General features: G+C 42.7%; 4 protein-coding genes across 8 annotated transcripts; 2 read left to right on the forward strand and 2 right to left on the reverse strand.

The window, feature by feature from the left end:
- Window positions 1–488: 488 nt before the first annotated feature.
- Window positions 489–21,379, forward strand: LOC121547247 (leucine zipper putative tumor suppressor 2 homolog). Of its 2 annotated transcripts, none has more exons than XM_041858415.2 (5): window positions 489–591; window positions 16,191–16,778; window positions 16,949–17,527; window positions 17,803–18,072; window positions 19,096–21,379. In XM_041858415.2, the coding sequence occupies exons 2-5, from the start codon at window positions 16,224–16,226 to the stop codon at window positions 19,831–19,833; spliced, it is 2,142 nt and encodes a 713-aa protein (XP_041714349.1). In that variant the 5' UTR covers window positions 489–591; window positions 16,191–16,223; the 3' UTR covers window positions 19,834–21,379. The 2 variants fall into 2 exon arrangements, with proteins under 2 accessions (XP_041714349.1, XP_041714348.1); XM_041858414.2 differs by lacking the exon at window positions 489–591 and adding an exon at window positions 6,810–7,050.
- A 205-nt stretch (window positions 21,380–21,584) lies between these two features.
- On the reverse strand, window positions 21,585–30,855 carry LOC121547248 (PDZ domain-containing protein 7). Of its 3 annotated transcripts, none has more exons than XM_041858416.2 (5): window positions 30,473–30,855; window positions 30,001–30,134; window positions 29,657–29,788; window positions 29,450–29,545; window positions 21,585–22,524 (listed from the first exon to the last, which is right to left on the reverse strand). In XM_041858416.2, the coding sequence occupies exons 2-5, from the start codon at window positions 30,016–30,018 to the stop codon at window positions 22,381–22,383; spliced, it is 390 nt and encodes a 129-aa protein (XP_041714350.1). In that variant the 5' UTR covers window positions 30,019–30,134; window positions 30,473–30,855; the 3' UTR covers window positions 21,585–22,380. The 3 variants fall into 3 exon arrangements, with proteins under 3 accessions (XP_041714350.1, XP_041714351.1, XP_041714352.1); XM_041858417.2 differs by having other exon boundaries at window positions 29,450–29,550; window positions 30,473–30,850; XM_041858418.2 differs by lacking the exon at window positions 30,001–30,134 and having other exon boundaries at window positions 30,473–30,849.
- Window positions 30,856–36,203: 5,348 nt separating this feature from the next.
- LOC121547250 (S-adenosylmethionine synthase) lies at window positions 36,204–58,999 on the forward strand. Of its 2 annotated transcripts, XM_041858419.2 has the most exons (9): window positions 36,206–36,465; window positions 51,128–51,205; window positions 54,678–54,800; window positions 54,963–55,075; window positions 55,162–55,305; window positions 56,903–57,121; window positions 57,503–57,685; window positions 57,804–57,937; window positions 58,186–58,999. In XM_041858419.2, the coding sequence occupies exons 1-9, from the start codon at window positions 36,378–36,380 to the stop codon at window positions 58,286–58,288; spliced, it is 1,185 nt and encodes a 394-aa protein (XP_041714353.1). In that variant the 5' UTR covers window positions 36,206–36,377; the 3' UTR covers window positions 58,289–58,999. The 2 variants fall into 2 exon arrangements, with proteins under 2 accessions (XP_041714354.1, XP_041714353.1); XM_041858420.2 differs by lacking the exon at window positions 51,128–51,205 and having other exon boundaries at window positions 36,204–36,465.
- Window positions 59,000–59,999: 1,000 nt separating this feature from the next.
- On the reverse strand, window positions 60,000–112,746 carry LOC121547953 (transmembrane protein 150A-like). The gene is made up of 8 exons (XM_041859354.2): window positions 112,509–112,746; window positions 112,159–112,391; window positions 106,949–106,996; window positions 101,413–101,499; window positions 76,871–76,938; window positions 74,313–74,440; window positions 61,378–61,555; window positions 60,000–60,738 (listed from the first exon to the last, which is right to left on the reverse strand). Exons 2-8 carry the CDS (start codon window positions 112,221–112,223, stop codon window positions 60,488–60,490), a joined length of 825 nt encoding a protein of 274 aa, XP_041715288.1. The 5' UTR covers window positions 112,224–112,391; window positions 112,509–112,746; the 3' UTR covers window positions 60,000–60,487.
- Window positions 112,747–134,706: the final 21,960 nt, after the last annotated feature.

Raw genomic sequence — 134,706 nt, forward strand, 5'->3', positions numbered from 1 at the left:
TGGCGAAAATATCATTTGACTTTATTCTGTTATGTTCAATTGTATTCTTCATACTATATAGTAATATAAAATAATGCCACGGAATTCTATGCCAATCTTGTCTGCTAAATGAACTAGTGTAGCCCACAGCCATATGGCATAGCCAGATCAGGGCCTAACATCAGGACCACTCAGAGTATGCTGTTCTGTTCTTCTGAAACATTTTCTTCTAATTATGTTTCTTTAGACTTGTCCAAAATAAATAATGGATTTATTGTGATGGATTTATTAGACTTTTTTTAAATGTAGATGTTCCAAAGGTCTGCATCAGTGGCTTGTAGGCTATGCATGGAAGCCAGGAGATGCTAAATGTGTTTTATGTTAATTAACGGTCAATTACCGTGAGACTGGCAGTTATTTGCTTGACAATCACCGGCTGACAATTTCATGACTGCCACAGCCCTAGTTGTGCTAATATCATTTTTCTTTCTGATTGTTTCTGTAGTCCAGGAGCAGAGAGGCTGTGGAGTGTCAGCGGTGGGATGCACGGCCGACCCGTTCCACCTACTTCTCTCAGGCCTCCAGAAGCAAAACACAGGGTGCCATTGAGAGGTGAGCGAGCTGGAGAACCCAATGTGCTTCTGATTATAGTGGAAACGTACCATTCCATCGCTCAGTTGGTTCTCCTAGAAATAGATGGCTTTCTGGCTTTCGCATACCTTTATTTTATCCTTTACATATGGAATCATGTAGTAACCAAGAAAGTGTTAAACAAATCAAAATATATTTTATATTTGAGTTTCTTCAAATAGCCACCATTTGCCTTTATCAGCTTTGCACACCCTTGGCATTTTCTCAATCAGCTTCACCTGGAATGCTTTTCCAACAGTCTTGAAGAAGTTCCCACACATGCTGAGCACTTGTTGGCTGCTTTTCCTTCAGTCTGTGGTCTGACTCATCCTAAACCATCTCAATTGGGTTGAGGTCGGGGGATTGTGGAGGCCAGGTCATCTAATGCAGAACTCCATCACTCTCCTTCTTGGTAAAATAGCCCTTACACAGCCTGGAGGTGTGTTGGGTCATTGTCCTGTTGAAAAACAAATGATAGTCACACTAAGCCCAAACCAGATGGGATGGCGTATCGCTGCAGAATGCTGTGGCAGCCATGCTGGTTAAGTGTGCCTTGAATTCTACATAATTCACAGACAGTGTCACCAGCAAAGCACCCCTACACCATAACACCACCTCATCCATGCTTTACGGTGGGAAATACACATGCGGAGATCATCCGTTCACCCACACCACGTCTCAGAAAGACACAGCGGTTGGAACCAAAAATCTCCAATTTGGACTCCAGACCAAAGGACAGATTTCCACCAGTCTAATGTCCATTGCTCGTGTTTCTTGGCAAGTCTCTTCTTCTTATTGGTGTCCTTTAGTAGTGGTTTCTTTGCAGCAATTTGACCATGAAGGCCTGATTCACACAGTTTATAATATGATTATAACCCAAAAGTAATTAAGCTATGACAGCAGTATATTTAAACTACTTCGTCTTTGTCTGGGCTTGCTGGCAGTCACCACTAGCCAGCCAGCAGGCCTGGGTCATGGCTAGAAGTGATCCAGCTTTTGTCAAATTAACATCAAAAGTAGAATTTCTTTGCATTTTAGCTAACCCTAACCCTATGATTAACCTTAACCTAATTATCCTAACCAGCTACATTCATTTTCCTAACCTGCTACGAATAGTCAAATCTGACATTAATTTTACAAAAGCTGGATCTTCTCGCCATGGCCACAGCCCTGGGCAGAGCATTGCACCCTGGGAGTTGAAATGCACTCTGTGAAAAGTAGTGTGCTCTGTAAAATCCATTGTATTTCTATGGCGTGTAGACTATTGCAATATAGAAGCTTCAGAAATTAACTGAAGTGTAAACGATTAATTTAATACATTAAATAATTTAGCTGTAATGAATAATGAATCATAGAATCATTGCCCAAGAACACCAAGGTAACCTGCCTAAATGACTACCGCCCCATAGCACTCACGTCGGTAGCCACGAAGTGCTTTGAAAGGCTGGTCATGGCTCACATCAACACCATCATCCCAGAAACCCTAGACCCACTACAATTAGCATACCGCCCCAACAGATCCACAGATGAAGCAATCTCCATTGCACTCCACACTGCCCTTTCCCACCTGGACAAAAGGAACACCTACGTGAGAATGCTGTTAGTTGACTACAGCTCAGCGTTCAACACCATAGTGCCCTCAAAGCTCATCACTAAGTTAAGGACCCTGGGACGGGCCGCCCCCAAGTGGTAAGGGTAGGCAACAACACATCTGCCACGCTGATCCTCAACACAGGGGCCCCTCAGGGGTGCGTGCTTAGTCCCCTCCTGTATTCCTTGTTTACCCATGACTGCGTGGCCACGCATGACTCCAGCTCCTAAACAGCTTCTACCCCCAAGCCATTAGACTGCTTAACAGTTAATCAAAAGGCTACCCGGACTGTTTGCATTGATCCCCTTTTTTTACGCTGCTGCTACTCGCTGTTTATTATATATGCATAGTCACTTTACCGCTACCTACATGTACATATTACCTGTACCACCGCTCATTGACTCTGTACCAGTATCCCCTGTATATAGCCTTGTTATTGTTATTTTATTGTGTTACTTTTTTTCTTACTTTAGTTTTTTAGCAAATATTTTCTTACTTACTATAAAAAAAATTCTGCATTGTTGGTTAAGGGCTTGTAAGTAAGCATTTCACGATAAGGTCTACACCTGTTGTTTTCGGTGCGTGTGACAAATAACATTTGATTTGATTTTGATTTAGGTCTAATGAATGTCATTTGACCCAATATTATGGTCATAGATTTAATTAACCCTGATATGTATCAAATTACATTTGAAAACTATTTAGATTTAATTGAACAATTATTTTGTATGCTCCGAGTCTCAGATATGGTTTTGCATAAGGAACATTTATTTGTCTGTTATTTAATATGGTATTTTAATTTTTGAAAGAAATCGAAGCTATTTTAGTTGTTCTACCAGTTATCAAGATATTGTTCAATGTAAAAAATTAATAAATAATCCCAGTGGTTATTCTGTGACTTTAGCTAATACGCTTTCTTTTTGTATTGTTTCGGTATTGAGTATCGTTTCGTAATTGAGTTTCGTGATACTAAACCTGGTATTGGTATTGAAGTAAAAATGATGGTATCGTGACAACACTACTACAGATGTATTAGTTTCAAGTTGTGTTATTTGTATGTACAGGATACACATGGTATACACCATCCAACGAAGTGCTTACTTGCAGGTTCCTTCTCGACAATACAATAAGAAATAATAAAATATAAGAATACGAACATAAAATAAATGGCTCAGTAGAATAGAATAAACATTTTAGCATAAGTATAATACAGGAAGGAACCATTTATAGTCCAATATTTACACATGTATCAGAGAAAGGGGAGGGGGGGGATTGTTTAAATTGTACAGTATTAGTAATAGTAAATAAGAGTCTGGTAGCAGCAATTGATGTGTGTATGTCTGTGTGGGTGTGTGCATGTGTGCTAAGGTCCGGAGAGTCATTGCAGGTGGTCATTCCAGTTCAAGTGTTCAGCTTTCTGATAGCTTGTAGATACCAACAGGCTCAGAGACAGTTTCTATCAGACCTCATGCTCACATGTACCTACCCGACGGTAAGTAAGAGAACAGCTCGTGGCTGGGTTGTGTGGGGTCCTTGATGATGCTGCGGGACTTCCTCAGGCACCGTTTCAAGTAGGTGTCCTGGAGAGTGGGAACACGGCCCCAGTGATGTACTGGGCCGTCTGATGTACTGGGCCGTCTGATGTACTGGGCCGTCTGATGTACTGGGTCGTCTGATGTACTGGGCCGTCTGATGTACTGGGCCGGATATAGCAATTCCTGAACGTAGCAATTCCCATACCAGGCCAGGATGCAACCGGTCAGTACACTCTCGATGGTGCAGCGGTAGTATTTGGAGAGGACCCGGGGTGGAATGCTGCATTTCTTCAGCCGCCTTAGGAAGTAGAGATGCTGTTGCGCCCTCTTGACAAAAGTGGCGGTGTTGTTAGTCCATGTCAAGTCCTCGGTGATGTGGATGCCGAGGAACTTGAAACTGCGGACTCTCTCTACTGCAGTCCTGTTGATGTGGATCGCGGCCTGTTCCCTCCTCTGCTTCCTGATGTCAAAAATCAACTCCTTTTGTTTTGCTGACGTTGAGGGAAAGGTTGTTGTCCTGGCACAACAATGCCAGTTCACTTACCTCCTCCCTATAGGCTGACTCGACTTTGTTGGTTATCAGGCCTACAACCGTGGTGTCGTCAGCAAACTTGATGGAGTTGGTGTCGTGCAAAGCCATGCAGTCGTGGGTAAACAGGGTGGACACATCCCCTGTGCTATTAAAGCTCTTACTAGGAATAGTGATTTACTGATTTTATATCCACAAAGGCAACTCTGTGGTCCTCTGTAGCGCAGCTGGTAGAGCACAGCGCTTGTAACGCCAAGGTAGTGGGTTCGATCCCCGGGACCACCCATACACAAAAATGTATGCACGCATGACTGTAAGTCGCTTTGGATAAAAGCGTCTGCTAAATGGCATATTATATTATTATTATTATTATAACTCCAGTTAATGCCAATGGCTTTTTCTTGTCAACTTTAGTGGAAACCGAATAATGGAAGTGCCATGCGGTAAACATCTGGGTGGGTTTATTTGTTGAAGCATTTGGGCTTATTGTATTTCGATGGTACAAGCCTTGGAATCACAACTGAATCATGCTACGTTTACTTTCACTAGTTTGAATTTCGAGGCTAAGTAATTGGTGCCATAGTGAGGGATTTTTGGGAGAGGGTTGGGTGAGAGGTTGCATGAAGCAGTTTTAGCTCCAGCTCCCCGTGCAGTGAAAGCAGACCAGACACTGATGGATGGCCTAGCTTTCTGTTGGCCACAGACATGAGCCCTTTTTATGAAAATATAATAGGGGAACAGCCAGACGGGTACACTGAGATGGCGGGTCTCTCATTGATGGATGAGCACTACCTGCATCAACTTTAAATATAGATCAGCAAGGGATTTGGGGATGACTAAATGTTTGGTTTGTCCTAGATCATACCCTAAGTACAGACCAGGGGATTTGAACTGTGAAGGGAAGTGATGCTGGAGGTGTTTGTTTAACCGGTTTGTTCTCTCCATGCCTCCTTAGCTAGGCTATATCCTGGGGTGTATCGCAATAGTGTAAAGTGGCTTCCTCTCCCCGACTACTTTCCTTCATCCAAAGGAGAACAAATGAACTGGTGAAAACAATTGATTGTTTGTCACCCGGTCTGGACACTCAGGGGGGGGGGTTCTCGTTGTCCACTCTCCTGCAGACTACTTTAGAGCTCTTTTATAGTACCGGATTGGACGAATCACAGGGATCATTTTTAGTGGCGTAGGATGGATCAACAACATTGTAGTTACTCCACAATACTAACCTAAATGGCAGAGTGAATAGAAGGAAGCCTGTACAGAATAAAAATATTCCAAAACATGCATCCTGTTTGCAATAAGGCACTAAAGTAAAACTGTAAAAATAAATTAACTTTATGACCTGAATACAAAGCATTATGTTTGGGGCAAACGCTACACATCACTGAGTACCACCCTTCATATTTTCAAGCATGGTGGTGGCTGCATCATGTTATGGGTATGCTTGTCATCGGCAAGGGAGTTTTTTTTGGATAAAAACAAACTGAATAGAGCTAAACCCAGGCAAAATCCTAGAGGAAAACCTGGTTCAGTCTGCTTTCCAACACACTGGGAGACAACCCCAACCCCAATATTTTTTTGGGGGGGCCCAAAGCTCGAGGGCCACCACGCCTTGCGAGGGCTGCGGGGGTGTGTGCTACGCCATTGGTCACTTTGCTGCACACCCCTCTCTCACCCTCACTTTGGTGTCCCTCACAGTGAGTGGAGATCTCTACCTTTTCAACCCCTCGCTCGTATGATGGACACAAGCAGAACACTGGGAAGTGTGACCCACTTGTAGGCCCTTAGAAAGTGTGTGTGCTGTAGCCTACTTCTCTAGTAACTACCCTACTTTAGTCTACTCTGTCACACAGCTTGAAACTGATTGGAACACAGTTTTTTCATTGATTGTGGCCAGATGGAGGATTTGCAGGCCAGAACTGAGGCTGGGTGGTGTGTATGTTTTGGAGTATAGTATAACTCCTCTGGAAACAGGCAGGCTGGAAACCGGGACTGCCTGTCTGGGAAGTCAGTGGGTGTTTGGACTCTTATCTAGGATCTCACTGTCTGTCGGTTTCATTAGGCAACTGTAACCACTCAGTGACTAATTGAAGTGGGACCCTGCTATGAACTGTAGGGGGTTCTGTTGCTTGTTTGTGGCATGTGCCCCTCCCCCTTAGCACTAGACACTTATTTCTCTTTTGAGTTGAACAGACCGTATATCTTTTACACATGCATGCATGGGCACAGATAGATACTGCCAGTTATCTGATTAGTTAGGAAGGTATGTCTGCAGCAACATCAAGGGAGCCATAAAAATGATCCAATATCAGCATGCTGGCCCAGTTTCTTTCTTTCTTTCCCTCTTTAGACAGACTGGAGGAGGGCAGAATTTTTTTTCCTGTTTTTACTGCTTGACAAAGGCAGCGAGGCACACTATGCTGTGTGGAGCCTATTTGGTCAAAGCCGCACAGGACAGAAAAGTGGAGAGAGAGCGCCAGCCAGGGAGAGAGAAAAGAGAGAGGGGAGGTGGTGTGTGGGAGTTTGTGTGAGAGAGAGGGAGAAGGAGGGGTAGAGGAGGAGGGACCAGAAAGTCCATTCACATTGGTGGCATTTGGCCTGAGCAATGAGCCGCGTTTGGACTCGGAGAGAAGTTTCCCTCAGGAGAAGAGAGTAGAGAGACAGACACAGAGCTACGGGAGGATCGGAACAAATTGTGTGGATGCAACTCTTCTGGGAGTTGAACGACTTTGAAGTGGACGAGAGGAGGCCCAGTGCAGAGGCAGCTATGCGGGGGTCAGCTTGGGGTACGTGAGTAGTAACTCCTGTGATGGGGAACTTTTGGGGCTTTGTGAATAGGGCACTGGGGAAAAGGAAGTTTGATGGAAAATAGAAACAGGCGAGATGGGGTTTCCACAACAAACTGTAGACGTAGAACATTTGTAGACACAGTGTGAGCCATGAGGGTTAGCTGTTACCCTTGATGCCAGGTGGTGTAATTAAGCTCTCCTAGAGTTGAATGCTTTTTTTATCTCTTTCTTAGATTTTTGTTTAGTCACACTTACATTAGTTGAATGCACTTATTTTAAGTCAGTTGGGATAAGCGAGTCTGCTAAATTATCAAAATATAATGGGAGTGATCAATCCAATGACCAGAGTCATCTAAAATGGGATAGTAGCCAAGGCAACATCCTATCTATACTATAGATGACTATAGCGTGGGAGAGCTCTCTCGCTCTGCTCACTCAAACAAAAACAAAGACTGTGACAGGCAGAGAAAAGTTATCCAGGAATGTGTGTGTTGTGTGTGCGCATGCATGGGAGAAGAGGCCTGTTTTCCTCACTGGTCTCATCATTGTCCATGCTCCCTTCATTTGTTAGGCCTCAAAGGGAGAGAATGGCATTCAGTATAAGTGTAGTCCGGACCTCATTGTCCATAGAAGCATTATGACCGTCAGTATCATGATGATAACCTAACAATGTGGGATTTAGCATACAGACAGGGGCTGAGAAAAACAGGTCAATTTTCATGGAAAGGTAGGTTGTCTGTTGGACCAAAGTAGCAATGTCACATTTTTCCTCCGTGGTCTACTTTCAATGTTGGACACAGAATGGAGAGGGAAAGGGGAGGGAGATGGAGAAGAGGAGGGAAAGGGGAGGGAGAGTGGATTAGATTAGGAGGGAGACGGAAAGTGGAGGAGGGGATTTCCAGACTGTTTGTTCCCAGCTACTCATGCATACGCTCTCACTCTTTATTATCTCACTTTCTCTCATTTGCTAGAATTTTCTCTCTCTCTATTTTCCTCTTTCCCTACCTCTCCTCTCTTGTCCTAAATCAGAGGTGCTGCTCTCGGTACCTCTGCCTCCAAACCAGCCAGTAAAACAGAGCAGACTTTTTTTTACCAGCCCTGACACATCCCCTCTTGTGCACTGTATTGTTAGACCCAAACCCCTCTGGCTGGCTGTGTGTGTGTGTGTGTGTGTGTGTGTGTGTGTCCAACTGACTCACAAAGAGGGATTTACAGCATCCTCTTGGTTTGTATCAAAGCATGTTTGTGTGACGTTGCATACTAGCCAAGCAGGGTCTGCTGCGCCTAAATGTTTGTGTCCATGTGTTTCTGTGTGTAACACCCATAAATGTGAAGCTTTCATGTTTGGTCTTCTCTGTGCCTGCCCCTGTGCTTAGTGTGGACCATGCCTATATATTTCATGGCAGATTTGGCATTCAAACACATGACTTACATGAAGTGAATAAGCTAAATGAATATGCTGGGTTGCAGCCTGCATCTATCAGTCCAGTAGTCTACCGTATAACCCCCTGCATCTATCAGTCCAGTAGTCTACCGTATAACCCCCTGCATCTATCAGTCCAGTAGTCTACCGTATAACCCCCTGCATCTATCAGTCCAGTAGTCTACTGTATAACCCCCTGTATCTATCAGTCCAGTAGTCTACTGTATAACCCCCTGCATCTATCAGTCCAGTAGTCTACTGTATAACCCCCTGCATCTATCAGTCCAGTAGTCTACTGTATAACCCCCCTGCATCTATCAGTCCAGTAGTCTACTGTATAACCCCCTGCATCTATCAGTCCAGTAGTCTACTGTATAACCCCCTGCATCTATCAGTCCAGTAGTCTACTGTATAACCCCCTGCATCTATCAGTCCAGTAGTCTACTGTATAACCCCCTGCATCTATCAGTCCAGTAGTCTACTGTATAACCCCCTGCATCTATCAGTCCAGTAGTCTACCGTATAACCCCCTGCATCTATCAGTCCAGTAGTCTACCGTATAACCCCCTGCATCTATCAGTCCAGTAGTCTACTGTATAACCCCCTGCATCTATCAGTCCAGTAGTCTACCGTATAACCCCCTGCATCTATCAGTCCAGTAGTCTACTGTATAACCCCCTGCATCTATCAGTCCAGTAGTCTACCGTATAACCCCCTGCATCTATCAGTCCAGTAGTCTACCGTATAACCCCCTGCATCTATCAGTCCAGTAGTCTACTGTATAACCCCCTGCATCTATCAGTCCAGTAGTCTACCGTATAACCCCCTGCATCTATCAGTCCAGTAGTCTACTGTATAACCCCCTGCATCTATCAGTCCAGTAGTCTACTGTATAACCCCCTGCATCTATCAGTCCAGTAGTCTACTGTATAACCCCCTGCATCTATCAGTCCAGTAGTCTACCGTATAACCCCCTGCATCTATCAGTCCAGTAGTCTACCGTATAACCCCCTGCATCTATCAGTCCAGTAGTCTACCGTATAACCCCCTGCATCTATCAGTCCAGTAGTCTACCGTATAACCCCCTGCATCTATCAGTCCAGTAGTCTACTGTATAACCCCCTGCATCTATCAGTCCAGTAGTCTACCGTATAACCCCCTGCATCTATCAGTCCAGTAGTCTACCGTATAACCCCCTGCATCTATCAGTCCAGTAGTCTACCGTATAACCCCCTGCATCTATCAGTCCAGTAGTCTACCGTATAACCCCCTGCATCTATCAGTCCAGTAGTCTACCGTATAACCCCCTGCATCTATCAGTCCAGTAGTCTACTGTATAACCCCCTGCATCTATCAGTCCAGTAGTCTACTGTATAACCCCCTGCATCTATCAGTCCAGTAGTCTACTGTATAACCCCCTGCATCTATCAGTCCAGTAGTCTACTGTATAACCCCCTGCATCTATCAGTCCAGTAGTCTACTGTATAACCCCCTGCATCTATCAGTCCAGTAGTCTACCGTATAACCCCCTGCATCTATCAGTCCAGTAGTCTACCGTATAACCCCCTGCATCTATCAGTCCAGTAGTCTACCGTATAACCCCCTGCATCTATCAGTCCAGTAGTCTACCGTATAACCCCCTGCATCTATCAGTCCAGTAGTCTACCGTATAACCCCCTGCATCTATCAGTCCAGTAGTCTACCGTATAACCCCCTGCATCTATCAGTCCAGTAGTCTACTGTATAACCCCCTGCATCTATCAGTCCAGTAGTCTACCGTATAACCCCCTGCATCTATCAGTCCAGTAGTCTACCGTATAACCCCCTGCATCTATCAGTCCAGTAGTCTACTGTATAACCCCTGCATCTATCAGTCCAGTAGTCTACTGTATAACCCCCTGCATCTATCAGTCCAGTAGTCTACTGTATAACCCCCTGCATCTATCAGTCCAGTAGTCTACTGTATAACCCCCTGCATCTATCAGTCCAGTAGTCTACCGTATAACCCCCTGCATCTATCAGTCCAGTAGTCTACCGTATAACCCCCTGCATCTATCAGTCCAGTAGTCTACCGTATAACCCCCTGCATCTATCAGTCCAGTAGTCTACTGTATAACCCCCCTGCATCTATCAGTCCAGTAGTCTACTGTATAACCCCCTGCATCTATCAGTCCAGTAGTCTACTGTATAACCCCCTGCATCTATCAGTCCAGTAGTCTACTGTATAACCCCCTGCATCTATCAGTCCAGTAGTCTACCGTATAACCCCCTGCATCTATCAGTCCAGTAGTCTACCGTATAACCCCCTGCATCTATCAGTCCAGTAGTCTACCGTATAACCCCCCTGCATCTATCAGTCCAGTAGTCTACTGTATAACCCCCTGCATCTATCAGTCCAGTAGTCTACTGTATAACCCCCTGCATCTATCAGTCCAGTAGTCTACTGTATAACCCCCCTGCATCTATCAGTCCAGTAGTCTACTGTATATACCCCCTGCATCTATCAGTCCAGTAGTCTACCGTATAACCCCCTGCATCTATCAGTCCAGTAGTCTACCGTATAACCCCCTGCATCTATCAGTCCAGTAGTCTACTGTATAACCCCCTGCATCTATCAGTCCAGTAGTCTACCGTATAACCCCCTGCATCTATCAGTCCAGTAGTCTACTGTATAACCCCCTGCATCTATCAGTCCAGTAGTCTACTGTATAACCCCCTGCATCTATCAGTCCAGTAGTCTACTGTATAACCCCCCTGCATCTATCAGTCCAGTAGTCTACTGTATAACCCCCTGCATCTATCAGTCCAGTAGTCTACCGTATAACCCCCTGCATCTATCAGTCCAGTAGTCTACTGTATAACCCCCTGCATCTATCAGTCCAGTAGTCTACCGTATAACCCCCTGCATCTATCAGTCCAGTAGTCTACTGTATAACCCCCTGCATCTATCAGTCCAGTAGTCTACTGTATAACCCCCTGCATCTATCAGTCCAGTAGTCTACTGTATAACCCCCTGCATCTATCAGTCCAGTAGTCTACTGTATAACCCCCTGCATCTATCAGTCCAGTAGTCTACTGTATAACCCCCTGCATCTGGAGAAGATAAAGATAGTGCAAACTTTGTTTTACCAAATCTGCCAAAGATTAGTTTTGATTAGTTAAAATGATGTCTAAAAAATACCTGAGGGGTAAGCTGCCATTGCTTCATTTCCCATTACGGAGCACCCCTATAGCCGTGTCATGTGAACGATGACACGCAGTGGTTGTTAAATCACAGTGAACTGGTCTGGAGCCCTTCCACCTACCAATGTTATTGAACTGGGAAACAAGTCGTTATAGCAGACGTGGCTGCAAATTCTCTGTCTGCCTGTCCAAATACCTCCTAGGCTTTTCCCAGACAGACAAAAACAATCTGCTCAGAGAACATCTTCAAAGCTGCAGTCAGCTGAGTGGAATGAGAAACATAGCTGTATTTTGGTGCCAATTTCCTCCATGACAAAAAGCAGTGCTGACTTGAGGGTTATTGGTAAACTAGGCCTATGTGAGTCAGTGTGATCTGTCTATCTGGTCTCCTTCAGAGGCTTTGAGATGCTAAGGAAAGGGCCCTGCCCTCTACGAGTCCGCCCCCAATCATGTGAAACAAAAACAGGACATGTGGTATGGGAGCTATCAAAGCTGTATAGGAGACTAGTTGATTCTTTGAATCTGGTGTGTTTTCCTAGGAATGCGCTGAGAAACACTAATCTACTACTCTCTAGTCTGGACAGTCTCAGCCATAGTTCAGGGATTACAGCTTCAGAAGAAGACAACTGGGCCCCAAACTACTACGGGTGGAATGCATGGAAAAGGGCATAGCAGTCAACCTGCAAACCTGTCCTCCCAAAATAGTGTGTTAAAGGTTTAGTGTACTGCTGCAAGCACACATTTGTAATAGAGTGAATGTGTGTGTTTATGACAATGCACGTACAGATGTTCTACAGAATACTGTGTACTTTACTGTATGTAGGCCTATGTCTGTTTGTCATGCAACTGGCCTAACTTTCTTTATCCATCTGTGATGATCCAATACAATAAGTAGAGGTCACATTTATTACCTCTCTGTGCTAATTAGAATGTAGAATTAGAACTGAGTTAAACCTCAGTTGTAGGCTGTTTGTCTTGGCAGGGTGGCACAGTGCGTGGGCAGAGCCAGCAGTGGCCGTCTGGTGCCAAACTGGCTGGCTGTTATTAATGAGGAACTGGCTGGTTGATAGACATGCCACAGTCCCATTTAATCATTGTCCTGATCTTAACACATGTGCGCTGATGCATGTCTATTAGGGGTGTAACGGTACACGTATTTCTACCGAACCACATAACCACACGCAGCCCTTCACAGCTGATTCTAACCGGGCCAAAATAAATGACAAGCGCGATAGGTGTTTATAGCCGTGGATATGTGCCCAATATATACCCAATAATGACAACGCAATTTTTGAAAATAAAATCTTAAATATTACATTTACATAAGTATTCAGACCCTTTACTCAGTACTTTGTTGAAGCACCTTTGGCAGTGATTACAGCCTCGAGTCTTCTTGGGTATGACGCTACAAGCTTGGCATTCCTGTATTTGGGGAGTTTCTGCCGTTCTTCTCTGCAGATCCTCTCAAGCTTTGTCAGGTTGGATGGGGAGTGTCGATGCACAGCTATTTTCAGGTCTCTTCAGAGATGTTAGATCGGGTTCAAGTCCGGACTCTGGCTGGGCCACTCAAGGACATTCAGAGACTTGTCCCGAAGCCACTCCTGTGTTGTCTTGGCTGTGTGCTTAGGGTCGGTGTCCTGTTGGAAGGTGAACCTTCGCCCCAGTCTGAGGTCCTGAGAGCTTTGGAGCAGGTTTCCATCAAGGATCTCTCTGTACTTTGCTCTGTTCATCTTTCCCTCAATCCTGACTAGTCTCCCAGTCCCTGCTGCTGAAAGACATCCCCACAGCATGAAGCTGCCACCACCATGCTTCACCGTAGGGATGGTGCCAGGTTTCCTCCAGACGTGACGCTTAGCATTCAGGCCAAAGAGTTCAATCTTGTTTCTCATGGTCTGAGTCCTTTAGATGCCTTTTAGCAAACTTCAAGCGGGCTGTCATGTGCCTTTTACTGAGGAGTGGCTTCGTCTGGCCACTCTACTATAAAGGCCTGATTGGTGGAGTGCTGCAGAGATGGTTGTCCTTCTGGAAGGTTCTCCCATCTCCACAGAGAAACTCTAGAGCTCTGTCAGAGTGACCATCGGGTTCTTGGTCACCTCCCTGACCAAGGCCCTTCTTCCCTGATTGCTCAGTTTGGCCAGGCGGCCAGCTCTAGGAAGAGCTTGGTAGGTCCAAACTTCTTCCATTTAAGAATGATGGAGGCCACTGTGTTCTTGGGGACCTTCAATGCTGCAGAAATGTTTTGGTACCCTTCCCCAGATCTTTGCCTCGACACAATCCTGTCTCGGAGCTCTACGGACAATTCCTTCGACCTCATGGCTTGGTTTTTGCTCTGACCTGCACTGTCAACTGTGGGACCTTATATAGACAGGTGTGTGCCTTTCCAAATCATGTCCAATCAATTGAATTTACCACAGGTGGACTCCAGTCAAGTTGTAGAAACATGTCAAGGATGATCAATGGAAACAGGATGCACCTGAGCTCAATTTTGAGTCTCATAGCAAAGGGTCTGAATACTTATGTAAATAAGGTATTTCTGATTTTTATTGTTAATACATTTGCAAAAATTTCTAAAAACCTGTTTTCGCTTTGTCATTATGGGGTATTGTGTCTAGATTGATGCGGAAAAACATTTAATTTAATCAATTTTAGAATAATTTTAGAATAAGGCTGTAACTTAACAAAATGTGGGGAAGGGGTCTGAATACTTTCTGAATGCACTGTATAAGCAAGCCAAAGCCGGCGTTGTCAATGAATTGGCCAATGTAGTCAGTGTTGTGCTTACTATAGATGGATGGACCTCCAGGGCTACAGAGCGCTACTTGACAGTGACAGCCCATCAGCCATCACATTACCCCAGAGTGGGTACATTGCTATAGACACACCCCCTTTATGACAAAGCAGTGCACACAAGCGTGCATCTTTTTCTCTTTGTAAGAAAAACATCATAGTGTATGTATGTATGTATAGTATAGGCCATGTTTACATATTGATTTCACACACATTGCACTTTATTTTTCTATGTTGTTTTTCATGAGTAATCATGTGTTTTCACAATCAGGAATACCAACAGCTTGTATTTTCTTAAATAAATACAACTTTGACAGTAACTGTTGGCATTTCATTTTCCCACTGTACCGAAACCGAACCGTGACCCCAAAACCAAAATAAGCACCGAACCGTGAGTTTGGTGAACCGTTACAACCCTAATGTGTATACAGAAGGCATTCATACAACTATGTGTGACAGGGCTACAACTGACACAGTTTCACTAACACATTCTAGTCCCAAAGTACATGTGGAAAATGACTTTACATAGTTTAGGGCTAGCGCAGTATCTGAGTTTAGATCCTGACTTCGAAGAGCTCTGACACTCAACTTTCTCCAACAGGACACACCTGTCCCTGGGACATCCGCTCTGGATGACTCATACAGTAGTGATGATGTATTTAACATGCACAGCTACGTGCCAGCAAACACAGTGCCTATCTCCTGTCTACTATTGTATTCCTGTCACCACCAAATGCTGTGCCTTGGGACTGATGATGTCACAGTCTGTGTACTGTGTAGTATCGCTGTTTGGATGAGTAGATCATCTGATTTTAGATGAGATCACTGGTTGGTACCTCACTGGCATCAGCTAATGGGGGTCCTAATAAATCAAATCAAATCAAATCACTAATGGTTGTTTACTTACCTGTTCATGAACAGTAGCTTTTGACTTTTGAATGAGATATCATTACCAATTGAGTACCCTACGATTGTAATTCTCTCCCCCTAGTTTGCATGTCATTGTTTTGAAAGGAGGTTGAAGGAATGTAGGGAGACAGACAGTTGCTTCCCGTCAGAGACCATTTCCGATATGAGGCCTGAAGCCCATGTTTGTGCTGCTCTGTCTGTGTGGCTGTATGTCTACCTGATGTTCATTTAACTGTAGTTTGTATCCATTCAGTTTTTATGGTTTTACCAGAGTCAAAGTTTTCTGTAATGTAGAATATTTTACTTCACAGCGAAGCATGTCTGTGAACATTCTTTAGGGAATCATGGAGTCCTGTCTCTATAGAACACATTTCTATCTGCAACGTTCAGAGCGCTGAGCCCTCCTGAACACGACCCTGGATGGTTCGATAGTCCAAATATGCACCCTCTGGTGTATGTTCCTAATATTCCTACTGTAAAGCTTTATTGCTTTGCTGCTTTGAAAATTCCCATTCAAATCAAATCAAAATCACATCACATCACATTTTATTTGTCACATGCGCCGAATACAACAGGTGTAGACCTTACCGTGAAATGCTTACTTACAAGACCTTAACCAACAATGCAGTTAAGAAAAATATTTACTAAATAAACTAAAGTAAAAAATAAAAGAGCAACGATAAAATAACAATAATGAGGCTAAATAGAGGGGGTACCGGTACCGAGTCAATGTGCGGGGGTACAGGTTAGTTTGAGGTAATTAAGGTAATATGTGCATGTAGGTAGGGGTAATCATTTGACTGACTGTGTACCTGTTTCTCCCTCTGTCCCCCAGATCGTGTGGGTGTCCCACTGAGCAACAGCCACCATGGCCCTGGTTCAGGCTCTGTCCATCCCTGCTGAGCGCCACCACACCCCCAGCCTCAGCGGAACCCCCCACTGCCGCCCCTCTGCCCCCCACACGCCCCCCAACCTACCCTCCAACTCCAAGGAGGCCATGGGCTCCGTCAGCAGCCTCATCGCCCACCGCCCCGGCCCAGCCCACCTGGTTCGTCACTACCGGCCCATTGATGTTGGCCCCGAGCCGGGCGCCACCAGGCTCCACAGAACCACGTTGGGCGCCACTTCCTGCCTGGCCTCCGTTGACACATCCCAGGATCCACTGCTCAGTAGCTTCACTCCGCCTGGCAACAGGAAGCCCTTGATGGTGATTGGCTCCAGTAAGGACAGCGGGACCATTGGGAATTACTCGTATCTGAACCAGGACTATGTGGGAGACTGGAATGAAAACACTGTGGTTCATGGAAGCCCTGGGGCCGGGATTGACACAGGGAAGGCCAAGGATGGGCAGCTGGGGAGCCTCAACAGGAACATGGAAGAACCCCCGCCCAAACTGGTCCCCGTGTCAGGGAAGCTGGAGAAGGTGAGTGTGGCCTTGTCCAGGCTATATGGAACAGTCATTGTCTATTTGAAAGAACAGTAGATCAATCCACTCTCACAATAACACGATTAGAAGAAATGAATCAAACATTCACTGAATATACATTATTTACAACCTCTTACCCAACAAACCATTTGGTCTTTCCCTCTCAGAACATGGAGAAAACAGTGATCCGGCCGACTGCCTTCAAACCCGTCGTCCCCAAGAGCCGCAACTCCATGCAGTTCCTTTCCCCTCGCCACGACAGGGCCAGTCTATCAGACTGCCAGAACAACCTCAACCTGTTGTCACCTGGTAGCCAAATGGACACCTTGTCGCCCTGCTCGGAGAATCGCAACGGCGGGCGCCACACGGGCGGGGGCAGCCAGACCTGCTCCATGTCTGACTCTGGACGGAACTCCCTGTCGAGCCTGCCCCCCTATGGTAGCATCCCCTACAGCCTGGCGCCCGCAGACACCCCGCCTGGTAGTGGCCACCTGGAGCCATTGAAGACTGCACACGGGCACTCCAACTCGGACAGCGGGCGCTCCTCGTCCAGTAAGAGCACAGGGTCGGTGAGCGGACGCAGCCAGCCCCTGTCAGACAGCGGGTCAAGCGGGCGCTCGCCAGCCCCTGTGGAGGGGGGGTACGAGGGGGTGGTGAGGGACCTGGAGGATAAGCTGAGGGAGAGAGACGTGGAGCTGCAGCAGCTCCGAGACAACCTGGACGAGAACGAAGTGGCTATCTGCCAGGTACGTGGGAAGATGGACCGAAGAGCATTGGAAACATTATCTTGTCTTATATTGTAAAATGCATGAAGACACCAAGCTCCTCTCCCTCTTGCGCCCTCTCTCACACCATGTACTATCACACACAAAATGACAAATGTCATGACTTATTGGGACACTCAATCCATTACAATCACCACACACACACACGCATGCATGCACACACACAATGAAACCCTCACACAATGCCACCCTCGCCTACCCACCCCTGGTCTCCCCTGTATCCCCTCTTTCCCCAGGTTTATGAGGAGAAGCAGAAGCGCTGTGAGCTGGAGCTGGAGGAGTTGCGTCAGAGCTGCGCCACACGGATGCAGACCCAGTCCCAGAAGGCCCAGCGTGCCCAGCAGGTGCTCCAACTGCAGGTCTTCCACCTGCAGCAGGAGAAGAAGAAGCTCCAGGAGGACTTCGGCCAGCTGCTGCAGGAGAGGGAGAAGCTGGAAGAGCGCTGTACCTCCTACGAGCACGAGAAGATCCAGCTAGGGCCCAGGCTGGAGGAGACCACGTGGGAGGTTAGATGGACCCTCATACTGTCTGTGGCCCCATTCCAAATCCACCCCTAGTCCCTACCTCCTAGGTCTTAGGCACTTCTGTAGATCTTGTAGATGAAGCGGCTGAGGATCTGCCCCAATGCTAGCAGTATGTGTCTACTCAGGTACTCCAGTATAGACAATAAAGATAGTGAATTTTACACAATCTATAAATACCACTGTAATTCCTTTTGAGTCTTTTTTGTCACAGTCGGACAGGCAATTAAATTAAATGATTTAGTACAATGGGTCACCGATAGTGTAGTACAAATGGTCTCTCAGTAATATGCTGCCCCAGGCATGTTTGACGTGCTAGAGCCTGGCACAGTGTCGCACCGGCATTAATCACATAACAAAGACACCAAGCTTCTCGCTCTCTCTCGAATGTATTCCCTCATACACTGAGTGTACAAACATTAGGAACATCTTCCTATTATTGAGTTGCACCCCCTTTTGCCCTCAGAACAGTCTCAATATGTAGGGGCATGGACTCTACAAGGTGGAGAAAGTGTTCCACAGGGATGCTGGCCCATGTTGACTCCAATGCTTCCTACAGTTGTGTCAAGTTGGTTGGATGTCTTTTGGGTGGTGAACCATTCTTGATACACACGGGAAACTGTTGAGTGTGAAAAACCCAGCAGTGTTGCAGTTCTTGACACAAACCGGTGCGTCTAGCGCCTACTACCATACCCTGTTCAAAAGCACTTAAATATTTTGTCTTGCCTATTCACCCTCTGAATGGCACACATACGCAATCCATGTCTCAAGGCTTTAAAATCCTTCTTTAACCCGTCTTCTCCCCTTTATCTACACTGATTTGAAGTGGATTTACAAGTGACATCAATAAGGGATCATAGCTTTCTGCTGGATTCACCTGGTCAGTCTAAGTCATGGAACGACTTCCTAATGTTTTGTACACTGTGTATATTGTCATATTCCCTCATATATTCATAGGACTTTGTGGTGTAAGTCCTCTATATATGACACTAGTTGTGTTTCCTCCAGGTGTGTCAGAAGTCTGGGGAGATCTCCCTGCTGAAGCAGCAGCTGAAGGATGTCCAGGGGGAGCTGTCTCAGCGCATGGGGGAGATCGTCTCTCTGCGTGGACAGCTTCGGGACTCCCGTGGCGAGCTCACCACCAGCCAGGCCCTGCTGCAAGAGGTCACCACTGCCGGCCACACACGCACCATGGAGCTGGAGGTGTGCCAGAACGAGCTGCAGCGCCGCAAGAGTGAGGCCCAGCTCCTCCGCCAGAAGGTGGGCCGACTGGAGGAGGAGATGGCCCGCCTCCATGCTGCCGCCAATCAGACAAGCCTCCAGAGCCCCACCCACAATGGTGGTGGAGGCAGACAGTGCCAGGCCTTCCCGGAGGGGGAGGAGCCACACTTGTTGACCTATAAAAGCGACGAGGCCAGGGCGTATGAGAGCGAGGCCCTCCAGAGCCTCCGGCTGCAGATGGACGGTCTGGGGGCGGAGTTAGCCACAGAACGCCAGCGGGGAGAGGAGCAGGCGTGCAGCTTTGAGAAGGAGCACAGGGTCTGGCAGGAGGAAAAGGACAAGGTGATCCAGTATCAGAAGCAGCTGCAGCAGAACTACGTGGGGATGTACCGGAGGAACCGGGCGCTGGAGCGCATGCTGCGCAAGCTCAGTCTAGAACTGGAGACCCGGGACGAGCTGGAGGAGCAGGATGAAGGCAGCGGCAACGAGATCAACTTTGACGAGATCACTGCTACTGAGATCTGACACCACCACCTCTCTGTGTCTCCTTCTCCGTCTCTATCAGCCATATGCATCTGATCCCCTAGGAGCGTCTATAGGAAGCCAGATAGCCTCTATAATTACTTAGTAGGTCAGGATCCTTCAGTATATGTCCTTCAGGGTCTCTACAGTATGTAGTAATCTGTCTATAGTTGGTCTACTCTCTGTATGTTCCTGCTCTTCCACGCCGTCTCACTGTCTCATTAGTATGGTTGACTCCCACTGGCTAATGTCGCTACACACACACCCTTCTGTCACTCACAGGCATAGGGATCTGATGTGACTGAATGAGAGTTCACCTGCCGGGAGAGTGATTTTGAAGTCGGATGAGTCTCGTACAGCATGGAGGGAGTACGTCCTGCCTTTTTGAGCTATTCCTAGAATGACTCACTGAACATCATGTAAACACATGGGGAGGCTCGGCTCTCTTCCTACTCCCTAGGAATTTGTACTTCCTCCTTATTCACTGTGGGTGGTCTCGTGTTCTTGGTAGGCAGAGCTTGATAACACTAGTGTTCTTCGGCATGTTGTTTTCAGATACTACAGGTTCAATGGCAAAACATTTTACCATTACCAAAAGTCTCCTCATTCAATGTGACACATTTAAGTATCTAAATATGTACCTTAGTGGTCTTGAATTTCTGTATCTACACAGTATCTCTAGCTAGCAAACCAGAAACCGTGGAATTTCAAGGTAAAAGTCACTAAAGCACACTCAGATATGCTTTCTATTGTTGTGAAGAGTAGCTACTTTACCTTTGATCTCCCTTCACCGAAGTACAAAAGCATGGATGGATTCATCTCTATGGATATTTGTGTTTCTCTGTCAATATTTGTATGCTGCACTGGCTGTTTGTGAAGGTGCTTTTTGTATAGGCTGTGAGAGAGGACATGGACTAAGTGATATATGTTTCGGGCTCTATTTAATCCATATCACAGAAGTTCCGCGTAACAGCGTAATTGAAATTTAAAGGCAATGTTCCCGCGTAAGCAGAGACTGCATTCACGTTAAACGCTGTATAGGTCGGAACAATCGAAAATGACCTTTACATTTCTATCGCGCAATCTGTAACGCTTCAGTGATACAGATTTAATAGAGCCCGTAGTCTTTTATAAAGTGAAATTAGACTGACCATGATATGACTTATCTTTTCATCAACTTCTGTATAAAAAAAGCACACCCATTCACAAGAGGAAGACACTTAAATGTCCCATATCGCTGTTAACCCTTCATTGTAGATATCCTTAATACTGACCGTTATATGGTGATATATAATAGATTTCTTACAGAGATATTATCTATTTCAAAATAAACATAGCTACTGTGAATAGACCAAAGCAATGTCACATGTCCTGTTGGTTCTTTACAGTACCATGTCTGCATATTGGTGTATGTGTGAATGATACTCATGGTTCTATAATACAATTTTTTTATCCACAGTATTTGTATGAAGATATTAAATGTATATTTTCATGCTGTAAATTTCTTGTACCAACTGACTGTTTTTAATAAAACAAACGATAAAACGAATAGCTGCTTTTCAAATGGATTACTGATGGCTGGCTCAACTTCATTTTATGACATTTGTTACATAATTTAATCAATGTAATTATCAAAAAGCATGTATTGAGTGGTTGATTCTATTAGGTCAGACAAGGAACATCAAGCCACAGAAAAAGAATGTATTGAGTGGTTGATTCTATTAGACCAGACAAGCAACATCAAGCCACAGAAGTAAAAAAATATCAGTTGCTCTTTTATTTTATGTTAAGCCCCGTTTATACACATACATTGTGATAACATGTCACTCTCCTCCTGTATCTAGATTGTGTAGCCTGTAGACACTTCTCTTGATGCCAAGAATGAGAAACTTAGGGCATGTTTACACCTGATATCAAGATGATCACTATATGTTCATGGCTCGGTGCCTCTATACATTACCATCAACTGACAGGTGGATCTGATCCAAGCCTGCCATCTTCTGGTCACAAGCAGCAATCCCAACCACCTCTCCACACTGGCTCCGACAGACAACCATTAGTTCAGTTCACAGCAGTCCTGGAAAGCACTTGGATTACAGTTTGCATAAATTAGCCGGTGTGTTTAATGATTTAAGTATTGTTCTAAGAAATGTCTATATATAGACGTGTATATTTTTTTTGCATAATTTATGAAAGTGTCCGATGTGATAAATAATACATAACTAATGTAAAAGGAAGGATTGTGTGAACTGGTCTACTATTGGCTCAGAGTGGCTTGATGCTTTAGGACCGCACACAAGTCACTGGCTGCTGGTTCCCGTGGATGCAGGTCTCTTACTTCCCTCGTCTGATTGGCCAGATCCTCCTGGGTCACCATAGTGGGAACAGAAGTTTCCTATTAGCCCACATAATACCTTCACACTCCTCACTCTTCTGCCATTATTCCAACACACTATAGCCTGTGGAGCTTCTGTTTGTATTGCTCCTAGGCTTTAGGTCTTGGAACTCCAGGCCAAACCCCGTTTTTCTGGGCAGTGAGTCAGTCTTTAGTCAAGGGATTTTTGGGGCTTCGACTATGCACATCATGGGGTCTTTGGCCTTGTTGCTGAAGGCCCTGTGGATGATATCCACAGCGTGGGGGTCAGTGTCACCCTGCAGGAACACTCCATCCACAGACACCAGCTCAAATCCAGCCTGGGGATGCAACCAGAACAAGGAAGCTTAGAGAGAATGCATGTTTTGTGCATGCTCTATTTTGCACACACACGCACCCCATGTCATACATTTTACATTTACATTTTAGTCATTTAGCAGACGCTCTTATCCAGAGCGACTTACAGTTAGTGAATACATATTTTTTTATACTGGCCCCCCGTGGGAAATGAACCCACAACCCTGGCGTGGCGTTGCAAACGCCATGCTCTTTCCATCTTTCCATTCAACAACATCACATGTTACTTTGTCCTTTGGGCTCTCTCCGTCGCCCACGCACATGTAGATAAAGCATTTGATCTTTCCATTGTGTTAACGATGGAGGATTGGTTGATTTCCAGTATATGGAAGTATATATTTTTTCAAGATAATTGACGAGAAAAGTATTGTCCAACCCATCGTGTGTCTCACTGCACCCTCATATGCCATATCTTGAAATATGCAGACAGGCGGTTAAAAAGTAAATGTACATTGTAATACTTCTGACAGACAACTTTTTGATCGAAATAATTTAGTAAAACACTTTCTAGAAATCGAAAATAATCCGACGATGGGTAGTTTGTGCGCGCCACGATGTTTGTTTTTTCGCCTCAACCAAAGATAATAAGAGGAGACAAGATGAGTTTGGTCTGTTTGCAGTATGCATGTTGAAGGGGGTGTGTCGTCTACGATCATTCACTTCCGGAAGTTTACCCTTCACCTCATTATAACATCTTTGGTCTGACAGACGTTTACGTGACACCTAGAATGCATTGTAGAAATGTCAACAAACATGGCGTCACACATAGCTGGCAAATAGCTTAGTATTAGCTATTATAATCATAGGTGTCCATTACAATCTACGCAATAATCGGAATGCATTATATGTCACCAGTACTTGAAAATGTGAATAAAACTGTAAATACATTATGCTCCATACATACATACATACATACATACATACATACATACATACTGTATGGTACAGTAGAAACGACAACACGTTATACAGAAAATAAGGCACTTACTTTGATAGGAACACACACATGTCCAAAGTTATTAATTGTAAGGCAAACAACAAGGAAGGCAATGCTAGCGCCAGCCAGAACATTTCAAAATCGTGCAAGACTGCGCAAATGTCTGCATACTTGATCTGCGGAAAAACATTGGTGAAGTGCTTGGGCTCTCCTCGAAGAGAGAAGTTTGTCCGGCTCAGTAAAGCCACAAACATAAATTGTCCGCAAAACTAAAATGGGCTACTTCTATGTGAATTAATGAGGAGACAGAACACACCTCAAATGAAACTGTTGTTAGAAAATCATTTGAAATTTGAAACATTTGATAATTAGCAGGCAGCGTGTTTTAACTGTCCTGTTGTGTAACAATCACATTTGGAACACTTAGTGCATTCTGACATCACGTGCAGAAAACAATTCACGCTGGGGCGACGATTAGAGATATTTGGAACTCACATGTGAAAAGGTTAACACTTTTTTGTTTACTTCATGATTCCATATGTGTTATTTCATAGTTTTGATGTCTACACTATTATTCTACAATGTAGAAAATAGTAAAAAAAGAAAAACCCTTGAATGAGTAGGTGTGTCCAAACTTTTGACTGGTACTGTATATATAAATTATATATTTAAAGATATATATATTTTCCTTTATTATTTTCCCCTAACCCTACCATCCCTCCCCTAATTGGAGTAAATTAATGGACAACAGCACTTAGGCTTCTACTTCCAGCTTATACATAGTATATACATTTTACAGACACAGTATATTTTACAATAGTTCTCTTTTGTTTGTTTTTAGTCCCATCCTTCAGCTCCACTCAACCCCTCCCATCTATCTCTGAACACCATCCTGTTTTGATTTCTATTTGCCATATATTTCACAAAAGTTCTGAACATTTCTATTCTCATAGACTCTACATAATGTAAATTAAAAATAAAAAATTTGCTAAGAGTATGATTATATTATTGATCAAGTGCTATTTGCAGAGTTAGCTCCAGGTAAATGTTGCAATTCTTCAGCCATTCCTGAACTTGCGACCAAAAACAAGCTACAGCAGGGAAAAAAAGTATTTAGTCAGCCACCAATTGTGCAAGTTCTCCCACTTAAAAAGATGAGAGAGGCCTGTAATTTTCATCATAGGTACACGTCAACTATGACAGACAAAATGAGAATTTTTTTTCCAGAAAATCACATTGTAGGATTTTTAATGAATTTATTTGCAAATTATGGTGGAAAATAAGTATTTGGTCAATAACAAAAGTTTCTCAATACTTTGTTATATACCCTTTGTTGGCAATGACACAGGTCAAACGTTTTCTGTAAGTCTTCACAAGGTTTTCACACACTGTTGCTGGTATTTTGGCCCATTCCTCCATGCAGATCTCCTCTAGAGCAGTGATGTTTTGGGGCTGTCGCTGGGCAACACGGACTTTCAACTCCCTCCAAAGATTTTCTATGGGGTTGAGATCTGGAGACTGGCTAGGGCAACGAAGCCACTCCTTCGTTGCCCGGGCGGTGTGTTTGGGATCATTGTCATGCTGAAAGACCCAGCCACGTTTCATCTTCAATGCCCTTGCTGATGGAAGGAGGTTTTCACTCAAAATCGCACGATACATGGCCCCATTCATTCTTTCCTTTACACGGATCAGTCGTCCCGGTCCCTTTGCAGAAAAACAGCCCCAAAGCATGATGTTTCCACCCCCATGCTTCACAGTAGGTATGGTGTTCTTTGGATGCAACTCAGCATTCTTTGTCCTCCAAACACGACGAGTTGAGTTTTTACCAAAAAAGTTCTATTTTGGTTTCATCTGACCATATGACATTCTCCCAATCCTCTTCTGGATCATCCAAATGCACTCTAGCAAACTTCAGACGGGCCTGGACATGTACTGGCTTAAGCAGGAGGGACACGTCTGGCACTGCAGGATTTGAGTCCCTGGTGGCGTAGTGTGTTACTGATGGTAGGCTTTGTTACTTTGGTCCCAGCTCTCTGCAGGTCATTCACTAGGTCCCCCCGTGTGGTTCTGGGATTTGTGCTCACCGTTCTTGTGATCATTTTGACCCCACGGGGTGAGATCTTGTGTGGAGCCCCAGATCGAGGGAGATTATCAGTGGTCTTGTATGTCTTCCATTTCCTAATAATTGCTCCCAATAATAATTGCTTGATTTCTTCAAACCAAGCTGCTTACCTATTGCAGATTCAGTCTTCCCAGCCTGGTGCAGGTCTACAATTTTGTTTCTGGTGTCCTTTGACAGCTCTTTGGTCTTGGCCATAGTGGAGTTTGGAGTGTGACTGTTTGAGGTTGTGGACAGGTGTCTTTTATACTGATAACAACTTCAAACAGGTGCCATTAATACAGGTAACGAGTGGAGGACAGAGGAGCCTCTTAAAGAAGAAGTTACAGGTCTGTGAGAGCCAGAAATCTTGCTTGTTTGTAGGTGACCAAATACTTATTTTCCACCATAATTTGCAAATAAATTCATTAAAGATCCTACAATGTGATTTTCTGGATTATTTTTTCTCAATTTGTCTGTCATAGTTGACGTGTACCTTTGATGAAAATTACAGGCCTCTCTCATCTTTTAAAGTGGGAGAACTTGCACAATTGGTGGCTGACTAAATACTTTTTTTCCCCACTGTACATATGGGACAGTACCAAAACAAATTATCTAATGATTCTGCGTCTTCACAGAAAAATCAGTAGAGCTGGGATGGTTGTATTCCCCATATATTTAACATTCCACTGGTTGCAAAAATTTTGTATAATAATTTAAATTGAAAAACTCTAAGTATACTTTTTTTATTTATCACAATTTTCTTTAGCCAATTTTGGTCTTTAAAGCAGGGCCGACAGACAAGTTCCTTACTTTCTCCCCCTTCCACTTGTCTATTCCATTTTTGCGGTAATGCTGCGATTAGTTGGTTGTAATTTTGAGTAGAGCAGACATTTCCATATATTTTTGTTAGCTGCATGTGTGACATAGCTCCACCAATCCTATTTATGTTATAATTTATAAAGACTATACATTTTTAAAATCTTTTATTTCCAAAAAATATAGTTTTTTTTATCAATTAGTATAGTTGAGTTTAACCATATTTGTTGTAATATTTGTTCTGTCTTTTCTGTTGGATTAACCTGAAATTGCAACCAACTTTCTATGGGTTGTTTTAAAAAATAGCGATATTTTGGAGATTATCTGAGAGGTTGGAAACTGAATAAAGGGAAAAAGGAAATTCTTGAACATGGGGTGAGACATTCTTACTAATCTGCTAGAGAACCAGTTCGGATTTAAGTATAACTGAAGCCTTTAGTGAGAGGTCTAATGCGTTAATATTAAATCATTTCTGCACTCAGAATTAATATTCATTATATAAATAGGCCCATTTAATTTAGTCTGGCTTGCCGTTCCAAATAAAATGGAATATTCTTTGCTCATATAATTTAAAAAACAAGTCGCTAGGTGTAGGCAAGGCCATAAGCAAATAGGTAAACTGGGATATGACTAAGGAGTTAAATCAGGGTGATTTTCCTTTCCACGGTAGCAAGAGCTAATTTTACACTGAATTTTGTCTCGTATAATGCATTCTATACATTAGTTTACACTGAATTAAGCTTACATTTTAGTTACATTAGTCAGTCCAAAATTGCTTTTTAATTCTGTCATGGAAATAAATGTATTTCCTATTACAAAGTCATTTAAGATTTCTGAAAAGCTATTCAAGGATTAATCCATAGGGGTTGTGTTTTTAGGCAGTGATATTGTTTGTTGTTTACGTTTCATTTTCTTCCATATTGTTATACTGTTCTTAACTATAAAGTTGTTAATGTCCTTAGCTTTATCCATGATTTGTGGATAGCATGCACATCTTCAATATGTACCCATTGTTCCTCTTTACTGCATTTAACTATATGTAGCAAGTAAAAGCCTTGGGTGGCGAGTTGATACAATTCCAAGTCTGGAAAGTCAAAACCACCCTCATGGGCGGCGCACAATTGGCCCAGCGTCGTCCAGGGTAGGGGAGGGAATGGCCGGCAGGGATGTAGCTCAGTTGATAGAGCATGGCGTTTGCAACGCCAGGGTTGTGGGTTCGATTCCCACGGGGGGACAGTATAAAAAAAAATATATGTATTCACTAACTGTAAGTCGCTCTGGATAAGAGCGTCTGCTAAATGGCTAAAATGTAAATGTAATGTAAATGTAGTAACCAGAAAAGTGTTAAACAAATCAAAATATATTTTATATTTGAGATTCTTCAAATAGCCACCCTTTGCCTTGATGACAGCTTTGCACACTCTTGGCATTCTCTCAACCAGCTTCACCTGGAATGCTTTTCCAACAGTCTTGAAGGAGTTCCCACATATGCTGAGCACTTGTTGGCTGCTTTTCCTTCACTCTGTCATCCGACTCATCCCAAACCATCTCAATTGGGTTGAGGTCGGGGGATTGTTGAGGCCAGGTCATCTGATGCAGCACTCCATCACTCTCCTTCTTGGTAAAATAGCCCTTACACAGCCTGGAGGTGTGTTTTGGTCATTGTCCTGTTAAAAAACAAATGATAGTTCCACTAAGTCCAAACCAGATGGGATGGCATATCGCTGCAGAATGCTATGGTAGCCATGCTGGTTAAGTGTGCCTTTAATTCAAAATAAATCACAGACAGTGTCACCAGTAAAGCACCCCCACACCATAACACTTCCTCCTCCATGCTTTATGGTGGGAACTACACAGGTGGAGATCATCCGTTCACCCACACTGCGTCTCACAAAGACACAGCGGTTGGAACCAAAAATCTCACATTTGGACTGCAGACCAAACGACACATTTCCACCGGTCTAATGTCCATTGCTCGTGTTTCTTGGCCCAAGCAGGTCTCTTCTTCTTATTGGTGTCCTTTAGTAGTGGTTTCTTTGCAGGAATTCGACCATCAAGGCCTGATTCACACAGTCCCCTCTGAACAGTTGATGTTGAGATGTGTCTGTGACTTGAACTCTGTGAAGCATTTATTTAGGCTGCAATTTCTGAGGCTGGTAACTCTAATGAACGTATCCTCTGCAGCAGAGGTAACTCTGGGTCTTCCATTCCTGTGGCGGTCCTCCTGAGAGCCAGTTTCATCATAGCGCTTGATGGTTTTTGCGACTGCACTTGAAGAAACGTTCATGTCTTAAAGTAATGATGGACTGTCGTTTCTCTTTGCTTATTTGAGCTTTTCTTGCCATAATATGAACTTGGTCTTTTACCAAATAGGGCTATCTTCTGTATACCACCCCTACCTTGTCAGAACACAACTGATTGGCTCAAACGCATTAAGAAGGAAAGAAATTCCACAAATTAACTTTTAAGAAGTCACACCTGTTAATTGAAATGCATTCCAGGTGAATACCTCATGAAGCTGGTTGAGAGAATGCCAAGAGTGTGCAATGCTGTCATCAAAGGTGGCTTTTTGAAGAATCTCAAATATAAAATATATTTTGATTTGTTTAACACTTTTTTGGTTACTACATGATTCCATATGTGTTATTTCATAGTTTTGATGTCTTCACTATTATTCTACAATGTAAAAAAAATAGAAATAAAGAAAAACCTTGAATGAGTAGGTGTGTCCAAACTTTTGACTGGTACTGTGTATATATATATATATATATATATATATATATATATATATATATATATATATATATATATTATTATTATTATTATTCTGAGCTTTCTTAGACATCCTAGACACAGAACAAACACTTCAAAATCTTAAAATTCTAAATCAAATAGCTAAATGGTCCATAGTATTTCCATCTTAAAATAATTCCATACGTCAGCAATTCCATATGTCAACTATTTTTTAAACCCAAACATTAAAATGCTATATCTGAGGAACTGAGGAAGTCTTAAAATTCTACAAAAACCATACCCCATCATCGCCCTCATCCACTGCAGCAAGCTTTGGAGGGTTGAATTTGTTGGGCTTTTCTGAAACTGGAGCTGGTGGAGGGGTTGCAGGTGGTTCCTGAACTTTCGGAGAAAAAATAAAAATAATCATGTTTAACCCTCATGTGCTTTAAATCGCACACACACACACACACACACACACACACACACATACACACACAATACATACATTTGGTACATTGGGTTCTTCTTCTGGGACCTCCCCCGTGATCTTATATTCTTCCTTCATCTGCCTCTGGTGCACAGCCTCATCCATGGCTTTCTGCTGCTCCTGCTCCAGTTGCTGCTGGATGGCCTTTTTCTGAATTGATAAGAGATATTCGCAATAATATCACAATACTTATCATTGTATAGTCAAGCATTTTATAGTCCCTTTATCTACAAATATTGGATGACAGTATAGGCTCAGAAATTTTTCGTAGTGGAACAGTGAAATTGGCTAGACAACATTTGGGTAAAGGCTGCCCTCCACTGGCAATAGACTGAATAACATATTTAAAGGACATTACTCACTCTCTTCTCATGGTCCATGTTTTCTTTATACTTGTAAATCCACTGTGCAAGAAATTCGATGCTCGGCCACCTCGGCTAATCCTTCTATGATACATTTTCCCATACCCCTTTTCAAGTATTCTGAGTCCATTTTCCTTTATGGAATAAAATACTAGTGTATGAACGCAATAGCTACAAATGTCTTGCCGCTAAGACAAGAGTGGTAACAAATACGTTCTACTTCATTTTTTTCTGGTTTGTATTGGCCAAACAACAAACTTTATGAGGATGGCCACATTTAGCTCAAGCGTTTAGCAACCCTAGCTATGAACAATAAAACAAGGTTTTCCATTGTAAAATGTTCGTATTAGATTGTAAATACTTTGTAAACAGTATGCTTCGACACAAAATAGGATTGTTACTTCAATTTTACTATTTTATAATAGGATAAACTGCCTCTAAATAGCTAGAAGTGTTTTGAAACCAGACCAACCTGTATTTTTTGTTCAGAGCGATATGTATTTTATCTCCATGGTAACGGTGCTACTTCATTCATCTTCCCCCCAATTTTGTTGAGAACGTTTCGTTTTGTAGTAAGAAGCAGGGACGTCACTAGACATTCAGAACATGCGGGCCTCAGCCCTGAAGACCTGGGGCTGACTCCGTTGGGGAGATTTGATCCCTGCGCGACCGAAATGAAGCGTCCCGCACGCTAGCAGTGAACATTTTGCAGAGACATAACGCTATGTTGCATATCTCACTGCTTTCTTCCATGTGCTGTGCTCTCCTGATGCCAAATAATTAACACTTCTCAATATTAATTCAATGGATTGTGCTCAGTAAACCCATAGAATATGGTGTCAATAATATGAAAAAATATATATATTAGCAAGTACAAAGTACAAGTGTATGTCGTAATTTTCCATTAAGATTTTTTTCAGGGTCTAACAATTTATACACACAGGACATCTTTCTTTTTTTGAGAGGTAATGTTTTAGCAAGGACTACTTCCTCTGGCTTGAGAGGAATATGCCATGTTTGTCTTGTGTGGGCCTCCCCTCTCTCTATGTTCTCCTGTGTTCTCGCTCTCTCCTGTCTGCTCCCCTCTCTTCCTTGCTGTCTGAAGTTCTGCTTTCCTGGATCTCCTATATTATTACAGAGACGGCATAGTATCAGTGCCGTAGCAATATGGAGTACTCTGAACAGACAAACACACACAGAAGCAATATACACACACACACACATACACACAATATGAACAACAGGCAAATAATGTTTACCTGAATTGAGCTAAAGGTAAAATCTGGGTTCATTTCTGTTCCTTAATGATATTAGCAGTTCACTCATTTCTGTTCCTTAATGATATTAGCAATTCACTCAATCTTAAACCTGATTAACATTCAACTGGCTTACACTTCACTAACCACAATACCTGTGTGCTCTCGCTTTACCAACAAAATCGAAATGCGTGCAACCATGTGGCAAAACAGATGAGGTTGGCTTAGATTGTTAACATGTATGCTATATTTCGTCCCCAATGTTTATTGAAAACAAATACATTTGTGCAATGACCACTTGTTGTTTCAAATACATCATTACAGTTGTTGGTTAGCTAGCTAGTGAATTTTAGCCATATTTGCATTGACATGAAATCAGTCAAAACACCTCAAAACAAGACATGGTATCAATAACATGATGAAACATGCTGAAATAAGCAATTTATGATTCCCCACATGGCAGTGTCATTCTTGCTAGCAATCTGGCCATCCAGAATCACAACAGGCTGACTTATGCCCCATGGAAGCGTGCACATCGTTTTCGTGACGTTGTCAGCCAACCCATCTATGTAGCTAGGTGCTAAATAATTGTATTGTAAAGACACACACAATCTATTCACTTACTCCTGCAAATACAACAACCGTCTCTTTGTTTGCTGAGCTGCATCTTCAATTCCGTATGTCCATCTTCTATAAATTGGGAAAAAAATTAACTCAGCTATCCAGCTTTGTTTTTTCAACAGATAGCTAGCTAATTGAGCTGACGTTACCAAAAGTAGCTAACGTCATGTTAGCCATAAGTTAGCTAGCTATCTTTATTAGTAATTTTAAGCATATTTGGACAGTACTTGATTAGACAGTAATTGGTTAGTTAGTGATACTTTGTCAGGTGGTGAGCAGAGCTCCAGCAGTTGGATTCAGTGTCCAGATAGCTAATCAATAACTGTACTGTCAAAACCCTGCTTATAAAATGTGCTATGTTGCTAATGAAGCAGTATTGCTATCTAGACTGGGTAGTCCCTCACGTTAGTTAGCTTAACGTTATCTGTCAGTGCAGCTTTTGAGTCAACATGTTAAAATGTACGTTTCTCGAATCTGGCTTACTGTGAGGTCAATAACTCAGAATAACATCATCATGGGCTAACAAAATGTGCAACAAATTGACTGCAGGTATTTACTTAAAAAGTAGCTACATATATTAAAATGTATTGTAAATCTTCAAATAAATAGTTTCAATGGTATTGACAGTATTGAAAAACCATCCCCTGGCTATTTCCAAATACCACGGTATACCGCCCAAGCCTAGTAGTTTGTGAGCTAGAATATGAACATCCTGACAGTCTGAGGCAGGGTGCTCTGCAATCATCCTACTCCAACTATTGACAGGGATAATGTGGCATTTCTTATTTGTCAGTATGAATGCAATTTGTTGGTCCTGCCTTGATGACTGTATTAGATTTACACTACTTGTCCTTTTAGATTTTTGTAGCAATTTATTACTTGGAATAAACTTGAAAGCTAAAACGCTCCATGTCCCGGAATGACATGCTAGCTAGTGATAAAGCTATCTAGCAAGCTAACATAGTTTACCTCCGGTTCTCCTTCTCATCTTTGCGCCACAGAATTCCATAATAATTCCATAAATAATTGAAATAGAAAAAGGTTTGCTGGTAGGGTATCTAATACCTCTTGTTCAATATAGAGTTATGGCACATGCTTTTTACCCACCGGTCATTTATGACCATACAGCTGTAAATTACATTCGGCAGGGAGTCAGTGATTTGGGTTACTGTTTCAGTTGCTGGTCTGGGGTCATTAAGTTTGAAACACACACACACACACACACACACACACACACACACACACACACACACACACACACATACACAAAGACAGGTGCAAGCACACACACACACACACACATTTTACTGCACTCAGCAGTCTCAAGATGACCCATCATTCTGCATGATTGCACTGAAAAGGAAATGGGGTTTGTGAGGTTTATCAATAACCAGATGCCGCTTGTTTTGTTTTGTTTGTGACTTATTTTAGGGTTTAGGGTTCAAAGCTATGAAAACAGAGATTTTTGGGGTCACACACATCAGGGTAGAACTGTAACTGCCTCTGGCTGGTCGGGATCGGAATGCGCTGAGATATAACGGGATCCACTGACACACCCTGCAGGCAGCTGCCACATTCCCCAGAATTGCTGGAGAGGAAAGGGGATCTCAGCCCTGCGCACACTGTCACTGCTCAGCAGTCACACCACTAATCATCTCACCAACACCTGACCCAGATCCCCAAGCACCACCACATATCAAAGAGCACATACAGTGGGGAAAAAAAGTATTTAGTCAGCCACCAATTGTGCAAGTTCTCCCACTTAAAAAGATGAGAGAGGCCTGTAATTTTCATCATAGGTACACGTCAACTATGACAGACAAATTGAGGTTTTTTTTCTCCAGAAAATCACATTGTAGGATTTTTTATGAATTTATTTGCAAATTATGGTGGAAAATAAGTATTTGGTCACCTACAAACAAGCAAGATTTCTGGCTCTCACAGACCTGTAACTTCTTCTTTAAGAGGCTCCTCTGTCCTCCACTCGTTACCTGTATTAATGGCACCTGTTTGAAGTTGTTATCAGTATAAAAGACACCTGTCCACAACCTCAAACAGTCACACTCCAAACTCCACTATGGCCAAGACCAAAGAGCTGTCAAAGGACACCAGAAACAAAATTGTAGACCTGCACCAGGCTGGGAAGACTGAATCTGCAATAGGTAAGCAGCTTGGTTTGAAGAAATCAACTGTGGGAGCAATTATTAGGAAATGGAAGACATACAAGACCACTGATAATCTCCCTTGATCTGGGGCTCCACGCAAGATCTCACCCCGTGATCACAAGAACGGTGAGCAAAAATCCCAGAACCACACGGGGGGACCTAGTGAATGACCTGCAGAGAGCTGGGACCAAAGTAACAAAGCCTACCATCAGTAACACACTACGCCACCAGGGACTCAAATCCTGCAGTGCCAGACGTGTCCCCCTGCTTAAGCCAGTACATGTCCAGGCCCGTCTGAAGTTTGCTAGAGTGCATTTGGATGATCCAGAAGAGGATTGGGAGAATGCCATATGGTCAGATGAAACCAAAATATAACTTTTTGGTAAAAACTCAACTTGTCGTGTTTGGAGGACAAAGAATGCTGAGTTGCATCCAAAGAACACCATACCTACTGTGAAGCATGGGGGTGGAAACATCATGCTTTGGGGCTGTTTTTCTGCAAAGGGACCAGGATGACTGATCCGTGTAAAGGAAAGAATGAATGGGGCCATGTATCGTGAGATTTTGAGTGAAAACCTCCTTCCATCAGCAAGGGCATTGAAGATGAAACGTGGCTGGGTCTTTCAGCATGACAATGATCCCAAACACACCGCCTGGGCAATGAAGTAGTGGCTTCGTAAGAAGCATTTCAAGGTCCTGGAGTGGCCTAGCCAGTCTCCAGATCTCAACCCCATAGAAAATCTTTGGAGGGAGTTGAAAGTCCGTGTTGCCCAGCGACAGCCCCAAAACCTCACTGCTCTAGAGGAGATCTGCATGGAGGAATGGGCCAAAATACCAGCAACAGTGTGTGAAAACCTTGTGAAGACTTACAGAAAACGTTTGACCTGTGTCATTGCCAACAAAGGGTATATAACAAAGTATTGAGAAACTTTTGTTATTGACCAAATACTTATTTTCCACCATAATTTGCAAATAAATTCATTAAAAAGTTGACGTGTACCTATGATGAAAATTACAGGCCTCTCTCATCTTTTTAAGTGGGAGAACTTGCACAATTGGTGGCTGACTAAATACTTTTTTTCCCCACTGTATGTCCTGGATGATGACATTTGAATTGGAAAGGTTAGCACTAGTAAAGGGAAATTGTAGGCTATTGGAAACTTCATCAATATTGTAACACCACTTCAGTTGAGCGGTTGCATCTATAATGACAGTGTACCCAATACAGGATGGATACCATGGAACTGTTAATATTTGAGAAACTCAAGTGCAAATATGTCTACTTTTCACACTTTGCACGCCCTTGGAGGCTCAAATTTGAATATAGACCTATACCATTTAGGTCCACAGTATAGTGTAAAATAAAATCCCACTTTTATTGGGCTGATGGATACCTTGGGAGAAAAGTTGATTATAGACACCTGAAGTGAGAATCTTTGTCCTTTGGTTTGACCTCTGACTGAGCTCTGAACACACTCTGTGTTGTCTACAGTACGGGGCCACAGTCAGGGATGGCTTGTAGCAGACGAGTTAACAAGAAAATCAACAGACACATGAAACACAGACACTTGTTTATTGATTCATTCTTGTCCATTCTAAAAAATACTGTAAATAATTTGATGGTTCATCTTTTCATGCGCAACTGAATGCATTGCATCATGTTGTATTGTGCCTTCTTGTTTCAATCAGGCATGTCTTCATTAGAAAGCATGGATGCTAGCAGATACTGCCAGTGCTGGGCATAAAACTCTACTTGGGCCTGACTGTGTGCACAGGCACAGGGATCCTGCCAGGAAAGTGAGGGGCCCCTTGTGACAAATAGAGATAGAATATTGGGGAAAACAAGTGGTAGGGAAAAGACAGGAGTGGCTGCTCCATAAAATGAATTTTCATTTTTCACATTAATATAATTCCACCCCATCTGGTGACTTTCTATGAACAGGGCATTAATTGGATAAACCTCAAGTAAGGCCGCGGTTGGATGGAAGATTCCACTGTTCAGCACACAAGGAGTTAAAAAAAAGTGTATCCAGAAAATGTTAATCCCTCCCTCCCGTTTCTCTCTTCTGAATGGTCTAACAGGTCGGTTCACATGACCCCCAGCCCCTTTCACTGAGAGTGTGTATGAGTGTGTGTGCATGAGTGTGTATGTTGTCTTTGCCTTATATAGAGGAGTGTTGTGGCTCCAATAAAGTCTCTCACATTCCCTCTCTCCTCCCTCTTTCTTTCTTAGCTTCTTGCGTAGAATGATGCAGAAGCCTCACTGCTCTACCTGTTATTTATTATAGTTGTCTCTATACTTAGGCTTTTTAGCCTACTCAGACCACATACCACAATGAACGGGCCAGTGAACGGATTGTACGACGCTGAGCACTATGGGTCATTCATGTTTACCTCTGAGTCTGTGGGAGAAGGACATCCAGGTGAGTAGACAGGTCTAGTCTGGATACAGTCATTTCCATGTAAAAGGACCCATGAGCACCAATATGTGAAGTTTATAGGAGCATATCAAATGTGTTAAATGAAAGCTAAGAGTTTATATTTTGGGGAAATGGCATAGATACGTTTTCCATCCTAAAAATTACGAATAAGCAAAGACTTTGATTTCTGGTCACACAGATGGAAAAGGGGTCTTAGAAAACATCTGTATAATATTGATTTGCGCCAGTTTGCCACAGCAGGAAAGTTATCCTGCAGCAAAAGGAAATATGAATTATTATGTGGATTATAATTAATGGACATTTTTGAAGGGGTTGAGACATTTTTCATTAGGGCAAATCAAGTCTGAAATTTCAAAATGGAAATTACAAACTTTTAAAAACTCAAATACACTACATATTTTATTTTCCTGATGTGCAGAAAAAGTCTTAAATGGTATTAGAAATACATCAAAACACAATAATGTTGAAGTAAAGTACCCTGCCAACTAATATCAACATTTATATTTAGTTTTGCAGAAATTATTTGCCTTCTGTAAGTTTAAGAACCCACATATATTTAAGATATTTTCTAATTTCTCTCCCTCGTGTGGAGGGAGGGTTATGAATGTTCATGGAAGTAACAAATAAAGGTAGACCTACCAATTAGTTATAGTGTTTTTACTGATAACAATTGTGTTCATTAATTATTAAGTGATTAAAAGACATCACTCTGATACCACATTGTTAACACAGTGACCGAAAAATATGTAACAGAAGGACTGCAATTGAATTGGCCACAACAGGAAATCATAGTAGTCACAAACCACAGTTGCAGTACAGTACAGTAGAGCACAGTACAGTAAAGAAAAGTAGAATAGAGTATAGTTCAGTACAGTACAGTAGAGCACACATGAGTAGAGTACAGTTGTCTACTGTACTGTACTGAACTATACTATACTCTACTTTTCTGTACTCTATTGTACTCTACTGTGCTCTACTGTGCTGTCATGTGATGTCCAAACATAGACGTTTATGATTGGTACAGATATGGTCCGGACCAACCAAATTTGGTCATGTTTGGGGGCCGCGCTCATTAGAATAATAGCCAGTGTGTAGAATAATACCCAAACATGCAAAGGAGGATATTAAATTGTTATATCTTTGTGTACTTATTCAGGATACATCACCATGAAGAGAATGACATTCATAATTCTGCATTTCTATATATACTGAACAAAAATATATCCACAACATGCAACAATTTGAAATATTTTACTGAGTTACAGTTCATATAAGGAAATCAGTCAATTGATATAAATTCATTAGGCCCTAATCTATGGATTTCTCATGACTGGGCAGGGGTGCAGCCATGGGTGGGCCTTGGAGGACATATATGCCCACCCACTTGGCAGCCAAGGCCACCCACTGGGGAGACAGGCCCTGCCAATCAGAATTAGTTTTTTTCCCCACGAAAGGGCTTTATTACACCCTCCCCCAGACGATCCTGCAGGTGAAGAAGCCGGATGTGGAGGTCCTGGACTGGCGTGGTTACACGTGGTCTGCGGTTGTGAGGCGGGTTGGACGTACTGCCAAATTCTTTAAAACGACGTTGGAGGCGGCTTATGGTAGAGAAATGAACATTCAATTCTCTGGCAACAGCTCTGGTGGACATTCCTGCAGTCAGCATTCCAATTGCACGCTCTCTCAAAACTTGAGGCATCTGTGGCATTGTATTGTGTGACAAAACTGCACATTTTAAAATGGCCTTTTATTGTCCCCAGCACAAGATGCACCTGTGTAATGATCATGCTGTTTAATCAGCTTCTTGATATGCCACACCTGTCAGGTGGATGGATTCTCTTGGCAAAGGAGAAATGCTCACTAACAGGGATGGAAACAAATTTGTGCACAACATTTGGGAGAAATAAGCTTTTTGTGCATGTGGAACATTTTCTGGGATATTTTATTTCAGCTCATGAAACATGGGACCAACACTTTACATGTTGTGTTTATATTTTTGTTCATTGTAGTACAGATCAAGGACTCATGATGTCATTCTGTTCCTGGGTTTTGATCCAGTTCACTCACTGAGGGTCAATAACCAAAATATATATTTTTAAACTCAAGATGTCATATCATAGCTGACACCCCATTCTTTAAATCTTAATTCGGAGTAAATATTTAACAGAGTTTTTGGAAAACGTGGTCACAGAGATTTTACAGTCATTCTGTTTCCAAACTTTGCATCTGCACTGTTCCTTAAGTAAATGTGTTTTAGTGAAATTGTCAGTCTGTAGTAATTGTCTCGACCTTCGCCTCTCCCGAGTCCGTAGGGGAGTTGCAGCGATGAGACAAGACTGTAAACTACCAATTGGATACCACAAAATTGGGGAGAAAAAGGGGTAAAAGTTTTTGTTAGCAGACGCTCTTATCCAGAGCAACTTACAGTTAGTGCATTCATCTTAAGATAGCTTTGTGGGACAATCACATATCACAGGCATAGTAAGTACACTCTTCTGGTTCAGGAAAGGCTTTATTTATGTATTTATTTATTTGAGGTGAGAAGGGGGATTATTTAAGATACTCTTTGAAGAGGTAGAGTTTTGTTATGTTTGTTCCTTGTTTAATGACAAACCGGGGCTTAGGTTTAACTACTTTTAATAAACAGATACTTCAGCTAGCAATCTCCTTGTGTAGCCATGCAAGGCATACTTCAATGCCCCACCTTCGCATAGCATGCTGGGTAACGTGGTCTTAATGTTATTAACACATAACAACACAGATTTCAGATGTTTTCGGAAGATGGGCAGGGACTCTGCTGTCCTAGCTTCAGGGGGAAGTGTTTTTACAAACTGAGAGAAAACAGATTGAGAGAGTACAGAAGTTGGTAGTAGAGTTTGATGCCTGCACAATTAAATCAAAGGGGGAGCATGCTGCATAGGTGTAGAGACATACCATTGACAAGCTCTGAACTTAAGGATGCATGTGTAGCTGTTATTCCCTAGTGACTCGAGTAGGATGGGTTGAGCAAATGGCAGGGGAAGGCGGTATGATTTACATTCACCTCTGTTGACATACAGTAGGCCTACACGCCTGACAGTACTTACAGTACTAATCAGTAGCACATTAACACATGGCTGTAACTGCTACTGTGAATGTGTAATTATGAATATACTGTAAATGTTGACAAATGCATACCAAAGTCTAGCACATGGGGATGTGTGAGACTTACTCCTCAGCCTGAAGTGTTTCCCACTGGCGCCAGCCAATAGGTAGCTTTTCGCGTGGCGCCGACTGGTAAGATGCTTCAGGAGGACGGTCACGTGTGCTATCAAAGCAGAGGTCCCGAGTTCGCGCCAGGTATGAGCCGAATCGGTTGTCCATTATGTCCATTATATGAAATCCAAATAAAAATCAATTTAAATTACAGGTTGTAATGCAACAAAATAGGGAAAAGCGCCAAGGGGGATGAATAGTTTTGCAAGGCACTGTAGGTTGAGAACTTTTGTGAAAAGAGCACAGTTTGGTGGATATGGCATGTAGAGGCAAACCGGATGGACATCATGAAAATGATCGGAGAGGTTGAGGGTAGAGGAAGTTCAGGAGTAAAAACAAACAAAATGTAATTATTGTAAAATTGACTGTGTCCATAAAATGTATATAGTATGTATAAGCTGGAAGTAGAGGCCTAAGCGTTGTTGTTCACTAGTTTAAATTTAAAAAAAGGATATGTATATATATATATATATATATTTATATGTGTTACGAACCCCGTGGCTTTTAAACGTCTAGGGTGACGGACATGAGACCCGTAACATAAATTCATGCAAATTATAAGTGTAGTATGGAACAGTGAGAACAAATAGGACACAACTACCATGAACTACCGTCAAACACACATGGTTTATTTCAGAACACACGGTAAGGGTTTGGGAAAAAGGGCTGAGCAGGACCCAAGAAATGAAACAATAGTGTAAAACCCCCTAAACTGATCTAGCCTGCCTGAAGAACCGCTAGGCTACTGCTACCATACAAAAATACAGTGGGTGGTCCGCTCAGGTCTAACTGGTGTTTATAGACAGATTTCTTCCTACGGGTAATGTACGCCCAAGGGCAACTAGCTTAAACCCCCCTTTTCCCAAAAAACACACAAAGCTACTAAACAGGGTAATCAGCAACTTAGCGAGTACACAACACACAGGACACCACCGTGTCCATACTCACATATGGAAAAAGTCTCTCTCTTGCAACAAACACAAGTCTGGTTTTTATAAAATGGGATGTGTGATTGCACAAACGAATAACAGGTGGTGCAATTAACAGGAATGTTCACTGATTGGTCCAATCAGCAGACACCTCCACGACCACCAATCAGGAACATACAGGACACCTGTGATTAGGGCAGAAGGAGAAAAAAAACACAGGACACAGGATACCTGTATCCGTAACACTCCCACCCTTAAAAGAGCAAACCAAAATGGTTTGCGACACACGTACTATCACAACACCCAAATTCACAAATCATCCTATCGGGATAACAAAAAAAACCTAGATCATTACACACGAGACAAAGCATCTGCCAACACATTATCTAACCCCTTTTTGTGGCGGATCTCCAAATTATAATTTTGCACGACAAGTGCCCAACGCATAAGGCGTTGGTTCTGGTTGTACATCCGGTGGAGAAAAACTAAGGGATTATGGTCAGTATACACTACCACTGGTAATGCACTGGAACCAACATAAACTTCAAAGTACTGCAGAGCTAACAACAAAGCTAGAGCTTCTTGTTCAATGGTGGAATAGTTTGTCTGACATTTGTTAAATTTCCGTGAAAAATAACAGACAGGATGGTCCACTCCACTCTGGTCTTGCTGCAGTAGAACAGCACCAGCACCTCTGGCACTTGCATCTACCTCCAGTTTAAACGGCCGCTCAAAATCTGGCGCAGCAAGAACAGGAGTACTACACAAGAGTGCTTTAGCAGTGTTGAAAGCAGTACAACAATCTTCAGACCATACAAATTTTCTCGCCTGGACTGAGCAAATCCGTTAATGGAGCAACTACCGCAGAGAAATTTTTACAGAAACTACGGTAGTAGCCAACCATCCCTAAAAAACGGCGTAGCTCTCTTCTGGTGGTAGGTGCGGGAAATGCGTTTATAGCTGAGACCTTGGCATCTACAGGGCGCACCTGACCATGGCCGACCTGTTTACCAAGATACGTAACAGTGGCCTTCCCAAACTCGCACTTTGCTAAGTTCAGGGTTAGAGAAGCGGTTGCTAGACGTTCACACACTACCCTTAGAGTGTTAACATGATCAGACCACTCAGTTGAATAAATGACCAGATCATCCAGGTAAGCACTACAATTAGGAACTCCAGCCAATACTGTGTTAACCAGGCGTTGGAAAGTGGCTGGTGCGTTCCGCATCCCAAATGCCATGACAGCATATTGTAGGAAGTGATCTGGGGTCACAAATGCAGAGATGTCGGAGGCACGTGGGGTTAACGGCACCTGCCAGTAACCTTTTAGAAGATCTAATTTGGTTACATAGGTAGCAGCACCAACAGTATCAATACAGTCATCCAGTCTGGGTAACGGGAACGAGTCGGGCACTGTGACAGCATTGACTTTCCGATAGTCCGTACATAATCTGGATGTCCCATCAGGTTTAGGAACCAGAATGCACGGAGAACTCCAAGGACTTGAACTTGGCATAGCCAGGTTATTCTCCAGCAAATAACCGACCTCACCCCCTCATTATCTTTCTCTTAGCGACGTTGACACGATAAGGATGTTGCTTGATAGGTGCAGCGCTTCCAACATTAATGTCATGTTCTAACACATTTGTACATGTAGGAACATCATTAAAAAGACATGGAAAGCTGTGTAACAGTCTCACAATATCATCTGACTGTCTGTCCGTTAAATGAATCAGGCTTGCCGGGAGAGACAACAGCATCTCTGAATTGGGCAATCTAGCACACTGCTGCTGAGTATTGCGCAACTCCAAACCATCTCCGTCCACATCATTAACATTACCTCCCACTACAGCCGTAGCAGCAACAGAGACAGCCGACTCGGCCAGTTTCTCTGGACTGTCTACCTGAGTGACGGGTCTGTTGTGGTATGTCTTCAACATGTTAACGTGGCACACACGAGATTGGCGTTTTCTATCAGGAGTCTGTATCACATAGTCAGTTTCAGTTAGTTTCTTTTCAATGACATAAGGACCAGAGAAACGTGCTGACAATGACGCTCCTGGCACAGGCAACAACACAAGAACTCGGTCACCTGGCTGCAGTGAACGAGAAACAGCCTGTGTGTCATAGTGTCGTTTCATCCGTTTCTGTGAGGAAGACAGCGCTTCCTTTGCTAGAGCACAGGCAGCATGTAGGCGCTCACGAAAGCGACTAACGTAGTCCAACACATTTTCTTTCACACACAACTCTTGTGACAAAAACTGATCCTAAGGACTTTCATAGGTCCTCTCATGGTGTGTCCAAACACCAGTTCAGCTGGGCTGAACCCTAGGGATTCCTGTACTGTCTCACGGACAGCAAACAACACTAGAGGAACTCCCTCATCCCAATCTTTCTCAGATTCCATGCAATATTTACGGAGCATAGACTTCAGTGTCTGATGCCAACGTTCAAGCCGCACCCTGAGACTCTGGGTGATATGCGCTTGACACACGGTGTGTAACTGACAAGGATTTTAACACTTGTTTGAACAGTGTAGAAAGGAAATTCGTACCCTGATCAGTTTGTATCACCTTAGGTAATCCAAAAGTTGAGAAGAATTTGATCAACGCTTTACTCACCACCGGAGCAGTAATCCTTCGCAGAGGAATGGCCTCTGGGTACCTGGTGGCCACACACATAATTGTCAACATAAACTGGTTACCAGATTTTGTTTTTGGTAATGGTCCAACACAATCAACCATCACATGTTCGAATGGTTCACCTATGGCCGGTATGGGACAAAGAGGCGCGGGGGAAATAACCTGGTTCGGTTTCCCAACTACTTGACAGGTGTGGCAAGTCCGACAGAACTGAGCCACATCTTGTTTTAAGCCAGGCCAAAAGAAATGTCGCAAAACTCGATCATAAGTCTTGGTGACTCCCAGATGTCCGGACCACTGGTGATCATGAGCGAGGGATAAAACATTTTGTCGAAAGGCTGTAGGAATCACTATTTGGTAAACAGCATTCCAATCTCCGCCAGCGTCAACATGTGATGTCCATTTACGCATGAGGAGATTACCATCAATGAAGTATGCCATGTTTTTCTTCTTTAGCTCGCCCTCTGAGACAACACTAGAAAAACATTTAGCCAGACTAATGTCAACCTGTTGGTTAGCGATCAGCTGCTCACGAGTAACTGGTAACTGTATTGCCTCAGCAACAAGTTCCACATCCTTCTTCCTTTCTCGGGCTGTTGGTCAGACTGCACCAGCTTACCAGAGGTAGCACCCGAACTATCCTCTGGGTCACACTCTCTGAAAAGAATCGTGTCTGACAAATCTACCACTTCACCCACTTGTCGTGCTTGAGCACGTGTGACAGCACAAGCGGGGAACACATCTGGATAACCCTGTGCCAGCTCCTCGGAGAGAGACTGGTCACTTTTATCCAATACCTCCAATATGGGTATTACCTTTCCTCCGGCAATATCGTTGCCCATTATAAAGGTCACCCCTTTTACTGGCAACATCGGACGACGCCAACTCTGAACAATCCACTGACTAACTCAGAGTGTACGTTCACAAAGTGCAATGGCACTGGGACGAAACCCATTTCAATTCCTTGTACTAACACACTGGAACCACAATATGTATTATTAGACAAGGGCAACACATCAGCTAGTATGAACGATCTGCGCCGCACCAGTATCTCTGAGGATTCTAACTGGACGCTGAGACGCTTCGTCATCTGATATAGAAACAAACCCCTCAAAAATGAACGGTTCATAACTGTGATCTGGGACAGGGACTTTCAAACCACATTCACTATGAGGCTTCTGTCTTGATTCCGGCCCGACAACCGTACGTAATCAGCCCAACACCCGTTGGCGGCCTGGCGTGCTGAGGTATCCCCGGTTTGCGTTTTAGCAGAAAGCAATCATTAACCATATGTCCCACCTTATGACAATAGAAACAGTGACGCACATCTTTGGGCGTGCTGGATGTACTGCTGGTCGACTAGGACCAAAAGTTAGCAACTCCGCAGCCCTGCTCTCCGTCACGAGCCGAAAACACGCTCTTGTGCGTCAACACAAACTCGTCTGCCAAAACAGACGCTTCCGACAGTGAGGATACTTTCTGTTCGTTCAGATAAACTACAATGCGTCCGGTAAACAATTTTTAAACTCTTCTAACAAGATTAACTCCCGTAGAGAGTTAAAATCAGTTACCTTACTAGCACTGTGCCATTTGTCAAACAGATTTCCTTTGTCTCTAGCAAACTCCACATAAGTCTGAGTAGGAGACTTTTTATGAGACCTAAATCTCTGTCGATATGCCTCAGGAACAAGCTCATAGGCACGAAGAACAGTAGCTTTGACCACTTCATAATTCAAACTGTCTTCAAGAGGTAGCGCTGCCAGAACCTCTTGGGCTTTACCTGTTAGCTTACACTGAAGTAATAGGCACCATACCTCGTCGGGCCATTCCAATGCTACCGCTATACGTTCAAACACACTGAAATAGGAATCAACCTCTGACTCCCTGAACACAGGTACCAAGGTGATCTGCCTACTAATATCAAACGTAGCAGATGACACAGCTGGTGAGGATGGCTCACTAGCAGGCATAGTATTAGCAGAGACTAACCCTCGCTGTTTCTGCCTCTAGTTCCATTTTACGCATCTCCAGTTCCATCTTACGCGTCTCCAGTTCTTGATCAAGCCTACGCGTCTCCAGTTCTTGATCAAGCCTACGCGTCTCCAGTTCCATCTTACGCGTCTCCTGTTCTGCCTCTAGCTTACGCATCTCCAGCTTGTCTTGCCTGATTTGTGCCCGCTCTTCCGCCTCCATTTGGAGCCGTGTCGAGCGGACATCGATCCTGGCATCACTGTCAGTCAGTGGGGAGAGGGGGTCATAACGGGGCAATGTGGCTGGAGCCTTAGTCTCGTCCTCAGACACTGATGGGCTTACAGGAACAGCAACCACATCCCCTACAGGAGCAGCAGACTCAGGCGGCGGTAACTCAAGCACTGGCTCGTTTAACAATATCGCTAGCACTACTTCCCTAACTTCTGCTTTCACTAAACCCCTCGGTATGGGTAAAGAAAAGTGGTCAGCCAAAGCCTGTAGATCCACTCTACGGCAATTCTCAAAAAACCCCCACGTAGGGTTTTCCAAAAATGCCTCTAACTCAAAAGTAGCCATCCTACTAGCAACACGAGCCGTCGACTACTGAACACAAAAAAAAACAGGTAGTACAGCTGCCAAGCTCAACACTGAACCAGACACTTGCTAATTTGCATGAGTAACACGGGATAGATCCCCGGACGAACCCCCACTTTATGTTACGAACCCCCGTGGCTTTTAAACGTCTAGGGTGACGGACATGAGACCCGTGAACATAAATTCATGCAAATTATAAGTGTAGTATGGAACAGTGAGAACAAATAGGACACAACTACCATGAACTACCGTCAAACACACATGGTTTATTTCAGAACACACGGTAAGGGTTTGGGAAAAAGGGCTGAGCAGGACCCAAGAAATGAAACAATAGTGTAAAACCCCCTAAACTGATCTAGCCTGCCTGAAGAACCGCTAGGCTACTGCTACCATACAAAAATACAGTGGGTGGTCCGCTCAGGTCTAACTGGTGTTTATAGACAGATTTCTTCCTACGGGTAATGTACGCCCAAGGGCAACTAGCTTAAACCCCCCTTTTCCCAAAAAACACACAAAGCTACTAAACAGGGTAATCAGCAACTTAGCGAGTACACAACACACAGGACACCACCGTGTCCATACTCACATATGGAAAAAGTCTCTCTCTTGCAACAAACACAAGTCTGGTTTTTATAAAATGGGATGTGTGATTGAACAAACGAATAACAGGTGGTGCAATTAACAGGAATGTTCACTGATTGGTCCAATCAGCAGACACCTCAACGACCACCAATCAGGAACATACAGGACACCTGTGATTAGGGCAGAAGGAGAAAAAAAACACAGGACACAGGATACCTGTATCCGTAACAATATGTATGTATGTGTATATGAATGTATGTGTATGTATGTACAGTGAGGGAAAAAAGTATTTGATCCCCTGCTGATCCCCGTAGATTTTGTGGTGACGTAGTGTCCCCATGAGTGACAGAACCCTGAGCCAATCACGGCGCAACTAGAGAACATTACCAACCCCTACTCTCCGTATTTTCCGCTGGCTGCCCCACCACCACCACCACCATAGAAAGCACTGAACTAGGCTGAAACACCTGCATTTTGGAGCTGTCTTACTCAAGAAAGCAAAAAATAGACCATGTTTGTATGCAGCTTTATTAACTCAATGCTTGATTTTATTTTATTTTTTACATTGTTTGCAAACTGATATGTGACATGTATTAATGTCAAAATAACATACAAAACACGCACCCAAAAAAATACAGGTGGGGCTCACCTGCCCTGAATGACGGGTCGCCACTGTGTACACTCCACACATGCTCAAACATACACCAACTTATGCAACAAATGCCCTAACACCTACTGATGACTTAGTGTTAGTGTCTGCATTTCATGTCACAATGTTTTCATAGACTTGATCTGCTCGCATATCACTTACCACACTTTCCCTCACTACTTCTGTTATGCTGTCATATTGTCTCATGTTTTCAAACATGAGAGGGTTCAGTAAAAACATTTCACGCATTGCATAGTTAATACATGTTTGGAATTATACATTGTGTGAGGGGGCGTTGCTGTACTGGACATGTTATTGTGTATAAATGTCACTATCTAATGTCCAAGTGTTGATGTGTCACTTGACCCTTTCCCTCAGTGTTCATAGTTAATACTCTCACCCTCTCACTCTCTCTTTCTACTGTATACTCTGTCATCCAACACATGTAAACGCCTGGAGTTTACTAAACGGCATTGGCACTTGGATTGGAACCGGAGCTATGGTCAGATGACATGAAAATATAGCTTTTTGGCCACGCACACCAGTGGTGGGTTTCGCGTTAAAAGAAGGATGCATTGGCAGGAAATAACCCCATACCTACTGTAAAATATGGTGGTGGATCTTTGATGTTATGGGGCTATTTTGCTTACACTGGTCCTGGGGCCCTTGTTAAGGTCAACAACATCATGAACTTTACCCATCAACTCCATTCAAATTGCATCCAAAATAGATCATCCTGTTCTAGATTGATATATAGCCCTATATACAGTGCATTCGGAAAGTATTCAGACCCCTTCACTTTTTCCACATTTTGTTACGTTACAGCCTTATTCTAAAATGGATTAAATAAAACATGTCCTCATCAATCTACACACAATATCCCATAATGACAAAGCGAAAACAGTTTTGTTTTTTTCTTTAACAAATTAATTCAAAATCAAAAACAGAAATACCTTATTTACGTAAGTATTCAGCCCCTTTGCTATGAGACTCGAAATTGAGCTCAGGTGCATCCTGTTTCCATTGATCATCCTTGAGATGTTTCTACAACTTGATTGGAGTCCACCTGTGGTAAGTTCAATTGATTGGACATGATTTGGAAAGGCACACACCTGTCTATATAAGGTCCCACAGTTGACAGTGCATGTCAGAGAGGAGAAAATGGTTGACTGTGCTTGAATTTGAAACTGTGGCAAGTGAAGTGTGTGATGACGAACGGAACATAGTGACATCAAAGAATGGAACAAAACGAGCAAAAGTTGTAGTAGAAGACAAGGACCGGTCCCATAATGCAATTCTTATTGGACTGCGTTTTCTGGACAAGGAGATTCATTTGGGAAATCTGTTTGTAATATCGAGGACTGTGAAGAAAGCAGTGGGAAAGGTGGATTCAATCAAGGTGACTAGAAGCGGCCTTGTTTTGGTTAATTGTGTTGATGAAGAATAGAAGAAGAGTGCACTGGATCTGGCAAAATTGTCCACGTCAGAAGTAACATGTATTGATCTTCGGAGCAGGGCGCCTGCCAAAGGACTTATTTATAGCTGGAGTCTCGTTGGATATAGATGAGTACCTTAGTCAGAAAATCCCAGGAGTGGTCAGTGTACGTCGCCTGACCCGTATGGTAAATGGAAGGAAGGAGAAAAGCCTGTCGATATTATTGTTGTTTGAAGAGACTCTACCTGAATATGTGAAGCTTGGATATGTGAGGTATGCGGTGAGAGCATTTGTGTCCAAACCATTACAGTGTGGAAATTGTAAAGGATATGGTCACGTGTCAAATGTTTGCAGACGGGAGAAGTATGATATTGAAGAATCTGTGAATGGAAAATGTTGCACTGTGGTGGGGATCATACTCCGGACATCCTTGAGTGCCCTGTTAGGGTGAAGGAGGTCGAGGTGTCAAGGATCAGGGCTGCGCAGCGGATCTCCTATGTGGAGGCGGTGAAGAGAGTCAAAGGGGCAAGAGGCAACAGTGTTGAAGATATGGCGATGGATACATTGCAACCAAATAGAAGAAGTTTGGAACCACCAAGACTCTTTCTCGAGCTGGCCACCCAGCCAAACTGAGCAATCGAGAGAGAAGGGCCTTGGTCAGCGAGGTGACCAAGAACCCGATGGTCACTCTGACAGAGCTCTAGAGCACTCCACCAATTAGGCCTTTATGGTAGAGTGGCCATAAAGGCCTAATTCTCAAGGAAGAAGGGCCTTGGCCCGCTTGGAGTTTGACAAAAGGCACCTAAAGGACTCTGACTCTCCTATGAGAAACAAGATTCTCTGGTCTGATGAAAACCAAGATTGAACTGTAGCCTATACTTGTAACTTTGTAGGCTGCATGTGCAGCACCAGGATCGCATGTTCTCTTCTGCTTTATCATGTTTTGAACGATGTGTGTAATTCCAGTCCATATGATACAGTATAATACAATACAGTACAGTAATACAGTTCACACTAAAAAAGATTAGCCTACTGGAGCTAGTTTAATTTATTTACCCAAGAGAGCATATAGCTAGCTACATCTATGGGCTTTTATGTTTTTCTGCAGTGCGTAACGTGCAGTATTGGATAATTGCACAATAATTTGGGCTTTTTTGGTCTTGGGCTCATTAAATGTCGTTAATGTAGGGCTCATAAAATGTATTTAATATATGGCTCATCAGGCTCAGGTAGCATCAGGTTTGAATTTATGCTGATCAAAGCTCTAATCAAATCCAGACATATTTATATGCTTTATAATGCTTTTGAATGTCACTTCCGGTTTATTCTCGGGATGTAACATTTGTAAAATACTGGGAAAATATTCAATCCTACACCATAACATATGATCTGGTTACTTAAGACAGAAAGTTAAAGTAGGGAGGTTGGTTGGACTCGGGGAGGATGGGTGGGCATATAACGCGAACGTCTAGCAATCTGAAACTTGGCAGCAAGTGGATCTTCCTGTAGGACAATAACCCCAAGCACACAACAAAATCCACAAGCAAATCAACATTTTGGTCTCAGTCTCCGGACTTGAACCCCATTGAAAACCTGTGGTTTGAATTGAAGATGGCAGTCCTTAAGCACAGACGAGGGATATCAAGGATCTGGAAAGATTCTGTATGGAGGAATGGTCTAAGACCCCTCCCAATGTGTTCGCCAATCTAATAAAACAGTTTAGAAAAAGGCTCAGTGCCGTTATCCTCGCAAGGTGAGGTATTGAAAGGTATTAAAAACAAGGGTGCCAATAATTTTGAAAAAGGTATATTATTTGTTAAACAAAATCTCTTTCTCTGAGCAATTTTATTAGGATAAAATAAAATAAAATAAAAAAGCATACAATATAGCTCAGTATTTTTTATTTTTTTATTTTATACATTAATTTTTGCTAATCTTTATCAAGGTTGCCAATAATTTTGGACCTGACTGTACAGTAAGTATAAGGTGGTGTATATTGACTGCCAGTGTGCTAAAGCATGCTACAGAGGTATGCATCCACAGTGCTAGAGCTATTCCGAGGGTTGGAGGACCTATGAGCCAACCAAGAGTAGTACTCTGATGGAAGGGGTGAAATCTAATCTTGGTCTTGGCTTCTGTGGTGTGCAGCAAAAGGTCAAGCCAGGAAACCAACTCACTAACTTCAGGGAGGACCATTCTGGTCAATTAACATTAGTACAACACCTACCAACAGGTTTGGACTTCTTGGTATAGCGGTAAAGGTGTTGGACTGACAGCCAGCACGACCCGGGTTTGAGTTTATTTTTCTGATTCACTACAGTACTCATTCCCCACTCGTCAAAAACGTGTTGAATCAATGTTGTTTACACATAATTTAAACCCAAACAATCTATGTGATGACATTTCACGTTGAATTCACGTTAGTTTGACAACTCAACAAAATGTAAATCAAAATTAGACGAACTTATGTCTGTGCCCAGTGGGTCATAGTCTATATCCCATTGCATTACCTAACAATTATGCAAACAAAACATCAATGCTTAACTGTTGACATTGACAAATTAATAACGTTACATTATTTTCCCAGATAAGATATGTGACCAGATCAGTGATGCTGTACTCGATGCTCACCTGAAGCAGGACCCAGATGCCAAGGTGGCCTGTGGTGAGTGGAGGAGCGCATCTCACCACTAGAGAGCAGCCGAGGACAAACTTCTCAGCCTTTGATCAGGGAGCGTAATATACACTACAGTGGCAAGAAAAAGTATTTGAACCCTTTGGAATTACCTGGATTTCTCCATAAATTGGTCATCACATTTGATCTGATCTTCATTTAAGTCACAACAATGGACACACAGTGTGCTTAAACTAGTAGCACACAAATTATTGTGCTTTTCTTGTCGATATTGAATACATAATTTAAACATTCACAGTGTAGGTTGGAAAAAGTATGTGAACCCCTAGGCTAATGACTTCTCCAAAAGCTAATTGGAGTCAGGAGTCAGCTAACCTGGAGTCCAATCAATAAGACAAGATTGGAGATGTTGGTTAGAGCTGCCCTGCCCTATAAAAAACACTCACACAATTTGAGTTTGCCATTCACAAGAAGCATTGCATGATGTGAACCATGCCTCGAACAAAAGAGATCTCAAAAGACCTAAGATTCAGAATTGTTGACTTCCATAAAGCTGGAAAGGGTTACAAAAGTATCTCTAAAAGCCTTGATGTTCATCAGTCCACGGTAAGCCAAATTGTCTATAAATGGAGAAAGTTCAGCACTGTTGCTACTGTAGTGTATTAGGATTATGCCTTTGTTAAATGTTTTTCATGAAGAAATGGAATGTTGTTTATGTTAGTTCAAAAGCAGTCAGTTTTTTTGGGTGACGCCCCAGGGGAGACCGGTGATTGGACGAAAGAGGGAGCAACCCATTTTTGCCATTGTTTATAAGTATGAGCTAGACAAAGAGGCGGCAGAAGCATTCAGATTAATTTGGGACGGTGCTTCTCCAGACACCGCGGGTCTGTAACTTATGCTGTAAACTTGTGATATTAATAAAAGCTTCTAATCAAGGTGCAGCCTAAGTGGACTCTTTGTTTGACAGCAATAGCCACCAACAGCCGACGGGACACGATACTACGCTCCCTAGGAGTGGCCGTCCTGCAAAGATGACTGCAAGAGCACAGCGCAGAACGCTCAATGAGGTTAAGAAGAATCCTAGAGTGTCAGCTAAAGACTTACAGAAAACTCTGGAACATGCTAACATCTCTGTTGATGAGTCTATGATACGTAAAACACTAAACAAGAACGGTGTTCGTGGGAGGACACCACAGAAGAAGCCACTGCTGTCCAAAAAAAATATTGCTGCATGTCTGAAGTTCGCAAAAGGGCACCTGGATGTTCCACAGCGCTACTGGCAAAATATTCTGTGGACAGATGAAACTAAAGTTGAGTTGTTTGGAAGGAACACACAACACAATATGTGGAGAAAAAAAGGCACAGCACACCAACATCAAAACCTCATCCCAACTGTAAAGTATGGTGGAGGGAGCATCATGGTTTGAGGCTGCTTTGCTGCCTCAGGGCCTGGACAGCTTGCTATCATCGATGGAAAAATGAATTCCCAAGTTTATCAACACCATTTGCAGGAGAATGTAAGGCTATCTGTCTGCCAATTGAAGCGCAACAGAAGTTGGGTGACGCAACAGGACAACGACCCAAAACACAGAAGTAAATCAACAACAGAATACGCCTTCTGGAGTGGCCCAGTCAGAGTCCTGACCTCAACCCGATTGAGATGCTGTGACATGACCACAAGAGAGCGGTTCACACCAGACATCCCAAGAATATTGCTGAACTGAAACAGTTTTGTAAAGAGGAATGGTCCAAAATTCCTCCTGACCTTTGTGCAGGTCTGATCCGCAACTACAGAAAACATTTGGTTAGGTTATTGCTGCTAAAGGAGGGTCAACCAGTTATTCAATCCAAGGGTTCACATACTTTTCCCACCCTGCACTGTGAATGTTTAACACGGTGTGTTCAATAAAGACATGAAAACGTATAATGTTTGTGTTATTAGTTTAAGCAGACTGTGTTTGTCTATTGTTGTGACTTAGATGAAGATCAGATCAAATCTTATGACCAATTTATGCAGAAATCCAGGTAATTCCAAAGGGTTCACACACTTTTTCTTGCCACTGTATATACAAACGTATGTGGACACCCCTTCAAATTAGTGGATTTGGCTATTTCAACCACACCAGTTGCTGACAGCCATGCAATCTCCATAGACAAACATTGGCAGTAGAATGGCCTTACTGATGAGCTCAGTGACTTTCAACGTGTCACCGTCATAGGATGCCACCTTTCCAACAAGTCAGTTCGTCAAATTTCTGCCCTGCTAGAGCTGCCCCGGTCAACTGCAAGTGTTGTTATTGTGAAGTGGAAACGTCTAGGAGCAACAACAGCTCCGCCACACAAGCTCACAGAACAGGACCGCCGAGTGCTGAAGCACGTACCGCGTGATAATCGTCTGTCCTCAGTTGCAACACTCCCTACCGAGTTCCAAACTGCCCCTGGAAGCAACGTCAGCACAATAATTGTTTGTCGGGAGCTTCATGAAATGGGTTTCCATGGCCAAGCAGCCGCACACAAGCCTAAGATCCCCATGCGCAATGCCAAGAGTCGGCTGGAGTGGTGTAAAGCTCGCCACCATTGGACTCTGGAGCAGTGGAAATGCGTTCTCTGGAGTGATTAATCATGCTTCACCATCTGGCAGTCCGATGGACAAATTTGGGTTTGGCAGATGCCAGGAGAACGCTACCTGCCCGACTGCATAGTGCTAACTGTAAAGTTTGGTGGAGGAGGAATAATGTTCTGAAGCGGTTTCTCATGGTTCAGGCTCGGCCCCTTAGTTCCAGTGAAGGGAAATCTTAACTCTACAGCATACAATGACATTCTGGACGATTCTGTGCTTCCAACTTTGTGGCAACAGTTTGGGGAAGGCTCTTTCCTGTTTCAGCAAGACAATGCCCCTGTGCACAAAGCGAGGTCCATACATAAATGGTTTGTCGAGATCGGTGTGGAACAACTTGACTGGCCTGAACAGAGCCCTGACCTCAACCCCATTGAACACCTTTGGGGTGAATTGGAACGTCAACTGCGAGCCAGGCCTAATTGCCCAACATCAGTGCCCGACCTCACTACTGCTCGTGGCTGAATGGAAGCAAGTCCCCACAGCAATGTTAAGCCTTCCCAGAAGAGTGGAGGCTGTTATAGCAGCAAAGGGGGGACCAACTCCATATTAATGCCCATGATTTTGGAATGATATGTTCGACGAGCAGGTGTCCACATACTTTTGGTCATGTAGTGTATCAAGCATCTCTGAGTAGGAGTGCTGGTCTAGGATCAGTTTTGCTTTATAGATCACAATGACTATGAGCCCCCATATTGTGAGACACTTGATACATACAGCCCCAGATGCTGTTGAAGTGCTTCAGTCTTTGGCCTGAGCATGGATTATTTACGGAAATGACGGACTGTCTTTCTATTGCAACGAAAATACTATTTTCAGTTAAATTAATGTTGCATGATGATAAGGGATATGGTTAGTATTCTAACCATTGTGTGTTGTGAACAGAGACTGTGTGTAAGACGGGCATGGTGCTGCTCTGTGGGGAGATCACATCTCGGGCCAACGTGGACTACCAGACAATTGTGAGGGATACCATCAGGGATATCGGCTATGACAACTCAGATAAAGGTATGGTTGGACTTGTATAAATCATTCCCCTACCCAAGCATATATTATGATATCGTTTTTCCACTACCTTTTTCTCTTTAGGATGAGTTATCATAGCCCAGGTGTGCACAATGTTTTTAATCCGGCACGCAAGGCAGTTATAGCACGTTTCTCTCCCCTCAGGTTTTGACTATAAGACCTGTAACGTGCTGGTGGCTCTGGAGCAGCAGTCCCCTGACATTGCCCAGGGAGTTCACATCGACCGGATGGAAAGTGACATCGGAGCAGGAGACCAGGTGATTAAACAGATCCTTCAACAATTGGGGTTTGAGACAGCAGTGTGAGGTGATATCATTCTAAACTGCCTGTGCTTGGTTTGCAGGGTCTGATGTTTGGCTATGCAACTGATGAGACAGAGGAGTGCATGCCTCTCACCATCGTCCTCGCCCACAAACTCAATGCCAAGATGGCTGAACTGAGGCGAAATGGCAATGTCCCCTGGCTCCGCCCTGACTCCAAGACCCAGGTATGATGATGGAAGATCGATATCGTTACACTCTGACTCGAGCTTTGAGTCATCCTTGTTGTCATTCCATTATACATCAGTTAGATGTTTCCATAAATGGCCACTGAACATGAACCCTCTCAAAGCAACAGGAGCTTCCGTCTTTTGGAGACCCACTCTCCCTTCCTTTCCAGTGTCCAGTCTTATCTAAGAACTTTCTGACCTTCCACACACACAAGTAATCCACATTCACGTGCACATTCTTACAAGTCATGGTGATCGACTTTCAAGTCAGATAGACTGGAAGCTGTTCTGGTGTTTACATTGAACCCAGTCATCGATATTGCTTTACACCAGGGTTCTTCAATTCCGGTCCTGGAGGGCCGAAACACCTCTGTTTTTCATCCTCTCCTTCTAATCAGGGGCTAATTCAGACCTGGGACACCAGGTGAGTGCAATTAACTACCAGGTAGAAATAAAAAACAGAAGTGTTTCGGCCCTCCAGGACCGGAATTGAAGAACCCTGCTTTACACCGTGAGCTTGATGACATAGAGAACATGGATTCCAAGGCCTGGAATCTTTCCATGGTCTGCTTTTGCTCTCCTCCCACATGTTCCCATGGACAACTCATTAGTCTTCAGGCGAGTCCACTGTCCACATGTCCCGCCCCCTGCCCTTTGGAAAAGCTCTAGCTCTAAAATCATTGGTCCTCTTTGGAAACAGAGAACTCTCTCAAGGTGCTATTTGGAGTTCCTGGGGTTCAGTAGCGACCAAAGGGAAGTGCCACATTTCATCTTGGCGCAGGAGATCTATCACACCCCTCAACCCATGACACATTCACAATACAGAACACAGGGGTCCTGAAGAATTATAGGGTGTGAAGGCTTTTCTTCCAGCCAAGCAGTAACAATGCTGTCTCACACCCATTCGGATAATATTATGATTTTTCTTGGTCCCTCCATTTCGTATGATATGCTATGTCCTCCAATTCGTAGGATATGTTACGAATAGTCCGGTGGTGGAATAGCGGTCCTACAGTATCATACGTCTTAGCGGTCGTACAGTATCATACATCTTGTTGCGTTAGTATTTGTGGCTAACGTTAGCTGGCTAGGTTAGGGGTTAGGATTAGGGTTAGCTAACATGCTAAGTAGTTGCAAAATGCTATGGTTGTGGTTAGCTAAAGTTGCTAATTAGCTAAAGTTGTCGCCAAGATGATTTGAACACGCAACCTTTGGGTTGCTAGACGTTCGCGTTATACGCCCACCTATCCTCCCAGAGTCCAACCAACCTCCCTACTTTAGTTTCTGTCTTAAGTAACCTTCTGTCTTAAGTAACCAAATAATTTTAACATATCATATGTTTTGGAGGTACCCCCAAAACAATGTACTATACTACTAGTCGAAGCATCCAAGCTAGATGTAACTAAGCAGCATGGTTCAGAATAAAGCTTGTGACTTGATTAGAGATTCTTGTAGAGGTGTGTTAGTGCTGGGCTGGAACAAAAGCTGGTTTGGAGAACTCGATAATGTAGTTCCCACACACTCACTCCCCCAGCTCTCTCGCTCTTCATTTAACCTTCTCTTCACCTCTCTCCCTTGCTCCCCTCCTCTCCAGGTGACCGTTCACTACACCCAGGAGAACGGGGCAGTGATCCCTCGTAGAGTTCACACTGTGGTCATCTCAGTGCAGCACGACGACTACGTGAGCCTGGAGGAGCAGAAGGAGATCCTGAAGGAGAAGGTCATCAAGGCCGTGGTGCCCTCCAAGTACCTGGACGACAACACCGTCTATCACCTGCAGCCCAGCGGACGCTTCGTTATCGGTGGGCCCCAGGTAACAATTGTCATTGTCTCATTTGTTAGCTCAACCTGGATTGTTAGAACCTATCTGAGCTATCAAAGGACCTCACCTTTTTAGGACTAAGTGGATGTTCCTCCCTCCACTGAGGAAATCTGTCCGACTACTTTATATCTACTTCCAGTTTGCTTCCAGTTATCAGTAAGAGTTCCTTCCTCTCCAGCAGCTCAATTAGGAAGGACGGCTGGATCTTTGTAGTGTCTGGGTGGTGATTCATGTGGAATCCACAGCCTGTGAACACACTGTCTGCTTGAATCATTAGATTTTCTTGATAATTTTGTATGAGTGAAAGCTACAACCTCTGGTCTTTGTCCACTTTCACACATTCACACATTCACACATTTCTGTTTATGACAGGGTGATGCTGGGGTGACCGGTAGGAAGATCATTGTGGACACGTATGGTGGCTGGGGTGCCCACGGAGGCGGGGCCTTCTCCGGTAAGGACTACACCAAGGTGGACCGGTCTGCCGCCTACGCCGCACGCTGGGTTGCCAAGTCCCTGGTCAAGTCCAATCTGTGCAAGAGGGTGCTGGTGCAGGTGAGAGATTCAACCGTATACTTCTCTAACCTTTGGACACTGTCAACCGAACCGAAGTAAACAATGCCAGTCATTTCTATTGGAACTGATGAGTTGATATCCTGTGTTTGTGATCCAGGTGTCCTATGCCATCGGAGTGGCCGCCCCATTGTCCATCTCCTTGTTCACCTATGGTTCCTCCCAGAAGACTGAGAAGGAGCTGCTGCATATCGTCAACAAGAACTTTGACCTCCGGCCTGGGGTCATTGTCAGGTGGGACACAATTCTTATTATCTATTTCAACTTAGTCATACATAGGGCCAGGAGTTTTTCCTGATCACTCAACCAGGCCAGGAGAAACTCTGGGCCTTAGTTATAAGCACCAAATCTTTCCTAATCAAGTCACATGCCAAGAAAATCTTATTGCCCTAGTCTCGTATATGTATATATTCCCTGACCTTCAACACTAAGTTGCAGCAATGAGATTTGACAGGAATACCTTGTTGGATGTTTGTCCACAGAGACCTGGACCTGAAAAGGCCCATCTACCAGAAGACGGCCTGCTACGGCCATTTTGGCAGGAAGGAGTTTCCCTGGGAGGTGGCCAAGAACCTCAATTTCTAGTGTGTGGCGCGTTGAGCATGGGGCAGCGGTGACATGGGCAGCTGTCTGTCTTGCTGTTGCCCAGTACGTGACAGCCAAGCCGGCAGCTGTTAGGGGTACGGGGAGGGTGGGCAAGGGTGGAGTAGGGGGGAGTGTACTCTCTCGCTCTCTCTTTGGGTGAAAACTAAAACCCCAAACATCCCGGTCATAAGACAGGGGTGCGGAAGGGGCAGTGGCTATGATTCATAACCCCAATGATGATTGGCTATGATTCATAACCCCCCCCGCTTCACCTCAATGGTCATCAGATATGTGAGATGGCTGTTTGGTATTTTTAACATACTGTACACATCTATACATGCGGCTTGTCTCACGCACACAACTTCCTTTTTGGTGCAGTTTTCGTTTTTGTTAAGTTTTTCTTTGGTTTCAGTAATGCCTAAAGCAGTAAACTGGATTAAATACATTGTGGGTTGACTCCACTTTAGGCTTTTTGTATGCGCTAAAGCCGCCTTTTGTTATAAAGTGAATGACCAAATCTAAAGGTAGAATAGCCATACTTTACGTAGCAGTGACAGGACCGAGTTTGAGAAACCATGATCTACCTAACCATCTCTCTCGCTCTTATTACTTTTACTGCTCTAAAACCATGTAAACTCAGATCCTTCAGATACAGTTTGTCAATACTGGAAAATGTAAATAGGCTTTTAAACAATAAAACATTTTAACAAACATGTCTTTTCATTAGTCTCCACAAGAGTTAATTCTCAGAAAATGTTATTATTCTTTGCTATGGTATTGATAATGCTTACTTTAAGATACAAAAGCACTTTGGAAAATTATGAATTAGAAAACAGGTTCTAGGTGATAAATAGACAGATTTAGATTAAGTAAAAAATAATAGTCTATATTTGCAATAATACCTGAAACATTGGAAAGCATACATGAAATAACATTGATTAAAATATTTATAATAACATTTCTCATTAATGTAATCAATTTGGATCAAGGACACACTTTCAACAGCAAAGTGATTCATTTCTCTGGTTTGCTTCCCTTAACTTAAGGAATAATATATTTTCCACTGTAAGGCTCACCTCTGTGTCCGATGACGCTTCAACAAAACCATTGATCAGGGCGCCCCCTACTGGTTTCAATGCGTTGCGCAACACCAAGTAAAACCTGCATAATCCTCACAAAATTAAGTAACTAGGGACACTGCACCCGGACAGAACCTCCGATCACTCTATTTACCTTTCATACAGTACAACAATTAAACCTACAACAATTAAATATCTCTGAGCACAGAAAATAACAATTCCATATTGTTTGACTTTAAGAATGCTTTTCCCTTTAAGGTCCAGTTAAAAGGCATTGAGCAACAGTTGGTGATTAAACAGATTTTCCTGAGTAGAAACAATGCAGAGTTCAGAGTCTGAATGGCCAAACATAATAATCACACATACATTCTGCTTAGTCATGATAGCTTTACATTTTTTAGTCATTTAGCAGATGCTCTTATCCAGAGCAACTTACAGTTGGTGAATACATAATTTTTATTTCCCCTGTGGGAATCAAACCCACAACCCTTGCGTTGCAAACGCCATGCTCTACCAACTGAGCTACATCCCAGCCGGCCATTCCCTCCCCTACCCTGGGCCAATTGTGCACCGCCCCATGGGTCTCCCGGTCACGTCTGCCTACTACAGAGCCTGGATTCGAACCAGGATCTCTAGTGGCACAGCTAGCACTGCGATGCAGTGCCTTAGACCACTGCGCCACTCGGGAGGCTTTACAGGCACTCAAGACATCGGATTTGGTACAAGGCAAGCCAACAAGTTCTCGTAATTAAGAGTGATCACATAATGATGAAAGGAAAGGACAAGGAAGGTCTATGTGTGTGTGTGTGTGTGTGTTGTGTGTGTGTGTGTGTATGTGTGTGCCTGCCTGTGTTCCAAAAGGCACTAGTAACATCACATGTTGGGCAATCCACCCTGTACTATCTGCTGCAACGCAGTACAAATATGGCAATAACATGATATTAGTCATTGGTTAGAAAAGCTTTGGGTACTTTAGCTATCTGAAATACCGAGCAGGTCCATTTGCAGGGTCCGTCGTCTTCATGACCTCTGGTGGACTATGATCGGTCAGGCATCCACTCTTCCCACTTCCACCCTGTTTGTGATTGGTCAGTGGCCCCGTAGCCTCGCTTTGATAGGCCTACAGCATGGCTATGCCATCTGGTTGGTAGTGGTGGTTGGGCCCTCCTGCCTCCTCAGCCTTGTGGTCACTGCTAGAGAAGCCCTGAACACCCCCTCCTCTGGCCAGCACCATCAGGGTGTCCCCGGACATGTCCCCAAACTCAAAAGCAAAGGTCCCAAAGAAGAGCATGATGATGATGCAGAAGAGCCACTCAAGGATGGCGGAGGCGTGCTGCAGGGCAAAGCTCTCCTGGATGAAGAAGACACCGCCTGGGAGGGACAGGGGTTTAAGGAGAACAACAGAACCTATCTAGACAGAAGGAGAGCTGAGAGATAGCATGTGAACACACACACTTGGTCAATGACAGAACATACCACCCTGCATCCCAATGCTGGCTTGCCTCTGAAGCTAAGCAGGGTTGGTCCTGGAGACCAGATGCTGCTGGAAGTGGCCACTAGGAGGCACTCTTTCCTCTGGTAAAAAAATAAATATACATCCCAATGCCCCAGGGCACATTGCCCTGTGTAGGGTGCCGTCTTTCGGATGGGACGCTAAACGGGTGTCCTGACTCTCTGTGGTCACTAAAGATCCCATGGCACTTATTGTAAGAGTAGGGGTGTCCTGGCTAAATTCCCAATCTGGCCCTCATCATCCCCAGCTTCCAATTGGCTCATTCATCCCCCCCTCCTCTCCCCTGTAACTATTCCCCAGGTCGTTGCTGTTAATGAGAATGTGTTCTCAGTCAACTTACCTGGTTAAATGAAAATAAAATACAAATGCATATACTCATCTCGACAGCATGTATGCAAAACATGTATTTATCCAGCAAGGGGGCCATGTAACACATAACTACTGTACATCCTTTCTTCATGTCTCGCTCTCACGGTGACAACCAGCAGAAAGGATACCGAGAACCAGGGTGATGAAGGCTAGCAGGCTCATCCCGAGTCGCAGGTGGCCCACGTTGTACTCCCCCTGGGTCTTGGCCAGCCGGTAGGTCAGGGCTGACTGCAGACATGCAAACAGTATACTGGTGGGAAAAGCCACCCCTGCACCCACGTAGTGTAGCACTTTAGCATAATCCACCTGCAAAATAAATTCATAAATGGACTCTCGCAGGCAGGTGGGCAAGCAGGCATGCACACACATACGTATGTATAGTACCAGTCAAAAGTCTGGACACACCTACCCATTCAAGGGTTTTTATTTGTTTTACTATTTTCTACATTGTAGAATAATAGTGAAGACATCCAACCTATGAAATAACACATATGGAATCATGTAGTAACCAAAAAAAGTGTTATATATTATATATTTGAGATTTGAGATTCTTCAAAGTAGCCACCCTTTGCCTTGACGACAGCGTTTCACACTCTTGGCATTCTCTCAACCAGCTTCACCTGAAATGCTTTTCCAACAGTCTTGAAGGAGTTCCCACATGTGCTGAGCACTTGTTGGCTGCTTTTCCTTCACTCTGCGGTCCAACTCATCCCAAACCATCTCAATTGGGTTGAGGTCAGGTGATTGTGGAGGCCAAGTCATCTGATGCAGCACTCCATCACTCTCCTTCTTGATCAAATAGCCCTTACACAGCCTGCAGGTGTGTTTTGGGTCATTGTCCTGTTGAAAAACAAATTATAGTCCCACAAAGCCCAAACCAAATGGGATGGCGTATCGCTTCAGAATGCTGTGGTAGCCATGCTGGTTAAGTGTGCCTTGAATACTAAATAAATCACAGACAGTGTCACCAGCAAAGCACCCCCACACCACCTCCTCCGTGCTTCACGGTGGGAACCACACATGCAGAGATCATCCATTCACCTACTCTGCGTCTCACAAAGACACAGCAGTTGGAACCAGAAATCTCAAATTTGGACTCATCAGACCAAAGGACAGATTTCCACCGGTCCAATGTCCATTGCTCGTGTTTCCTGGCCCAAGCAAGTCTCTTCTTCTTATTGGTGTCCTTTAGTAGGGGTTTCTTTGCAGCAAATAGACCATGATGGCCTGATTATCCTCTGAACAGTTATGTTGAGATGTGTCTGTTACTTGAACTCTGTGAAGCATTTATTTGGGATGCAATTTCTGAGGCTGGTAACTAATGAACTTATCCTCTGCAGCAGAGGTAACTCTGGGTCTTCCATTCCTGTGGCGGTCCTCATGAGAGCCAGTTTCATCATAGCGCTTGATGGTTTTTGCGACTGCACTTGAAGAAGAAACTTTCAAAGTTCTTGACATTTTCCGGATTGACTGACTTAAAGTAATGATGGACTGTCATTTCTCTTTGCTTATTTGAGCTGTTCTTGCCATAATATAGACTTGGTATTTTATAAAATAGGGCTATCTTCTGTATACCACCCCTAACTTGACACAACACAACTGATTGGCTCAAATGCATTAAGAAGGAAAGAAATTCCACAAATTAACTTTTAAGAAGGCACACCTGTTAATTGAAATGCATTCCAGGTGACTACCTCATGAAGCTGGTTGAGAGAATGCCAAGAGTGTGCAAAGCTGTCATCAAGGAAAAGGGTGGCTACTTTGAAGAATCTCAAATAAAAATATATTTTGATTTGTTTAACACTTTTTTGGTTACTACATGATTCTGTATGTGTTATTTCATAGTTTTGATGTCTTCACTATTATTCTACAATGTAGAAAATTGTCAAAATAAAGAAAAACCCTGGAATGAGTAGGTGTGTCCAAACTTTTGACTGGTACTGTATATATGTACTTCCAACGCATGCATGCATGCATGCATGCATGCACACACACACACACACACACACACACACACACACACACACACACACACACACACGACCCAACAACACTAGTCACTGTTAACAGAGTATTACTCTATTATCTGAGAGACTGACACAAAATAACTTGTTTCCAGGAAAAGAGAACAATCTGCAGCAGGAGGATCAGAATAACACTCTAAAACAGAGGAGCTTCAGTATAACAATACAAAACGATAGAGCTAAGAAAATACATTGTACAGTATTCTTTCAGTACAGTATAAGGAATGTACAGTATATAAGATTTGATAGTAAAGTTGGAATCAAGGTGGGTAACATTTCACAAGATACCACAGTAATATGAATCCTCAAGCTTAGCCTCCCACACCAACAACACTAACAGTTCCACCTCAAAATCTTCACACCTTCTCAATGTTACTGAACTATAATTCTTGAATCTAAATTGCTGACTGTTTTAAACTTGGAACCACACCCCTGTATTGACCTTTGAGAGTCCTCTCCAGTATTATGATTACACAAACACAATAAGGTAAACTGTATGATAGGCTGAGGTGGTGGAGATGTTCAGACAGGTGTCTCCATAATCACACGGTGGGGAACATGTGCCAGTTCTAGAGTACAGACCTTTAGCTGGGAGACAGTCTGCCTTCACTTAGCAAGGCTCAAGCCACCTGAGAATACAGCTCTGTTCAACTTTCGTTTGGCTGTGTTTGAGAAGTATATTGTAGCGACCCTCAGGGTGGGAGACATGGATTATGATGCAGGAAACCAGTGTGAATGATGAGAATGCCCACTCGCGGTTGGGAAAGAAGGCACGAGGTGAATGCTGGAGCCAAGGAGTCGGAAATGGCGGCGAATAGTGAGGACGAAATGGAGGAAATGGAGAAAAAGTTGGTGAAGCAACAGCTGTGCTGGAATGCGAACAATATGTCAGTTCTGATGGTATGGAGAGTGTGGATGAGGGTCAAGGACCGGAATGGTCAGTAGTGGAAAGATATAGGAAGAAGAGAACGTATAGTAAAGAAAGCATAAAGAGGGCCAAGGTAGGAAGCAAGAGTAATGATGTGTTGGAGTGGAAATGTGATAGTGTTTGATGAGACCGCAGGGCCTCACTTACACCCTATCCGACTAACTAATGCCGTAGAGAAAGAGGTAGGTTAAGTGAAATTAGCTCGGTTCATTGGAAATGGTAGATTGTTAATAGTTTGTGGTAGCCAGATTCAGCAAGAGAAGATTCAGAAAATGGAAAAGCTTAATGGGAAGAGGATTAAAAGCCATGCCCCTGGTGCTTATGCTGGATTGAGGGGAGTCATCATAGATGATATTAAAGAAAATGTGAAGGGAGTAAGAGTGATTGAGGCCAAAAGGTTGATCAGTAGGAAAAAAGGTCAAAGAAGTGAAAGCCTATCAGTGCTGCTGAGGTTTGAGAAGGTTATGCCAGGGAAAGTACAGATAGGATTCCTTAGTTTCAATGTCAGAGAATTTGTCCCTTCCCCATTGCGGTGTTTTAAATGCCAAAGAATGGGACATGTAGCTGTTCAATGTAAAGGAAGGAAAAGGTGTGCCAAGCGTGAAGGGGATCATGAATACGGTGAATGTGGGAGCAATGTGAAGGATATGTGTCGTAATTGTGGGGGGAACATAGTGCAGCATTTGGTGGATGCCAGGTGCAGAGAGAGGCTAGAGAGTCTCAGAGATATAGAATGAGTCATGATGTATCATATGCAGAGGCTGTAAGACAGATTGGTGGAACTACCGTGTGGAATGATGGAGCTTCCATGGCTGCTCCTGTAGTAAGTGGACCTAATGTCGGGGATGGTGCTTCTGCTGGTCCTGGCATGGTTTGGAGGCCTGTTCAGAAATCTTGCGCTCATGAATGTGCGGTGTTAAAGGACACTTTGATAATGAATAAAGTTGACTTCATAGCTTTTATTGGTAAGGTTATCAATACGACTCGAGTTGTGGAAAGCAGAAATGCCAGGTATAAGGTTATTGTGGAGACGGCAAAAGAGATATTGGGGGTAACAGATGTTACTGTTGAAATGGTTGTTGACATGCTGAACAATCCTAAGGGTGGAGTGTTTCAGCATGATAGAAAACACATGTTTTTTGTTTTGTTTTATCTTTTACCAGATCTACTGTGTTATATTCTCCTACATTCATTTCACATCTCCACAAACTTCAAAGTGTTTCCTTTCAAATAGTATCAAGAATATGCATATCCTTGTTTCAGGTCCAGAGCTACAGGCAGTTAGATTTGGGTATGTCATTTTTGGTGGAAATTGAGATGAAGGGTCCTATCCAGAAGTGGTTAACATGCGTTTTCTATCATTTAGATGTTGTCCACAACAGGGCAACAGTGTGTGTGCAAAGTTTCAGAGTGGTGCATTCAAGAATGAGAGAGCTACATATATTTAGTATGAAGTCTCCCAGGTGTCCCTCACGAGTTTGCCCAAATGTACCCAAGTGGCCTCCAAGTGGCCGAATTGGTCAATTGATACATTTTAACTATAGACAACTATACAGGGCGTCCTGTAGCTCAGTTGGTAGAGCATGACGCTTGCAACGGCAGGGTTGTGGGTTCGATTCCCACGGGGGTCCAGTATGAAAAATTTATGCACTCACTATAACTGTAAGTCACTCTGGATAGAGTGTCTGCTAAATGACTAAAATATAAATGTATAGAGAACATACAAAAATGCTATGGTAATAAAAAATTAAAGTTTACACACTCCCAGGAATGTCATACATGATGGATCATTAGCTTCCCTACATAAAAGGTACTAACAGGAGACGCGACGAGAACGCTGATCCAATGCCTCCCAACACAGAAGTGAACTATTTAAGACAAGGGCCAAGTTAGCAGCCAACACTGATATAATAATATGCCATTTAGCAGACGCTTTTATCCAAAGTGACTTACAGTCATGCATGCATACATTTTTGTGTATGGGTAGTCCCGGGGATCGAACCCACTACCTTGGCGTTACAAGCGCCGTGCTCCACCAGCTGAGCTACAGAGGACCACACATGATCTAATGTCATAAGTGCACAAACCACACACAAAGTGAAAAAAATATATATTTACACACTATTTACAATTAGAGTATTTAGAACACCCACAGTCCTCGACACAAGATTGTGCTGCTGATGCCAAGTCCCATAGCAGTCTCTTTCTGCTGTGAAGCAGAGGGTAACTGCACAAGTAGTGCAGCTGATGGGAGATTTCTTGTTGCACAGAGTACAACGACGCCTCCCTGCTGTGCTCTTTTGGCCCTGAGGCACATTCAGGTCTGCTGTTATGTATTTTGGCAGGTGAACACAACTGGTGGCAGGAGTAGAGGGGACAGAGGTAGAGGGGACAGAAGGTGCTGCAGGGGACTTTGTGCCGTAGTCAGCAAGCTCCTGGATGAGCAGCTCTCTGAAGGCTAGCTGTGTCATGGGGGTCTGTCCACAGCTCTTAGCCATTTCCTTCTGGAGGATGAATGCATTCACCACAGCAATGTCGATGAAGTGATAGAACAATGTCCATTTCATTGTCTTGTGGAGAACATTGTAGTAGCCTATCAGCGCATCTGACAGGTCCACACCTCCCATGCTCTTGTTGTAATCCTTTACAGCAGCTGGAGTGGGGACATTTTCCTTGGTCCATACCCCATTAGCGTCCTTCACACACCTGCTGACGTGATCGCCACTGTACGATTTGTGGATACTGGATCACATGACCACCTCTCTGGTATCCATCCACTTTACAAAGAGTAGGTCATCTTTACGAATCCATCGCATAGTACCCATATCAGCCCTCTTAGGCATGTCATTTACTTTTGTTTTGGGAAAACCCACTCTGTTGGGACTAATGGTGCCACAAGACCATACATTCAGCTTCCTCAGGTCTGTAAATAGGGTAAGGCTTGTGTAAAGGTTGTCCACAAAAAGTTTGTAGCCCGTCCCCAGCAGTGGAAATTCCAATAATTCCATAACAGAATCATAACTAAAGTCCCTTACCAGTGGCTGAGATGGATTTCCCCTCGTAAACAAAAAAATGTAAACTGCCTTTGAGGCTACCATCCTCTCATCTATGGACAGGTTCTGGGCGGGCTGAAAATGGGTCCTAAAAGCCTCAGCAATGCTGGAGTAGAGAGGTTTGATTTTGCAGAGCCTATCAAAGCTTGCTGTGTTAGAAGACATGACAGTTGTGGGGAAAGGCAGTTGGTAGAGTCTTGAGCTCCATGTAAATGACCAGTGAGATGTAACAGTATAGGTCTTGGATGGAAATGGGCTTCCATGCCTCTTTCTTGCCTGCTTGCTTCTTAACCCCATACTTGTTGGTTTTAGACACCAGCGAACCAAGAACAGACAAGGAGAAAAACATCTGGAAAAGATGAAGGGGGCTATACTTCCAGTCATGTCCAGCTGAGGTCCTGGCTGCCTTTTAGGTCAAAATGTTGGTGGAAGTGGCTCCACATCATCCTCTAGCACATTGTGCCTACGGTCCTCTCCCTCAGTGGTAGTTGCCACTGGTGCACTGGCCCTCCTCCGCTTCTGGGCTGGCCTCTTAACACCTCTAGATGAATGTGGTCTCTTTTGAGTTGGCTCCCAGAGGGCATATGAGTCAGTCTCTACCACTATTGAGGATTTTTTTTTTTATCAGTGAGAAGTAAAGTTCACTATTACTTATTTTATTTAACCTTTATTTTAGCAGGGGGTGAGCCCTGCATCAATACTTTTACGGATGAGCCCTGCATCAATACATCAAATACACAACACAGAGTGGGGAAAAAAATATTTTGTCAGCCACCAATTGTGCAAGTTCTCCCACTTAAAAAGATGAGAGAGGCCTGTAACTTTGTTGGCAATGACACAGGTCAAACGTTTTCTGTAAGTCTTCACAAGGTTTTCACACACTGTTGCTGGTATTTTGGCCCATTCCTCCATGCAGATCTCCTCTAGAGCAGTGATGTTTTGGGGCTGTCGCTGGGCAACACGGACTTTCAACTCCCTCCAAAGATTTTCTATGGGGTTGAGATCTGGAGACTGGCTAGGCCACTCCAGGACCTTGAAATGCTTCTTACGAAGCCACTCCTTTGTTGCCCGGGCGGTGTGTTTGGGATCATTGTCATGCTGAAAGACCCAGCCACGTTTCATCTTCAATGCCCTTGCTGATGGAAGGAGGTTTTCACTCAAAATCTCACGATACATGGCCCCATTCATTCTTTCCTTTACACGGATCAGTCGTCCTGGTCCCTTTGCAGAAAAACAGCCCCAAAGCATGATGTTTCCACCCCCATGCTTCACAGTAGGTATGGTGTTCTTTGGATGCAACTCAGCATTCTTTGTCCTCCAAACACGACGAGTTGATTTTTTACCAAAAAGTTATATTTTGGTTTCATCTGACCATATGACATTCTCCCAATCCTCTTCTGGATCATCCAAATGCACTCTAGCAAACTTCACACGGGCCTGGACATGTACTGGCTTAAGCAGGGGGACACGTCTGGCACTGCAGGATCTGAGTGCCTGGCGGCGTAGTGTGTTACTGATGGTAGGCTTTGTTACTTTGGTCCCAGCTCTCTGCAGGTCATTCACTAGGTCCCCCCGTGTGGTTCTGGGATTTCTTCAAACCAAGCTGCTTACCTATTGCAGATTCAGTCTTCCCAGCCTAGTGCAGGTCTACAATTTTGTTTCTGGTGTCCTTCGACAGCTCTTTGGTCTTGGCCATAGTGGAGTTTGGAGTGTGACTGTTTGAGGTTGTGGACAGGTGTCTTTTATACTGATAACAACTTCAAACAGGTGCCATTAATACAGGTAACGAGTGGAGGACAGAGGAGCCTCTTAAAGAAGAAGTTACAGGTCTGTGAGAGCCAGAAATCTTGCTTGTTTGTAGGTGACCAAATACTTATTTTCCACCATAATTTGCAAATAAATTCATTAAAAATCCTACAATGTGATTTTCTGGATTTTTTTTTCTCATTTTGTCTGTCATAGTTGACGTGTACCTATGATGAAAATTACAGGCCTCTCTCATCTTTTTAAGTGGGAGAACTTGCACAATTGGTGGCTGACTAAATACTTTTTTTCCCCACTGTATCTATAAACATACAATTGAAGTCGGAAGTTTACATACACTTAGGTTGGAGTCATTAAAACTCGTTTTTCAACCACTCCACAAATGTCTTGTTAACAAACTATAGTTTTGGCAAGTCAGATAGGACATCTACTTTGTGCATGACACAAGTAATTTTTCCAACAATTGTTTACAGACAGATTATTTCACTTATAATTCACTGTATCACAATTCCAGTGGGTCAGAAGTTTACATACACTAAGTTTAATGTGCCTTTAAAAAGCGGGGAAAATTCCAGAAAATGATGTCATGGCTTTAGAAGCTTCTGATAGGTTAATAGACATCATTTGAGTGGACTCCAATCAAGTTGTAGAGGTGTACCTGTGGATGTATTTCAAGGCCTACCTTCAAACTCAGTGCCTCTTTGCTTGACATCATCGGAAAATCAAAAGAAATCAGCCAAGACCTCAGAAAGATTTTTGTAGACCTCCACAAGTCTGGTTCATCCTTGGGAGCAATTTCCAAACACCTGAAGGTACCACGTTCATCTGTACAAACAGTAGTATGCAAGTATAAACACCATGGGACCATGCAGCCGTCATAACGCTCAGGAAGGAGACGCGTTCTGTCTCCTAGAGATGAACGTACTTTGGTGCAAAAAGTGTAAATCAATCTTGAGTTGAGTTCAATCTTGGTTTCATCAGACCAGAGAATCTTGTTGCTCATGGTCTGAGAGTCTTTAGGTGTCTTTTGGTAAACTCCAAGTGGGCTGTCATGTGCATTTTACTGAGGAGTGGCTTCCATCTGGCCACTCTACCATAAAGGCCTGATTGGTGGAGTGCTGAAGAGATGGTTGTCCTTCTGGAAGGTTCTCCCATCTCCACAGAGTAACTCTGGAACTCTGCCAGAGTGACCATCGGGTTCTTGGTCACCTCCCTGACCAAGGTCCTTGTTATTGAGTGCATACATTATTTTTATTTTTTTCATACTGGCCCCCCGTGGGAAACGAACCCACAACCCTGGTGTTGCAAGCGCCATGCTCTACTAACTGAGCTACACGGGGCCTCTATTGTATATTACAGTATAGTAATAATAATAATAATAATAATAATAATAATAATAATAATAATAATAATAATAATAATACAGTCATGTCTGCAAAAACACTACAGTGAATGCTACAGTAAAGTCCACAAAAACACTACAGTGAATTTTTACATTTTAGCAGACGCTCTTATCCAGAGCGACTTACAAGTGAGTGCATACATTATTTTTATTTTTTTCATACTGACCCCCCGTGGGAAACGAACCCACAACCCTGGCGTTGCAAGCGCCATGCTCTACTAACTGAGCTACACGGGGCCTCTATTGTATATTACAGTATAATAATAATAATAATAATAATAATAATAATAATAATAATAATAATACAGTATAATACAGTCATGTCTGCAAAAACACTACAGTGAATACTACAGTAAAGTCCGCAAAAACACTACAATGAATTCTAAAGTATACTACAGTCATGTCCGCAAAAACACTACAGTGAATACTACAGTAAAGTCTGTAAAAATACTACAGTGAATACTACAGTAAAGTCTGTAAAAATACTACAGTGAATACTATAGTATACTACAGTCATGTCCGCAAAAACACTACAGTGAATACTACAGTAAAACTCTCGTCGTTCCCTTATGCCATAGTTTGTACATCTCAATTGTCAGTAGAAACCACATTTGTTTAAGCAAGTCAGCTTTTTATGAGGCTGAATGAACTGTTTTGCTGCCAGACAAGGCTCCGCTGATAGCCAGGTGTAGCGGTGGTAAGGATTCACTCCATGGTGCTGAAAAGAAAGCTCTGCTGTTGGGACAGCTTTATGACGGCCTACACCGGGTTTGGCCGGTGTAGGCCGTCATTGTAAATAAGAATTTGTTCTTAACTGACTTGCCTAGTTAAATAAAGGTAAAATAAAATAAAATGTAGGCCCTAACAGTTTGTGGGCACCGTTTGTCACCGTTATAGTGCAATTAATATATTGTTTGGTGTTGTGTTGTGTAGTGGCTTTGCTGGCATGAATCCCCCCCAAAAATATGGGATCATGACGTCAGTGATCTTCAGTTTAGAGCTCTAGAAAGAGGCCCGAGTACCCGAATTGGAATTCCGAGTTGGATGACCGTTCAAAAAGTATTTTCCCAGTTGGAGCTAGTTTTTTTCAGAGTTCCCAGTTGTCTTGAACTCACTGAAGTCTGAGATTTCCCAGTTCCGAGTTTCCAGTTGTTTTGAATGCAGCAGAAGTCATGCTGGATTGACAGCATGGCCAATGTATTCAACCTTTTCTGGCCCATGGCGTGTGAATGTTTATCCTTTTAAGCTTGGAAAAGAGACCCTTAAACCCAGACTTGGACCACACACCCATTCCACTGAATAGCAGGCTAGTGATTGCTTTGCAATGCTTGCAGTTAGCACTGATTCCCTCCAAATCACTCATTGTTGAATTTGCCATTTCCAACTTGTGTAATGTTTATGTCCAATTGCTGATGAGCACCGATACATCTATAATTTCTCTTCATATGACAATCATTGAAAAGGATTTGCCAGTAGATTGTCGACTTGATTCATGATGATTCATGAAGATGACTGCTTGTCTAGCTTGCCAGCTAAGATTTTGAAAGTATGATGTTGACATGATCAGTCCAATCAAAGCTACGGTAGATATAACGTGATTTGACATCATTTTATCTGTGGCCAATGACCTTGAGCCACTGAAGGGGTATGAATTTTCGAGCTCTCCCCAAAGATTTCACGGCGACGTAGTGTCCCCATGAGTGACAGAACACTGAGCCAATCACGGCGCAACCAGAGAACATTATCAACCCCTACGCTCCGTATTTTCTGCTGGCTGCCCCACCACCACAGAAAGCACTGAGCTAGGCTGAAACACCTGCATTTTTGAGCTGCCTTACTCAAGAAAGCAAAAATGAGACCATGTTTGTATGCGCCCTTATAACTCAATTTATTTATTTTTTTACACTAAACAGGTGGGGCTCAGCCCCACCTGCCCTGAATGACGGGTCGCTGCTGTGTGTGAGTGCATGTGTACGTGTGTGTGTGTGTGTGTGTGTGTGTGCGTGTATCAGTGTTGTTTGTGTAAGTGTGTGGCTGGAGCATGTAAATAGGTCTTTGTCTGGCCCATTCCTTACCCACCGCTCTAATTTGAGGTGAATACAAAACAACCTGTGATTTGTCACAAACATTGTCGACCAGCCACACTATCCATCACATTCATCACACGTACAGAACCTCAGAATCCTGGGGTAGTAGGTAAAATAAGGACAACTATCTCCGTCACAAGAGCCCAAGTCCTGAGATTGACCTCAAGAAGCCTACAGAGTGTAGGAACGCAGCAGCTTGCCAAAACCTCCTGTTTACAAGACCTTTCCAAAGGCCTTTCCAGAGGCCTGCCTCAAACTGACTATCTCCAAGAACATCAAGAGAGATGTGTTTGGAAGGCCTACAAAGAGATGAGTAGCTGTGGGGGAGATGGAGATCAGACGCGCTGAAAGACCACACCAGGACAATGTGTTACTGAATGAGACCGCACTCAAAGCCAGGCTGTGGAGCACCCAGAATTCACATAGTTTCCAGGTTATAGGGGTGATACTAGTTAGAAGGAACATTTATTCTCTCCTCCCCTCTGTCATTCTACAGTCAGGAAATCACAACTTGAGGGGAAATGATTTATAGGTGCGCTTTGTACCAGAAAGATGGGCCTTGGTTCAAAGTAACAGACAGCTAGGGATGTTTTTCGGAATCAGCATGTGATGTTGGAAATCCACTGCTTGAGTTTGAAGATAAAGGAAACACTTGAGTAAATGAGGGATACAAAGTATATTAAAAGCAGGTGCTTCCACACATGTGGTTCCTGAGTTACTTACATCCCTAACCCTAACCCAAACCTTAAACTTTACCTTAACCATTTGGAGGTAATGCCTAACCTTAAAAATTCGGAGTAAATGACTAAACTTAACCTTAAGCACATTTTCTATCGCTGGATTTGAACTTGCAACCTTCGGAATCAGAGGCAGATGCTTACGCCCATCCGCCATCCCCGACCATAACACCCTAACAAAACCGAAACCTACTTGAAGGTATTGCCCCTAATGGCCTCTTTTCACGTCATCTCCCGACGTCCTCAGACATGTATGGACGTTGAATACTGACTTGTATCACGGATGACCTGGCTGGCCAAGGTGCATTGAAGCTGTTCTGATGGCTAGTGGTGGCCCAAACACCCTGTTAAGACACTTTATGTTGGTGTTTCCTTTATTTTGGCAGTTACATGTATGTTAGAAAGAGGCCAAGGAGACCTTGGGTTGCCATCGAACCCACTTACAAAACACTTCTTGCAGTTCATCATCCTGCACAGGGGTCAGCTAGCTGTCAAAGTAGCATGTTTACTATAGACTACAGTACAGAGCACCTAGAGGAGACTATTTCCCATTATTTTGGGCATTGTCATGATTTTTTTATTTTTATTTATTGAACCATTAAAATTATGACCAAAATATGAGTAATGGCGCCGTGCAGCAACAAAAGCCCCCCTCAGAGTTACTACACCACACCTGAGGGAACTCCAGCTTACTGGGAACATCAAACACTCTGCACGGCTTCAATAAAGTCATTGTGATTTACAATGCCCGGATGTAGTGAAAATCCCACATGCGAAGATAATGATTACAAGTGCCTTTTTGGAAATAAAAGTAATTTTCAATGTATGTAATACTGTAATAAAATTGTATGCAATCATACATACAATGGACATGCTGTCTTAGTTTAGAAGTGTGGAGTTGCATCTTGTTACTATCTACCACAGACAGTAGCCTACACAGCCTATACGGTGGTCAAACCTGAGCACAGGCCTCTAACAGTTAAGCACATTTCACCTTCATCCTACACCTCTCAAGAGCTTAGTGAGAGAGATGCTCCACTGAGGGAGTGACGTCACTTCTGTTCTTACCTGGAAGTTGCCCACCATGATGAGTCCTGCAGCACAGATCCAGCCAGTGGAGAGGCTGGCCGTGTTGAGGACACAGTTCTGGTGCTTCTCTATGACGTGGGCATACCGCAGCAGCCCTATCAACATCACTGGGGGAGGGAGGAGAGAGGGAGAGGAGAATGAGAGAGAGGGAGAGACAGATGAGGAACAAAACAATGATTTTCATTTTCACCTATCTATCAAATAGAGAGAGCCACTCATCTGTTGATGGTTCACTATCAACTCTGCTAGAGCATGGAAGCAACATCAAACAAAACACTCTATATGTGCCTCTTGCAGAGTAGGGAGTAACCTAGTACACCCTCTTCCCAATCCACTACATATTCCCCCACTTTTGGTCATGAGATGCAAGATGGAAAAGATGATAGAGAGTGCACATCACTAGGGCCAAGACGTGCCGACTTTGCCAAGTTGTTAAGAACTGGAAACCATGTTGTGTGCCAATTCCTAATGGCTGTGTACCAAACTGCCCAATGAAGGCTTCTCTGCAGTCGCACAACACTTCCAAGAGCAGCAAACTGTTCTCCCACAATTCCATTGGATGCACATGGTGGTATTCACATCTGGTGTCCATCTCACCACCAAGCGAGTGAGTGTGTGAAGACGTGTGTGTCGTCAGTGAGATCACGGGCTGTTCTTTGATTATACAGTGGATAATGCAATAAAAATCCCTGTTTGCTAGTGATTCTTAGGCAAATTCACTAGTTAGAATCTACTTTGTGGTTGATCTACTTTGTGGTTGATCTACTTTGTGGTCAGTGAGGTTTTAGACATTATCATTCTTCTCATCTCCACGCCACACCTCAGAGTTAAGTAAACGCTCTCACAGCATGTGTGATCAAACAAAAACAGTGTTTTGTTTGTGGGAGTGGGAAGAATGGGGGAAAGCTTTGATGGGTGGGAGATTTCCGAGGTGTGTGTATGTGTGTCACCTGCAGTAAGTAAAACAAAGAACACAAGTTCACTGTCAGAGTATGCTAAAAGCCTGCTAAAAGAACAGTAAACATGACCCTGTCCTTTTCTCTCTGACCCCTGACCTGCCTGGTTTTAAAAGGGTTAACAAATGGGTCTCCCAGGACTGGATGACCTCACAGGTTCTGCTTGTCATACTGGCAGTGGTGTAAAGTACTTAAGTAAAAATACTTTAAAGTACTACTTAAGTAGTTTTTTTGGGTATCTGTACTTTACTTTACTATTTATACTTTTGACAACTTTTACTTTTACTCCACTACATTCCTAAAGAAAATAATGTACTTTTTACTCCATACATTTTCCCTGACACCCAAAAGTACTCGTTACATTTCGAATGCTTAGCAGGACAGAAAATGGTCCAATTCACACACTTATCATGAGAACATCCCTGGTCATCCCTAGTTTCCAAATTCCTGCGTTTTCTCTGAACAAAATTATAGGAAACAGGTGTGCCTTAGAGGCTTGTTCATGTTTAACCTTACCTGATATATCACACAGTGAGCTATGCCCTATGGCTTCCAAAGGTCCGAGGGAATAACCGTAGGGTGTAACTGAATGAATTATGTTGCACCATATTTCAAGACCCTCAAACCACTAACCAGCCCTTGGTGGCTTTTGGTGGTGTGTTCTGTTAGTCTGTTTGAGTACGTGATCGCTAGCTCTTCAACCCGCAAGCAGTTCCTCTAACCGCTACTCGGCATAAGAGAGGCCTGTTCAAACAAACTGAACCATGGGGGGTATTACATGTACTGTTTGATAAGACTGTTATGTAATTATCACTTCAAAACCAGCCCTAACTTTGTTCTAACTTTGAACTGGGGAGGGGAGAAACTTGTTTTGTGTGGATCAACAGCACAAATTATACAATTGCAAATACTGTACATAATTCAACCTGAAAAGAGACTATTTGAACAGGGTTCAATAAGCTAATCATAGGTTTAAGGTCTCCAGTCCTTATATGGCAAATTCCTCGACAGTTAAGGTTTCTGAGGCTGAATATTTCAAAAAGGCACATCGTCTGCAGCAATGAGGCAGCACTGCTGTAGTTGCCCACGGTCGGGCTGCTGCTTTTAGTTCATGCGGGAGTGGGGGACACATACAAAAAGTGCTCCTTTCAGAGAGTGGAGTAGAGGGGGTGAGCGGGGACCATGGAGGGGCCTGGCATAGCTTTCTGTTTGTGGAACAGAGACCTGGTTGGAGACACAGTCACAGCTGAAAAAACATTGACCTGGAGCTTTAACAACTACATTTAGGGAGGCCCAGTGAGGCCACTCTTTAACTTCTACAGTAAAAGTATAAGAAGAGGACGACAGAACTACAGAAATACTGACAGTTATGTACAGTGTACTGGGTATGACTAAGTTGATAGCTACCATCAGAAGTAGTCATCGATCTGCATCGTATAACAACTTGCTGCCCTACAAATCATTTTAACTGGCCTTAGAGCAGTCAGTCCATTTAGAATTATGATACTGCAAGCTCATAATGGACTTAATTAAGCATCACTCTTCCTTCCCAAAATAAACAGGAAATGTACTGGTACATACCCATGAAGCATCCAGTACTGCAGATGAGGCTGAAGAAGCAACTCTCAGGGGGCAGGGTCCCACACTTACTGCAATGGAAACAGAGGGATCAGTTAGTCTGAACTCTTTGGCACTGAAATAGACCCGGACATGTTTCCTCTGGGGAAGAGTCTGGCAGAGACAACAGACCAACTCATGTAGATCAAATCAAATCAAATCAAATTGTATTTGCCACATGCGCCGAATACAACAGGTGTAGACATTACCGTGAAATTCTTACTTACAGCCCTTAACCAGCAATTCATTTATTTCTTAATAAAAAAGTAAAATAAAACAACAACAACAAAAAAGTGTTGAGAAAAAAAGAGCAGAAGTAAAATAAAATAACAGTAGGGAGGATATACAGGGGGGTACCGGTGCAGAGTCAATGTGCGGGGGCACCGGCTAGTTGAGGTAGTTGAGGTAATATGTACATGTGGGTAGAGTTAAAGTGACTATGCATAAATAATTAACAGAGTAGCAGCAGCGTATAAAGATGGGGTGGGGGTGCAAATAGTCCGGGTAGCCATGATTAGCTGTTCAGGAGTCTTATGGCTTGGGGGTAGAAGCTGTTGAGAAGCCTTTTGGACCTAGACTTGGCGCTCCGGTACCGCTTGCCGTGCGGTAGCAGAGAGAACAGTCTATGACTAGGGTGGCTGGAGTCTTTGACAATTTTGAGGGCCTTCCTCTGACACCGCCTAGTATAGAGGTCCTGGATGGCAGGAAGCTTGGCCCCAGTGATGTACTGGGCTGTACGCACTACCCTCTGTAGTGCCTTGCGGTCGGAGGCCGAGCAGTTGCCATACCAGGTGGTGATGCAACTAGTCAGGATGCTCTCGATGGTGCAGCTGTATAACTTTTTGAGGATCTGAGGACCCCATGCCAAATCCTTTCAGTCTCCTGAGGGGGAATAGGCTTTGCCGTGCCCGCTTCATGACTGTCTTGGTGTGTTTGGACCATGATAGTTTGTTGGTGATGTGGACACCAAGGAACTTGAAGCTCTCAACCTGTTCCTCTACAGCCCCGTCGATGAGAATGGGGGCGTGCTCAGTCCTCTTTTTTTCCCTGTAGTCCACAATCATCTCCTTTGTCTTGGTCACGTTGAGGGAGAGGTTGTTGGGTAACATGATGGGTAACATGGTGAGCAGATTCTCAACCACACAGTTGGATATATTGGCTGCTTCTCAATACTCTCTAGTTAGCTAGCTAGCTCAAGTTGACACAAGCCATTTCGGTCTGCTCTTAATTGCTCGTAAATATATTTTGTATTTGTATTTATTCCGGATCCCCAAGGCAGCAGCTACTCTTCCTGAGGTTAAATTACAATTACATACAATAAAACAATACATAACACAACACATTATTACACACTGTTCTGTCTCTCTCTGTGGCACTTGACCATATGACAGTAGTCCAGGTGCGACAAAACTAGGGCCTGTAGTGCTTGTTTTGTTGATAGCGATGTCAAGAAAGCAGAGCAGCGCTTTTTTATGGACCTTTCCCCATCAAAGCTACCATTGCCTCAATATGTTTTGACCACTTCAGTTTACAATCCAGGGTTACACCAAGCAATTTAGTCTCCACAACTTGCTCAATTTCCACATTATTCATTACAAGACTTAGTTGAGGTTTAGGGTTTAGTGAATGATTTGTCCCAAATACAATGCTTTTAGTTTTTGAAATATTTAGGACCAGCTAATTTCTTGCCACCCATTCTGAAACTGACTGCAGCTCTTTGTTAAGTGTTGCAGTGATTTACATTTAACATTTTAGTCATTTAGCAGACGCTCTTATCCAGAGCAACTTACAGTTAGTGAGTGCATACATTATTTTTTATTTTTTTCATAATGGTCCCCCGTGGAAATTGAACCCATAATCCTGGCGTTGCAAACGCCATGCTCTACCAACTGAGCTACATCCCTGCCGGCCATTCCCTCCCCTACCCTGGACGACGCTTTGCCAATTGTGCGCCGCCCCATGCTGTGGTAGCTGACGTGTACAGTGTTGAGTCATTAGCATACATAGACACACAGGCTTTACTCAGTGCCAGTGGCAGGTCATTAGTAAAGATTGAAAAAAGTAAGGGGCCTAGACAGCTGCCCTGGGGGAATGCCTGACTCTACCTGGATGATGTTGGAGATGCTTCCATTAAAGAACACCCTCTGTGTTCTGTTAGACAGGTAACTCTGATCCACAATATAGCAGGGGATGTAAAGCCATGACACATATGTTTTTCCAGCAGCAGATTATGATCAATAAAATCAAAAGCAGCACTTAAGTGTATCTTAATCTTCTTATTATCAATTTCTCTCAGCCAATCATCAGTAATTTGTGTAAGTGCCATACATGTTGAATACCCCCTATAAGCATGCTGAAAATCTGTTGTTAATTTGTTTCCTGTGAAATAGCATTGCATCTGGTCAAACACTATTTTTTCCAAAAGTTTACTAAGGGTTGGTAACAGGCTGATTGGTCGGCTGTTTGAGACAGTAAAGGGTGCTTTGCTGTTCTTGGGTAGGGGAATTATTTCACTTCCCTCCAGTCCTGAGGGCACACACTTTCCTGTAGGCTTAGATTGAAGAGATGGCAAATAGGAGTGGCAATATAGTCCGCTATCATCCTCAGTCATTTTCCATTCAAGTTGTCAGACCCAGATGGTTTTTCATTGTTGATAGATATATATAACAATATATTTTTCACCTCTTCCACACTCACTTTACAGAATTCAAAATTACAATGCTTGCTTTTCATAATTTGGTCAGTTATGTATAGATGTGTAGGTTCAGAATTTGTTGTTGTCATGCCTAAATTTGCTAATCTTGCCAATGAAAAAATAATTAAAGCACTTGACAATATCAGTGGGTTTTGTGATGAGCCATCTGATTCAATGAATGATGGAGCCGAGTTTGCCTTTTTGCCCAAAATTTCATTTAAGGTGTTCAAAAGCTTTTTACTATCATTCTTTATATAATTTATTTTAGTTTCTTAGTACAGTTTCTTCTTCTTTTTGTTAAGTTTAGTCACATGATTTTTTAATGTACAGTACCTTTGCCAATCGGCTGTGCAGCCAGATTTATTTACTTGAAAGTACTACTTAAGTCGTTTTTTGGGGTATCTGTACTTTACTATTTATATTTTTGACAACTTTTACTTCACTACATTCCTAATTCAAATGATGTAGTTTTTACTCCATACATTTTCCCTGACACCCAAAAGTACTCGTTACATTTTGAATGCTTAGCAGGACAGGCAAATGGTCCAATTCATGCACTTATCAAGAGAACATCCCTGGTCATCCCTACTGCCTCTGATCTGGGGGACTTGCTAAACACACATGCTTCGTTTGTAAATGATGTCTGAGTGCTGGAATGTGCCCCTGGCTATCTTAAAATAAAAAAACAAGAAAATGGTGCCGTCTGGTTTGCTTAATAATAATACAAATAATAATAATAATAATAATAATATTAAGCAAACCAGACGGCAAGGAATTTGAAATAATTAATACTTTGAATGTTACTTTTGATTTAAGTATATTTTAGCAATTACATTTCATTTTGATACTTAAGTATATTTAAAACCAAATACTTTTAGAGTTTTACTCAAGTTTTACTCAAGTAGTATTTTACTGGGTGACTTTCACTTTTACTTTAGTCATTTTCTATTAAGGCTTTTTCTATTCACTTTTACTCAAGTATGACAATTGGGTACTTTTTCCACCACTGATGACCATCTTATGCAGGTACCATCTGTCCAGTAAAATAAAAAAGCAAATTATTTCAGTTCAGCTGTGCCTCGCAAGTGTTAGAACAACTGATCTATTCTGTTATCAAAGCTCGAGTTTTGAAATATAATATGGTCTGAGAAGAACAATATTGGCAGGCCGGGCATATAGCCAATATGCTGTGATAATGTATTAGGCCTACTGCACAAACCTCATTCCTACAGAACTGTTTTATTAGGTTAATGTAAAAAAATTTAAGTCAAGTGAAAAAACAATTCTGAGCGGTAAATCTCTGCTTGCTTTTTGACTGCGAAAGTGACCTTGACTGAGAAAAGGTTGGTGACCACTGCTTTACAGGAATATGACTCTGAATATAAACAGCAATACCTCCGCTATTGGCATTCCTGTCTCTTCTGTAGATGTTATAACCATACAGTATGTTGCTACCACTGTATCATCAGAGGAATTTGAGTTCAACGTTAGCCCTACCAGCCTGCTAACATTACATTAGCACTGAATGAGTCAGCCAATTGCTATCAAAACCTAGCTTACAGCTACATTTAAAGTAAACCAAAGTTTTGGAAATACATATCAACAAATGTTAGCTATATGCAGTATTAGCCAGCAAGCTAGCCATCCAGCTAATGTTAGCTATTTACCCAACTAGCTATTAGCCTAGCCAGTCTAGCAAACCAGCATAGCTATGGTCAGCATGCTAGAGCTCAACTACTGGAGACCAGTTAGAACACAACTAACACAACACAACTAAAACATAACCGCAGATTAAAAGAGCAAAGATTTACAGATTGATGGCTGGGGTCCATCCGATGGTAAGAGTCAGGCAAAATCCAATAGCTATAGCGAGAAGAATCCAAAATAGATAGATTCCAGATGTCAGTCAGCTAGCGCGCTAGCACTAAGCCAAGGCGCACTAAGCCAAGGTGGAAAAAGTTACAAAACTCCCATATCCTACTTCCCAGAGAACATGCTGAAGATTTGACAAAACATAATGGAGAAATACGAGGTACCACTGTTACAGAATTAGAGCAGGCAGATATGATTTTCTCTTTTCTTTTGAGCCCACGGCAAGAAGGCACCAGAGCCTGCAGTGCTAACGGGTTCTCACTATATAACGCAGCCACAAAGTCTGTGAAGATCATGAGGTGTGGCTAAAGTTAGCCAGTTTGAGCTAGCTACCGAGCTAGCATATTAACTCGGTAGCACAAAGTAGATCCTCCATATGACGTTGAGAAATAGTGCATTGTGGGTAGTTCCGAAGATATCCGAAAATAAGTTAATAAATATGTTAAAAAAACAAAACAAAACTATGTTTGTAGTTATGGGTAACCAGATCGTGACTACAACTTTAGATAACCAGATCGTGACTTTAAAAAAGGTATAATCTTCGTAAATGATATCATCGGTAGGACTGGTGGAGTTATGTCGCACATGCAGCTAACAAAAACATATGGAAATGTCTGCTCTACCAAAAATTACAACCAAATAAGCTGCCGGGGTGGCAGGTAGCTTAGTGGTTAAGAGCGTTGTGCCAGTAACCGAAAGGTTGCTGGTTCTAATCCCCGAGCCGACTAGGTGAAAAATCTGACGATGTGCTCTTGAGCAAGGCACTTAACCCTAATTGCTCATGTAAGTCGCTCTGGATAAGAGCGTCTGCTAAATGACAAAAAATCTATAATAATAAAAAATAAATAATTGCAGCATTACCGCAAAAATGGAAGAGGAAAGTAGAAGGGCGAAAAAGTAAGGAACTTGTCTGTCGGCCTGTAGTGTCTAAACAGTTTATGACTTTGTTGATGTTTGCAAATGGTGTGTTAGAGGAAGTCTGTTAGGTGGCCTCCTGGGATTGGTTTATGGGAAAACACCCATATTATGTTACATAGGGCATAGGATATAAATACCATGATTAAAACAAAGGACGGGTAGTAACAACATATTAGATCGGGTCGGTTGTTCTCCAGATGCCTGCAGAAGTCTGTAAATTGACACTGAAATACTTTGATATAATAAACCTTTATAATCAAAGTACAGTGTCTGCGGATTCCTTGTTCTCACAGCATAATTAGCATCATTATTTAATTACTACAGAATGGCGACGAGGACCTTTGGGACTGTTGCGTCTCTCCAGCGTTCCATTCATGAGCTACGAAGTGACTCCTGCTCAAGACGCCGGCACATAAGGTGAGATTTCTCACAATTTTGTGCGCTGGTCGGTTCGTTTGCTTATGTGGGTGTGTGCGCTGGGGAGATGTTATGTTTGAAAGACTTATGTGTGCATTTTGCTGTTATTTGCTGTGGGATAAGAGTCCGTTCCAAAATTTCTAAATTTGTTTGCGTTGGAAGCAATGCAAACAGGGGGGAGTGTCTATAGGTATTGAAAATACTGGACACAGGGATATTTTGCTTGAGGAAAATTGAAAAAGTATAGAATGAAGGAATAAGGCCAAGGAAAATGTATACAAATTAGGACATCGCGAATCTATGGCAAGCCCTCAAACGAGGCGATCATTAGGATGGGCCGAAAATTCTGAAAACGTATTAGGTTGTTTTTAGGTCAGTCCCGGGGACTGGAGTTTGTGGTAGATACATTCGGTTGCAAGTTACCGCTCGACTTATAGTTGACGAGGTATATGTTCGATGTAACCTCTCATTTTGAATATCTGCAAACTCGAGGTAGCATAAATTTAGGAACAATGAAAAAACGGCACGATGGGGGTAGAATGCTGCCTTAGAGGTCCGTAGGAACGGATATAAGCCTCTTAAACTGCGTATGTGTGTGTGTGTGTGTGTGTGGGGGAGAAAAAAATTATAAAATAAAGACGTCTCTGTTGTGTTTAAACTGTGTGTCGACTTATGACTTAACAGGGGTTTTTGTTTTTTGTAATGAAATATGTAAGTTAAGGTAAAAAAATCTTATGAGTCTCCGTTGGTGAGAACGTTAATAACTGTTAACTATATATGAGCCCCCTGGAAGGACGTTAAGGTTAAAAATCTTATGAGTCTCTATAAAAAGAGAACGTTTACTAACTATTAGAATATCATGAGCCTACAGGGAGGAGTTTTTAAGAGTGTATAGAGATGTTTTGTAATGGATAAGAAAATAACTATAAATCTGCAGATTAGGATAAGTGAAGTTAAAAAACTTCAAAGTAGGATTTGTGTTCTATGTTTTGTGTTGGTTTGTGAGTTCTGTTAAGTGTTACTGTTTGTCTGTTGGGGGAAATAACGGAGGGACAGCTGGTCTGTCTACTTTCTGTTGTTTAGCTTGGAGAGAGCTGCTTGGGGCTTGGAGAGAGCTGCTTGGGAGCTCTTCTCACTCTGAAATCGCACTGGTGAATGAACTACGCATGCGTGGGATTTTATGAGTTTAGAGTTACGAAGAGCAAATATGCCACTCCCCTGCCTGCACTGAGCTGCTGGGAGACGCAGACTCAGAGCAGACAGAGAAGGAGGGGGAGACTTACACACTAATAAAGTATTCTGTTTGTTAAATTGTCTGTTGCTTAACAATGAAACTATTTGATTGAGACCTATTGAATTGATAAATTAGAGATATGTTGACAGATTAAAAATAAATAAAATAAAATGTTATTGAGCTATCTATAATATACCTGAGTTAAGCTGTTTGCTTATTTCTTAGCGCGAATGTGAACAGAGGAGTATTGCATGGTTGAAATAACCCAGTGAGTGCATAAAATACTAAATTCTTGTCTGTTCTTTGTTCTTCTGTGATATGAGAGACGATAAGGAGGAGACAGAGAGAGAGAGGAGGTGCTGACGAGTGCATCACGCGACAGGGTGTGCTGCAATGGATCAAATCAAGGCTAGTACTGTTCTATTCACGAAACCTACCTTCCCATAGAGGATATTTTGGGTGCCTAGCATTTTTCATGTTGTGACAATTTGACAGGGACTTGGCAACAGACTGATCAATTGATGTAATTAAGAATTGCATTTTGGAGTTTTTGTGCATGAGTTGGTTTGATTAGAGTTGTGTGGGAAATTGAGCACTGACATTTTTCTGTAAAATTAAGGTAATTGAGTGCTTATTAGGCAATTAACCCTGACGTCATCAACATAATGAAAGTGCTTCTGTCAATTTATAAGGCAGATCAAAAGAAGGGAAAAAAAGGGAACAACATAAAGAAAAGAGACAAAGAGAGCTGGGTGTTCTTAAGCTGTTTGAAAATGAAGGACAAAAACTGATGAAAGATACCAACGATAAAAGAAACAGAGGTATAGAGAAAATGGTAAAAGAGGTGAAGGTGACAGAAAAACTAATGGCAGAAGTCAATACACCTTTCTCACATACGGATTCAGCAAAAAGACCCCCACCTTATGAGAAAGAAGTAGAGTTTAAGGACGTCTATCCTCAGCTTCAAGTGATCATTCAGGAGGGTGATTATTGCATCAGAGATGAAGATGAACGAATAATAGAGAGAGGACAAGGAGAAACGACCATAAAGATGAATCCAAACTCCCAAAGTAAGAAGAAAACGAGATGTCTGGAGGATGGAACTTGAAGATGATGATGATGATGATCAGAGTGATTCAGAAGAGATCATGGGTGGATATGACTCTGTGATCAGAAGGAGGTTGGCAAGAGACGAAAGAAGGGGTGATGGAAGTTGAAGGAAGAAGAAGGATACTAGAGATTCGATCTCTGATGAAAGTGAAGACGGAGAAAGCGATAAAGATTTGGAGATTAAAGGTGCTTTATGTTCAGGAGGATTTTATCCTACAATGATTAGCACAAAATAAATAGAAAGAGATATAGACCGATGCGTATCATGCCTGGATAAGGCAAATAATTTAGAAGAAGTAAGAGAACAGGAAGAACAACTCAAGAAGCTGAAGATACAGAAGAAAAAACTGCGGAGAAAAGGATCCCAAGAATTGGAGAAGAAGTATACATTGAGGCCAAGGAAAGAGGGCACAAGTAAGAAGATGATGCCAGTGATATTTCGAGGACAGAACCTAGAATATAAGCCTTTGAAGAATACCGATATGTCAGATATACTTGAGAAGTTGGAAGAAATTACGGTGGGAACACAGTCTGCCATCGGAGACATTAAGAGACTTTTGGCTAATCTCCTTGGGATTCCAGATATGGAATACATTTTTCAGAGAGCTGGACTTAATAGATATGTGGGGACTGCGGTGAATGACCCTGAATTGTTGGCTGCAAGTAGAAATTGGCTGTGGAGAGCACTGAAAGATACGTTTCCAACAAATGTGCATCCTGACAACATTCTGATTGACCCACTAGGACAACAAGAAAATCCGAGAGCCTATGTGTCAAGAGTTCATCAAGTGTGGAGAAATATTACCGGAAATTATCCAGATGTGAGTCAAATTGAGCAGTCAATTTTGAGAGCTACACTGCAGATGGGACTGCCCTCACCAGTAAGGAGCAAACTGGCAGAGGTTGTTGGACTTGGAAGCATGACAAAAGGCATCTATACAGATCATATAGCCCATCAAGTGGATCTGTATAGGAAAAAGGAACACAACCAGAAAGAACAGGACCAAGAAACTCTCAGAAAACTCAATCAAATACAACTGGTGGAGAATAAGAAGGAGAAGAAACAAGCTTTGGTTATGCAGAATCAGTGTGCACCAAATCAACAATCACTGCCACAGCTTCAACCGGACCAGTTCCAACCGCAATTGTACCAGCCACCAATAGCGGTACCAGTTGTTTCATATCCACAGCCAGTCTCTGGACAGAAACATAATTGGAGAGGAAGAGGACGAGAAGGCTTAGAAAGAGGAAGAGGAGGAAGATTTAAGCCATACTTCCAGCAATCTTCAGAAGTGTGTTATAATTGTGGACAGGTTGGTGACTTTGCCTGTGAGTGTAATGGGCCAGGAGGGAACATCAGAGGGAATTTCAGAGGATATACATGGGCCAGTCAAGATCATCTGGAGGACCGGTGAACCCCTATAGGGGCCCGGAGCAAGGATTCTAGGGGTGCCCAGAAGATCCGAAAGGGGGGTGTCAGCTGGTAGCACCAGTTAGGGGAAAAAGATCCAACAATTGAGGTGAAAATAAACAACCGACCATTGGAAGTGATGGTGGATAGCGGAACTGCTTTTATCTGTGTTCAGCCTGAAGAGGTTACACATTTCACTATGTCCAATCAACTAATTAGGACAGGGATTTGAGGGAGTAAAACAGCTGATTCCTCTTACGGAACCAATTGAGCTCTGCTATAAAAATCAGAAAATTACAATACCCATACTGGTATCAGAACATACACCTATTGCATTGTTGGGAAGAGATGCATTGTGTAAGTTGAACTGTACAATAACATGTACACCAGACGGCTGTCTGGTAGAAGTGCCAAAGGAAAAGGTTTACCAATTGTTGATGATGACAGATGGATTCGTCTTCAGTATTCTGGATTGGAAAACTCAGTGAAGATTTTTTGAAGCAGGCTAAGATATGGGAGAAATTTAAGGGGGAAAAATATGCCAGATGCGAGGCTTCCGGAATATCCATTTCAACTCAGCTCAAGTATTTCAAGAATGCTGCCCAATCGAACTCAGGGGAATGGTTGAGTCATCAACCAAAGAAAGTTCAACTCAGCTCATGTTGCATAATTTTAGGACCACAAGGAGCAGCTATGAAGATAAACACAGACGATTATCTGGATAAAGAATTTGAGATTGACCTTGTTGGTTTCTGAAGGCTATGAGCAGAAGCAAATAGGAGACATGATGACAGAAGCAGAGAAAGCTGTTTTTGTACTGATGAAAGAGAATTTGGGGATTTGGAGGAGTGAAGATCAGCGATTTCTCAAAATAATGATTTCGGCTCAAGGACAAGGAGAGCCATAAGCTGTACGGATGACACATGAATCTATTTGCAGTGTGAAGATGGATTAAAAATCTATGAAAGAGGAGATGTTGCAACAAGTTCAAGAATGTTTGTGGTCTCAACACAGTACCGATATTGGACTTGTGAAATCAGCCCGATTGAGGTGAAAGTTGAACTTCAACCAGGAGCCAGACCTCCTTGGAAGAATCAGTATCCATTGAAAGATGAAGCAATCCAAGGGATTGAACCACAAATTGAAGGACTTTCGAAAGCAGGTGTTTTAAGGACAACAAAAAACCCTCAGAGTAACACGCCTTTGTTGCCTGTGAAGAAACCAGATGAAACTTATCGTGTGGTTCATGATTTGAGAGCAGTGAATGAGGTAGTGACTGACTTTCCAGCAGAAGTGCCAGACCCGCATACCTTGTTAGCCCAAATTCCTCCTGATGCGACACATTTTACGGTGTTAGACTTATGTGGTGCATTTTTTAGTGTTCCACTTAGTGTAGAAAGTCAGGGTTTATTTGGGTTCACATATAAGGGACAGTTCTATGAGTACAGTCGTTTGCCACAGGGGTACAAGCATAGTCCCCATATTTTCAATAAAGTACTGAAGGATGATTTGGTAGGGATAGATCAGATATTGCAAAGCACTGTCATTCAGTACGTAGATGATATAATTATCTGCTCACAGAATAAGGAAACATGTCATAGAGACTCAATTAAATTGCTACAGGTATTGGCAGAAAAGGGGCATAAGGTTTCACAGAAAAAGTTGCAATATTGCCAGGAGAAGGTTGTTTATTTGGGTCAGAAAATAACGCATGGACATAGAAACATTTCGGACAGTCAATTGGAAGCTATTCGTAAGGCTCCGAAGCCTAGAACTATCAGAGAGATGATGACATTTCTTGGTATTGCTGGTTATTCCTCAGCTTGGGTGGAGAGCTGTACTAGTTTGATGGGACCTTTGAGAGCTATGGTTAAGGATCCTGGAAGTGATCAACTCCATAGCAATCTTTCCTGGACACAGGAAGGCCATGTGGCATTTGAAACGATCAAACAGAGGTTGCAGGAGGCACCTGCACTTACACTACCAGACTACTCTAAGAACTTTTTGCTATATGTGTCTACTTCTACTGGAGGTAGATATGCATGTGCAGTTCTTTGTCAGCCGACAGGCACAGGGACGAATCCTCAGCCTATTTCCTACTACTCTACTGCCTATTCAGAAGTAGAACTAGGGCTACCACTGTGCTACAGAGCAATGGTGGGAGTATATTCAATGTATGACAAAGCATCATCTGTTACGATGGGTTACCCAGTAACAATTCTTACCCATCATAGTCTCAGAAATCTTCTGAACTATGGGAAATATACATTGACTATGCCTAGGCTCAGAGACTATCATAGGCTCTTAGAGCAGGAAGATGTCACCCTAGTGAGGTGTGATACGGTGAATCCAGCTGAGAATTTGCCAACTTCAGAGGATGGTGAGCCACATGATTGTGTCCAAGAAGCAGAGAAATACTCGAGGCTTAGATCAGATTTGAAAGCCTTTCCATTACGTGAGGCAGACCTGGAGTATTGGACTGATGGGTCTTGTTATCGTGTGGGAGATAAATTGTGTGCTGGCTATGCAGTAGTTAAAGCCCAAGGAACTGGATTTGTTGTTGAAAAGGCTGAAGTAATACCACAGCCTGCGTCTGCACAACTTGCTGAACTTGTGGGGCTAACAGAAGCATGTTTGTTAGCAGAAGGAAAGCGAGTGACGATATACACTGATTCAGCATATGCACATAGTGTATGTCATTTGTTTGGGGCAGTATGGAAAGGTCGAGGGTTTAAGAAAACGGATGGTTCTCCGATACAACATCATGCGGAAATAATGAAACTGTTGCATGCTATGATGAAGCCTAAAGAGATAGCGATAGCTAAGTGTGCAGCTCATAAAACAGATGTGTCAAAAGTCACACAAGGGAACAAAGCTGCTGATGAAGCTGCAAAAGCCGTCACAGGAGCGGACAAATTAGGAAAAGTTTTTCTGGTCACTCATGGAGTGGACTTGGAAGAAAAAATTACGCTTAAGGATGTGATCTTGATGCAGGAAGCTGCTTCTATGATCGACAAACAGCTATGGCTAGACCGAGGGGCTGTCAAAGATGCTACTGGTCTTTGGAGAAACCATGAGGGGTTGATAGTAGCGCCGCTAGACCTATTAGGTCTGATGATTTAGGAAGCTATGGGTTAGCTAATGTTGCAAGGGGGGAGGTTAGGAGAAAGATCACAAAGGAGTATGGTTTTTGGGCACCATATTTGCTTGAACAGGTTGACTATGTCATAGGCAGGTGCACAATCTGTCTGAAAAATTATGTTTGCAGGGGTGTGACTGTTATTCTTGGTTACATTCCTACACCAAGAGGTGCATAAGATGTCAAACTAAGCTAAAAGATGCTCAATCGTTTGCCAAGTTTTTGTGTAAAGAAGTCATAAGCAGGTGGGGACTTCCCGATCAAATATCCTCAAATTAGTGGGAAAGGAATTTGTGAATAAATCAGTGAAATGGTTTTTGAAAAAATTAGTGGGAAAGGAGTTTGTGGATAAATCAGTGAAATGGTTTTTGGAAAAAGTTAGGAGAAAAGTCAGACTAAAAAGTTATGAAAACTAGGATGAAGTAACTCTAGGACAGTCAGCTCAGCTTCAATGTTAGTACGAGAGAGAGAACAGTGGTGAAGGGACATTTAGAGTTCAGTGGAGAGAGAATTATGGAGAAGAAGTGTTGTTATCAGGACCAGAAGTAGAAGCTGTGCCCCCTAGTCAAAGGAAGTATAATTTGTACAACGATATGAAGTGGAAGACAGTTATGAGTTATTGCTCACTTATTTTGCGTAATGTTACATGGAAAGATCAGGGAGAATATATGTGTACTTATTTAGTGCAAGCATTAAAATTTGTTCCGGTTAAGAATTATTGGTTAAAAGGCTATGTAACTCGTAAGGTGACGCTTATGATAGAAGATTTAAAGTCTGTTGAAGCTTCCACAGTCACCAAAGGAGCAGATGGTAGTAGAGAATGATGTAGATTCATCTGAAATAGTGCAGAATACTATCATGGAGGTACAGGATGAGTTCTTTGATTTTGATGGAAGACAAGAAGATATATCTGATCAATACCGCTCGTTAGGGAAGAGAGAAACTAAATGGAAGGCATATGGATTTGATTCTTCTGTTTTGAAAATTAAAGATGGATGGGCAGGTAGGAATCTTTGGTTCCAGCAGTTAACTCATTCTATAAGATCAGTGAGGAATCTTGAGGGTCAATGTCTGCTGAGAATTCCAGCACCAGGAACATGGGGTTGAATCTTAGAGAAGGTAGCTCAACCTCTATCAAGTATGTGTAAATCTTATGCTTTATCATGGCTGTTGTATCAGCAACAATCATTAACAGATACAATAATGTTGTTGTGGAAGCATTTGTTTAGGCCTAGGTTTAAGTGTTCTTGGTTAAATGAATTACCCTATGTGAATTTGTTAGATCGGAAGGAAAATCAGTTAACAGCGATTCCTGAAGCATTGGAGGTGAAACCCGTGAGGGCTAAAAGCTGTTTTTGTTCAAATAAAACATATGATGGAAAGGGTATGTTTATGGGAATATCAGATTGTGATGATTATATGATGACTTTGGGTAAGCATGACTTCTATGTATTTACACTCCATAGAAAAATTTGTTTTGGGTTTATTGCTAAAGTTACTCAATAAGAGAAATTGTTATTTGTCATAATCCTATTCTTTTTGTTTTCGAGACTTAATTAGTCTCGAAGAGGGGAAATATGTAGTGTCTAAACAGTTTATGACTTTGTTGATGTTTGCAAATGGTGTGTTAGAGGAAGTCTGTTAGGTGGCCTCCTGGGATTGGTTTATGGGAAAACACCCATATTATGTTACATAGGGCATAGGATATAAATACCATGATTAAAACAAAGGACGGGTAGTAACAACATATTAGATCGGGTCGGTTGTTCTCCAGATGCCTGCAGAAGTCTGTAAATTGACGCTGAAATACTTTGATATAATAAACCTTTATAATCAAAGTACAGTGTCTGCGGATTCCTTGTTCTCACAGCATAATTAGCGTCATTATTTAGTTACTACAGGCCTTGCATTAAAGAACATAATTGGTTAAAGAAAACTGTGATAAATAAAAAAGTATATCAGTTTCATTTAAGGACCAAAGGATTGACAGCCGTCCCATATAGATTGCAAAATAGTTGGGAAGAGATTTTTGACGTACCGATCCCATGGCATAGTGTTTATGAACTGATACGCAAAACGACGCCGGATTCAAAACTTAGAATTGTTCAATTTAAATGGTTATATAAAATTATTGCTACCAATAGAATGTTATTTATATGGGGGATACAATCTTCCCAGCTCTGCAGATTTTGCTGCAAAGAGACAGAATCATTAGATAATTTGTTTTGGTACTGTCCATTTGTAGCTTGTTTTTGGACACAGGTCCAGGAAGGGCTAATGGATTGCAATATTTACCTGGAGCTAACCCTGCAGATAGCATTACTGGGTGATCTGAAAAGTCATAGTCAATCGATCAATACTTTTAGCAAAAATGCTATTTTCAATTTACAATCTGTAGACACAATGAGAATAGAAAGGTTCAGAACTTTTGTAAAACATCACAGTACTGTTGAAAAATATATGGCAAATAGAAATCCAATATGGATGGTGTTAAGAGATAGATGGGTGGTGTTGAATGGAGTTGAAGGATGGGTCTAATAACAACTAACAACAACTAATAACAACAAGATAACTAATAATGTAAGCATACTGTGTCCATAATAAGTATATAGGTTATAGGTTGAGAGCTTTTGTGAATGAGCACAGTTAGAAAGATATGGCATATAGAAGCAAACCGGATAGACATCGTGAAAATGATCAGAGAGGTTGAGGGTAGAGGAGGTTCAGGAGTAAAAACAAACAAAATAGAATTACTGTAAAATTGACTGTGTCCATAAAATGTATATACAGTGGGGGAAAAAAGTATTTAGTCAGCCACCAATTGTGCAAGTTCTCCCACTTAAAAAGATGAGAGAGGCCTGTAATTTTCATCATAGGTACACGTCAACTATGACAGACAAAATGAGGAAAAAAAATCCTGAAAATCACATTGTAGGATTTTTAATGAATTTATTTGCAAATTATGGTGGAAAATAAGTATTTGGTCAATAACAAAAGTTTCTCAATACTTTGTTATATACCCTTTGTTGGCAATGACACAGGTCAAATGTTTTCTGTAAGTCTTCACAAGGTTTTCACACACTGTTGCTGGTATTTTGGCCCATTCCTCCATGCAGATCTCCTCTAGAGCAGTGATGTTTTGGGGCTGTCGCTGGGCAACACGGACTTTCAACTCCCTCCAAAGATTTTCTATGGGGTTGAGATCTGGAGACTGGCTAGGCCACTCCAGGACCTTGAAATGCTTCTTACGAAGCCACTCCTTCATTACCCGGGCGGTGTGTTTGGAATCATTGTCATGCTGAAAGACCCAGCATCGTTTCATCTTCAATGCCCTTGCTGATGGAAGGAGGTTTTCACTCAAAATCTCATGATACATGGCTCCATTCATTCTTTCCTTTACACGGATCAGTCGTCCTGGTCCCTTTGCAGAAAATCAGCCCCAAAGCATGATATTTCCACCCCCATGCTTCACAGTAGGTATGGTGTTCTTTGGATGCAACTCAGCATTCTTTGTCCTCCAAACACGACGAGTTGAGTTTTTACCAAAAAGTTCTATTTTGGTTTCATCTGACCATATGACATTCTCCCAATCCTCTTCTGGATCATCCAAATGCACTCTAGCAAACTTCAGACGGGCCTGGACATGTATTGGCTTAAGCAGGGGGACACGTCTGGCACTGCAGGATTTGAGTCCCTGGCAGCGTAGTGTGTTACTGATGGTAGGCTTTGTTACTTTGGTCCCAGCTCTCTGCAGGTCATTCACTAGGTCCCCCCGTGTGGTTCTTGTGATCATTTTGACCCCACGGGGTGAGATCTTGCGTGGAGCCCCAGATCGAGGGAGATTATCAGTGGTCTTGTATGTCTTCCATTTCCTAATAATTGCTCCCACAGTTGATTTCTTCAAACCAAGCTGCTTACCTATTGCAGATTCAGTCTTCCCAGCCTGGTGCAGGTCTACAATTTTGTTTCTGGTGTCCTTTGACAGCTCTTTGGTCTTGGCCATAGTGGAGTTTGGAGTGTGACTGTTTGAGGTTGTGGACAGGTGTCTTTTATACTGATAACAAGTTCAAACAGGTGCCATTAATACAGGTAACAAGTGGAGGACAGAGGAGCCTCTTAAAGAAGAAGTTACAGGTCTGTGAGAGCCAGAAATCTTGCTTGTTTGTAGGTGACCAAATACTTATTTTCCACCATCATTTGCAAGTAAATTCATAAAAAATCCTACAATGTGATTTTCTGGATTTTTTTTCTCAATTTGTCTGTCATAGTTGACGTGTACCTATGATGAAAATTACAGGCCTCTCTCATCTTTTTAAGTGGGAGAACTTGCACAATTGGTGGCTGACTAAATACTTATTTTCCCCACTGTAGTATGTATAAGCTGGAAGTAGAGGCCTAAGCATTGTTGTTCACTAGTTTACTCCAATTAGGGAAGGGGTGGTGGGGTTGGAAAGTAATAAAGGGAAATATATCATTTTTAAAGGATATGTATATGTATGTGTATATATGTATGTACAGAAGGGAGAACAAGTATTTGATACACTGCCGATTTTGCAGGTTTTCCTACTTACAAAGCATGTAGAGGTCTGTCATTTTTATCATAGGTACACTTCAACTGTGAGAGACGGAATCTCAAAAATCCAGAAAATCACATTGTATGATTTTTAAGTAATTAATTTGCATTTTATTGCATGACATAAGTATTTGATCACCTACCAACCAGTAAGAATTCCGGCTCTCACAGACCTGTTAGTTTTTCTTTAAGAAGCCCTCCTGTTCTCCACTCATTACTCGTATTAACTGCACCTGTTTGAACTTGTTACCTGTATAAAAGACACCTGTCCACACACTCAATCAAACAGACTCCAACCTCTCCACAATGGCCAAGACCAGAGAGCTGTGTAAGGACATCAGGGATAAAATTGTAGACCTGCACAAGGCTGGGATGAGCTACAGGACAATAGGCAAGCAGCTTGGTGAGAAGGCAACAACTGTTGGCGCAATTATTAGAAAATGGAAGAAGTTCAAGATGACGGTCAATCACCCTCGGTCTGGGGCTCCATGCAAGATCTCACCTCGTGGGGCATCAATGATCATGAGGAAGGTGAGGGATCAGCCCAGAACTACACGGCAGGACCTGGTCAATGACCTGAAGAGAGCTGGGACCACGGTCTCAAAGAAAACCATTAGTAACACACTACGCCGTCATGGATTAAAATCCTGCAGCTCACGCAAGGTCCCCCTGCTCAAGCCAGCGCATGTCCAGGCCCGTCTGAAGTTTGCCAATGACCATCTGGATGATCCAGAGGAGGAATGGGAGAAGGTCATGTGGTCTGATGAGACAAAAATAGAGCTTTTTGGTCTAAACTCCACTCGCCGTGTTTGGAGGAAGAAGAAGGATGAGTACAACCCCAAGAACACCATCCCAACCGTGAAGCATGGAGGTGGAAACATCATTCTTTGGGGATGCTTTTCTGCAAAGGGGACAGGACGACTGCACCATATTGAGGGGAGGATGGATGGGGCCATGTATCGCGAGATCTTGGCCAACAACCTCCTTCCCTCAGTAAGAATTGAAGATGGGTTGTGGCTGGGTCTTCCAGCATGACAACGACCCGAAACACACAGCCAGGGCAACTAAAGAGTGGACTCCGTAAGAAGCATCTCAAGGTCCTGGAGTGGCCTAGCCAGTCTCCAGACCTGAACCCAATAGAAAATCTTTGGAGGGAGCTGAATGTCCGTATTGCCCAGCGACAGCCCCAAAACCTGAAGGATCTGGAGAAGGTACGTATGGAGGAGTGGGCCAAAATCCCTGCTGCAGTGTGTGCAAACCTGGTCAAGACCTACAGGAAACGTATGATCTCTGTAATTGCAAACAAAGGTTTCTGTACCAAATATTAAGTTATGCTTTTCTGATGTATCAAATACTTATGTCATTCAATAAAATGCAAATTAATTACTTAAAAATCATACAATGTGATTTTCTGGATTTTTGTTTTAGATTCCATCTCTCACAGTTGAAGTGTACCTATGATAAAAATTACATACATGCTTTGTAAGTAGGAAAACCTGCAAAATCGGCAGTGTATCAAATACTTGTTCTCCCCACTGTATGTATATATGTATGTATGCATGTATGTATATATATATATATATATATATTTGCGAGAGAAAAAAACATATGGGGGATTGGAAATGATGCAGACAATTACATTGATGGAAGTTACAATCTATCTGCAATATTAAAGCTGATCTACGCCCTAAAATTTTTTAATTAATAATAATAATAATTTCATATATATATATCTAAATAATAAATACAAACCAAATCGTGACTACAACTTTTACCACACTGTGTTGTTACTTCAAATCAAATCAAATCAAATTTCATTTGTCACATGCGCCGAATACAACAGGTCTAGACCTTAAAGTGAAATACTTACTTACAAGCCCTTAACCAACAAAGCAGTTTCAAGAAAAATAAGTGTTAAGTAAAAAATAGATAACTAAAAAATTAAAATTAAAAAGAATTAAAGAGCAGCAGTAAAATAACAGTAAATAACAGTAAAATAACAGTACTTTGGTGACCTTTTAAGCAGACGCAGGTTGAGGTGGCAATGCAGATCTCTTCCCACAAACCCGGCTCCGGTGTGACCGCTATCTCCTCCTGTAGCGCAGCTTGGTATGCCGAGAGCACGGAGGCGTTGCTGAGAGTCCTCACCGCTGTGGCACCCAACTTGTAGACCTTTTCTGTCGCGGATGACTGGAAGGTCTCATACTTGGTCGGTAGGGTGGGGCCAATCGAGGTCATGGAGGACTTCTGTCTGGGGTGTAGATGGGAAGCCACCCGGGGTTTGATGGGGGACATGTGGGCAAGCCCTTCAATGTCAACACAGTCCAACACTAACCCACTTTGGACAGGGTTCTTGCAGGAAAAAGGTGTACTCCAGGTGCAGGTAACCTCCTCCAGGCATTCTGGGAAGACTGGAAGGAATTGCCTGGCTGCCTGTTTGGCTTTGGGTAGCCTCTTACCCTCGTAGTGAGACGTGGTGGTCTCTCCTACTGCGTTGGGCCAGGGAATCACCAGTTTGTCCACTGCGGGTTTGCACGCGTCCTGCAGGTCCACACCGAGAGCTGGTGGGGATGGTGCCCCGTCTGGTTCTCCGGTTTCAGATTCCCCGGCAGGAGGCTTGGAAGCCTGGCCTGAGGGGATGAAGGAGTCATCATCTCCGTCCGATGATTCAGAAAGGAAGCTGTTTGACAGCCCGTTGGAGTCATTGTCGTCTCCAATCAGGATGCCCGGCATGACAGCCACAAGGTTGTTGCTGGTTTCCTCCAACAGTGGGGCAATGGCGTCGAGCTGGTTGCCCCAGCTAGTGCTAGCCATTGCTCTGGGATTCCCCGTGGGGATATCCATCGACTCTAGTGAGCCATCGGGATGTCAACCCCCATGTTAGGGTCCTGTTGACTCAGGCTAGCTTGGTGTGCTAGCCTGTGACGGAGACTCTTCACCGTTAAGGGGTCACAGTGTGGACAGAAGCCAGGGGAGGCTAACACTTCCTAGGCATGTTGCAGACCAAGGCAAGCAGGACACACCGAGTGTGTGTCCCTCGCCGATATCTCTTTTCCACAGGAGCAGATTCGCGCCAGGAGCTTCTCATCATTTGGAGTGGGAGATGCTTTTGTTGCCATAGCTGGGATGCTATGTATTTAGCCGTCAGAAAAACTACCATGGTAGGCTAGTCAGGTAGCTAGCAATTAGTGGGTTATCTCCGGCGGTGGCACTCGGTGTGATGGCCGGATACAAAAAAAAAGCAAAACCACAACATTTTGAAGCTAACTAGTGTGGTGGCTAGCTTACTAATGACTAGTCACTGGCCATGTCCGAATACCCATATTTGCGTCCTAAATAGTAGTCTGTTTGAGTATGCGAAAAAATTAAGTTCAATAGTATGTGAGATTTTGAAAAATGTAAGTTTAAATGCTTTTCATCTAGTAGAATTCGCTATACACTATTTGGGAATTTCACAGCCACAATCCATTGGAAGAGGGCTGCGAGTTTTGATAGCTAGATCTATTCAAGTAAACAACAAAACTTGGAAGATGGGGAAGCTGCTGCGGTGGTGTTCAAAAGTAAGTAGTTTTTGTTCTCCTTCAAATTATGAATTTTTAATCATACATCTTTGAAAACAGATTTGCAGCCTACTGCCTGCCGTGCCTTTAGCTACGTGCTTTAGTTGGACTAGAAGTTATAACTATTCAAAGAGTAACTTCAGCTACATGGTTACTTGTGGTTGAGCGACAACTTCATATTTAATGTCAGCCTAGTTAGCTAGCTAGCACATAGGGGTGTAATCATTACTCCAAACAGTTGCAAAACAATCTGTTTTCTAGTGTTTCTATTGGACAGATTCAGGTAGGTCCCTCCCTGTTTGCTGTCCAATAGAAACGCTCGTTTTCGTTGCAATATGGAACATTTTGCAACTGTTTGGAGTGATGATTACACCCCTGTTATGGTGAATGTAATGGTAAGCTGCACTCATTACTGTTTCACCTTGGCACTCCAATTTGATCAAATATGTGGCAGTCTAGCTACAGAACGTTCACACAACTCTACTTTGCTCTTGTTTTGGTTAATGTTGTACTTCATCTTATGTCTTTTCAGGATCTATGTGAAGGACTGTGAGCTGGAGGGGCAGTTGTCACCTGAAAATACACTGCATCTGTGGGCCCCTCTCGCTCCCAGAAGGGTCCAGATGTGGAGGTGGGAGAAGGAGGTGACTGCCAGGGAGGCAAGCCTTATGGCCATTTTAGAGGCCATGATGAAGATGAAGTTTTATATCATTTGTATGTATTTCATTTATAGCTATTCATTTTTATTCATTTTCTACTGTTTATGGTGAAGTCCTTTTCTATAATCCAAAGTGGATTTCTGTTTTCTCATTAAAAAGTGTTTATACCGGTACATCTACTGTTGGTGTGTTTTACTTTCAACATTCAAAAATGCATTCACACATCTGAACTATCTTGTTGTAGGTGCATGGTAACCACTAGGTACGTTGAAAAAAGCCAGAAAGCTCACCACACACAGTTCAGAGTAGTAGCCAGTCATCCTCATTACGAGCCCTCTGACTCAGCACTGCATTCCTCTACTGCATCTCCCATTCCTCTCAAGCTTCAGGTGACTCTGGGAACCAGCCTGAGTCGTGTAGCCACTGGACTTCTTGGGTGATGCCTCAGCAGCTCTGGGCGCCAGAAAGCTCACCACACACAGTTCAGAGTAGTAGCCAGTCATCCTCATTACGAGCCCTCTGACTCAGCACTGCATTCCTCTACTGCATCTCCCATTCCTCTCAAGCTTCAGGTGACTCTTCAATTGATACATGCGTAGACCTACGGTGTATCTGAGGGGGGTTCATATGTGAAGCCGACACTGATAGTGTGGTCAAGACAACTCTGAAAAAACATGTGGAACTCTGAAAAAACATGCTTCAACTGGGTAAAATCATTTTGAACGGTCATCCAACTCGGAATTACAAGTCAGAAACTCGTGCATATTCCTAGAGCTCCGACTTCTCCTACCTAAAGATCATGACGTCACGATTTTTTCCCAGTCTGAGCTTGTTTTGTTTCCAAATTCCCAGTTGTCTTGAACGCACCAAAAGTCATACATTTTGGCCGTGGCATACTACATACTTTTTTACTAAACATACGTGCTAAATAGTACGCAGTACGTAGTACGATTAGTACACAGTATGCAGTTTAAGCAAATGTTGGACATGGCCACTGTTTGGATACAACTAACTTGGTCGTGAAACAAGTTAGCCGTGTTACAGCTGCACCCGTTCCTCCCTCGAAAAATCTTCCTCTAACTACGGTGAAGGAAAAGGAAAATTGCCACCACTCCAGAGAATAATGCCCGGTGAGTGAGTTGTAGGCTCACGTCTGTGGACAGTTTAGCTAATTCCGGAAAAGGCTGTCGTGTCGAGGTAAGTTTTCTGATGAAAAGCAAGAAGTGTTTAAATGACTTGGAGACGCTGTCTTGGAACTTTTACAGGGTAGGAGGGACGCCCCTACCCGACGCACACGTCTCAACGTCTGGCGTAGTGTAATAAAGGCTTCTGATGAATACGCTGGGAGTGTACCCCATAAGTGAAAAACCTAAACAAATACTTGAAAGAGAACTAGGCTACAGAGAGGAACAAAACAAGGAGAACAGAGAGGTGAAAAAGTGAAGAACGAAAATATACATAATAGGAGATCCTTATTTTCCTTTGCTGCCCGTTATGTACAGTGCCTTTGGAAAGTATTCAGACCCCTTTACTTTTTCCACATTTTGTTACGTTACAGTCTTATTCTAAAATGAATTAAATAAATACAAATCCTCTACACACAATACCCCATAATTGACAAAGCAAAAACAGGTTTTTAGAACAGAAGCTCAGGTGCATCCTGTTTCCATTGATCATCCTTGAGATGTTTCTACAACTTGATTGGAGTCCACCTGTGGTAAATTCAATTGATTGGACATGATTTGGAACGGCACATACCTGTCTATATAAGGTCCCACAGTTGACAGTGCATGTCAGAGCAAAAACCAAGCCATGAGGTTGATGGGAAAACCTTCCAGAAGAACAACCATCTCTGCAGCACTCCACCAATCAGGCCTTTATGGTAGAGTGGCCAGACGGAAGCCACTCCTCAGTAAAAGGCACATGACAGCCTGCTTGGAATTTGCCAAAAGGCACCTAAAGACTCTCAGACCATGAGAAACAAGATTCTCTGGTCTGATGAAACCAAGATTGAACTTTTTGGCCTGAATGCCAAGCGTCACGTCTGGAGGAAACCTGGCACCAGTATGGTGGTGGCAGCATCATGCTGTAGGGATGTTTTTCAGCGGCAGGAACTGGGAGACTAGTCAGGATCGAGGGAAAGATGAACGGAGCAAAATACAGAGAGATCCTTGATGAAAACCTGCTCCAGAGTGCTCAGGGCCTCAGACTGGGGCGAAGGTTCACCTTCCAACAGGACAATGGCCCTAAGCACACAGCCATGACAATGCAGGAGTGGCTTCGGGACAAGTCTCAATGTCCTTGAGTGGCCCAGCCAGAGCCCGATCGAACATCTCTGGAGAGACCTGAAAATAGCTGTGCAGCAACACTCCCCATCCTACCTGACAGAGCTTGATAGGATCTGCAGAGAAGAATGGAAGAAACTCCCTAAATACAGATGTGCCAAGCTTGTAGCGTCATACCCAAGAAGACTCGATGCTGTAATCGCTGCCAAAGGTGCTTCAACAAAGTACTGAGTAAATAGTCTGAATACTTATGTAAATGTGATATTTTAGTTTTCTAAAAAACAGTTTTTGCTTTGTCATTATGGGGTATTGTGTGTAGATTGATGAGGGGAAAAAACGATTTAATCAATTTTAGAATAAGGCTGTAACACACAAGTCAAGTGGTCTGAATACTTTCACCTCATGCACACCAAGTGCTTGTTTTCACTAACGGTAAATGACAGAGGCATTGATCATTAGTTTAACACAATGGATGACCTCGACCTTGACTTAACAACGTGCAGCTCAACTCGTGGGGGGCAAAGTTGTTTATTGGTATGGTGTACGTATGTAGGCTACTGTTAGTGTGGTGAGGTAAATGTGACTGAAACTGTAAAGTACAGCATGGTACAGACAGTGTAATACGGTACTGACCTGATGAGTGGGACATTGTCCAGGGTACAGCACAGCACAGGACCCCTCTGTAGAGACAGCTTCTCCTCACACGACTGATTATACAGCCTGGATGGAAAAACAACATAGACATTTACTTTACACTTTTGCTGTCAAATGGATCACACTTTAACTTCTCTGATGGAATTGCATTACTTTACCACTTCAGATGTCATGGATATTTGAGCCATTTTCCCATTACTACGTCAAGGGAAATATAGTATTATTTCTAACAAGGATATCTACATATATTTCAGGATGTTGTGTACCCCTGGAAATAATCAGAATTCATGTCAACATAACAGTTTTGAAAACATAGCTTGTCCAAAAAAAAGTGGTCTCTTGGCACAACTTACCCCAGGTGTGGGGTAAATTGAGCATAGGGACAGGGTAAGTTGAGCCGCCTTGGGGTAAGTGGGTAGGGGTGTCTTGTGACAGTGGGTGATGGTGCTGGTAGGACTAAGTTTAAATCATGGAATGGGGGTGTAGTATATTGTATATCTTAAATGTCTGCACTCAGTTTATTAGGTACACCCACATAGTACTGAGTCGGACCCCCCTTTGCCTCCAGAACAGCCTGAATTCTTTGGGGCATGGAAACGTTGCTCAATTGCTATCAAGGGACCTAACATATGCCAGGAAAACATTCCCCACACCATTACACCACCGCCACCCGCCTGTACTGTTGACACCAGGCAGGATGGGGCCATGGACTCATGCTGCTTATGCCAAATCCTGACTCTGCCATCCGAATGAGGCAACAGGAACCGGGATTCGTCGGACCAGGCAATGTTTTTCCACCACTCAGTTGTCCAGTGTTGGTAATCGCATGCCCACTGGAGCTGCTTCTTCTTGTTTTTAGCTGATAGGAGTAGAACCCAGTATGGTCGCCTGCTGCAATAGCCCATCCGTGACAAGGACCGACGAGTTGTGCGTTCCGAGATGCCGTTCTGCACACCACTGTTGTACTGTGTCGTTATTTGCCTATTTGTGGCCCGCCTGTTCGCTTGCACGATTCTTGACATTCTCCTTCGACCTCTCATCAACACGCTGTTTTCGCCCACAGGACAGTCGGTGACTGGATGTTTTTTGTTTGTCGTACCATTCTCGGTAAACCCTAGACACTGTCGTGCGTGAAAAGCCTAGGAGGCTGGCCGTTTCTGAGATACTGTATCCGGCGTGCCTGGCACTGACGATCATACCACACTATAAGTCGCTTAGGTCACTTGTTTTTCCCATTCTAACGTTCAATCGAACAGTTACTGAATGCCTCGATGCCTGTCTGCCTGCTTTATATAGCAAGCCACAGCCACGTGACTTACTGTCTGTAGGAGCGAACCATTTTTGTGAACGGGGTACCTAATAAACTGTAGATCTCTCTGTTCAATACAACTTACCTTTCCATTTCTTGGCCAGTTGTCAGGGACAGGGATGTTGTTTTGATGTGCCAATTCATAGGCAAGTTCTCTGCATTTGAGGCTACTAAGCCCATGAAACTGGTCTGCGAGATTCTTGATATGTTTAGCAAACTCAGTCTCCATGTCATCAGATAAAACCATCTGTGCCTCTGCTACTCTATCATAGACTCTTTTTCGCACAGGTACATGTTCGTTGTATTTTACGTTGTTGTACCTCTTCAGTGTCATTCAGTCTATTCTTTCACCCCTTGTTGCTGCTAGAATGGACTTATTCCCTTCTCTCATCCTTGGTTGCTCTCTCAGGAACCTCAAGGGAGGCTAGACCCATGCTTGTTTTACGTATGTATACATGCGGCATGATGATGTCTGCTCTGTAATAATAAAAATGCACGATCTTGAGTTCATATGCATAACACATTGCAAAAATACTATTCATATTATGGATAAAACTGACAAAATGTAATCATAATTTGCATGGGGTATGGTGGCCATTAGCTCAACTTACCCCATGGCCATTGACTCAACTTACCCCAAGGCAACCCATACAGCTACGAGGATGCACTTTCATGCTAGGTTTAGGACCTCATATTGTAGCTTATAGACACCCCCAACTGATGTATAAAACAATCCTAAAACAATCTACTTTAGTTTGGATACAAGCATCAAAATCAAATCAAATCAAATGTTATTGGTCACATACACATACAGTGGAGAGAACAAGTTTTTGATACACTGCCGATTTTGCAGGTTTTCTTACTTACAAAGCATGTAGAGGTCTGTAATTTTTATCATAGGTACACTTCAACTGTGAGAGATGGAATCTAAAACAAAAATCCAGAAAATCACATTGTATGATTTTTAAGTAATTAATTTGCATTTTATTGCATGACATAAGTATTTGATACATCAGAAAAGCAGAACTTAATATTTGGTACAGAAACCTTTGTTTGCAATTACAGAGATCATAAGTTTCCTGTAGGTCTTGACCATGTTTGCACACACTGCAGCAGGGATTTTGGCCCACTCCTCCATACAGACCTTCTCCAGATCCTTCAGATTTCGGGGCTGTCGCTGGGCAATACGGACTTTCAGCTCCCTCCAAAGATTTTCTATTGGGTTCAGGTCTGTAGACTGGCTAGGCCACTCCAGGACCTTGAGATGCTTCTTACGGAGCCACTCCTTAGTTGCCCTGGCTGTGTGTTTCGGGTCGTTGTCATGCTGGAAGACCGTCACGACCCAATCTTTCAATGCTCTTACTGAGGGAAGGAGGTTGTTGGCCAAGATCTCGCGATACATGGCCCCATCCAGCCTCCCCTCAATACGGTGCAGTCGTCCTGTCCCCTTTGCAGAAAAACATCCCCAAAGAATGATGTTTCCACCTCCATGCTTCCCGGTTGGGATGGTGTTCTTGGGGTTGTACTCATCCTTCTTCTTCCTCCAAACACGGCGAGTGGAGTTTAGACCAAAAAGCTCTATTTTTGTCTTATCAGACCACATGACCTTCTCCCATTCCTCCTCTGGATCATCCAGATGGTCATTGGCAAACTTCAGATGGGCCTGGACATGCGCTGGCTTGAGCAGGGGGACCTTGCGTGCGCTGCAGGATTTTAATTCATGACGGCGTAGTGTGTTACTAATGGTTTTCTTTGAGACTGTGGTCCGAGCTCTCTTCAGGTCATTGACCAGGTCCTGCCGTGTAGTTCTGGGCTGATCCCTCACCTTCCTCATGATCATTGATGCCCCACGAGGTGAGATCTTGCATGGAGCCCCAGTCCGAGGGTGATTGAACGTCATCTTGAACTTCTTCCATTTTCTAATAATTGCCTTCTCACCAAGCTGCTTGCCTATTGTCCTGTAGCCCATCCCAGCCTTGTGCAGGTCTACAATTTGATCCCTGATGTCCTTACACAGCTCTCTGGTCTTGGCCATTGTGGAGAGGTTGGAGTCTGTTTGATTGAGTGTGTGGACAGGTGTCTTTTATACAGGTAACAAGTTCAAACAGGTGCAGTTAATACAGGTAATGAGTGGAGAACAGGAGGGCTTCTTAAAGAAAAACTAACAGGTCTGTGAGAGCTGGAATTCTTACTGGTTGGTAGGTGATCATATACTTATGTCATGCAATAAAATGCAAATTAATTACTTAAAAATCATACAATGTGATTTTCTGGATTTTTCTTTTAGATTCCGTCTCTCACAGTTGAAGTGTACCTATGATAAAAAGTACAGACCTCTACATGCTTTGTAAGTAGGAAAACCTGCAAAATCGGCAGTGTATCAAATACTTGTTCTCCCCACTGTATTTAGCAGATGTTATTGTGGGTGTAGCAAAATGCTTGTAAATCATGAAACCTATAACACAATAAATTCATTTGACTTTGTGAAAATCTGTTTTTTTGACCTAACTTGCTTGCCACTTTTTCCATGTGGTTTCTTCCTTCACAGACTCCATGAAATGATGACCTCTTCCTAAATATCTGGTCACATGATTACTTTTGTGTATGGTTTCCTAGAAACAAGGGGTGGCTCAACTAACCCTTTGGCTAAACTTACCCCACTCTCCTTTATTTGCATATGGAATTATTGCACAATGCACATAAGACAAGTGGCTATTCTGAATGGACTGTGTGACGTTTGTGAGGTGAGATAAGTCCATAAAGTCACCTATTAGTTATGCTTCGACACATGCAAAATCTTGACCAGAATGTGTGACCATGCGTCCCCACCGAACACCCACTACTACTAAAGTAAACACACCTAGTTTAAACTCTGTTAATGTGTCAGCATCGAACTACACATCCAATCCACACATCAAGGCTCTCATGCTGCCCAAATAAGGATACACGTTTTTACACGAAATAGTAGGTTAAAGTTCCCACTTGATGATTGACTGCATGTGTGCATTGAAGAACATTGTAGAACAACTATGACGCAGGTACTGAGGCAGCTGCTGTGGTATTGCATGTGTCGGTCTACTGTTCAAAGAGTACATTTTATCTTGTATGATTTCTGGAATTCCCTGTTTGAGGAGTGTCAGTAGAATGCTCCTTACAGTGAAATAGCCAAACCTGCAGGTACAGTAATGAATGTGTTTGGAATGGTTGTTTGTTTTTTCTTGGGTAGGTCTGCTGCTAATGGGAAAAGCTTGGAATGAATGGAGCCCCCAGGCAGTTTTAATACCTGTTTATTTCACACATACCACAGAAGTTATTCTCCCACTCTTAAAGGAATCCGCAGGCTGTTGCCTTTCCCCAAAAAGTTGCTACCCATCCTTGACTTCCCACCATTTTCCCATTACTCTCTCTGTCCCCCATACAGTATGTATTTCTTATATTTTCAATCTCTCCCATGATTATACTCCTCTCTCTCTGTCCACGTGATCTCGTTTCTACCCCTCTCCCCTTCTTCTCTCTGTGCTCTTCAAATTTCTCTCCATCTCCCTCTCTTGCGAAACAAGTCGGCCATTAATTATTTAATTTCTCCCGAATGAATGTTGAATAAACAGACTTGTTGAGAAGGTACTTTTTCTCTCACCCGTTTGCAGTTCACATTCTCACTCTAGCTCACAGTGTGGAGATGAATAACCATTCATAATCAGTTTGCTGGTTTGACATTTATATCATGGATGTCAGCAGGAATTGAACGGTTTTGACAAGGATGATAGAATCACTGAACTTGTGTCTAATTTCCACAACTGTGTGTGTCAATGAGAGAACAAAATGGTCCCCAATCATGATTTGTTTAGGACCTGCTGACATATTGGAATACTGAATCCCCCTTGTTTCAGATTATCCAAGTAGATACACACTCTATGTCGTAATTTATCATACACTACTACCCTACAAGCCAAAAGTTAATCCCTTTTCTGGGGTTATCACCTTTGCAAACAAATCAATTTTCAATAACAAACCAAACCAGTGATTTTACGCAACAGTTATCCTTCTCTATCTCTGATTCCAAACACTTGACATCAACTGAAAGATTACCAGTTGTCTTTGTTATAGAAAATGACATGTGATTAGTTCATTCTGTTATAAATAATGACACAGTGATTATGGGTGAGTCAAAATTGACATTAGAGAGTTGATTATAGAGTACTGTACCAGTTATCCACGGGGCAGACATGCTGGTTGTAGAGGGCCATGGCATATCTGAAAAGATATTAGAGACAAGTTTTGATCAAAGTGTTACATAGTTTTTATCTTGTCGTTCTATTGACTAAGTGCTCAGAGAGAGTAAAATGGCAAAGAGTCGTAGCCTGACTTCACACTAGCTGAGGGAAATTCTAGAGGTGTATTGCACTATACATTACTACTTTTTTATATTAGTTGCAATATAATGGGATTGAATCCCCTTTAAAAGAGCAATAGCGTTTACAGATCATGCAATAGCTACATATTCAACGGTATGAACCTCACGGTTCTGCTGACTCATCAGTTGGTGGTTCCAATGCCTTTTCACTTAACATATTCATAAGGTGCACAGTCACCCCCACGGCCAGTGATCTCTTGTCCATGTCATGTGGACATCGTTTGACAGCAGCAAATTGGGTCTGTACTATGCATTCCTCTTCTGTCAACCGCTAACCAACTCCAAACACGTGACCAGAACTCCAGAGAGTTCATCTCTCAGGGAAGCAGTCTCTTATCTGAGGGTTAAACATAGGCTACTAGAGAGAGAACATTGGGTTTCAACCACTGGAGATCAGGATCAGATCACGAGGTGTTCATGTGTACACTATGTGACACTGACACTGATGGGACACTGGGTTTTGTATGGTCTGATAAGATAACAAAGAGGATAACCTACAAAACATGCTGACACAAGAACATGAACAGAAGTTTAAAGTTTCAACAAACGGTTTGAGAACCTCTATTCAATTTCTATTGTTTGCAAGGGATGACAATCTGGAAACGCTTAGGTAATGTCTATTGATCCCCCTTCGCTTAGGTGAGCAAACAGATATAGGGGGGTTTGACCTTCTGGGAAAAAGCTGATATCCTGACAGAAATCCAGTCAGACCGAAAAGGGGGGGCACCATCTTCTATAAATCTAAAATGAATGCAACTCATTGGCTAAGACCATGTGGCCTAACCAGTACAAATTCCCTATATAATTGGTCAGGAAAACTTGGGGCCCTAATGATCACACATCACATAAAATGGGATAGCATACTTCTGTTGTGCTTAACTTAGTTACTCAGATGAAGTCTATTTTAAAACATGATTAAGACCGTCTTTAAAGACATCTCTCCTACAGTAAATACACAACCCTTTTTAACAAAGGACTCATGCTGTGCCCAAGCTAAACATTCTATAGTGCATGTCTCAGTGGAGGCTGCTGAGGGGAGGACGGGTCATAATGATGGACGGAATTGAGTGAATGGAATGGTATCAAACACATGGTTTTTATGCGTTTGATACCATTCCATTCCAACCATTATCCTCCATTCCAGCCATTATTATGAGCAGTCCTCCCCTCAGCAGCCTCCACTGGTATGTCTTTGGGTTACATAAGGCAGTAGTAGACCCATAAACTCACAAACAGGCAGGCATTAAGTGTCTATGAAACAGCACGTCTGGAAACAGCCTGGCCAAGGGGGGGCCAAGAAGGGTTACTACCGCAGTCTCAGACAGAAGCGCCCATGCTGCAAGGGTTCCATAAGGTTTTTAATGTCCAAAGGTACAGTAAAAGGTACTGCGTCTTGTCTCACTGGACAGAGAGAGAGAGAGAGAGGGGGGGGAGTTGAGGGTGGTCATAAACAGTAACCAATCAGTGCGAATGAAAAAAAGGGTGTGCCTGCGTCCTCTGGAATACAAGGAAGCCTTTATGCTGCAGCCAACAGTCCCCAATTCTGAATTGATAGAAGTTGCCCTAACTGCTGGTACAGGGTCAGATATTATTAGGGCTTGGGTTATCTGATCCTAGATCTGAGAGGTGACGTTCTAGACTTGGCTGGGTTGAAGTGAGCCAGGCAGTGGGTCAAATTGTCTAATGTCCATTTGATTTAGTGTGCCTGTGCACCTTGGCCTTATCCAGGGGTTTACTGTAGAGCCTCTCACTCATTAGCAATGACCTAAAGTCATCAGTTGTGGTCTATAGTGCTTCTGTGAAATTCCCAGAGTCGATTGACCTCAACAATAACACTCTTTCATTTCAAGGAGCACTAGAGAGTGCTGGCGAAACAACACACCTCACAAGTATAACCTGATACTCCACTCGGTCCCTGGGAAAAATAACTAAGAAATTCTGAAAATAATCAATTGAATATTGATTTGTTCAAAACAATTGTATCTATGGCCTACGGCATAGATGTGTGCGTCTACTGTGCAAGTGTGTGTGTGTGTGTGTGTGTGTGTGTTTGTGTGTGTGTGTGTGTGTGTGTATGTGTGATGACATTGAATCAATGTGGAAAACGGATTGGATTTGCAAAAAGTCATCAATGTATCGGAATCTTTCTTTTTTTCACCCAACTTTGACATAGTGACATTTTCGGTTGATTTCATGTTAAATTAAAATTAGTTGACAACTCAACCAAATGTAAATCAAAACTAGACGTTGAAATGACGTCTGTTCCCAGTGGGATGGCTGTTCTCAGACTACTTTGGAACTGATATCATGTTCAGGAGTTCAGGAGGTCTCTCTTACAGATTTTTTATCTCAATGAGACTAACCGGGTCAAATACAGGCAAAATAAGAGGTAATGGTCTCTACTGCTCTGGCCCTCAGGCAGTGAATTCCACTGTAGCAGTGATCACAGAGAGTCCAGACATCCCCGCCATTGAACACCAACAACACACAGCTGGCGCTAACATGTGGGATGGTTCACCACCTCTTTATTTATTTACCTCCCTTTCTTTAAATTAACTTGTTACCCCTTTACTTACTCTTTCACTCAATCTCCAACTTAACTTCCTACTGAACTGTTCCTCTCACTCTTTTTCAACCATCTTCTTGGGTTTTGCATTGCCTTTCTCACAAACTACATAAGGGATTGATACAAATGTACAGAACGCTTATCTGGAGGAAAATGGGGGAGGGTCATGCTTTTTCAATTTCAGTCAAGGGCAGGGTTTAGTATTTTTTTTAAATCTAGTCTAGGGAGGGTCATGTCATTTGTAATGGATGAAATGTCAATATTTGTGTGCTGCTTAACCAATAGATGTGCGGTGTAGGGCTATGGTGGCAGATCAGGAGGAGAGTCAAAGGTTTCTTCAGGTTATAATTTTTTTATTAGGCCTAGTACAAAAAAATGCAATATCTTGCGCGCGGACCAGCCTATAGCCTATGTTCTGTTCAGTTTGAGAAGGAGAGCGTGAAGATGAGACGGAGGACCGGAGGTCAACTTTGGTAGCGTGCTACTACTATAATTCATTTTATTAAAAACAATATGTTTCTTGCCCTTTATGTATTTATCAGAGTTACTGACCTCACAATAAGCCAGATTCTAATAATTTACATTGTGGTGCTGAAACTTGAATCAGCAGCCGTGGCACAATCAATCGGAAATGGACAGCTCATGGTGCTGAAAATAAGCAAATTCGAGTAGGCATAATTCACTTAAACCGTCTTCATTTAAACCTTTTACTGCAGTGGGTTGAATCAGGGTCACACAGAGTGTTTCTTGGTAGTCTTAAACAAATCTACTTTCATACAAAAGTATACACTAAACCTGGTTATGGGTTTAAAAAAAGAAGTGACCTCTACCATGTCAGATATAGAGTTGAAATGTATTCAAATGTAAGTTTGCATCCCAATATTATACTTTATATACATCACAGAAGAAACATAACAAATCCGTTTGACATAGAAACACCGGATTTTCAGCCGGTTTTCCGAATTTTGAAAATGTTTAATTACATTCCACCCATGAGGCCACTAGGTCAAATGCTACTTTACTAACAACAAGAGTGCTTTGTGTTGGAGCCTATTTCATCCTATTTCAGAAGTAAGAGGTATGCCTACATGTTAGATTCTGCTAATATGTACAATTATGTTCAATTGCATGAAATGTTTATAAAAGGCAATTTTTTCTCTGACCTGCAAATATGATCATAGAGTCATGCAGTGCTTTTACTATAAAGGAGATCTTTCCACCCTTACTCTTGTCAACGGTGGTCTGCGAATCCACAACCTTCTGGCCCGCAGCCCTGTACGCTATCAAAAGTCCTGCGTTGCCATGTAATGCTTACAGGACGAAGAACCGTTTTTAAAACTGCATATCTAAGGCTCTGGTCTGTCCAACAAGTGAGGGTAAACGATAGACATGTTCTCTGCTATCCACTTAGTTTTAATTATTATTTGGCGTGTAGTGGAGGGTCACTTGTTTTTTTTCCCAAGTGTTCAGGGAGGGTTTAGGTCAAATATAGGGAGGGCCATCCATTTTCATTAAAGAGAGGTCCGATTTTCTCCATGTACAACTTATTACAAATAAAGTTCAGTCCCTAACCATCTCTAAAATTACAGCTAAAGGAACCTGATTCCATGGCCACCTCAATCCAACCCACAGACAGATGCAAAAGGGTACATCAACCCATAACAACAGCTTTTACAGCTCATTTCATCCATAAAGGCTCTCTTTATTGCCAGTTGTTTCAATGTAAAGGGTAATTAAAACTATTGTGGCAGGAGTGTAATTAAGACACTAGCTGAATAGAGGGATGGGGAGGCCACACAGGATTTGCTTGAATTTCGATGTTTGACTGCATATCAGTCAGCCTACAAGTTTATCCATGGCCCTAAAGAGAAATGTTGGCTTTCCATCACTACAAGGTGTCGAAAGTGTTCCACAGGGATGCTGGCCCATGTTGACTCCAATGCTTCCCACAGTTGTGTCAAGTTGGCTTGATGTCCTTGATGCACACTGGAAACTTTTGAGCGTGAAAAAACGTGTAGCGTTGCAGTTCTTGACACAAACCGGTGCGCCTGGCACCTACTACCATACCCCGTTCAAAGGAACTGAAATCTTTTGTCTTGCCCATTCACCCTCTGAATGGCACACATACACAATCCATGTCACAATTGTCTCAAGGCTTAAGAATCCTTCTTTAACCTGTCTCCTCCCCTTCATCTACACTGATTGAAGTGGATTTAACAAGTGAAATCAATAAGGGATCATAGCGTTCACCTGGATTCACCTGGTCAGTCTGTGTCATGGAAAAGGTTCTTCGTGTTTTGTATACTCAGTGTATACTCACAACACAACAGCGAAATCTAACTGGAGTTCCTCAAGAATGCACAATACAATACTTTTCTTGTTGACAATCAGAAATAAAACAGAACACTTTTACTTGTACCTCTTAGATATACTTACACAACCCATATTCCAGTGATGGTGAAGACAGGTAAACTGATGGGTAAGATCACCCAAATAGACATGTTGACCACTTTGGTCTCTGTGGTCCACTAGCGACCTGTGCCTCCAAATAAAAAAAAAGGATAAATCCACTTCTCTCTCCCGCTTCAACCTCAGTGATTAAAGTCCTTCAGGCAGTCCATAACCGGCATGCCTTCCATTGCAAACATCAGGACTGATTAAGAAATAATCTGTAATGAAAAATGTGTATTATGGTTATTTCATTATAATGTAATAACATAGATGTTTGAATAAAGGTAGCCTACAGTACAGTAGGATAGCAAGGACAGAATAAGTTGTCGTCATACCTTTACACCTCTCTAGGCAATATGGTTCAAGATCTGTAGGTAGTTTTCCCAAATCCGAAAAAAGTGGAATCCTTGAAAAAAGCAAAGTCCCAGAGCATTTTCCAGCAGTCTGATGTCTTCTCTGGTCGTTTGTTAAACGTGTTTTGAAGCAAATCCTATAGAATTCATGTGTTAAAGCAAGGCACAATCAGGTGTGTTGCTGCTGTTCATTTGTCCCCTATTCTTTTTCATCATGAGCGTGTCTGCTGTGTCTGTCTCGCAGCGAAAAAGTCTGAACTCTATTAAAGGGAACCAGATGTTGCACCTAACTCCTCCCACCAAGAGGAGCTTTTTGTTTGAACAATTATAAGACAATACAGCACAGTAGCCTATCGGTGACTTTCAAAATCATGGTTGTTTTCTTCTTTATTTCACACTGTGCTGTACTCTGATGTTTTTCAAATACTACTTCACTACAATAAATTATCTTTCTCCCATGCATTCTCCCCATGTGTCATTGTTCAAACAGATGCAGTTATTCAAACTCAAAAAAGTGTGATAAAATAATACACGAACAATTGTGTGTGTGTTTGTGTGTGCGTGTGTGTGTGCTTGAGACTATCATCATTCTCAGACGTCAGAGAGTGGGAGCCTACCTAGGCTACTTGCTTGTCAAAAAGTTGCAAAATGTCTGTTCATCATTAAGAGCTCTGCATACAGTGCCTTGCAAATGTATTCATCCCCAATGGCGTTTTTCCTATTTTGTTGCATTACAACCTGACATTTAAATTGATTTTTATTTGGATTTCATGTAATGGACATACACAGAATAGTCCAAATTGGTGAAGTGAAATGAAAAAAATAACTTGTTTCAAAAAATTCAAAATAATAAATAACGGAAAAGTGGTGCGTGCATATGTATTCACCCCCTTTGCTATGAAGCCCCTAAATAAGATCTGGTGCAACCAATTACCTTCAGAAGTCACATAATTAGTTAAATAAAGTCCACATGCGTGCAATCACATGATCTGTCACATGATCTCAGTATATATACACCTGTTCTGAAAGGCCCCAGAGTCTGCAACACCACTAAGCAAGGGGCACCACCAAGCAAGCGGCACCATGAAGACCAAGGAGCTCTCCAAACAGGTCAGGGACAAAGTTGTGGAGAAGTACAGATCAGGGTTGGGTTATAAAAAAATATCTGAAACTTTGAACATCCCACGGAGCACCATTAAATCCATTATTAAAAAATTGAAAGAATATGGCACCACAACAAACCTGCCAAGAGAGGGCCGCCCACCAAAACCCATGGACCAGGCAAGGAGGGCATTAATCAGAGAGGCAACAAAGAGACCAAAGATAACCCTGAAAGAACTGCAAAGCTCCACAGCGGAGATTGGAGTATCTGTCCATAGGACCACTTTAAGCCGTACAAAGAAAAAAATAAGCAAACACGTTTGGCATGTGGGAAACTCCCCAAACATATGGAAGAAGGTACTCTGGTCAAATGAGACTAAAATTGAGTTTTTGGGCCATCAAGGAAAACGCTATATCTGGTGCAAACCCAACATCTCTCATCACCCCGAGAACACCATCCCCACAGTGAAGCATGGTGGTGGCAGCATCATGCTGTGGGGATGTTTTTCATCGTCAGGGACTGGGAAACTGGTCAGAATTGAAGGAATGATGGATGTCACTAAATACAGGGAAATTCTTGAGGGAATCCTGTTTCAGTCATCCAGAGATTTCAGACTGGGATGGAGGTTCACCTTCCAGCAGGACAAGGACCCTAAGCATACTGCTAAAGCAACACTTGAGTGGTTTAAGGGGAAACATTTAAATGTCTTGGAATGGCCTAGTAAAAGCCCAGACCTCAATTCAATTGAGAATCTGTGGTATGACTTAAAGATTGCTGTACACCAGCAGAACCCATCCAACTTGAAGGAACTGGAGCAGTTTTGCCTTGAAGAATGGGAAAAAATCCCAGTGGCTAGATGTGCCAAGCTTATAGAGACATACCCCAAGAGACTTGCAGCTGTAATTGCTGCAAAAGGTGGCTCTACAAAGTATTGACTTTGGGGGGGGTGAATAGTTATGCACGCTCAAGTTTTCTGTTTTTTTTGTCTTATTTCTTGTTTGTTTCACGATAAAAATTATTTTGCATCTTCAAAGTGGTAGGCATGTTGTGTAAATCAAATGATGCAAACTCCCCAAAAATCAATTTTGATTCCAGGTTGTAAGGCAACAAAATAAGAAAAATGCCAAGGGGGTGAATACTTTCGCAAGCCACTGTAAGTCACTGATATGTGGCATTGTTTAAACCACTTTCTACTAAGCTAAAATATGGAATTGTTTTAAGATGGTCATACCATGGGTCATTTAGCTATTTGATTTACAATTTTAGAACCCCTGTAGGTATAAAACATATATATAAAAAAATATTTGATAAAATATTGTATTTGGCTTTTACTAATATAGCCCATAGAAACGCATTTAATAACACATTATTAAATAGCAAAACAGACAGTAAAAAAATGAATAATAAGGAATAAGGTTTTGAAGTGTCTGTCCTATATTTAGAAGATATAAGAAAGTCCAGGAAATATATATATTGTTTTAATTAACCCCCTTTTTTTGTTCGCAAAACTACTTCCATTCATTTTTTAAACCGATACTGGGTTACCTTCAGACGAGTCCCGTGACACTTGTCAGGGTCGTAGAGCAAAACGGAGTATATAATCGTATTCGTGAGAGTCTCATCTTTCCATAGAGTCGTCATATTAGTAGGCCAAAGCATCCGGACACTACAGACGTTTTCATGAGAAGACCGATTTTTGGGATGTCTCCTGGTCTGACAAACAGCGATGTAGCTCAGCCATACAAAAAACAAATATCTCTAGCTTAAACAGACAGATTTTGATGGGGATTATTTTATTATGCTAATAATACTTGCACTGGTGCATCAATCGATACTTGGGGATTAAGGAGGAAACTGACGCCTTTGCAGCCTGAATGGAGGATGTTTTATGTACTAGCCGGTCCATGGGGGACACAAGTGTATTGCCGGCTGAATACATTAAAGTCGGAAGTAAAATGACAAATTAAGTAAAAGGAATAATAGCACCATCTTGCGGCAGGTTGGGCTAAAATGACTCATTGTTGTTGTGAGATGAGGTGAAGTTCTTGGATCACGTCTGGTTCTGGGAATCGTTGTCACAACTGCATTCCAGGCATTTACTCAGTCTGCAGAGTGCTAGAACAGACCGTCCGTCTGAGAAGTAGGGGCTTAAGGCTGTTCTCTTTTGTTTTTGTAACGGGTCGCCAAACGACCCATGGGAACTCCTTCCCCTTCACGCGATGTGATTGAGATGCTTAATATCAAAGATGTATACAGTCACGCCACACCCTTACTGTACCCACGTGACCTGACACTATAAAAGGCGGTGTGGCTTGACATACTGTCTATTTCTTGACTCTCATGTGTTTTACATTACGAGATTGCTATTAATCCCCTTTGGATTACTTCTTACGGTTACGATTCTTCCACGACTCTAGGAGGTGCCGTGAGTAATTAATTTTATCTAATCTACTCCCCCTCTCTCTCATTATTGTGCCTGCCCATACTAGTTAACTTTTATTGCTTTTTGTCTGGCATTTCCATCCTTGTGTGTTAGCTTCTGGTCTATCCCGTTACCTCAGAAGTTAGCTCATAGCTAGCTAGCTAAATTAGCAATAAATAACTACCTACCGTAGTTAAATTGTTGCAGCTACCTGTTGTTGGTGCTTGTTGACCCACGGTGTAGTGCCAGTCCCCGCTTGACTGCCACACCAGCTTGTTGATCCACCATTACCACTCCCTCACTTGGAGTTTTGCTGTGATCACAGAGCTCAGCTGTGCTGTAGGCTACCAGTCCTCACTTGACCAAGTCCACCAATGCAGAGACTTACAGTCCACGCTTGACTGTGCCAGTCAGATAGGAAGGATTTTCGAGCTCGGATCTTAATACAAATTTAGGCGTGAGTCTCGACCCCGAAGCACTATGGATCGGAGCCAATGGTAAGTACAACATTCTCTCGAAGCAGCCGAAGCCTATATGGAGGCAAATGAAGCATACACCGAGACACATTGAGACAAAAAGCTATTTTTGTTATCTTTTTCTTGGAACACACACTTGTGTGAAAATCCGTTCTTTGCATACTGATTCAGTGCTGCACACAGGATGTAATTCCACCCATGTCATCAGTGTGAAAAACAACTCCCAGCCTGAACATGCTCACTGTCAGAAATTCAAACCGAGAGCATTGAAATCTCGACTTGCGCACTTTGGGGGCGGAGCCTCTGGATTCTCATCAGATGAGTCTGACAGACAGGTCAATGATCATTCCAAACGCTCTAGGTCTAATGACGGTCTCACTCCCCTCGTGGTCGACCACCCAATAAACGCCATTGCTCATCCTCGCCTGGGCACAAATCCCGATGCACTGAGATGCACAAGGAGATTAAGTCACTTGACAGTCATATGGCAACCATTGAGTCTGCCCTCGAGCACATCCTTGCCAGGCTTCCCCCGCCGGTACCAAACCCAACACCTACCTCTGAATGGAGAATGGTTGTTGAATTGGACGACACTGACGTACTGTCCACAAGAGCCTCCCACAAGAGCCTGAGCACTCTGATGATGATGATGATGATGATGCTATGTACCACAGCTCTAGCATCATCCAGTCCCAGCCTGCCGGCCTGACAGTGAAGGTCGACCAGAAAATATCCTTGTCTGACTTCTTTGAGAGGGCAAGCAGAAACCTCAATGTGGAGCATGCACCTACTGCCCTGGCATCCACATCCAAGTGATGAATTCCGTTCTTAAAAAATGGAGACGTTCATCCCATTGTTCAACGACTTCGTGTGTGAACTCCAATGCACTTGGCACACGGAAAATGACAGAACCCTTGCCATGCCAAGCATATGCACTTGCTTAGTTACAGTTCATGGTGCAGATGAGAAGGGTTTTGGCCATTTCCCCCGTATGGACAAATAATTTACGTTGCTTGTTCTGCCTGCTTCTCTCCGTCACAGTTCAGACCAAGAGCTGCCTAACAAACGATGCAGGACATCTGATCACTTCATACGCAGGACACATGACAGATGCTAGGCTTAGCAATTCAGAAGCGATACTGTCCTTCTATCAGAAGGAGCTGCAGGCACGCCTCTCTGCAAACTATGATGCTGAGGCCATGAAAAAACTGTCTACAGTTACAGACCTGCTCATCCAATGCCTTCAAGGCAATGCTCAGATGGTTGGGAAATCATTGGCAACACTGTATGTTGCATGACGCCACCTATGATTAGGGCAGTCCAAGATTCCTGTCAAAGAGAAGGTTCCACTCCTAGGTGTACCCATATCACCTGGCCAGACATTTGACCCATCAGTGGCCCAACTCTTCCAAGTGTTTAAGGAGGACAGAGAAGCACAGATGGAGCTTCAGAGCCTCATTCCAAAGCCTAGAATGCATCAGCCAGCAAACCATTACTCCCGTCCCAGGGCCCCAAATAGGATGCCAAGAAACCAGGCTCAGACTCACGCTGCACCTGCTCAGGAGTGGAGGAAGAGACACTCTCAGCCCTACCGAAGAGGTGGAGCACAGCATCACTCAAGAGGCAGAGGTGCACCATATGCAGGCCGTGTCCCCTCTGCACCACAGCATGCAAAGCCTCAGGACCGACTCTGTAGCGCAACACCGCTTCCTCGAGCAACACCTTTCCAGCTGGAAAAGGTCAACGGCCAACAAATGGGTGTTACGCACTCTAACACAAGGCTACCCCCAAGGTTCAGGGGTGTCTTGAAAACAACAGCTCGCAAACCCTCCTCAAAAACCCTCTGCTCAGAAATCTCCTTGCTCCTGGAAAAGCATGCAATCGAAGAGGTAGAACCAGCGCAACAAAACTGCAGGCTCTACTCAATCTATTTTCTGGTCCTAAAAAAGGGCGGACGCCTCCGTCCAATCCCGGACCTAAGGTGCCTGAATCGTCATCATTCAGCACTTCCCTTCAAAATGCTGACAATCACAATCATCCTTCAGTCAGTACAACCAGGCGATTGGTTCACCACAGTGGACCTGAAAGACACATACTTTCATATCCCCATTCTACAAGCCCGTAGAAAACACCAGAGATTTGCCTTCAGTTTCACGTTCTACCGTTCGGCCATTCGCTCGCCTCTCGCACTTTCACAAAGTACATAAGCACAGCACTAGCCCCCATTGCCAAGCAGGAGTTAGGGTCCTGAACTACTTAAACGATTGGCTAATATGTGCAGAGTCTCAAAGCCAAGCTTTGGCACGCACATCCATACTCTCACATCATCTCTCCGAGTTAATGATAATAATGTATTTGTATTTAACTTGTATAGCGCTTTTCATTACAGAAAATAATGTGCATAAAAAGCAAAAAACTAACAAACAAGTTTGAGTTGGGACGAACATTAAACTTGGAAAAGGGTTATCTGATCCTTTTTCAGTGTGTGCACTTCTTGGGCCTGACACTGGACACTCAAATCATGCGTGCAACACTCTCTCCAGAAAGAGTGGTATCGTTGACAAATTGTCTTCCAACATTCAAACTGAGAAAACGGGTGACAGCGCTAGAGAGTCAGAGGCCCCTAGGCCTCCTAGCTGCTGCCGTCCATGTTGTACCATTGGGGTTGCTCCACATGCGGCCAATAAAGCGCTGGTACAACAGACACAATCTATGTCCCAGAAGGGACAAACACAAAAATCTGACAATTTCAATGAGTTGCTGGGAGAGCAATACAATGGTGGCACCTAGCACTTCAAACTCCCAGTGGAGTTCTCCTAGACTTTGACCACAGACGCCTCCCTACAGGGATGGGTAGCAGTCTTGAACCAGTCAGGGTCCATGGTGTATGGTCAGCACAATGGACAACAGCTCACATCAACGTACTGGAGCTCAAGGAGGTTCACTTCCTCCCAGTACAGAGAGGATAACATGTACTGATACGGACAGACAACAAAACCGTGGTTGTACACATCAACCGCCAGGGCGCACTGAGGTCAATGACACTGCACCAGGTAGCAAGGGAGCTACTGTTTGGGCAAACAGACTGTTATGATGAGTTTCTAGGGTATCAAGTAATTAAGAATGTAAGAATATACTTTGACACTTTTGATGGGGAGTTCATTTAATATTTAATATGGTACCATGGTTCGTTATAACAGAAGAAGGACAAAGCCCTGCCTCTACCATCTCCGAACTCCAGAACAAAGAGCCACTCTCTCTATATATACACTCTGTTACAAGTTTCTTCACGAACATCTGTTACCCCTCAGTGGGCATTACCTTCTTTGATGTTATTACCCTTTACCCCAAGTTATATATCCTGTCCATCAATTATTCTAAGATAAACCTCAGTAATCTCCTTTGACATAAGGAATGCAGACTATGTGGCACCAAGTCACTTATCTACCAACTCTACCCTGGGTCACACAACACTATGAAATGACATCATTACACAGACACATTACGTCCCTCAGAGCAATACACCTGCCGGGGGTGGAGAATCAGGCAGCAGACCTTCTGTCAAGAGGAGGCCTTCTTCCTTCAGGGCGTGATTCAGAATGGCCATCACCGATTTGTTCGCATCGCAAGACTCAATTCATTGTCCAATGAGGGTCTCCATAAAGGGTCCAGCAGGCCCACTTGGGTTCGACACCCTATCAGACAGATGGCCAAGGGCCCTGCTGTATGCATTTCCACAAATTCCACAAATTCCCTTGTGACCTCAGGTCTTGAGGAAGATCAGACTTGAGAGAGTGTCAGTTCTACTTGTTTCTCCGCATTGGCCACAGCATCACTGGTTTTCACACCTTGTACAGCTGACAACCTCCCAACCATGGGAACTCGATCTTCGAGTGGACCTCCTGTCATAAGTGAACGGCAAACTTTGGCACCCCAAACCCAGCACACTGAATTTGTGGGTGTGGCCCCTGAACGTGACCGCCTTGTAGCGGCAGGGTTGCCCTCCTTGGTAATTGATACAATTCAGTCAGCCAGGGCATCCTCTGCACGAATGCTGTAGTGGTGTGTCAACCATGCAGAATCGCCATCTTCCTGCTCAATTTCTGTCATTTTGATTCTCCTCCAGGAGCTTATGGGTGCAGGGAAGTCCCCATCTACATTGAAAGTGTATATGGCAGGCAGTCATCTCTATGGGTCATGACCAGATTGCAGGTGCATCACCAGGGGCACACCCTCTAGTATCGTAATTCATGAAAGGTGCAGGCTACGGCCCCCCAAGGCTCCTTCAGTACCCTCATGGGTGTTAGATGTTTCCCTACGATCACTTTTTAGTCCATCAATTGAGCCACTGTCTTCACTTGAGCTATGTGAGCTCTCAGTCAAGACTGCCTTTCTCTTGGCTATGTTTCAGCCAAGCGTGTTGGAGAATTACATGAGCTTTCTAACCATCCTTCATGCCTCACTTTAGCAGAAGATGGATCTAAGGCAGTGCTTCGGCCAAATCCAGCATTCTTACCTAAGGTGCTTTCATCATCACATACTAACCAGCCCTTATTCATAGTGGCATTTCATCGGCCTCCCCACTCCTCACAGGAGAGTCGTGAGTTGCATACACTTTGCCCGGTTAGGGCATTGAGGGCCTATCTTGCTTGCTTAATCAAACAGAACAGCTTTGTGTGTGTTATGGGGAAAACACCAAAGGTTGCACTGTCTTGAAGCAGAGACTAGCACATTGGAATACCAATGCAGTGTCAAAATCATACGCTGCAGCAGACAGCGTGGTAGCACACTCCACCAGGGTTATGACCACTTCATGGGCCCATTCAGAAGGCCCTCCCTGGACTCTATCTGTGCTGCTGCAAGTTGGGTAACACCCATGACTTTCATGAGGTAGTACAGACTCAATGTTATGTCCACACCATCAGTGTGGACTGTGGTTCTGGACACGGCACGCTCTCTCGACCCAGGTAAGCGAGCGTACCGTGAACCTTGTTCATATTTTACTTACTTATCAACCATCAGTGAGATGGACGTTCTATACAGAGGCCTTACATCCGATTGAAGCCTCATGTTTTAAGTTATAGCTTTTAGCTTGCTTGTGTATACGGTTGTATTCCACAGTTGAAATTATGTTACCCTGTTGGGTAATTATATTCTGTTGCATCCTGTGGTGGATACAAGGACGTCCCAGGGACTCATCTGGACTAAGTTCGATGGAGAGTTATCTCACTCTGTTGTCTGAAAGACTTCTTTGGTACAGTCTCTCCCATAGGTCGTTTGGCGAACCCTTTACAAAAACGAAAGAGAACGTTGGGTTAGGGATGTAACCTTGGTTGTCGTTCCTCCACCTCCGTGGGGTTCGAGTGAAGTAATAGACAGTATGTCATGCCACACTGCCTTTTATAGTGACAAGTCACGTGGGTAAAGTAAGGGTGTGGCGTAACTGTAAACATCTTTGATATTAAGCACTTCAGTCACATCGTGTGAAGGGGAAGGAGTTCCCATAGGTCGTTTGGCGACCCGTTACTCTACTCAGAGAATCAAGGTTACATCCGTAACCCAACGTTTTCTTTTCAATACATTTTTCTTGAACGAGCTCGGAGCAGTGGGGTTTTTCAGGAAAATAAAATGCAGCGGGTCCGTGGGGGCTCACACGACAGCGGCGGTACCTCACGTGCCCTGTGGTTAACAAGCTTGCCTGAATGTGGCCGCGTGGCCCCAGAGCTGCGCACACTCAAATGTATTTATTTACATTGGCTGGAAAAATGCAAACTGTGTGTGAGTAGGCTTTTACAAGAACAGAAGACAGAACACACATACATTCAGAGTAGGCTAGCCTTGACCTAGGCTATGGAGCCATGAAAGAGAGATGACTGAGAATAGTCTGAAGAAGGTTAGAAATCTTGCAGAACGTTTTGTGTAGGTAGGCCTAAGACATGTTTTATGTAACTTTGGGTCCATGTGTCCCTCCCTTACTTAGCTTCGGGACCGCAACTGGTCTGATGGTGATGTGGATATACTCGGAATACATATCCCAAAGGAAATAAATGATCTCACTTCAATAAATTATAACAGAAAGTTAGCAAAAATAGATAAGATCTTACTACCATGGACAGGTGGGTGACTGTCAATTTGTGGAAAAATCACCCAGATTAACTCTTTAGTATTATCCCAGTTTACCTATTTGCTTATGGTCTTGCCTACGCCTAGCGAACAGTTTTTTAAATTATATGAGAAAAAAATATTCCATTTTATTTGGAACGGCAAGCCAGACAAAATTAAACGGGCCTATTTATATAATGAATATGAATTCGGAGGACAGAAATTATTAAATATTAAAGCATTAGACCTATCACTAAAAGCTTCAGTCATACAAAAGTTATACTTAAATCTGAACTGGTTCTCTAGCAAATTAGTAAGATTGTCTCACCCAATGTTCAAGAATGGCCTTTTCCCCTTTATTCAGATTACAACCACTCACTTTCAGTTATTTGAAAAGGAAATCATCTCCCAGATATCACTATTTCTAAAACAAGCCATAGAAAGTTGGTTGCAATTTCAATTTAATCCTCCAGAAACGACAGAACAAATAATGCAACAAATATTGTGGTTAAACTCAAATATACTAATTGACAAAATGTTTAAAAAAGGTATAATCTTTGTAAATGATATCATCGGTAGGACTAGTGGAGTTATGTCGCACATGCAGCTAACAAAAACATATGGAAATGTCTGCTCTACCCAAAATTACAACCAAATAATTGCAGCCTTACCGCAAAAATGGAAGAGGAAAGTGGAAGGAGGAGAAAGTAAGGAACTTGTTTGTCGGCCTTGCATTAAAGAACATAATTGGTTAAGGAAAACTGTGATAAATAAAAAAGTATATCAGTTTCATTTAAGGACCAAAGGATTGACAGCCGTCCCATATAGATTGCAAAATAGTTGGGAAGAGATTTTTGACGTACCGATCCCATGGCATAGTGTTTATGAACTGATACACAAAACGACACCGGATTCAACATTTAGAATCTTTCAATTTAAATTATTATATAAAATTCTTGCTACCAATAGAATGTTATTTATATGGGGGATACAATCTTCCCAGCTCTGCAGATTTTGCTGCGAAGAGACAGAATCATTAGATCATTTGTTTTGGTACTGTCCATTTGTAGCTTGTATTTGGACACAGGTCCAGGAATAGCTAAAGGATTGCAATATTTACCTGGAGCTAACCCTGCAGATAGCACTACTGGGTGATCTGAAAAGTCATAGTCAATCGATCAATAACATAATAATACTATTAGCAAAAATGTTTATCTTCAATTCACAATCTGTAGAAACAATGAGAATAGAAAGGTTCAGAACTTTTGTAAGACATCACAGTACAGTTGAAATATATATGGCAAATAGAAATCATATATGGATGGTGTTAAAAGATAGATGGGAGGTGTTGAATGGAATTGAAGGATGGGACTAATAACAGCTAACAACAAACAATAACAAGATAACTAATAATGTAAGCATACTGTGTCCATAATAAGTGTATGGGTTGTAGGTTGGGAGCTTTTGTGAAGGAGCACAGTTAGAAAGATATGGCATATAGAAGCAAACCGGATGGACATCATGAAAATGATCGGAGAGGTTGAGAGTAGAAGAAGTTCAGGAGAAAGAACAAACAAGATGTAATTATTGTAAAATTGACTGTGTCCATACATTTACATTTACATTTTAGTCATTTAGCAGACGCTCTTATCCAGAGCGACTTACAGGAGCAATTAGGGTTAAGTGCCTTGCTTAAGGGCACATCGACAGATTTTTCACCTAGTCGGCTCGGGGATTAGAACCAGCGACCTTTCGGTTACTGGCACAACGCTCTTACCCACTAAGCTACCTGCCGCCCTAAAATGTAGATAGTGGGTATGGGCTGGAAGTAAAGGCCTAGGCATTGTTGTTCACTAGTTTACTCCAAGTGGGGAAAGGGTGGCGGGGTTGGAAAGTAATAAAGGGGAATATATATATATTTTTAAAGGATATGTATGTATGTATGTATGTATGTATGTATGTATGTATGTATGTATGTATATATATATGTATGTATGTATGTGGGTGTGTATGTGTGTGTGTATGTGTGTATATGTATATGTATATGTGTATGTATGTGTGTATGTGTATGTGTATATATATATATATATATATGTATATGTATGTATGTGTGTATATATGCATATATATATATATATATAAACATATATACATATATACATACATATACACACATATATATATATTAATATATATATATATATATATATATATATATATATATATATATATATATATATATATATACACATACATACACATATACATATACACACATTCACACACACATACACACCCACATACATACATACATACATACATACATATCCTTTAAAAATATATATATATTCCCCTTTATTATTTTCCAACCCCGCCACCCTTTCCCCACTTGGAGTAAACTAGTGAACAACAATGCCTATATATATATTTAAAAAACATGGGGGTTGGAAGTGATGCAGACAATTACATTGATGGAAGTTAACAATCTATCTGCTATATTTGTATCAGCCCAATGTCCCAACAGAATCCCTTAGTTGCGGTCCAGAAGCTATCTCTTGCCCAAACATGAGACCTTGTAGTCGTTCGAGAGATAAGTCATGCTGAATTTACTGGCTAGACCTACCTGTAGCATACTATCCCATGTCGGAAGGCTCTAGCCCTAGGCTATCCACAATCGGTGGACGGTTCCGAGCAGTGCCCAAGAAAAATGTAGGCCTATTGGTCTAAATCCAGTTTTCAGATACTACCTCCCTCTCTCTAAATCAAAATCAAACATGGTTGCCAATGTTGTGTTCTCGCCTTGCACGCACACCCGTCTGTGGTTGACACCTGTCTTTCATTAGCTAACGAGCCCAGCAAAGAGAACGCACGCAGAGTGCTGCCACAGACAGGACCTAAAAGGAGCGTGGGCCCACGATGCGAAAACACAACATAGGCATCCATGTTTTATTTAGATTAAAATTGGTACATTTTGATGTAATACTTTTTTGTGTGCTGCTCGGTAATGTAGACCTAAATGATGATTAATATTAACCTAAGGAAATACATGATTATCACTGTTGTTATATGTACAGTAGGCCTACAATAGAGTATGTGACTCTGACTGCGCAACTATAAGCCTAACAAATGTAACAATGTATTTGAGTGCTCATTGTGCAAATATATGTATGTTTTCGATAAACATTTGGAAAATCCTAATAGGGGTACCATTGACTTGCATTGAGGAGGGGTTTTATCCCAAGATACCCTAAGGATTCTTTCAATCCTCAATAAGCTTTTGTGGACTGAAATGTAATGACTGAAATGAAAAGCTGTTATTGTTCGTTCTGAACCTCATACAGTATATATATAATCTCATATAATCGCATATCGTATAGTATCATCCGATTCATCCCACACATTCTAAGTCACCTTGGGCCCAGCATTGTCCAGAATATTATGTCGGAAAACGAATTGTTTCCACAGGAGGGCAGTAACTACTCAGCTGGACTTTACTGGCATCATGAATCACATCTCCCTGTAAAGCAACTACAATTTAAGGATGAAGAATTACAGATGGTTTTGATTACATGGAAGGAGAAGCCAGAAGGTAACAGACTAAAAATGTGGTAGGAAAAATCACAGTACACACAAGCACACACACACTCACACTCACACACACAAGCTTCTCAGAAGTTTATTTGAGGAGTAGCCCGTGTAGTTTTGTGCTATGTGTAGAGTTTTGAGGTGCCATAAGGAATGTTGTTAGTAAGCCATGATAATTCCGCAGTTAGAAGCCACCGGACCTGTCACTCTCAGGAAATGTATCTGATTGATCTGTTCCTTCTGTGTCAGGGATTTGGACAGACTTACTTTTCATTTTCTGTTTTGATAGCAGCAGATGTCAGAATCCTTAAGCTAGGCCACTACCTAATTCACTCCCAAGGGGGCTTCATGAGCTACGGTAGGCCCTTTTCTTACACTCTTCTGATTGGCATATGTATAATTCTCTGATCAGCTTGCTGAGAATGCTCTCCGCTAGACATACGCAGACCTACATTAATCTTTGACATAGACACAGAGACCGATGTTTATCCTGATGTATGGTGTCACCTCATAATTTGGACAAAACTATCTCCAATAAAATGGACTTCCTCTAGTCTAGACTTCGACTACCCTGGCTACGTGTGTAAAAAGTTCACAGCATAATGAGCATATATTTCCTTCTCTCACATTGATGCTTAACACTTCTCACATAGCCAATGTGGTATGTAGGACGCTCGAGGGTAATGACGAAGGTACAAAATAAGTAATTCAACATTACTCTTTGTGTATACCTGAATATAAAAATGTTCTCACTTTGGAACAGGGCCTCCTAAAATCCCTGTGAACCTAGAACGCTGTGGTATTTTATAACCAACATAACTCAGGTCAAGTACATTTTATTCTTTCTAATTTAATTGCTTCTGTCAAAAACACTGTTGGACATCTTTGCAAAGTCTCAGGGATGGTGCAGAATGTCTGTCCTCTGAGAGGTTTCTCACTCCTGCCGTCGGCATCATCAGTATCAGTAGTGACATCTGCAAGAGATAAGTCATACAGATGTAGGATCTTAATTTGAGCCAGTTTGCTACAACAGGAAAATAATCCTATAGCAACAGGAAATGTGAATTATTATGTGGATTATAATTAATAGACATTTTGGTAGGGGTTGATACATTTTTCATAAGGGAAATCAAGTCTGAAATTTCAAAGTGGAAATGACAAACTTCAGAAGCCTTTTCCAGTAGAGCAGGAAAGTGAGACAGATGGAGCAGCTGAGGGGGAGGTAGAGGCTGAGAGTGAGACACCAACAGAGGAGCCATGTGCGTCCACAAGCAGTGGACAAATCAGATATCAGCAACCCCGGGAGGACCCCGGTGCAGCCAGGGATGAACAGGAACATGTCCTTTCTAGCTCAGCTGGTAGAGCATGGCGCTTGTAACGCCAAGGTAGTGGGTTCGATCCCCGGGACCACCCATACACAAAAAATGTATACACGCATGACTGTAAGTCGCTTTGGATAAAAGCGTCTGCTAAATGGCATATTATTATTATTATTATTATTTTCTCCTGCAACAGGGTGATCAAATTAAGATCCTACATCTGTACATACATAAATAACCAGTCATTATTGTGTGTAACCACTTTCATTTTTATTTATTTTTATTTTATTTCAACTTTATTTAACCAGGTAAGCCAGTTGAAAACAAGTTCTCATTTACAACTGCGACCTGACAAGATAAAGCAATACAGTGAGATAAAAACAACAACACAGTTACATATGGAATAAACAAAAACGTACAGTCAATAACACAATAGAACATCTATATACAGTGTGTGCAAATGTAGTAAGTTATTGAGGTAAGGCAATAAATAGGCTATAGTGCAAAATAATTACAATTTAGTATTAATACTGGAGTGATAGATGTGCAGAAGATGATGTGCAAATAGAGATACTGGGGTGCAAATGAGCAAAATAAATAACAATGTAAATAACAATATGGGGATGAGGTAGTTGGGTGGGCTAATTACAGATGGGCTGTGTACAGGTGCAGTGATCGGTAAGCTGCTCTGACAACTGATGCTTAAAGATAGTGAGGGAGGTAAGTGTCTCCAGGCTACAATAGCCTTACATTCAACCCTGCTTGTGCAAACAGTATCCCATTGTGATATATGACAAACAGTAAACGAATCAATCAATGTAATAACACACAAGCGAGCCATGGCCATGGTCCTTCATAAGATGTATAATATTACCTGTCTCCAAACTCTGGTGTAGCAGGTTCTCACAGAAAACATCCTCAATGTCCTTCCACGACACTAGGACGCCGTTGGTGACAAGACAATGGCCATGATACAATGGCCATTCTTTTAGGCAATATTGGCAAGCAATGTTCTGGGGAATCTTGATTGGCAGCCCCACCTAGTGGGCATTTCTAGGAATCATCCAATCAGAGAGCAGCTATTGCTCAAAATATTTTTGGAAAACATGGTGACCGTTTTTGAGGTGAAGCGAGAGAAAATCAACTCCAATATTGGAGTGAAATGTTGGACATTCACATCTCATATGTTGCTTCACTACAATATTTTATCATGATACTTTAATACATACATACTGTGTTCAGTTTGTCATGTTTGTCATATGTCCAGAACTGTGCTGCACGTGTCCTCACCCACACCTCCCCCCACGAGCACACCACTCCAGTGCTGTTCAACCTCCACTGGCTCCCCATATGCTCATGCATCGACTACAAAATCCTGGTTCGCACCTACCAAGCTATCCACAACTCTGGACCCAAGTACCTGTCTGACCTTATTCTACCCTCCTGTCCCACACGCACCCTTCGCTCCTCCAGGTCCGTCTCCCTTCAGCAGCCCCGCAGCAGACTAAAAACTATGGGTGACAGGGCTTTCAGTTGCGCTGCTCCGCGGCTGTGGAACGCACTTCCAGATACTGTTAGGGCTGCAAAGTCTCTGTACTACTTTAAGGCACAGCTCAAGACCATGCTGTTCAGAAAAGCTTTCAAGGACCTCTGCTAATTCTGTTCACATGTCCTCCGGATCTGACGACACCTGTAGCTATATAGCTTTGATTGTTTTCTGTGTTCTATATTCTGTGTTTTGGATTGTTTTTATTATTATTATTATAATGTCCAAATATTTGCGCCTTGGCTGTGAGAAAAGCGCTTTATAAATTAAGCTAATTATTTTTAGTATGTTTAACTGCCAAAAATATCCATGGTAGTGAGCATGCTAATCAATTAGCATGCCAACCGAAAGTCAATGGGACAATCAGGTTAATTCGCTAGCTAGCTAGCCATGTAGATTTTATATTTAGTTTTTTGTTTTAGATCGTTTTTTTGTACACTTAACTAGCTGGCTAGCTGGATGAATACCATTTACACTTCCTAGCTTAGAATTGTGAAGTAAAAAGTTAGCAAAATGTAGTTATCCTTATGTCTGCATTGCCATTGACTTGACTGGCAGTAGGTTGAGTGAATGCCCAGGGCTTTGTTGCTTGTTTGTTAGCTGATCAATTCCAGTAGCCTACAGATGTGGCAGTCAACAGGCAACAACAAGCTATAGGAGTAAATAAATGGGGAAATCGAGTTTTAAGTTGATATATGCTTCATATGCTCATCTTCTGAAAACATCTGAAACCCTACCTCTTCAAAGAGTATCCCACAGCACCCCCCACCCTCGCACCACCTCCTCACCCCTTAATAGCTCTGACCTTGCTGATAGCTACTTTATTAAGGAAAAATGTACTTACTATGACTGTGATATGTGGTTGTCCCACCTAGCTATCTTAAGATGATTGCACTATCTGTAAGTCGCTCTGGATAAGAGCGTCTGCTAAATGACTAAAACATAAAAATGTATTATTCATATCCATGTTGCTCATTGCTCCAGTGTCTCATACCCCACTCTGTTGCCAGCAAAATTGTATCATGGTCTTTAAAGTGCTGCTGAGCCTGAGCTGGCAGTGCTAATGTATTATTTTTTGTTTTTGCTCAATCTGATTGGGTGGGCCTGTGTCCACCCAGGCCTACGCCCCTGTATCAAACTAAATTGCCCAGCAGCCCATAGCTCACACAGATGTTTACAAGCTGTCCTGTGGGAAGTGAGTTGGTGAGGGGGTGAGTGAGGGTGGGGGTCACCTGATACAGACCACTCTGATGGAGTGGAGAATCCACAAGAGACGTGCTTTTACAAATCTTTAGGATCCCAGGATCCAACAATGATTCAACGGTGAGCTGACACATTAGAGAATTAGAGAGTTTTGTTCAGTGATGTAACGAGAGAATAAGTATCAAAAGAGAGGATGTTTGACTGTAGCTTTTCATGTAGGAGGAGAATAGAGCTAAACGCTATGAGATATTTCATAATGTGACTAACCATTAGTATGTTGTATATTGGCATTGGCATGTACATGTGCATCTAACAAGGAGGCACAGAGTTATTTCAGAGGGGTATACTACAAAGCAGTATCAATGAGTTAGCCAGCTAACTTCGATAAACAACCAGAAATAAGTGTTGATTGTCTGATTCAATAAGAAAGCTAAAGTTATATATGTTTTTTTAGTTTTTGAGATAATTAGACCATGCCAATTTCAAGCTTATCTTCCTAAACATTTTTAAGTTATTTCAGAATATTTAGGCAAGTTAGCTGGCTAACTCCTTGATCCTACCTTGTAGTGTACCCCTCGGATTTCAGCAAGAACGAAACAATGCAAAAGTCTTTCAAAACAGATATGAATTTATTGTTTTGACATTTTAAATCCGAACATTTAAACATCAAAGCTCTTGACAGTTTCAGTAACGGACTAGATAGCAGACTCACAGGGATGCATAAGCATGTGTTCTTACACTCTACATCAGCAAAGATAACATACAAACACTAACTGTGTTCACATTTACCTAACAGAGTAGAAAACGGCAGAAGCATCATTTGGCACACAAATGAATGTATTATAAACTGAGTATATTCCCTGCGTATTATCATTACGATATTTTACAACTAAAATGCAACCGTCGGTTTCAAGGTGGAGGGTGGACAACATGTATAATGTCACATCATGATCATAATATCATCGTTATTGAAACAACACCAGCCAAGTGAAATCAACATTTCTTGCAGATTCACACTTCTAGTGCAGTCTTACAAATTATTCACACTTCTTAACACTGCTAAGCTCATTGGACTATTCTATAACAATGGTAATACAGTAATGTGCCTGCTGCAGCACCAGGGGTTACATGTAAGTAATATGAAGGGTATTACATAAGGGCAGTGTAACTACTTCATAAACACAACATTATAATAAGATTATAAGCACTACTTAAGACATTTGGCGACTACCAGTCATGTACAGGCTAGACTGTCTCACTTTGTGTTGGAAGCTAATAAACATAGGAGTATGAGCTCCATGACACACTTGGCGTCACAGGGGGGTTATAAAACATGACTGATTATTATTTTATTTTTTTTACAAATGTCTAGTAGTGCTTATGAAGGCAAGTGTCACACACACAGCATTGGCCAACAAAATAGTCTGTATACTTTAAGCCATAACTACTCTCAGCTGATACATACAGTGAGGGAAAAAAGTATTTGATCCCCTGCTGATTTTGTACGTTTGCCCACTGACAAAGAAATGATCAGTCTATAATTGTAATGGTAGGTTTATTTGAACAGTGAGAGACAGAATAACAACAAAAAAATCCAGAAAAACGCATGTCAAAAATGTTATAAATTGATTTGCACTTTAATGAGGGAAATAAGTATTTGACCCCTCTGCAAAACATTACTTAGTACTTGGTGGCAAATCCCTTGTTGGCAATCACAGAGGTCAGACATTTCTTGTAGTTGGCCACCAGGTTTGCACACATCTCAGGAGGGATTTTGTTCCACTCCTCTTTGCAGATCTTCTCCAAGTCATTAAGGTTTCGAGGCTGACGTTTGGCAACTCGAACCTTCAGCTCCCTCCACTGATTTTCTATGGGATTAAGGTCTGGAGACTGGCTAGGCCACTCCAGGACCTTAATGTGCTTCTTCTTGAGCCACTCCTTTGTTGCCTTGGCCGTGTGTTTTGGGTCATTGTCATGCTGGAATACCCATCCACGACCCATTTTCAATGCCCTGGCTGAGGGAAGGAGGTTCTTACCCAAGATTTGACGGTACATGGCCCCGTCCATCGTCCCTTTGATGCGGTGAAGTTGTCCTGTCCCCTTAGCAGAAAAACACCCCCAAAGCATAATGTTTCCACCTCCATGTTTGACGGTGGGGATGGTGTTCTTGGGGTCATAGGCAGCATTCCTCCTCCTCCAAACACGGCGAGTTGATGCCAAAGACCTCGATTTGGGTCTCATCTGACCACAACACTTTCACCCAGTTCCCCTTCTGAATCATTCAGATGTTCAATGGTAAAATTCAGACGGGCCTGTATATGTGCTTTCTTGAGCAGGGGGACCTTGCGGGCGCTGCAGGATTTCAGTCCTTCACGGCGTAGTGTGTTACCAATTGTTTTCTTGGTGACTATGGTCCCAGCTGCCTTGAGATCATTGACAAGATCCTCCCGTGTAGTTCTGGGCTGATTCCTCACCGTTCTCATGATCATTGCAACTCCACCAGGTGAGATCTTGCATGGAGCCCCAGGCCGAGGGAGATTGACAGTTCTTTTGTGTTTCTTCCATTTGCGAATAATCGCACCAACTGTTGTCACCTTCTCACCAAGCTGCTTGGTGATGGTCTTGTAGCCCATTCCAGCCTTGTGTAGGTCTACAATCTTGTCCCTGACATCCTTGGAGAGCTCTTTGGTCTTGGCCATGGTGGAGAGTTTGGAATCTGATTGATTGATTGCTTCTGTGGACAGGTGTCTTTTATACAGTTAACAAACTGAGATTAGAAGTACTCCCTTTAAGAGTGTGCTCCTAATCTCAGCTCGTTACCTGTATAAAAGACACCTGAGAGCCAGAAATCTTTCTGATTGAGAGGGGGTCAAATACTTATTTCCCTCATTAAAATGCAAATCAATTTATAACATTTTTGACATGCGTTTTTCTGGATTTTTTTGTTGTTATTCTGTCTCTCACTGTTCAAATAAACCTACCATTACAATTATAGACTGATCATTTCTTTGTCAGTGGGCAAACGTACAAAATCAGCAGGGGGTCAAACACTTTTTTCCCTCACTGTACATTAAAGTAAATGTGCTCACACCAGTATGGCTATGGAAGGATGGGTAAGAAGGAGATTGTACATAAAGCTGCACTGTACTAACATAAAGGAAGACACACATAAGCTGCCAAGGGTTAAAACTCACGAGAGGTTAGGTGTGCTTACAAGACACTACTTTCTGCATCTACTAGATTTCTAGACAACAACATAACTATGTCGCTGTCTTGACCTAAGCCTCTACTTACACAATGTATCCAATCAACACTGGTGGTCATATTTAAAATAGGAGGAAACAAAAAGGAATATGCGTCTTTGTGTAAAAGTATCTGGGTCATTCCACCAAATGGGTACCTTTTGGGTATTGTAACATCACAATTAAAACATTTTATTTAACCTAATTTTAACATTTTGTCATAAAGAGCACATGTTCAATTTAATAAAAAACACTTTTTCCCATCTCAAGAGGATAAATTAAAAAAAAAAAAAAACTATAGTAAGTGCCTTTTAAGTGCCAAATATAGTTACAGGGTTGACGATTTCATCTTAAATCAGCCATAAATCCCCTTGTGACAGTGGGAATGGAAGCCTGTTGTGTTAAACAGGTAGGGGCAATTGAATGCAAGCTTCCCAAAATTGTTTTTATTGTTAAAACATTTCAAGCCTGTCTATCTATGGGTAACAGGGTTGACGTGTTATGCTCGACCCACTCCGTTTTTCACCACAAAACACCAGAAAATTGCCAAAGAGAGTAGAATCAGCTCACCTGCTTTTACACTATGATTTGACTATTAGATGTTCAATGTTTCTTTTGAAAAAATGATTTAAAAAGGAATAGTTTCACCATTTTAAAATGAGAGTTCAGTTCACGTTACAGGGTTGACCTTAAACGTAACAGGGTTGACATACATTTCATGTGATTAGATCAGGGATGGGCAACTTTGAATACATCATGAGGGGCCGCAGTGGCTTGCGGGTCTGTGTACCCACATCCCAGAGGGGGCAAATTGATCTGCGGGCCTACAAAAGAGGGGCCGCGGGCCGCCATTTGCCCATCCCCGGATTAGATTAATCACTAATCACATGAAATAAATAATCATCATCAGAAATGACTTTGTCAAAGCAACAAAATAACTAGGGCTTTGCTGTAACCAGGTTTCCATCCAACCTTTAAATGCGAGTAAAGTAAATGTTGGATAGAAAATGTCATTACAGGCCTAATGGAAACAGCAAATTTGTTGCTAAACTTTCCAAATGTCGACAAAACAAAATACACTAGGTGGGATGTTTTTGTGTCTGTAAAATGTATTATGGGAGAAATGGCGGTGAAAACGCCTTTATTCACAAATATTGATATAATAACTGTCATATCGAAGTAA

The sequence above is a fragment of the Coregonus clupeaformis genome, chromosome 31 (assembly GCF_020615455.1).
Source record: "Coregonus clupeaformis isolate EN_2021a chromosome 31, ASM2061545v1, whole genome shotgun sequence".
NCBI lineage: Eukaryota > Metazoa > Chordata > Actinopteri > Salmoniformes > Salmonidae > Coregonus > Coregonus clupeaformis.

Bases quoted from the DNA above. Each gene is read 5' to 3' on its own strand.
- LOC121547247 (XM_041858415.2), top strand. From the start codon at position 16,224: ATGGCCCTGGTTCAGGCTCTGTCCATCCCTGCTGAGCGCCACCACACC. The intron at 17,528-17,802 runs GTACGTGGGAAG...CTCTTTCCCCAG, and splicing joins ACGAAGTGGCTATCTGCCAG to GTTTATGAGGAGAAGCAGAA. The intron at 18,073-19,095 runs GTTAGATGGACC...TGTTTCCTCCAG, and splicing joins TGGAGGAGACCACGTGGGAG to GTGTGTCAGAAGTCTGGGGA.
- LOC121547248 (XM_041858416.2), bottom strand. The intron at 29,546-29,656 runs GTATGTATTGTG...CCGAAAGTTCAG, and splicing joins AAGAACCCAATGTACCAAAT to GAACCACCTGCAACCCCTCC. The intron at 22,525-29,449 runs GTATGGTTTTTG...TTGCATCCCCAG, and splicing joins TGGATGAGGGCGATGATGGG to GCTGGATTTGAGCTGGTGTC.
- LOC121547250 (XM_041858419.2), top strand. From the start codon at position 36,378: ATGAACGGGCCAGTGAACGGATTGTACGACGCTGAGCACTATGGGTCA. The intron at 36,466-51,127 runs GTGAGTAGACAG...TTATTTTCCCAG, and splicing joins TGTGGGAGAAGGACATCCAG to ATAAGATATGTGACCAGATC. The intron at 57,122-57,502 runs GTAACAATTGTC...TGTTTATGACAG, and splicing joins TCGTTATCGGTGGGCCCCAG to GGTGATGCTGGGGTGACCGG.
- LOC121547953 (XM_041859354.2), bottom strand. From the start codon at position 112,223: ATGTCTATTTGGGTGATCTTACCCATCAGTTTACCTGTCTTCACCATC. The intron at 106,997-112,158 runs GTAAGTATATCT...ATATCTTTTCAG, and splicing joins ATCACTGGAATATGGGTTGT to ATATGCCATGGCCCTCTACA. The intron at 60,739-61,377 runs GTATCCTTTCTG...TGTCCCTCCCAG, and splicing joins CTTCATCACCCTGGTTCTCG to GCGGTGTCTTCTTCATCCAG.